This window comes from Beta vulgaris, chromosome 6, assembly GCF_026745355.1.
Source record: "Beta vulgaris subsp. vulgaris cultivar EL10 chromosome 6, EL10.2, whole genome shotgun sequence".
Classification (NCBI taxonomy): domain Eukaryota; kingdom Viridiplantae; phylum Streptophyta; class Magnoliopsida; order Caryophyllales; family Amaranthaceae; genus Beta; species Beta vulgaris.
In genome coordinates this window covers 4,291,092-4,407,614 of record NC_079207.1, presented here as the reverse complement: position 1 = coordinate 4,407,614, position 116,523 = coordinate 4,291,092, and the positions used below count along the sequence as shown (strand labels likewise).

The following is a 116,523-nucleotide window of genomic DNA, read 5'->3' as shown; positions in this document are numbered from 1 at the left end:
CGTTAGAAATTAAAGAGAATGAAAACATTTACCGCAACTATTTTGGTTTTATCGAAAAAGTAAAAGGCCGAGTAATTACCTTGCATTGGGAGTATGGCGCACCTTATATTGTGAAACACCAAAAAAACGATTTCGTGGCTTATATTGTGAAGCAAGAAAAAGACGGCTCCATGCCTTATAATATCAAGCATAGGGGGTATATTTTAAAAATAATACTAAAATAAAACTACTAGAGTATAAAGGCATATATGAGTAAATGTAATTTGGTAGTGTCAAAAATATAATCAAACATTGCATAGAATCGTTGTTTTAAATGTCATTTTGGTCTAGTTTCTTTTAATAATTTATTTATACGGAACCATCATTTTGGTTCATTTGTTTGATCCATAATTCCAAATTTCCTTTTATGACAACATTAGTAAACAATTTTGTAATTTTTAGAATTTGTTAATTAAAGCATAATACATTTATTGCAATCCCCTGCATATAGGATATGGATTATTTAACTATATATTAATTTAAAGTATATATAAATATATAATTATTTTAGCATTTTGTTTATGAGACCTTATTAAAACTAGTTCTTGTCCCGGGTGATACGTCCCGTATTATTTATCAACGTGCATTTGAAATCTTCAAAAATAGAAATAAATTTTGTCTTTAAATGACTTTTTTACCTCACAAGGACCAACATGAGTATTGTAGCGTAGTTGGTTAGGGCATTAGCATATCAAATGAGAAGTCATGTGTTTGACTTTTGAGTCTTGAAAACACATATTTTTATTGCCTAATGTCTCATTTAAAGACAAGATATTATTTCTATTTTTGAAGATTTCAAATGCACGTTGGTAAATAACACGGGGCATATCACGCACCCAAGACATCACAAAGACCAACATGATTAGTATATCAAATGAGAGGTCATGGGTTTGATGACTTTTCAGTCTTGAAAACACACATTTTTATTGTCTAATGTCTCATTTGATTGTGTGGATGAGGGAAGAATACATGTGGCATCATGGCATTTGTTTGTCTTGAATTTTAGATATATACATAAATATGACCATTTTTAAGTCAAGAGAATTTCAAATGGAAGTATAGAATTTAGTTTATAAATTAGTCAGTTTAAATAAGATGGCAAATTAGAGCTTTTTAGATGTTTTGTAAGTGATAATTTTATTCAAATGCTATGAAAGTTGGACATGTGCAACCCTTTTTAACTTATTAATTAGTTTAATCACCTTATCGATTGTTTATGAAAACTGATTTGGTTATTTAGAGGTAGCCCAATCTTGTGTCATCAAATTCATTTTTGAGCTCTTTTTATTTGAAGTCTTCTTTCCTAATCTTGCTAGGGTTTCTCTTTCCTAGCTAACCCCATTGTGAACCATCAACTATATATAAGTGATTTATTGATTAAACCTAAGATTTTCCCTTTTCGCGGCTCACACTATCAATGTTGTCGTCACCAAAACTGCTATTACGCTGATCGTTCCTGAGTTTTTTCTCTAATTTTCATTTTCGTTCTTGTTTTCTCTTTATGCTTATTTTCTTGTCAATTTTTAGTTTAGTCATGTAATTAATAATTTTGTGGGTTAATTATTATGATTTGAGGTTCATTATTATATAATAATTGACATAAATTTTCAAATTTAATTACTGTATTATGTTTTAGTGATGTATCTTCAAGATTTTCGTATTAAAGTTGAGACACAAAATGCTATAATTCGTATCAAATTTGAGATGTATTATCAATATATCTATGAATGTGAGGCAAGTCGTTAAGATTTTCATCTTATATTTGAGTCATTTTGTTTGGAAAAAAATCATCTCTAAGTTGAGTTGGATTACCTAGTCTCATCTTTGAGACGGTAAAAAATCAATCTCGAATTTGCAATTGAATATTTTTGATTTCGTCTCTAATAATTTTGAGACAAGCCGTATAGAGACAACACCTGATTCGTCTCAAATTTGTCTCTAAGCATTATTAGTGACGAATTTCGACCAAAACAGATGTGGATTTTTTTATCTCTAGAAGGTTGTTTTTTGTAAACTGATATTCTTCCTTAAGCAAAATTGATTTCATTGAAGTTGTCATTTTTCCCATATTGTGATGTGAAACATGTTAATTTAGCTATTATATTTTTCCATAAATTATTGATGCAATCAAGTTAAGTGAAGATTTATTACTTACTAATCATGTGGTTTGGATTAATTGTTGTAATTGATTAAAAGGAAGTTTTTGGAATTAATTATTTGTATATTTCATGTTAGTATCTATTCTCCTTTATGGGTGTGAGTCTTTTATGTCAATAGTTTATATGCTCGTCTATTCAACAAGAGAATAAAGAAATTAAAAGATTATCAAATTTGTGTTCTATATATGATCATTATTATCATTTAAAGATGAAAAGGGTATGATTATTATTGTCATGTAATTGCGATAACTATTGATTAAGCTACTAGTCACTTTAAGTGAGATTGAATACCTAATAAAACTCTAGCTCAATGTAAATTAGAATATTTAATAGGGGCGAACTGGTGGGGGGGATGATTTTTCCACACTCGCACCCGCCTTAGAAATACTATCCCCATATATCCCCGTTCCATGTTATAGGAAAAATTTCTAAACCCATTCCTTCCATAACGAGTACGTAAGATTCACCACCTGCACGTAATACCCGTTTTATACTCACCCAACTATCCTACCAAACATTATGCGTACAACCACACCATAATATAGTAAAAGAAAGATATGATATATGATCACAACAAAATCCTATATTAAAGGAATTAACAATTGGGTAATTAAGAAATGCAAGAATAAACAGTGCTTCAAGATGAAAATTACTTTTAATATATCAAATTTAAAATGAATATCAAAGGTGTATATTGTGAAACAATTCAACTTCTTCAACGAGTCTGTGGATAGAATAAGTGGATGGGATGGGGATAGGGCATATATAACATAAATTTTATACTCACTTCACCGTCCATTGCGGGTACGATTTTCATCCCATCCTTACCCCCACCGTACCCTTGCCAAACCTAGATACATCCCCACCCTAATTAGGTGGGGATGGGGCGGGTGATCAGTCCTACTGACATCCCCCGGTATTGAGCACAATTGGATTGAAATTGATAATGATAGCCCATAAAGCTAATACTATTATAAGGGTCCACGTGTCAATATCATCTTGTTGAGATATCACTTTGGTTTTTATGATTAGTGATGCAACCAATGCCATGTCTGTTAAACGTCAAATGATGGATCAACTCGTTCATTACTTATTTCAAACGTATTAATCACTATATACGTTTATTAATACATGTACCATTTCCACTTTGGTTTGTTTCATGATACATACACCATTTTTCTAATTAGTAAAGTTTCAATCTCTATTACATAAGGGAAGGGGGGACTTATGGTGTCCTCTTTTGAACTGACTATTTTGCCCTCCTTCCCTTATTAAATTACTAAAAGAATATCAATACCAAAATAGGGTTCAAGCAAAATCACCGGAAATTAAATTTCAACATTACTCACAAATCACTTATATCAGGAAACTTTACATATCACTCAAAGAATTGAGAAAATCACGTTGAAGAAATCACGCAAATCACTCACATAATAAAAAACTTTACAAAAAGCCTAAAATTAACTTACAAACTAAAACTAATATAGTAGAACGTCAATACGTACGAAATATTCACAAAATTCACTTACAAATCATTGTTCTCAAAAACATTTACAATTACATAATCACAAATATTACATACTCACAAAAATTACATACTCACACATTTGTCCCGCCGATTTTCGAACTTTCAAACAGGTACATAATTCTTTTAATCTTCAAAGTTATTTCACATTAGTCGACTGTTATGTAGTTGGAAAAAATGTATAATAGCAATTAGTTGATTCGTTTTCATATAAAATCAGAAAACAAGATGTGTATGAAATTTGATTCATTTTCATATAAAGTAACAATTTTAGTTTTTTTTTTTATTAAAATTCCAATATAAAATTTTTGCCCAAAACTTTTGCAAAATATCCATGTTCAGTTAAAGGGGGTTTGTACTCTTCGGACCGTAAATACTATTCTCAGTTAAGAGAGGTGAATAATAATTTGGCTCTAAAAACTGCTTCCGCTCACAAACAAGGTTTAAGAATATTTTTGCAAAATTTTCCTTTTTTTTTTAGTACTTAGTAATAATTAGGGCTAAAAATATCATCGCACGCATCGCGTGCATAAAAAACTAGTATATAATAATACTATCGTCTCTTTAACTACATACTCACATGGGCAAGGAAAACAATTATAACACTCTTTCCTCACCCTTGGTTCTTCTACCCAAAAGAAATGGTACATGTATTAAAAACAAAGCTAGTATAAATTAATCAATTATAGTGTCAAGCAGTTATTATTGTTTGCTCAATAATTGTAATGTTCTTTTTCATAATGCATGTTATTAATTTTATATAGAAGTAGTAAACATGTTACCATGCTAGGTTGTTTATAACTTTCTTAGCTTGTATGTATTCAGCGTTTGTTGTTCACGATGTGCCTTCTTTTGTGATCAATTGGTGATTTTGCTATTTTCAAGTCGAGAGATTTTTGTATATCCCCATCACACGTACCTAAATATTCACCACTCCTTCAAAGAAGTAAAATGGACTAAACTTTTGATAGCACACAAAAAAAAATGATAAGGCCAACATAAAATATTAAATCAGCTAATTACATGACTATTTAAATTAGTCTTAACCCATAGATAAGTCTTGAATTTTGATAGAATGATTAAAATACTTGATCGTTATAAAAACTCACTTTTTTGGGTGCTACAGAGCCACTAAGACAGATTATAAAAACAATTTCAAGATCATTTAGAATCGAGAGAGAAGCTCTAACCAATTGAGTTACGTCTGAGAAATCAAAACAACAAAAAGAAGGGTGAGAAGAAAGAAGACGAAAAAGGGAGTCTTTTCTAAGACGGAAAGTAAAAGAAAAGGCGAAGAGAGGAGGGTTCCTACTGCCTAAGCAATAAGCATTTAAGTTAACATCAAATTTGCACTCAGAATTTAAATTCCACGTACAACCCATTATGATGAACAAACAAGTCAGTGGTAAACGAAAATTGAAAAGCCTCCGCCCACGTGAGAGAGTGGGTTTACAAATTAGCACAACCCCAAACCTTTTTTTTACCACTCGCACACATACTGTACAATACAACAGTTGTAACCTGCAAAAAAAACTCAAAAAATATCATTGTTATTTGTAGTAGAAATGAATTAATCACATATTTTGTTTCTCTCTCTACTTTTGGTTTGAATCGAAAAATACCATTCTTTCTCTCTCTCTCTCCTGAGTCCAGAGGTGTCCCCATGTGCCGACCACCTCCCTTATTTCCATGGCGCGCCCTAATCTAGGGTTTTTCCCCTGCTAATTTCACTAACAATCGATCTCACTTCAATTTCTTCCCGATTCTTGCACAGCTTTAATGGCGGAAAGACGACTTACTAGAATTATAGTTCAAGCTTTACCTTGCGTTGACAAACCAGTAGTTCGAGCTTCTTTTAGAACTGTTGATCTTACGGAAAATGTCAGTAAAACCTCCGATTCTGAGGTAGTTCGAGCTCCTGTTGCTCCAATGGCGGAGGTTGAACTTCGGAAGAAGCGTGGTCGACCGCCGAAGAATCCTGGTGCTGCACTTACTGCTACTGTTGCTTCTTCTTCTTCTTCTTCTATTGGTTTGGCGAATAATAATAATAAGAGGAGTAAGAAGGAGGATGAGGATGTTTGTTTCATTTGTTTCGATGGCGGAAACCTCGTGCTTTGTGACCGCAGGTGAGTTTTTTTTTTTTGTCTTGTTAGTTCGTTTGTGTTAGGGCTTTTGTGTTTTATGCTTTCATTCTGCATTTTTGTTGCTTACTTGCTACGCGTTTATTCGATTGCGGTGTTGATTTATTGACAACTTATGCTTGTTAGGGACTGCCCTAAGGCCTACCATCCTGCTTGTGTTAAACGAGACGAGTCGTTCTTTCGCCGAAGCATACGATGGAATTGCGGTATGTTTCTGTGGTTGTGTTTGTTATTGAGCTCTAATTTTGCTTTGCATTTGATTGGGAGCGGGAGTTTTACTGCTTGTCTGGTAGAGTTCGTCATTTTGAGTTTTAGGACAGTTACAAGGAAGTTCTTGGGTGTAGATATTGGTTAGGGAGCTGTTTTATTAGTTAGTTACACGGTTTGTTACAATTGTGGTAGAATGCCGGCTCGTTAGCTACTTGAGGGTGGGGAGATTGGCTATGCGGATACGTGGTTTAAGAATAACCTGCTAGTTTATTGTTCATGTTTTAATGTTGAACAGAATGTGTAGTCCTGTCATTAGGGCAAGCAAGCAGTTTAACTTCGGGTTAACGTGCATGATTGTTGGGAGTTTCCTTTTTCTGGAGATTATGTTCGAGAAGTCTATTTGTCTGCTTTCGTTGGGGTGCAATTGTATTATTAGTAATTGTTACCCTTTTCTCGGGTATTAATGCCACATGGATTTCTTAGTATATATAGTGATGGTTTTTCTAATCCATGCTTCTTGGACCAAGCATTCTTGTAAGAATTGTATTCACGGAAGAGGATCATATTCTATTAAAAAATCAAAAGTTCATAGTCGTTGAAGTATTTTCTTTGCAACAACTGAGTAGGCATTGTTAAAACAGCTCTTAAGCATAAAATTGCTTATAACGTCTTTTTTTCCCCATTTTTCTTTTCTCTGTAAATTTCCCTCCCATGGTTTGTAAATCACATCACATCGTCTCCACACCACATAATTAAGGATTTTATATGATTTTACCGAAAAGCCTTCCACTATTATAGTAATATCGGGTATTTTCCGTAATTTCCAGTTTCCTCATTCCTCAATCTCAAGCACTGTCATATTAAGAAATCGAATCATCTAACTTTGCTATTATAGGAAGTTGATAGTTCTTTTAGGCAATTCCATTACAATCTTATTTTTATGATTGCGTGAGATGCCCAACGTAAGAGGCAAGTGCATCTCTATAGCAGCAATTATAATATTATGACCTCTGTGGATTTGTTAATCTTGATGTCCCCTTCTGAAGTGTTACAATGCATTGGAATTGCTGATCCCTCCCCCTTGACTAACTTGATGCGGATTCAATGTGTCTACCGAAAAGCAGTGGAGAGTATGAATAGCGACCTTTTTACAATGAGTACTGTGTTTTCACTGAAGTAATGAAAAAAATCTTTCTCTTCTCTGAGCTAGAAAATAAAGTAGTATCAAGGTGTAGATTTTGAAGGACTAATCAGTATTAAGTCTTCAGAATATATGTTTCAATTGGAGTTAATGAAGAAAATCCGCTGTCTTCATATTGGAATATCATTGTTGAGGAGTATCTTCATTTGTTTCCCACTTTTGCCAATCAAGTTATTATGCCATTGAATGGATACCAAAAAATGCCATAACAGTAAGTGCAAATGGCGTTATGCCCTTGACCTAAAAGTCATTGGTCCAAATTTGAGTTTCATGATTGTCAATCTCTAATGTACAAACCTTTTTGCCTCTTGCCTCACAGACTTTTTGCATCTCAAAGCTCTTCACACTTTGAATTGTAAGGCTAAAAACTCAAAATCCCCTAATATAAATTTCTTTTCATTGTATTCTTCAGGATGAAGTCTTTGATCCTTGCCAATTTTCATTGTTAACCTTCCTTTGCTAACCCCTTTTTCGATATAGTCTAGATTATTAAATTTGGAAACAAATAGGATCATGTTTGCTTGACTTTCTCCAATGCGATAGCTTCATGGGATTCCAAGTTGCAATATACCGTTAGGTAAGTAATGCAAGGATGCCGAACTAGATTATCTTTTCTTCATGCAAAAAGCTTATGGCTCCATATCACACGTCTCTTCCCAAGCTCTCCTAAAACTTGTGCTCACACAAACGAAGCACAATAGTGACGTAATTAGATACAGAAGAGACGTAAATCCTAAAAGATCAAATCAGAATAATTGCATAATCTGGGAGTTCTCTAATTGGAAGCAATCTTTCTACCTTTTAAATTTTGACTAATGAGGATGAAGGATTAAGTTCGGTTACAATTGGACCTTCGGTAGACCCCATCTACTGGATTTACATTGGTTTTTGTGGTTAGTTACATACGATAAACTAATATCACTTGGAAGACAATTTAATCTCTTATTTGTAATAGAAAATCAAAGAATTGGAGCCAGCATTAAATCTAGGAAATTTGAGATTTTACTGTATTAAAAAAAGTTGATGTAGTGGTGATTTTGTGAGTCTCGTGGGTGGGTGTTGGGGGTCAATTAGGTGATATAAAGTATGATTTACTAGTTTCGTAATTAAAATACTCTTCACCAATTCTCCATCAATTTGCTGAAAATCAGTGTCTTTTGCTACAAGCATGTGCGAGATCAGTAGCTCTTGAGAAGATTATTGATTTCTTGAGAGATTTCTAATTATATTAGGAAGATCAACAATTAATTTCTTAAGTCTAGTTGGATAAGGTCATTCTTAGATGCTAATTTTACTAGGGGTAGAATTTGATCCTATTTTGTATGCTCAAAAAAATATGAGGAGAGATTATAAAACTCTTAGGTTCTATTTATAGTTCTTGGAAATATTGTAATTTACTGGATTTCCTAGTTGGGGGGTTTGCTAATATTCATTGAAGGATTATTGAAACTTTTTGGTTTTTCCTCTACTTTTTAGGGAGAGGTTTTCCATGTTAAATTTGCGTTGTCATTGTTTTAATTTTTTCTCCCTAGATGTCTTCATAGTGATTCAGTCTAACGGCAAGAGCAAAAAAGAAAGAGTAATTGCTGATGAATTAATAGAATAAGTACTCTTTGGATGGAGGACAATCGTGTAGACATATGGGGAACAAAAACAAATTTGCACTCTGTAGTACCACTGGGGCTTTGCGAATCAGTAAATGGGTTGCCACCGTTTAGGATCTCTAAGAGGCTCCGAAAGAATTTGTATGTGTAAGCGAGCCGTGCAATGATAGCATATGTTTTAGATTTCATACATTGTTGGGGTTGGTAGCAAGATTGATATTGTTTTGAAACTTTCATAACATGAAATAAGGTGATTGTTACTATCTGAGGTTGCCTATTCCTTTTGTGTGAAATAATGGCCTATTCGTGAAGTACACGGTACTTTATTTAATGTTCTTCCTATTCTTTGTTTGTTTTGATGACAAGTGTTAGGTTTTATTTAAGAGCTACTTGGCAATTATCGTGGATGATGGAAGATTCCAATACTTTGACTCTGATGGGAATTCAAGGGTTTATTGGCACATAACACATTTGATGTGACAACAACTTGCATTGGTTGTGAATTGCTAATTGCAATGTAAAGCACATAGATATCCATATAAGCTAAATGTCTGAACATTTGAAGACTAACGAATTTTGATCACTTATTCGTATATTGCATATGGATACATCATTAAACCAAGCAAAGCTATTACGAGATTAGGTGATTGGGGGTAGATAATTAAGAAATGTAGAATTGTAGTAATACGAGCTTACTATTTTTGTTTGCACTTAGTAGATGTGCTATTTATTCCCATATTTAGTGGGTTGACTGTTGTGGTAGGCTTTCTTTGATGATGAAGATTTTTGAGATTTATGTGTGTGGGTTTGGGTATTGCTAGACCTCCCTAGATCCGACCAATGCCCATTACTAGCATAACTCATCAAATATGTTAGGATATGCTGACAAAACCTAAATGAATAAGTTATTTGCTTCAGTTATGGAGACGTGGCTTTGTTGGCATATTATGGTTGTCTTCAAGCGAGTTTGGCTTTTCACATTTAGACAATTCAATGTTAGTTATGGTTTAAAATAGTATGAGGATACAAAAAGCTTTGATGCACTTGGAAGTGTTAATGATAAGATTTAACATGCGCTAGAAATTTCCTTGATTGAACAGCTAAAGGGTTTTTCTTTTACCTTTTTTTTTCATACCTCTTGATTTCGTCATTTGCCAATTTGAAAACATAGATTAAATAATCATGTGTCATGGGTTAGCTGAAGAGGATGATTGCTTAGGGCTCTTTTAGAAGTTACTTGTGTACTTATTGTGATCTCCGTTTTAATGGCTCAATCTCTAAGCCATTAATTAACTATATTAATCTATAATTAGCAACAAACACCTTAATAAACATGGACTTTTCACCTTACTTTTGATATCAGAATATACTTGAGGACATAGAACTTTGATGAAGATAGAAACTTAGGTTGTCTCATAACCTTTTGAGATTGCTTACTATAAGTAGTTACTCACATTGTTTGAGACAAATTATAGTTTGCACTTTTTTGACTGATGATACATTGTTTAGGACTTATAATATGATTAGAGTAATGTAGAACACACGAAATCCTCACTTATGCACTTTAATCATCCTCACTAAAATGTGAAAGATCTCCTTTTCCATCTTAAAAGTTTTAGGTGTATTAGGGGGGCGTTTGGTTCACTAAGGGGAATGGGAAAGGGTTTCGGAAAGGGAAAGAAGGATAACGTAAAGATAAACCCTTAGATTGACTAATGTTGTTTGTTTAGAAATATCTAAGCGGAACCTATAATTTACCACCCCTCTACATCACCACAACGATTTATCTTTCAACCAAAAGACCTTGCCACCAACCCACCTTATCCCGTTTTGCCGCGGCCACCCTCTTTCGTTTTCACCGCTCCCCTTCCCATTTTTCCTACTCCGATGTTGGCCCCCTTACCCTCAAGGTAATCTTTTTTTTCTCACTCTTGTGGTCTAATGGCGTGGTGGTGTGTTGTAGGTGGTTAGGGTGACTTTTTAGTGTGGTGGGTGGATTTTTTTCTCTACCCCTAATATCTATTTGGTGGGGTGAGTTTTATGTGGGTATCTTGAGGTGGGCTGGTTTTTTGGTGGGTCATGGTAGGTTTTCGGGGGTGGTTGGATGGTTTTGTAAAGATGATGGTGGGTTTTTAAGTGTGAGGGTGGATTTTTATGGGTAGTGTAGGAATCACGATGAATGGTTGGGTGGGGCTCTATTGGTTGTGGTGCGCTTTTAGGGTTTTTAAGAGGTTGTTGGTGGTTTGGGTGGGGTCTTGTGGATGGAAGTGGTTGTTGTGGGGTGGTTGTGGGAGTTAAAATGGTTGCCAAAGGGGGTTTCTCTTACCCTCTTTAGTTGTAGACATGGGCTCGGCTAGCATGCGGGCCGGCCTAACACGTTTTGGGCCAGCTCGATCGAGTCCCGGTGCGGCCTGATGTCTACTACTTCGGTCGTGGGCCTGCCACGGTCAAGAAATTTGATTTCAGACCCGTCACGAGCCCACCTATATGGCTTGGGGGCCGAACGCTCCTCTTTGTTTTTTAGTCCAAAATTGCGAAGAATCCAAAAAATTAATTTAAAACACGCGACAGGGCCGCATGAGGCATTAGCCCGACTCGCGGGCGGGCCATGGACAAAATTTGGAAAATTTAGGCTCGGCACGACTTGCAATTGCCTGAAGCCCGTTTGGTGAGCCCTTGAATGGCCAGGACAAAGCCTACCCTGTTTCTAAGTGGAGGGAGGTGGGAAATCAAAGTAAAGGGATTTGGGATAATGGAGGGTGAAAAGGGAAAAACCCCCCCTCAACTTTTAAGGGAATGGAGCCGATTATTCTCCCTCCCTTTCTTGTAACCCCCCTCCCCCCCCCCCCCCCTCAAAATACCCCTAAGTTTTATTTATATTAGTTCATTGAAGAGATTTTTTATTTGCTTGCTTGTTTATTTATGTATGATTAGCTTAGTTGACAGCGTATAAGTTTATTTCAATGTTCTAATAAGAGTTATATTAAATCTACGAATTTATTGCAGATGAAGTTGAATAGGTGGCTCACATGAGTTCAAAGTTTATGTTTACTTCTAGGTTCTAATAAAAGAAATTATATTTACAACTTTATTTAAGATAAAATGGAATTGGTGGCTCACACGTAATTTCATAGTTTAGCTTGAGAAGTTATGATTTATCAATTGAGTGCCTACAAGAGCCCTCAACTAATCGTTTTTTTTCCTTTAAAGAATTAAATTGCAAGAAATTTTGGTTTCAAATGATTTTTGATCAAGGCTAATGAACCTTGACAAATTCGAGGACGACAATTGGAGGTTTCTTTGAGGCAAGGCTAATGAACCTTCCAAACCCCACCTGGGTTCGGTCTGCAATCTTCCCCTCCTCGGAGGATACTAGAGGCACTATGGGACCCACATTGTACCTTTATAAAGATAATCTTGATAATAGAAGTTTAGTTTTGGGCTCAAGAGTTCTTGTAAGCTTACATTTATGTAAGAAGGCGTGTGAGTTGAATTCACAATTAAAATGCATTAATTAAATTGAGTTAAGAGTATTTGATGGTAATATAGTGCACCTTTTAGCTTGGATAAATTAAGATATCTTGGGTTAGGAGCAAGTTTGTAAGTTAAATCTATGATCAGACAATTCATTGCATGCTGAAAAAGACACATCAAAGCTGATGAAATCTAGATGAGCTCAGAGATATTTAGATGAAAACAACAAGATCTTCCTAAAAAGTTTATTTAATATTGTAAAATTCATATAATTTTGTATGAATATATTTTGATTGGGATTATCCATACAACTTGTGTTTTCAGTTGTACCATACTAAGTATTCACGTTTGTCGATGCACCACTCTAACCATTAATATTTTTAACTATCAATGAGTGGAAATTTAGACATGATGATAGATATATGTTTCAATGAAGTCATGTGAAGAGGAGAGGGACAAATTAAGATAAAAAGATGGACCTATGTGATAGGAGAGAGGTAGAGTCATGGAGAAAACGTTTAACCAAATTTAGTAATGTTGTATTAATATTGAACTTCTATTAATGGGAAATGTTCCAATAAGAAAACTAAGAATGAAGTTTTCGTAAAATGACTTGGTCAAAGTGGGTTATAATAATATTGTAAAAGGTTAATATGGTACATACAACTTAAAATAATGGAAGAAATACTACTACATTTTTTAAATTGTTACGCTTTCCTTTTTTGGTCGTTTCTATTTAATTGTTACACTTCACATTTTTCCATATATGGTTAGCACTTTAACTTTTTACACTTTCTACCTCGTATACACCACCATATACACCAGTACACCACCATCCATTTTATAATCCACCCAAAAGCTTCTTACCTACCCTATTTTTCTCTCTTCTACAATATCTTAATGCTTCTTTTGCATTTTCCAAAACCAAATATTCTGGTTGTACTTCTCTTTTGCTTTTTGGAAAATCTCTTGGTTCTCCCCAAAGTGATTTATAACCATCAATAAAACAGAGAGTAGTATTGAAGTTTGTTTCGGAGTGCTACTGCCTGTTTATAGTCGCTAGTTTGAGTATGTAAAAGAATAGATTTGCCTTTCCATAATGAGTTTGAGTGTGCAATCGTCATAATGGATTGGATCTGATAGTAACAGTAAAGGGAATGTGCAGAATTCTCGCTGCAAGCCTGCAATGAATGTATTATGCTGTTATAACCCTTAGTCTATCAATGGCCTTTATTATATTTCTCATTTTATTCAATGAGATATCCATTTGAAATTACTCTATATAGTATTATTTCTATATGTTATTTCATAGGAACTCAGATGATTTCCATTAATATGGGAAAAAATGGCTTAGTATCTCCGAATAATGTGTCGATGAAGTGCTTTATTTATTAAAGCACATTTTTCTTAATATATGTCTGTCTCATTACATAAGAGCGTAGTAACACAATTACAAGGGAATGCAAGTATTTTTTGGTGATTTTCTCACTTTATTGTTGAGATTGCCTTTACTAAGCTACTTTCTTTCTTGAGGTACAAGAGTTTATCTGCCAAACCGTCCTAGTAGTCAACAATTCTATCAGGTTGGTATACTCTTTAATTAAGGGAAGAAGAATAGAAGACCCCAATGCATAATTGGTAGTTTCTAGTTTTATGGTTTTAAGATCTTAAAGGTCATGATATAGGTGGTATTAATAGTTATACTTGTAATAGTCATGCTTACATTTATATTTATGTTTGAAAACACAAAACTGGAAACTACTTAATCTGTTTTCTACATATCCATTTATAGTTTTCATGAAATTGAAAAAAAAGATAAAAAATGCTCTAAGATCTTTTAGTTGCTTTTTCATTTTAGGAAACTCACCCAAACTTGTGTCCAAATGAGAAGATAAGGTAAAGAACTTATTGTGGCTCTCAAAACTTGGTAAGGCTGGAAATGAGCACCTTGAGGTGGTGCCAACTGCCAAGGAAGGTTAGAGGTGGCAGTGTTGGGGGCACAATTTCCAGTGAGGAGAAAGTGGAGTGAGCAAGATCGCAAAAGAGGGAGGAGACAGATTCTTGTCAACGCAAGTCATAGATTTTTTTCCCAGTGTGTGGAGGTTAATAAGGTTATCGGTGGCTGTGACTTGTGAGTGGCATCTTACAACTTGTGATCATAAAAGTGGGGACAGTGACCTTTTTAATGGCCACAACATAGAAGGGAGGAAGAGAGAGGCAGAGGGAATTATTGGAGATGTTTAGATTTAGTGGCTTCGACATCACGAAGTAATATAGTTGGTAGAAAAATAGCAATCATGGTGGCATTGAAGTGATATACTCAAATCTTATGCTTGTTACATGGCAATTCATGTCATAGCGTGAATTGACGAATTGAGAATTTATTACGGTGGGTCTAACTTCTAAACACACTTGTATTGTAGTGATCATAATATGAGTTGTATAAGAGTTTAACGTTTCTTTATAAGTGAATTTTGACTTGTAAATTTGTATAACAGCTATAATAATGGTTTATGACAGCTAATGCAATAATGTGACAAGCTATACCTTTTGTCTTCATGGAACTTCAACACATATGGTACCGAAATACTTGACTTGAAATGAAAAGTTGAATCTCCTTTTATGTTAGCGGTGCTAAGGTAGTAGCAACAGGAGTGGATAACGGAGGAGGGAGGAGGTGGCAAATAGCAGATGGAAGATTCAGGGCTTTATTTTTTAATTAGGAGGGGTTTAAGGTTGTGGTTATAGCCTTTTTTGGGTGATGAGTTGCCTTTGATCGAAGTCCATGGGTGATATAATTATAATCATATGATACCTGGCAAAGCCGAGGTTGAGTAAGCAGAGAGAGCGGGAGAATAGCAGGGGGATGTAAGTTGTGGTGTTGTGTTTCAATTTCTTTCATACAGAGGTGGATAGTGGTTGGTCAATTATTGAAGATGGCATTTTTAGTGAAGCAAGAGACCGTGGGAACGTAAATGGTTCCAGGTGTCAACATTTTGGTTGTGAATCTTTAGGTTAAATTCAATTATATCTGTTAAGATTCAAGACTTGGGAATTTCGTACATTTCACTATTTCAGGTTCTTAATGTTTTTCTTGAGTATGATATAGTATCAGTATTATGATTTGGATGCATCGTCATATTAATGATATATTCATTATTATATATCTATTATTATTTTTATTATTAATCATTTTTACTTAATAATAATAATAATTATTATTATTATTATTATTATTATTATTATTGATACATGAAAAAATGGGCCTCTTAACTTTGTAAAGGATAGTGCAAGTAGTACAACGCTGGAGTTATAACCTTCCTTTAGAGGTTAGTTACTAGGAGGTGGGGGCAGTGTTACCTAATTCGCCTTTTGAATTCGCCCAAAATGAGCCAAAAATGAACCAAAATCGACCATAATTCGCTTTTCTCAATCGGCATTCGCGGGGGAATTAGGTAACACTGGGTGGGGGTATCTTGTTATATTATTTTATACTTTTTTTTTTCCCTGTATGTTAGATTTACATACTGTAAAATATTTTCTATAAGAGAATGTTCAGCATGTTTTTCCCTAGGCCACCATCCCTATTGCTTCTATTGTGCAGGTTCATCACATGGTGTCTAGAGAATTATTGCATTGCTTTAGTTTAGGTGACTGGGTATAGGTTCTAAATTGCTCCAGTTAATGTGTGAACAAATCGCTATACTTTCTGTTTCAGGTGTGACTTGTTCACAATGGCAAGGTTGTGATTTTCTCAAAATGATTCTTGTCCTTTCCTGCCTCTGCTTTCATTTACTTGCTACATTTGTTTTTGCTGAGTTGTCAAGTCCTTTTTTTTTTTATATATCATGGAATATCTCTTATTCTATTCAAGTAAAAATTATAAAAGTATTACATCATGAATCTACACATCGAGACGAATCTAACAAGATCAAACATATTTATACTTATAAAAAAATCAAAATGATCGGTCAAAGTTTATAGTTAGCTTTTCCAAAATGGAAATGTAGCAAGTAAATATAAACAGAGGGAGTATATGTGTAAAGTTGTTGCCTCCATTGTGTCATATAAGCAGCAAGGCTTCCATGTTCTGATTTATGATTGTATTTGTATATATTTTTTTCTGAGGGGTTGACCAGCTTTCACCTGCTAAGTTTTGGGCGATTTGGTTCTCATGTGTTTCAGGTTGGCATTTATGTAATTTCTGTCAGAAAAATGCTCTCTTTATGTGCTACACGTGTCCCTACTCCTTATGCAAGGGTTGCGTCAAGCAGGCAGATATTTTGTGTGTCAGAAGGAACAAAGGATTTTGTAGAACATGCATGACAACTATTATGTTAATTGAGAAGATCCCTCAGGAAACCAAGGAGCAGGTATGGCTGATATCTCTCTGGTGTGGTGTTAAATTTTGCCGCATCTTCATCCAAGCTTCTTGAGTATCTGTGCCTCTGGTATCTTTCGCTATACTATTCACTGCAATGAAAAACTCAAATTGGGCTATCATCCATTCTATTTGGCACTGTTTTGCGTTGAATAAATGATCTTATACTTGTCAGTAGAGTGATGAGCGCAAATTTTGATTCAGTAAGGATGGTAATACTGAGGGATCATAAAGTAATGAGGTGTTTTCTTTGCACATTTGTGCTAAACTGATCAACTAGTTTACTGCAAACAGGCCTTGTTAAAAGTTATTGTCTGCCTCAAGACCCTGTACTGAATGATGAAACTGCTGGAGATGCTTTGCTGAAATTTCCCTCTGAATTTGCATATTCTCTTCGTTATTTCAATAAGCTCTCTGCACTTAACTCATTTGATGCTCATGTATCTTAGGAGGTCTTTATAATAATTGTAAACCTTCCCCCCCCCCCCCCCCCCCCCCCCAAGCAGAGAGTTGGATAGTCATGTTTCACAGCTCTGTTCTGTCTTATCTGGAAGAATGACTTTTGGTATTTTTTTCGTTTGTGCTACCTTGTACTGATGAGTTATTACTTTTTGGGCAGCAGGTCCAAGTAGATTTTGATGACAGTACTAGTTGGGAGTATCTTTTTAAAGTATACTGGGTATATTTGAAAGAAAAGGAAGCTCTGACTCTAGATGAACTGACTCGGGCTAATAATCCTTGGAAAGTACATACCCTTGATAATGACAATTTGCAGCAGAAAAGAGTTGAGACATGTCTCAATAATGTTTCTGAGCCGAGCATAAGCAATGTACAACTTGAAACAAATGCTTCAAAAAGAAGGACTACCAGAAAACAGGCACAGTTGCTGAATCTGGATTCACAAAATGCTTACGACCCAGATGATAACAAAGCATCAGGTGTCCAGCCAGCAGCTGACTGGGCATCTAAAGAACTCTTGGAATTTGTCGCTCACATGAAAAATGGTGAAACATCGTTCCTATCTCAGTTTGATGTTCAGGCTCTTCTATTGGAATATATAAGAAAAAACAATCTCCGTGATCCTCGCCGTAAATGTCAAATTATTTGTGATAGAAGGTTGGAGACTTTGTTTGGTAAAGATCGTGTGGGTCATTTTGAAATGCTTAAGCTGCTTGAATATCACTTTAAAGAAGAGTCCCGTACCAATGGTGTCGTTAGGGGTGCAGCTATTGACCTTCATTTTGGGCAACTTGAGAATGAAGGGATTAATGGAGATAGTCAGACTCCAAGTAGAGAAACTAGGAGGCAAAGTCGTAAAAAGGCTGAAGAAAAAGTTCGACAAATTAAACTGGATAGCTATGCAGCTATTGACGCTCACAACATTAATTTGATATACCTTAAGCAGAATTTGTTGGAGAACCTGATGGTAGATAAAGAAAATTTTCATGATAAGGTTGTTGGTTCAGTTGTTCGAATTAGAATATCAAGCAATGATCAAAAGCAAGACATGCATCGGTTGGTTCGAATCATAGGTATGCATTTTTGCTACTAGCTTTGTTAGTTATAGCTTCTGCAGTAACCACTGTTTTTGCAGAACTAACATGCTGACAATTTTTCTGGACAGGTACAAGCAAAGCAACTGAGCCATATAGAAATAGTGATAGGACGGAGAGTTTCATGCTTAAGATATTGAACTTGAATAAGATAGAAGACATTGCTATCAATGATATTTCAGATCAAGAGTTTTCTGAGGTGATTTTTAGTCTACTTCATACCCTTTGTTTCCCGCAGCATTTCTTTGAATTTAGTTTAATACTTAGTTGTTTGAGGCTATTTCTGGTTTACTTTGTACCATTTATTCACGCAGCAATTCTTGATTTTCAGTGTTTGAATTCTTGTTTCTCGCTGCATCTTGATGTACTGTTGTTCTTTTAAGAATCCGAGGCACATATTCAGTGTTTGGTACTTAAAGTTCTCTTGTTTTCACCTAGTATATGATATTGCCATTCCTCAGCTGCTACTGGTTTGCATCAATCTAATACTCCATCCTTAATGCGCATAGCTAAAGATGCATCATGCATGTTTAATCAGTATTCTTGATTTGATCTAAGTAGTTGTTCGAATCTCTACCGCGGGTGCTTTGGGGCAAGTGCTTTCTTCTTTATGAACATACGACTCAGAAATTTTATCTAAATGGTGATTGCTGTATGGAATTTTCTTGTTTATTAACTGATTGATGTTCCATCCAAATCCTAGGATGAGTGCAGACGTTTACGCCAAAGTATAAAGTTGGGACTTGTTGAGAGAATGACAGTGGTAAGTGTCAGCACTTGTCTTTCATTTTAACTTTCGTATAGCTCTTGAATTTTTCAGATGAATTTTCTCTCCAGGGGGAAATTCAGGAAAAAGCGGTGGCGCTGCAAACAGTGAGGGTTAGTGATGTAAGTACTTTTCTGATCGAGAAGGATGAAACCTTATTTACTACTTCCTCTTTTCCGTTACAAATGCATCATTTCTCATTTTGGGAAGTTTCATATTAATTGTATCATTTTCTTTTTTGGTAATCAGTTCTCTATCTCCCTCCTCATCACATGGGCTCCTTAATTTGTGTGCCACTCCATGTGATGCAGTTACTATGGAACTTATGAAGCATATTTTTTGTAATTGTCATGAGTGCATGGTTGTGATATAGTTGAATCTTGCATTTTCAGTTGTTTGTGAGTTTGCTTTTATTGTTGCAGCGACCAAGCAATCATTATGTACTTTGGGACGTCGAGGTTATTTGCTGCTAAAAATGGTTTTACTTGTTTGTTGTAGTGGCTTGAAACAGAGTTAAGGAGGCTTAATCATCTGAGGGATCGAGCTAGTGAGATGGGGCACCGCAAGGAATATCCTTTATATCTGTTTTTTATTTATTTGTTTTATGGTTAACTCCCCTGGTTGGGGTGAAATTCATGTATGAAACAAGTGAAATGTCAGGTTATAGAGAGCCTGAACAAAATTATGAAAAGGATAAAGCTTTACAAGTTAAAAGGCTACTATGAAAAGCACAAAATGTTCCCTTGGTATTGTGATTTATTATTGCAAAAGACGATCTCTTGATTCATATGTCTTTACGTCTCCTTGGGGCGAAATTCATGTATGAAACAAGTGAAATGTCAGGTTATAGAGAGACTGAACAAAATTATGAAAAGGATAATAGCTTTACGAGTTAAAATGCTACTATGAAAAGCACAAAATGTTTCCTTGGTATTGTGATTCATTATTGCAAAGGACGATCTCTTGATTCATGTTTTTACGTCTCCTTGGGGTGATTTGTTATTAGGTTCATGACTCGGCTGCTAAGCAGTATGCACTTTTTTTTTTTATTTCGCCTCCGTTGTATTTTGTCATGTATTCAAGGTCTTATTTACAATACCATTGGACTAACAAATGGTTATTTTTGGAATGAGGTCGCTCGTTGTCTGTACTATTTCATCCATATGTTACTTAGTTTGCTACATTATGTATGCAATAATTCCAGGAGTAATTTTTTGTTGCATTTCAGCATTTGTGATTTTCTTGACCAATATAAACGCTTAGGGAATGCGTGGAGAAAATAGAGCTGCTGCAGGCACCTGAAGAACGCCTACGTAGGATTCATGAAATTCCGGATGTGCATGCTGATCCAAGAATGGATCCTAGTTATGGGTCTGATGATGATTCTGGCGAGTCAGACATCAAGAAACGAGGTATGCTTTCATGCTAATGTATGTTAAACCAAAATTAGTGTTGATATTTTTACTATTTCTGAGCTATCTCTGATGTTGAATGTGATTAGATGGGCATATGACACCAAAATACTCCAATGCAAATGCAAAAGGTGTAGAGTTGCTTTCTCCTGTAAGAGCAGGGAGTATGCCGAAAGATGCAAGGTCACTAAAAACTGCTGTTACCAATGGGGAGCGCAAGAGAAAAAACCCTGCTAAGTTTCATGTGGGGAAAGCTGAAAGTGCTACAAGGCCCCTTGAGTCCCCAAACAAAACTGGGAGAGTTGATGCTGCATCTAAGGATCTGGAAGAACTCAACAATCGATCAAATGCGGGTGTCATCTCTAGTGATCATGGTGTAACAACTGGATCGGTTTCTCAGATGGCTTCTGATACGGTAACAGCTCTTTCCTCGCGGATGCTCCTTGTTTCTGATATTACTGAACTCGAGAAGATTTGGCATTATCGGGATCCTTCAGGCAAAGTCCAAGGACCATTCTGCATGTTGCAACTGCGCAAGTGGGATTCAAATGGTTTTTTCCCTACTGATTTGCGAGTTTGGAAGCTTAAAGAAACTCCAGATCAGTCCATACTTTTGACTGATGCGTTAAAGAAGCAGCAATCTACTAAGCCTGAGATTGAGCCTCATGTCGAGCAGCATTCATCCTTGCCATCTTATCGTGGAGCTGAATCTGATGACAGAAAAGTTAATTCGGTTGAGGAATTGAGCAGTAATGCTGATGTCCCTTCTGTGGGTCACATGCCAAATGAAGAAGGCGAAAATAAAAACTTGACTGACATAACTGCTACTTCTGAGGCTTATAAACTGCCAGCGAGTGGTTGCAGTAGTTTTCTGGTGTCTGATAATCAAGGTGGCATAGTTGATTCTTCTGGGCTTGATATGAAAGCACGTCTTATTGAAAGTTTGTTTGACACTGAAGAGCCAAGTTTTGCAGCTACTCCTACCGGGTCTTCTGAAACAATGCATGTTACCCTTAATTGTGAGTCATCTCATCCATCGACTTCCACATCTAAGTCTGATAATGCAGACTTGGATATTCAGCCAATGAAAAGTCAACCAGCCAGTCCAAAGGACGATCGACAAGATTTTCAAACTGGCTGGGGCTTGACTTCTAGTGGTGCCGAAGCTTCTGATCTTCCAAATTCAACGCCAAAATCCAACTCCGTGGACTTGAAGAACCTCAATTTGGAGAATAAGCATCATGTTGTGTCAAAAGACTTTGATGCTAACTGTGGAACAGAATCTAGTGTTACCGAGTTTTCGCATCTGCCAAGTGTAAGGCCAAAGACGGAAAATAAGGACGTGAATGATCATTTTACAGTAAATAATTCAGCTGCTTCAGCTATATATGAGCAAAATCCAGGTACGTGTACAGTATCTGGGGGAATTGACGTCTCTTTTCTGCCTAGTGCTTCTCCAGAAGTGGAGAATGAGGGCTTAAAGCCTCATGCTGTAGAAAATAGGCATCGCATTTCTTCAAATGCTTCTAGACAAGATTCAGAAGGTATCTGGGGCGGTATTTCTAGTGAAGTTGATATTTCTGTTCTGCCAAGCAATAAATCAAACAAGGAGATTCCTAAAACACATGCTGTAGAAAATAAAAATTATAATAGCTCTAATGTTCCTGAGCAAGTTTCTGGTACTAGCTGGAGCACAATATCTGGTGGGATTGTGTTTTCTGATCTACGAAATGCTGCTCCAAATTTGGAGAGCAATGGTTTGGAGACTCCTGTAGAAAATAAAGATTGTGTCAGTCCAGATGTTCCTGGGCAAGATCGAGGAACTAGTTGGAGTGCCATGTCCGAAGGAATAGAATTTTCTGATCTTCCTACTACCTCACCAAAGCTGGACGCAGCTTCGAGAGGTCACGCAGTGGGAAATAAAAGTTCAGTGATTCAGGACATTCCTGGACAAGATTCATGTATTAGTTGGAGCACTGCTTCTAGCCTGGTAGGCAGGGAAGTACACCTCCCTGATGTTGCCAGTGAATGGGGTGCATATTCCACAGTGCATACGAAACCTGCTGACTTTAACTCTTGCCTTGTCTCTGGCTCATCAGTCAAGCTGGTGGAAGTTGCTGGAGAGCACGCTACCCCATCTCATAGTTGTCATATGACTAATCTACATTGTGATACTTCAAGCTGGCAGCCTATCGAGCTCAGCACTTTGGGTGATGAATCTGTTTCTGATCTTTTGTCGGAAGTGGAGGCAATGGAGTCTTTGAGAGGCATGTCATCCCCAACTTCTAGGATGAATTGTGGAGATGACTCAATTGACTCTCCAGTTAATGATTGTTTTAGTCCTCTTGGAGGGTTGAGCCCAAATATCGATCCTGGAAAACATGATGCCTTGAGTTCCACATCCGATATGCATTTTCATGTCCAGCCTAATATCACAGAACAATCACATGGGTCGTTTTCCGTTATTGGTGATCTTTCAAGAACTACCTGTATCCTCTCTACTGTCTCTGCAGGTATTGGAAGCCCTGAAGTGGAAGAAGTCAAGCCACTTATTGCTTCTATGCCGCATCAGAATTTTGTTTCTAGAGCTCTAGTGTCTGCTCTACTGCCACCCCCGCCACCACCACCACAACCATCGCCACCATCACAACCATCGCCGCCACCACCACCACCACCACCACAACCATCGCCGCCACCACAACCATCACCACCACCACCACCACAACCATCGCCACCGCCACCGCCACCATCATCATTACCGTTACCATCTCCACCACCACCACCACCACCACCACCATCACAAGAAGACAAACCATCTTCACAGCCTCGGCAACCAACACTTTCCACCTTGAGCCTCAACTGCCCATCAAGCCCTCGTGAGGAAGGAGAGGTGGACCCTGCTTCCCTTTCATTGCCCTTGCCAAAGGCAGGTCTTGATCATCGACCTTCTCCACATATTTCAAGCATGAAAGTAGTAACTTCAGAAGCTTGGAAACAAGGTTCCGCAACACCTGCGCATTCAAGTGGTAAAATACCTGGAACAAGTTCAATTTTGGGAAATCCAAACTTGCATTGGAGTAACTCTAGTCCAGGGATGGCTGCCATGAGTGTCAATGCACATTGGAACACTTCAGTGGTAAGCCCCAGCGCTAGAGGTTCAAGTCAGACATCACCAAGATATAATCATAGCACAGGAAGACATTCTAGTTCTAAGGACAGAAGTCACCATCACCATGGTGCAGATGCAAATTTTAGTAAGAGTAGGCCAACTTCATGGAGCAGACAATCTTCTTTTGGTGGAGGTGGAGGCTCTTCAAGGCCGCCTCCTAGAGGACAGCGTGTTTGTAAATTTTACGAGAGTGGGTATTGCAAGAAGGGTGCATCCTGTAAGTATTTGCACCCTTAGTTTGAAGATATCCACATCGATTTGTATCAATTAAAATCTTTGTAGATTGTAATTGTTGTATAACGATATTTGTTCCATAAATTGAAGATCTTAGAGGCGGAGGAAATCCAAAAACCTGCAGTCATAACTCATACTAACTCCCGTGCTCATCATATAATCTCGGAGACAAACTTTAGTTTATCTAGGCGGTGTGGTTAAATGCTCATGATTACAACTACAAGTAGCTCACAAATTAGGCAACTCAAGCTATGCTTAGACATTTCATCACACTACATAGAAAAATTGTTTTTTCATAAAAGATAAGATAAGCAAATGTAGACATTAATGTTTGAATTCACAACCACATCTTCGATAATCAGAACATTTTCAAGTCATTTCAATGGCACAACTATATTAACAAATCAAAAAGAAAAGAAAAGTCTGCCTCGTCAATTTTACTTATTTGCTCAAGTTAACCAATCTCTTATAACAACACACTGGACATTTTGAAGAAGATAAAGAAAATTAAGAGATATAATCAAACTTTCTTTTCTTTCATTCTTTTCATTCCCTTTTTCCACAAAACTTGAACGAAAAGAGCAATTTTTTTTATTTCATCCACAGTTTTTAAAGAAACTGTAGAAGTGAAAAAAAATAAAAAATTCAACTCTAGACTAATTCAATAAATTAATTTAATTGATTGTTAGCAAACCACCTTTTTGAGCAAAATTTTGACTTAGATATGACTTCATTAATATTGTAGTCCCAAACTCCAAGCAATTCAATTCAATCTCGTATTATATAATTTTTTGTATTTCATTTAATTAACATGAATTTATGTGCAATAACTCAAGGGTACCACTGGAGCCATGTTATTGTGATATTAAGGTATACACAACAAATAATTGTGATTGCTGACTTATAGTAAGTTGATGTTAATGCCTTGATGATTTACTAGATTGAACGGAAAAATACTATTTACCAGTGTTCGTTACAGATAATTATAAGTAAAGCGTCTTAGCTGAGATGCATCTCAATTATTTCAATGTCTGATTAGTTTTCAATATTTCTATTTCAGTTTAAGCCTTCTTTGTGTCAATATATCTGTTATGGCATATATTTATTAATTTATGCATTTTTTTTATTAGTTTTTGTTTTTTTAATATTAGGTTACATACTTTTTGTATCAGTTTATGCATCTTGTTTATCAATTTACGTGTGCAATTCATTAGTTTGTGAAACTTATACTTTCAGTGTATGAGTTTTTCGATCAGGTTATGTATCTTATATTGTCGGTTTATAGATATGTCTATCAATTATAAAAGGATCTTTTACGATTTCACTATCAATCTTTATTTTCACCAATTTTAGATTGTTTATCTATTCTATCACTTATAAGCCATAAATATCAATTTATACTTTTGATATTTCTTTTTAGTTTACTCACTCCACTTTGCATGAGAACTAAGTAGGAAGTCCAATAGTGTTAGAGAAAACTAAAAATGTAAATAGAGAAATGATAAGGTGGACTATTATATTCAAAAGTGAAGAAAGTAGATGAGATAATTATTAAAAATAGGAAAAAAAACAAGCGTATGTGAATCTAAAAGAAATAATTCATCCGTTTCTAAATAAGTGCAACATTTGCATAGTGTTTACTATTCACAGTTTAAACTTTAATTAGCTTTGGTGATTTACATTTTAGGAAAAACATAGTCATGTGGGATCCTGTTAGATTCGTCTGAATGTTTTTTTAATATCAACTTTTTATAATTTTTACTTATTGATAATTGAAGATATTAATGGTTAAAATAATGCATTGGCAAACGTGAAAACAAGAAATGTTGCACTTATTTAGAAACGGAGGAAGTATATAAAAGAGGAACATAGGTAAATTAAAAAGAAACGATGGACGAAGGGAGTACTCCCTTCAATTCTTTTTAATAGTTACACTTTACGTTTTACGTTTGCCAATGTAAATGTTTGAACATTAAAATCTCCAAAATCGCATTTTGTAAAAATTATAAAAAGTTGATATTTTAAAAGTATCAAAACGAATCAAGTAAAATTCGACATAATAAAATAATTTTTTCTCACCCATTACTGAAAAATGATATTCATACATCATAAAATAACCATAAAATAGAAACAGATGCAGTATCATTTTACATACTACTTGTATTTTGTATTGCTTCCGTGATACATAAGGATTTAGAAAATAAAACGTAATGCTTATGGTTGTATAACCATAAAAGAGAAACAGATGCAATATCATTTTACATACTACTTGTATTTTGTATTGCTTTCGTGATAGATAGGGATTTAGAAAATAAAGCATAATACTGGTGACTTGGTGTAACACCCCGATAATTCTCTCTTTCTAGAAAATACTTTTATAACAAATCTAGAGAATTACCCAGCATTATCGCCCGTGTGAAAACTTTCGGCTTACTCAGAATTTTGCAGCGGAAAACTTAAAAACAAAACCAACTTTATAAACTTATGAAATAAGAACCAAACAATGTTTGAGCTGAAACACACTAACTTAAAGCTAAAGTCTGAAAATATAAATTCCTAGAAACAACTTAAATACTCTAATGTCACAAAAGCCTCTCCATTCCAGATTCCCAATGGTATGCATCTTCGAACCTGTAATGTCAATGCTTTCTTGACTCTGCTCCCCCGAAGGATCACCACAGGATCAATAGGCAAAGCCATGATCACAAACACAGACAAGCACGTAATCAGCAAAGCTGAGTACTACATATCAGGCATAAATAATCCTATACATGATACTACAACATAAATAATAATAAGCATATAACAAACTGCAGATGACTCTTACTGAACTAGACTCTAACTTTTATTTCTTCTTTTTAATGGAATAGTTATGGGACGAGTTGTCTATACTGAAGTAGGAGATATGGGAGCTACCACATATTCCAATTGACCTGCGATATCGAGGAACCTTTGAGCAAAAAGGAAAGGTGATCAATCCAATCCTAGAAATACATATCACGGCGGACTATGTATCCCAACCCTTAGTGTCCAACTCTAGACGTGCACCAGTCTAAAGTCTATAACCTATCTCGTTTCACTTTACGTTGCATTCATTTTAATACTTGTGTTGACACCAACCAAGCACACAACATATATAACTAAAATACACATAAAATCACAAAACTCCTTTTTATCTTAGAATTAACAAGTTCACAACTTATCATTCAAGACTCTTTTAACTTCTTTTATTCTTTGCTAACTTCCTGTTGAACCTAGCCAACAGTAAACTGTACCTTTATATAGGTATAACTCAAAATTACCAAATAAGATCCACGGTTCTTATAAGATAAATAAATAATCTCAAAGAATCTATGTAACACATGATTCCAATTTACTTACATTAATTCACTCACGAATTAATACCAAACTAAACTTAGCTGCTGCATCAAACTTCCATACAAACAATCTTACTTAAACATATTCTTAGTTTACATGTAGCATACAAGCAAATAACATGAAACCATCTCAGTAAATCATATATATGAACAACAAGGTCCTATACATGATACTACAAATTAAAAACATCCCTAGAGCATGTTTCTAACCATATAGCACGTAGACTATGTACGTACCTTGTATAAACGCAACGGTAGGCCACTTTTATGTTCTAAAAGTCCCCTACTAAAATTCTCCGCCTACAACAATAAATAATCAAGTAAATACTTGAACTAAAAAAAATACAGCAACTTTAAAACGCCCAAACCTTTTAAACGTCTTTAAAAATCTTTTTATAATTTAAACTCTCGTTATTTTTAATCCCTATATACAACTATTCTAGTGATTAAAAATCATTAAAAACCTTAAAATACTAACTTTCTGAATTTCCAGCATCTATAAAATTTTCTAAACTTTCTGAAAATATTTTAAATGCATATAAAATCGTATTCCAATCAAAATTCATATTATACTTTAAATATATGATTTCTAGTGATTTAAAACCCTAAAAATCACATCTTTCATGATTAAAACTAAAAATAATAAATCTGAAATTTTTTTCTTTTATACATATGAAACCAAACAATTTCTTCATAATAAATAATAATCAAATCTAATCATGTAAATAGTAATAAAATAACAATAAAATTAGGACTTTAATGGAATCTTAAAGGAGAAGTAAAGAAAAACAACCAAAATAAGAGGAAGAAGGCAGCGCCGGCGGCTGTGACAGCAGCAAGGAGGTGGCGGCAGCAGGTTTTGGCTTCAAGAAATTATTCGTGACGTTTCTTGTTCAACAAGAAACGTTACTTAGCGAAGAAGAAACGATCTTTGAGAGGAAATATGAAACTCACGCTCAAGAGAGAGAGAGAGAAAATGTCGATGAGAGAGAGAATCAGAAATACGTGCAAGGGAGGAGAGAGAAAATAAATGTAGGGCAAAATAATTGGGTTTTTAATATTTAAATAGGCTAATCCTTTTGGGCTTAGGAAAAGAATTTCAATAATTAAAACTTTGATGACTAACAAGATGGGCTTATTAGGACTTTAGTCATCAAATTATCCTTTCCCTTTTTATTACTTTTGGGCTTTCGATTCCATTAAGTTTTCTTTTAAAATGCTTTTAATAATTAAACTTTATTTAAAACATGCTTAATTAAAATATTACAATTTTGTTAAGCATGCAAAATATTTTTAGTTGACTTTTAAAATAGTCAACCCTTTTTAAAAGTCAAACCATTTCCAAACTCATTTGGATTTAAATATAACTACATAAATAACTTAATATATTTATGAAAATCCTTTAAAAATGTGGGGGATTACACTTGGTGAGTTGTGATTGTGACTTGATAACTTTGTTATGTGATTATGTCTCATTGTCTATTTGTCTCCCGTCAAAAAGAAGAAAGGATTTTTCGCCAAATGCAGCCTTTTATAATAGCGAGTTTGTTAATTGCAGCACTTTCATTTCAAACTCTCCAATTGCAGCCTATTAAATTGAATCTACATTTAAGTTGCAGCCCAATTTGGATTTGGGGCCAATGATGACGTCATGGTTAACCATGGTTAACCCTCCAACGGGAAATTTTTCCCAGCCTCTTGAAAAACCCTCGATTTTTTTGAAAAACCCTCGATTTTTCCTTCTCTCTCCTCTGACCTTCAGTTGCTCTCTCCTCTTTCTCCTCTTTGTCTCTCCTCTCTCTCCAGGACCACCATTTTCTCTCTCTTCTCTCCTCTCTTCTCTCTCCTCTCTCCTCTCTCCTTTCATTCCCATTTCATTCTCAGACGTGTTACATTACTAATCCATGTTTCATTCCCATTTCATTCATTACATTACTGATCCACTTACTACAACCTTTGATAAAACCTTACATATTGCTAATACACTTAGATAATGAGCATTGCGGAAGCTCTTACAAATCATAACACTAACAATTCCCCCCATTACATCTCAAGTTAAGATGAAGTACCAAAACAACAATATGCCAAAGTGCACATATTACCCAAACCTCACATTTCAGTCCTGAACTGACCCTTGTCCTCTTCATCTTCAACATAATTTTTTCTATGTCCTTCTTCCTTCCAAGTACAACTGATTCCATCAGCTTCCTCTTCAGCACCTCAACTTCATTGCTTAGTTGTCTCTTGTCTTCCATTAGTCCTAATATTACATATCTCTGCCAATCTGTTGGGTCTTCCTTATCAACCCACTTAAAGTACTTGCATCCCTTGTGTGGTGTCAGCATCAAAGTTTGGGCATGCATAAAACCTTCCCCCGGATTGTCCTTAGTCCAAGCTCTCGTTTTTGAATTGTACAGCCCACAATTACACCTCTTACCCTTCTTAAACATAATTCCTGCCACATAGGTATCAAATCATGATTACAATTGCACTTATTTAGGTTTTGAAATCAAAAGCCCTAATTTTTGAGATCAACAAACCCTAATTGTTTCACCCAAAAAAAATTTTCGCCAAATGCAGCCTTTTATAATAGCGAGTTTGTTAATTGCAGCACTTTCATTTCAAACTCTCCAATTGCAACCTTTTAAATTGAATCTACATTTAAGTTGCAGCCTAAATAAACTCGCTATTATAAAAGGCTGCATTTGGCGAAAAATTCCAAAAATTTTTGAAATAAAAATTCCTAAAAATCCCCAACCCAAAAAAATTGGGGAAAAACCAAGAATTTAGTTGTACTAACCTTGTCTTATGATGCGCAACACTCCAAATCAAATGAAAATGCACTGAATTGAAGGAGAGGAGAGAGAAAAACAATCTCAGATGTCTTAATGGTTGAGAGAAAACAGAGAGAAAAAACGAGGGAAATAAACTAAAGCAACTGAAGTTCAGAGGATAGAGTGAGAAAAATCGAGGGTTTTTCAAGAGGTTGGGAAAATTTTCCCGTTGGAGGGTTAACCATGGTTAACCATAACGTCATTATTGGCCCCAAATCCAAATTGGGCTGCAACTTAGATGTAGATTCAATTTAAAAGGCTGCAATTGGAGAGTTTGAAATGAAAGTGGTGCAATTAAGAAACTCGCTATTATAAAAGGCTGCATTTGGCGAAAAATCCAAGAAGAAACCATAAAAAATCATAATATGTCACGCTTCTTCCTTAATCTGCTTTGACACAGACACAATTAACCCTGTAAAAACAAATCTGAAAATCCCCCAACTTTAATAATTTCCAATTTCCACCCAAAACTATAAAAATTGAAGCAAACTCAAACATCAACAACACCTATCATCAATTCATTCAAATTCAACAATGAAGACTAAAACCTAATTTCTCCTCTTCTCCTTCACCAATTCACCATTTTACCTGTAATTTCAAAGCTTTTTCAACAATGGCGCCTTCGTTTTTATCACCGACAGAAAGGTACGCCGCAGGAACGTTGTTCGGTTTAGCACTTCATCAGGCACATATACACCAATCTCGACCTCTCGGATTACATCATCAACATCAAAACGACGACGTCGAGTTCGATGATCATCATCGTATTAGCAATGGAAGTAGCAGTAGCAGTGATTCCGTCTCCGAAGACCCTCACCTTTGGGTTCATCCTCATTCTTCTCTCCTCCGTCCAATTCTCAAGTTAAGATTGCTTGCATTATCTATTGATATTAATATATGTTTTCGCTTTCGAGTTCGAATTCGAGTTTTTCGCTTGATTTTATTATTATAGAATGGTTAACTTTTTGTATGAAAATTATCAAGGTTTTTGCAGATAGAATCTACGGCGTGGTCTGGGATTGAAGAAACTTCTGGCGCTTCTGGAGCTACTCGTCATGTTGGAGCTGTAAACTTTCTCTCTCTCTCTCTTACTTTTTTTTCGGATTAGGCTCCATTTGGTTGGGTGTAAAACATTTTCAGTGTAAAATGTTTTTCATGGAAAACAATTTGCAATGGAGAACACAATTCCAAAATCAGTTTTCGTTGTTTGGTTCCATGTAAGAAAAATGATGAAAAGAAAGGGAAATGAAAAAGAAAGTAAGGAGATAGGGAGAGGAGTTTAAAGGAGAGATAAGAAAAAGGAAGGAAAATAGTTTTCCCTTTATTTTGAAGGGAAAATGGTTTTCCATCAAAGAGCAATTTTACTCCTAGGGAAAATGGTTTTACACTTCTTTGCAAACCAAACAATGTAAAATTGAAAATAGAGGAAAACAGTTATTCCGGAAAACGTTTTACGCCTTACCAAATGGAGCCGTAGTATTGTGTTGCTTTTTTGGATATGTTTTAGTGTATTTACTCTCTCCGTCCTTGAATAAAATTCGAATAGTGTAGTGTGGAACATTGAAGTAAAAATCTTCTGGTTGAATTGTTTAACTTGTAAGCATGAAAAAATATGTGTATTAGAACACAAAAGTGAATCGAACATGAGCATTTATGTCACTAAATGAGATTGTACATAAGAGGACAACTGAATTTAGTTCTTTATCTTAGAAAGAGAAAGAAGAATACGGAGCAATCTTTGATTTTGTGAATCGACGTTTCTGAGTGAATGTTCTACAATGACTTTTGGTTCTTATTTAAAAAGCTATTACGAGTTTACGATAGAATAGAGAAGCTGACTGATCACACAAGAAAAGCTAGAATCATGTACAAGATAATCCAATTAGAAGGTGCTAAAGAAGATTGTTATGTTGTGGAGAGGGTTAGATGTTGGTAAATACATCAGACAACTAAGATTTTGTGGGGGAAGGAAAATAGTTGAATAATAAGACCTTCCAATTTGTCCCTTGTGATTATTGTGAAGTGACAAATAATGTTCATATGCTTGTTCTCTCACGAAAAAGACGGGTTGTGGATATGTGAAGGGCTGATTGGGATTGTCAACACCTAATTCTTGCGATGATCTGACAAATCAAGTGGCCTCAAGCCACAACCCTACTTAGAGACTTTACATTTCCATTTGGATCTCCATGAACTTGGAGAACTTCCATGGAAGAACATAGCCTATTAGAGATCTTCTTGTATTCTGCTATCTCAGTTACAGATCTTCTTCTTTTGATTTATAGTGTTTTTAGTCTCTCATATTTTGCTGATTCAATAGATACACTACGTAACCAAGCATAACCACTATATAATTATGTCTTAGATCCAATTGTGGCATCAAAGTGCTAGAGGTTTATCGTTCTTCCTTGATAGCAAGGACCTTGTCATTTTTTTTTTATATTGGAAAAACCCTTATTTGGTAGCTCCGCAGTTTGCTGCAATCCACACGCTAGAGGATGTTCTTTCTCTAAATTTGCTTATGGGAGCTGTTGTTATTTTTTCTTATTGAATTTTAGACTTAGTCTTTGTTGATTATTTAAAACTTCATCATAATCATAATATAGGGCCCAATACTTATAGCTAACATAGGACCCCTGAAAATTAAAAGACGTCCCTATAAAGTCTCTAGAGACCTGTTCAATTCAATATGTGATTTGAATTTTTAACAATCACTTGTGGACGCTTTCTCATGGGTTTTTATGGTTACATTATCCTTCATTATTATGCTCTAGTTTCAAGCATTATTTTGTTTTTCCTTGTTTGTAATTTCATTTTGTTTTATTGGGGGGGGGGGGGGGGGTTGGGTTACTCTTTGACATTAACCATCTAATCTCTAGATTGATGCAAACTGTGTTTCCCCTCTGTCCATAATGACAAATATTCAAATGACATCGTTTAAGGATTAAGTATTTGAAAATATCGTATTTTTTAGGAGTGAAATTGTGTGATGGAAGTCATGGAACTATGGAAGTTGTCCTACCAATACTCAAAAAGAGATTGGTACTGATGATTTGTGATTTTTTAGGGTTGGGTTACTCTTTGACATTAACCATCTAATCTCTAGATTGATGCAAACTGTGTTTCCCCTCTGTCCATAATGACAAATATTCAAATGACATCGTTTAAGGATTAAGTATTTGAAAATTCTGTATTTTTTAGGAGTGAAATTGTGTGATGGAAGTCATGGAACTATGGAAGTTGTCCTACCAATACTCAAAAAGAGATTGGTACTGATGATTTGTGATTTTTTATGGTTATACGACCTCTATGCTGATTCATTGTATGATCTATGTGCTCTCACCAAAAAGCAATTAGTGTTAAATGGATGTTTCAGGCTTAGTTATCTGGTGCATTCTTTTCAAGATTGTATATTCATTTAATGTTCTTACTACTCGTGACTTCTGGCAGTTTCTGAGATTGCTTTCAGAAGAGAGAGAGGAAAGTTCTTCGGAAAAGAAGGATCAGGAGCTTGCTTTGGCCAAAGGTGTTGATTGTATGAAAGCTAGCATGGACTCTTCTACTGATTTTGCAACTAAAAGGGATAAGCAGCGTGAGTATGCGCAGGAACGCCGAGAAAAATGTACTGTCCCTGAGATGCCAGAGACACCATCAACTCCTGCCGAGAGAGAAGTGATTGAGTCTATCCAGGAAAGAACTGCTGCAGTTGTTCCTGACGAAAATTGCACTCACGGATCAGAATATAAATTCAATGAGGAGCCTGTCGAAGAAGAGAGAACACTTAGCTATGAGAGAAAAATTACAGTTCTCTATGAGCTTCTTTCAGCAAGCCTTGCGACTTTGTCAGAAGATGGCAAAAAATCCAATCAAAGAAAGGGCTATGATGCTCGACATCGTGTTGCGTTACATTTACTTGCAACATGGCTTGATATCGAGTGGGGGAAAGTGGTAGGTGTATTCTAGTTACATTAGATCAATTCTCTTTCAGATGTATCAAAGTGTCCAAGATCTTTCTAGTGTGATTCATGTTGATAATTCTATGAGATTTGGTTTGAATGTGACTGTAGTATGTAGGATAGAAAAATGTCCTTTTTTGCAAGAATTTTACTCCTTTAATTTTCTATTAACAAACAACTATATTCATTACCTGCACTGCAAGGGATGTACACGCTAGTGCTATGTGATTCTAGCTCCAAGTTCATAGAGTTCACTAGTTTCTTTGTTATCGTGATGATAATCTTCCTTTCTCACTGTTAAATTTACACTGCTATATTGCTACATGGATAAGCGATGAAATTATATAAGATTAGGTCTTGCTTTCTAACTCACATTTCTCTATTTTTGAATTTGCTTGGAGCTTTTTCATGGCTTACTTCTAACCAAAATGTTCATCCTTTTCTATATACAGGAGGCAATGGAGACCATGATCGCCTGCTCCGTTATGGCTTTAGCGAAGGAGTTAGAATCAAAAAGAGAAGAAACTGATTCAGAAAAAAGTTCATGGGCTAAATGGAGACGTGGGGGTATCATTGGAGCTGCTGCTGTAACTGGGGGAGCATTGATGGCCATTACAGGAGGTATGCATTCATGTTTCATGATATATGTCTGAATCAATTCGTACAAAATCTCTATAATGTGGATGTTTTTTCTGTTGAAATGAATCTGTTGAATATTCTTCAACAGGGCTAGCTGCCCCTGCAATTGCTGCGGGATTTAGTGCTTTGGTCCCTACACTGGGCACTATTATTCCTGTGATTGGAGCAGGTGGTTTTGCAGCTGCCGCTAGCGTTGCTGGTTCTGTTGCAGGCTCTGTTGCAATTGCTGCCTCATTTGGAGGTAAAGTTCTTAGTTATTTTAGATTTCTGATACATTTTCTTTCATGCCCTGTTTTCTTTCTTGACTTTGTGGAGATGATACTGTGTCTCATGCAATTTCTGATATCAAAATAGATGATTTTGAAATGGAAAGTTGATTTTCCTGATGCTACTTTCTTCATACTGCAATCTATTTAGCTGCTGGAGCTGGTCTCACTGGTACTAAGGTGGCCCGAAGGATTGGAAATATTGACGAATTTGAGTTCAAAGCTGTAGGAGAGAACCATGGACAAGGAGTGAGTATCTTGGTTTTGTTTGCTTTTTATTTTGGAATACTCCCTTTGGACTTTATTAGTTTACCCCTTTCTTTGGGGCATATTTGTCGAGACATTAATTTGAACCTTAATATCTCTAATTTTCGATTACCAAAAGTTACAAAAAGTTGATATTTGGATACTACACATTGAGACGAATCCAACAAGGTCTCACATGACTATATTTTTCTTTAAATACAAATTACAAGAGATAGTCAAAGTTATGTATGTGAATAGTGTCAAAAGTCAAAACGGGTGAACTAATAAAGACCGGAGGGAGTAATTGTCAATAATAAGTCAACTTTTGTCGCGTCCGCTAAAAAAACTCATCTTTTGATTATTTCCTGAATAAGTCGACCTTTAGTAGTTAGTACTATCATTTTTGAAGAAGTTAAATTACAAATAATCTGACTTTTTTCTTTCTTTTTTGTAATTTTTAATTTCTTTTTGTTTTCTCTCTCATCCCTTTGAAGAGTTACACATATCATAATTAAGCGGTGCAATAAGTTAACAACAGGCAAGGACTTGTTAAAAAACAGATTGGTATTAAAAGTTGACTTATTCAAGGACAATCAAAAGGTTGACTTATTTTTAATGTATGGCTTAAAGGTTGACTTATGCTTGACAATTTTTCCAAAATTTTTAATTTTCATTATGTTGGAATTTGTCTTCTTGAATCTGTGTATACTTCGATTCTGTTGCACTAAAAGGGGAAACAGATATGGAGCGGACACGGTAACGTGCATAATTGCATATATAATAATATTCTAACATGAAGAAGCTTCCTTGAGGTTTCTAAAATGCGGAAATGTTTCATTTCCGAAATGGACACTCGATTTCCATGAAGTTTGTGTGCAACATAGCTTCCAGTTCCTTTGAGTTTGTTTCTTTTTGACATGATTGTTTCTTATCCAGTAAAGTTTCTTATTTCCAGCGACTAGCAGTTGGGATCTTGGTTTCAGGATTTGTTTTCGATGAAGGAGACTATATAATGCCTTGGGAAGGACTAGCTAATAACCTGGAGAGGTATTGTGCATCAGGTGTATGTGGCCTGATCAATCCTTTGATTTCCAAATATTATTGTTATGCAAAAGTAACAATAAGACATGCTTGTTCAATTTTACGTGATGATTGTGACTGCATCCGTTATGTTCACATAACTTGATAGATCAAACTACACGACAGCTGAGTGATAATCTATAGCACAATGAAATTGATTTTTCAAAATCGAGTCTACCAATTACTTGCCTTAAGCTTGATTTAGGGAGTTGTTTTTATCTGTTCATAGCCTGTAACTATGGATATATTAAAATGTTTTCTGTTCCCCATGAGCATTTTGTGTATCGCTTGTTCATTTATGCCATCAACTACATTCTTTATTTCATCTCATTTGACTTAATCATGTGCTCAGCCTACTTTAAAATCACTCACCTCTTTAAATTGTCAATATTTGGGAATGCAATATAAGTTCCAGTCATATTTCTAGGTTTGTCTTCTTTTATTTTCTGTTTTTTTGTTATCCTTTTTACGTTTTCCTTCTTTTCTTCAGATACTTCTCTTCAATAATGAAAATTCCAGACAAATTTTCTATCACTCCTTTTCTGTCAACCTCAAAGGACTGAACTTTATTTTTCTTTCCTCAGTGCAAATGACATCTAAGGATCCACACTTTAACTGTATCTGAAAGCTTTATGTACGCTGCTACAATACCAGATTCTTTTGAGACCATTTAGACCTGAACCTAATATCACTCGACTACTCCTCTTGCCAGTGGCTGTAAATTAGGCTGTGATTCTTGCTTTCCTGTGACTTTCTTCAATGTCAGTTGATGTAGGAATTATTTTAAACGTATTTGCATTACTTCGTTCAAGTGTTCTCACTATAAGACTGACTATATAGGTATGTGCTGGTATGGGAGTCGAAGCATCTAATTGCTGTCAGTACAGCGATACAAGATTGGCTCACTTCAAGTAATTTTTCTATTGTACTTCAGAGGCGTTGCTAATGTGCTGCTAGTTTAACAAGGACATTGTTATGGATGTATAACATGCTGGTGTTAATTTTCTTAGGCATAGCTTTGGGGTTGATGAAGCAAGGGGCTATGATGACAGTACTTAGCACACTTCTTACAGCATTAGCTTGGCCAGCTACGTTGCTTGCACTTACCGATTTTATAGACAGCAAGTGGACAATCGCTGTGGACAGGTATTCTTTCGATTGTAAATTTTGAAGGTGTATTCATGTCACAACTCACAAAGAAGGATGACCTGTTTCCATGAAGTGCTACTGGCCCACTACAGATAATGTGTCTTGTATAGAAGTATATATGTTGTGGGTGTTGGGTTACCTAAATTTTCAATTTATTGTGGCAGAGCCTCTATTCTAATGACTACAGCAACTGCCTCTTGTTTCTTGTAGTTTGGTATAGAATATTCAGCTTATGGGGGGTAAAACTTATTGATGAACTAACTCTTCCTTATCTTTTGTGGGATGGGAGTTGCCAGTTGCCCTACTGGTTTGGCCATTTCTAACAGTTTTGGTTTTTTTACCTGATTGTTTTCTTTTCTTTGCATTAGACTTTATGTGTTGGATTTGAGATTATCAAAAGTGAATTAAATACTCTACTCAATGCTTTTACCCTTTTTTTCAAGCACTATGACTAACCTATATTTGGTTAAGTGATATGAATTGATTTCTTTCTAGCAATCATATTGATGAAGGATTGTCGTCACTCTCTCTATAGTTAATATTACACGATCTAATTAGCTGATTTCTTGTAGCCTTTTCTATCAGGATAAGATTGGATACTAACCTCTATCTTTTGTTTGGCATTTCAGATCTGACAAAGCTGGAAAGCTGCTTGCTGAAGTTCTGTTGAAAGGATTGCAAGGGAACAGGTATATCATATATCAAGCCTGAGGCTAGCCTTTCGGTAACAAATATATCATACCTAATGATAACCTTTTCTTTGTTGGTTGATAGTTTTCGCGCCAATTGCTCTCTGCATTATTTATTTGATTGTTAAATCTTTTTCAGGCCTGTCACTCTTGTAGGTTACTCTTTAGGAGCTAGGGTAATTTTCAGGTGCCTAGAGTTTCTGTCGAAAACTGAACAAGGTGAGTCCCCTGCTCCCCCCCCCCCCCCCCAAAAAAAAACAAAAAAAAAACCCAACCCCACCCCAGAAGTAAAAAAAAACAAAATGCAAGATCATTTTGACAAAAATCAAGTTACAAGCGGGTTTTTCTGTCTGAACATTCTGAAAATGCACTCTTTTTTTGTCAGCTAATCTTGTTGAAAGAGTTGTTCTTCTTGGGGCACCCATTTCAATCAAAGATGAGAACTGGGAAGCTGTTCGAAAGGTAATCTGGGAATTTCTTGTCACTTTGCATTGCGCATTGCTTGTGCAATGTGCACAGCTTCTGTGCACGTGTAATATGGCTTTTGAGTACCTCCATATTGGCGATTTGCCTTTTTTCCTACCATGGCAATCTCTTTGATTTTTATCACGTTGTTAAGCAGGTTGTTGCTGGGAGATTCATCAATGTTTATTCACGAAATGACTGGATACTTGGTATCGCCTTCCGTGCAAGGTATGCATGCAGTGCAATGCTTTACCTCTTCTAGCAGTAATACTAAGAAAGATGCATATCACACCTGTCAAATGATTTAATATGATGATATTCTTGACTTGAGGCATTGAATTGGTACTTTTTGGACACTCCCAAAAGTTCAATTTTTTTTGGAGGTTGCTGCTAGCCCTGCTACACAGCATATCTCTTCTACTTTGAATCTCTGCTTGCTGCAAAATTTGCTTGTGGTTATCTGCTACTTTGGTGGAGTACTTGTGAATTTTGGTCCGTCGTATTCGGCGACATTGCCCTTCGCAATTTTTGCTGGTGTGTGTTGCTTTCGTGACAGGACTTCCCAGCCTGTCTGAGAATATCGGCATGGTGCCCATTGCCATTATATGCCCGGGTGTAGCGTCTGTACTCTGTACACCCCCAAGACTAGTTTCTGTACATTTCCTCGTGTGGGACCTCCAAATGAGCAGAAAACAAGGGTGGAAGTACTCCAGTCGCATGGTACACCTGGGTATAAAATGGACATGATGGCAAACATAATGTACACGTGGAGGCTGGACTTCTGCAATTTCTGTTCAAGTATCGCTTTCATGATAAGACAACACTGTTGATGCTGGTCTTGAGTCTTTTCTCTTTTTTTTCTTCCTGTGGAACAGCCTTCTTTCGAAAGGTTTAGCTGGAATCCAGGCGGTTGAAGTTCCGGGAATCGAGAATGTAGGTTCTCTTTTCTTCTTTTTCTCCCACTCAAGGGGAGTTGATGTTGCTACCTGATATCTGACATTAAAAATCCTTATACTTCAGGTGGATGCAACTGATATAATTGAAGGCCACTCATCTTATCTCTGGGCCACCCAGGAGATTATGGATCGGCTTGAGCTGGATACGTATTTTCCAGTTTTTAGAAGCTCGCCTGCCGGAGAGTAGAGCACTTTGCTTTTCAAGCTTGATTGTCTCCTTGTTGCCTGTCAGTCAATTTTTGCATTGGAGATTTCAATGAACATCATCAAGCTGTTTTCTGCTAAAATCTGATGACAAAAGTTGGCTTCGTGTATTGCTGTATAGTCTCATAGATGTAAGTAAGAATGGCGTTGTAATAAAATATCAAACTCTTCCCCCACCCATGCACCCACCCACAAAACAAAAGAAAATAAAAGAAAGAGAAAAGATATAAAGGTTATTGAATAAGAGATATGTTTGGTCCGATTCGTTTGGCAACCAAATAGCCGCATTAATCATATATACTAGCCCCACCCAAAGGTCTACTACAAAGTCAGACTAATTTCGTTAGGTTTACATTGGTAGGAAATAGGAATGGTATTTTGTGTAATCGTTAAAAACTCAAGATATTCGGTGAATTTACAAAAAATATGAAACTATTTGGTAGATAAGCTGAAAACTCGAGATATTTCGTGAAAATTGTTTATTTTAAAAATGGTTAATAGATTCATTGTCATACGGTTTGAAACATAGAATATGAATCAAGACGATGTAGTAAAAAACAATTATTACACAAACATTTATTTGGCTACCTTTTCCTTTACAAATTTTGAACAACTCTATATGTATTGATTTGGGTTTTTCAACGTTTTATCCTTATGTTTCTTTATTTTTTATGTTACCCCCAACCTTTTTAAATTTTCTTACAATGACCTTAAACATACTTTTTTTAATGCAAAATACCTCCACCAATAACAATGTGGCATTAATTTCGTTAATATTTTGTAAGTTAATGGAACTAATTTATCTTATAGATAATCCTTGCAAGAGTTAAATTATGTACAAGTTAAATTACTTCCACTAAATTACAAAATATAAATTAAATAGGCAGGGATTGTGCATTAAAGAATGTAAATTTAAAATTACTTTGTGAACATATGAGCCACGAAGGCGGTACAAAGTACAAAGAAGGGGAAGGGGGATTCAAACCTGTGACCTATCGTTCACAGCACCTCAATCTTAACCACTAGGCCAAGACATACTTGGTTACAATAGATATTACTGTTAGTAATACTTCTAATTTAATATGTATCATTTGTCTATAAGTTTTTGATAAAATTACTAATGTATCATAGTGTCATTTATACCTATTTGACAAAGATTAGCTAACTTGACCGTTTACTGTTTATGTCTCGAAAAAAATAATTTCACTTTTTGACTTTCACACATGTTAAAGCATAATTTTGACAATAAAAATCCTAAATGAAGTATTAGTAAAAATCATAAAGTTTGAGACAAAAATATTGAAAAAGGGACCTTCACAAATTTGATTGAAGGTATAACCAATTTCCTCCAAAACCTTCACAATCTAAACAAAATTCAATTGTAATTTCTTTTAAAATACAAGTCTTAGTTGTATCATAATCAGTTTCCTTCAAAACCTTCACAGTCCGTAAGCAATTAGATTGTAATTTCCTTCAAAGTACAAGTCTTAGTTGTATCGAAGAAAATTGAAGGGAATTTAGCATGGAAATGGAGAAAGGAGATAGGAAATAAACTAGGTGATATCATTGTGAGGAAATTGAGCTCAATTTCGGATGATAGAGGAAGAGGGGAATTGATAGAGGGAGAAAGAGGTTATGAGAAATAAGGTATTTTGGAGATTTTAGAGGTTATGTTTAGTAAAGTGCATGGGGCTGCTTTTAGTAAGAATGTTCCAAAGAAAAAAGGTAAAAACTAGGAGGAAAAATATAAGATGACAAAGGAAACTCATTGGTAAGGAAGTCAGCATACTAATTAGTTAATGAAAACAAAATAAACTAATTTACAAGAAAATGAAGATAGTCGCAATTACAATAATGTTTGCACAAAAAAGAAATTATAATAATTGTGCCCTACTAACGATGGATATCATAGAACCACCTCAATTTTGGGTGGTACCATGGAGAAACCGCTCACAATTTTTTGTAGAACCATACTGTAATTCGAAATTTGCAGAGGTTTCTTCACCCCCACCAAATTTCAGACGGTTATCATCATAGACCCATATAGGCATTTTGATCATGGTTCAATCATAAATCTATTGCGATTATGTGCTATTGGTGGCGAAATTGCTTGTGGTGATGTTAAAGGTCCATATTTTACCCTTTTTATTTTCATAGCAATAGTCATTTTCGCTTAAAAACATGATATCTTAAGCTTAGGTGGCCTTAGTGATGGTTGCTCGGTTATAAGCATGTGGTGGTGGCGGGTGCTGGTGTTGGTAATGGTTGAGGATGGATAATATAAGAGGAGGCTTGAGGGAGAAACTGAGGTGAGATGCGAAACAGTACAATAAGAATAGTACAAACATTTTTGTATAGTAATGGTGGAGGGTTTTGAGTAATATATGGATGTTGCTTAACTTCAAACTAATAAAAACTAAGAAGTTATACTCCCTTTGTGCATAATTGATTCATTGTTGTGGGCACAAGTATGTAGGAAAGGAAACCAAACAAAACTTGAACTACTGGTAAATGTTTGATTTCATGACTTTAAGACATGAGATCAAACCCCAATACAATCTCTTTGTCGATGATGTTTACGTTACTATCCTCCTCACTCTGAAGGAGTATGACTTGCAAGGTTATACTTGTAACTTGTGAGAGGTGCCACTTTTGTAGAGTCATCCATCTTACCAACCAAAAGAATATAAATAAGAAAGGAGAAAAGGTGTGGCGGGTTCATACCATAACTTTAAATGAAAGCAATATATATTTGAAAGTCATGAATTAGAAGATGACAAGTAAAAAATAAATATTGGTACTTGTTGGGTTATAATTACCAAATAAAGAATGTATCAAGTAAACGAGACAATCATTTAGGGTCTGTTCGGCACAAGCTTTTGAAGTGACTTTTAATGTTTTGACTTAGTTAAAATACTAATTAAGAAAAATTGTAGTGCTTGGTTAGGTACCGATATAAGTAGCTTTTAGTGATATAAGTAGTATTTCAGTAGTGTTTGTCAAACCTAAAATTTGTAGCTTTTGTGGTAACATTTAGGGGTTGTTTGGTTCACGAAGTGGTATAGGTTAGGAATAAGGAATGAAATCGTAGTGGTATAGGGTTGGAACTTGATACTTGATTCCATGTGTTTGGATATGTCTTGAAATGAAATTTTTCCTTTTTATTTTATACTCGAAGGTTTGGTATAAGTCATACCCACCTCCCTCTTGGGTTCCTAAACCCCATACCTTATGAGTTTGAGGTATGGGTTTAGAAATTCAAAATTTTGCAAACAAACACTAGGTATGGGTTTTAGTCATTCTAAATCCATATCTCATACCTTAATTTTTGAACCAAACACCTCCTTAATGGTTTGTAAATTATATATTAAAGTTTCATTTGAATTTTTAACTAGTTATTTACAAACAATTACTTTGAGAACTTATTTTACCGAACATCAAATATTTTTTTATACTCCACTAACGCTGCACACCAAGCTAATAAATGTGGGACTAATGGAGTAATTGACAAAATTTTCTTTTTAGCTTCTTTAAAAAAAATAGCCAATTCTGGTGCAATAAAAGCCACTAACAAATAAAGAAAAAGATCAACCGTCTAACCTCGACTACAATTTACAAACACTTTCTCTGAATATTCATCATATTAGCTTTCCATCTGAAAACTCGGCGAAGAATCACACGAAATTCAGCATTTCCATCATCAAATTACCTTCCCGAACTTGAGGAACAGACAAATTGTGAGAGAAAAGGATTACGAACGAGTTAAATTTGTATCGTCGACTTCAAACTCGGATCTTCCAGAAATTTGAGGTTTGTTTTGAAGTTTTTTAATATAAGCTTTAGAATTGTATTTTTGGATCTTAAACAAGTTTGAGAGAAAATTCATGGTTTTTTTTTCAATTCAGATTTTGGGTTAAGTTTAACTCACTGACCCTAACTCCCTTGGATACGGCACTGGATATGAGTAAGTTTTTGTTTTGCTGCTTTTGGATATTTAGCTCGAAATTGTGTTAGTTTCGTGTGTGATTATGTGATATGAGCTTAGTTCATCACTTAATTATGGTAAAATGTGCGTTTGAGATTGGAAAAGTGTTGCTGTATTACACTTAAGATTACTGTGCAATTAGCGGGATTACTGGATGAATGTAATGTATTGATTTACCAGGTGGTTAGGTTTTGGAGTTTGTTCGCGTTGATGGGGAGGGAGTGGAGTGATTATAATGGAGGATTAATATAAATGTTTTGCTTTGAGCTTCAGTTTTTGCATTTCTGAATGGTCTTAGACAATATATCTTCCACCTTGAAACAGTGAGTTCTATGGAAGTTAGTTCAGTCAATTTCTCAAAAGTTTTAGTAAGTTCATTATAAGTTTGGTAACGCCATGAGGGTTACTCAAGCTATTTTCACCACTGCAATAAGTACTTGTAGGTTCAAAGTAATTCCAATAAGCTCCAGTAAGTTCGCAGAAGCTCAAGTTGATACTAGGTGACCTTTAGTTCATGCTTGTGTTTTGTTGTTGGGATTCTTAAACAACTTCGGTTCATGCTTAGGCTGAAAGTTCTGTAACTTAGGACGACATAATTCATACTTCCTTCCAAAGAATAGGTTTGATTTATTTGTCATTTGCGATTGTCAATTGTTTTTACCCCTTTGTTTTGGTTGTTTGTAGTTGTTTCTTAGAATTGCGGTGCATATTAATCTTATTTATTTATGTATCCACTTTATATATTCTTTTGATATTCTTTGTACAGGTATGATGAGTAGAGTACTTACTATTACTTGTCACATATGACAAACTAGATAAAAAAAGTGTTGCTGAATCCCCTTTTCACCTTTTACCATTACACTGGAAGCTATATAGTTCCCACCAAATATCAATGCTAGAAGCTCTTACTCTCTTAGCCAAGAATCAAACAAGACTTCATAAGGCAAGTCCTTTTTGTAGACCGGTTAGTTTTGTCTAGAATGTTAGAGATGACATCAATATAAGAAGATGCATAACACAAGATTAGTCGATTATTTTCGTCCCCCTCATCCCCAATTGCTCACAGGAAACTCAATACCAAATTTATTTAGTACTCATCTTAGGGTGACCATTACACATGATTGAAGTTATTGGATCTCGTTGAACCTAACTGAAACTTTTGGACCTGATTAAAACTTATTAGACCTTGACCTGATGGAAACGTAGGAGACCTTATTTGACCTGATTGGAACTTGTTAGATCTTATTTGTGTGAAATTTTGATGTAATAACATAATTACTACAAATTAAATATTAAAATTAGTTATGATATAATAATTATCAATCTCTTATTAACATTTTACTAATTACAATTGATAAGAACATACTACTTATAATTGAAATTATTACCTATAAATTATTATTAATATTATTAACATTTGTTTTTTGAGGGGTTTAATATTATTAACATAACAATAGCATAAAATAGTACATATATAATTATAACATTAATGTAACAATAATGGTACTAGTATTTATAAAATGCTACCTACATAAAAACTGACTTTCCGGAAGAGTCACTAACAAGATTAGGGTTTGTGGTGAGTGTATAAAGTTGGTCATAGAAAAGACTATTACGTCTTAGTTGCGATATCTTCGAGGTGTTTAAGGTGCATCATTTACTTACAATTACTATATACTACCTCCGTTTTCTTTTAATTGTTACACTTCTTTCTGGGGGAGAACCAAGGAAATACAAGGAGGGAGCTCAAAAAGAGAATGTTTAGTTTTGGAAAATGTAAAAGAAGCAATATAATTATATAGGAGAGAGAAAAGTTGTTGACTAATAAGGTGGGACTTGGGAGGTGGAGTATAGGAGGTAGAATAATAGAAAATGTTGATGTTGATGGTTACCTTATAAGAAAAGAGAAGTGTAACAATTAAAAAAAAAAACGGACTAAAGAAGAAAGTGTAACAATTAAAAGTTAACAGGGGGAGTATAATAATACCCTCCAAAGGGGAGAGTACCCTGTGGAGATATCTTATGAATCGTTGTCGAATAACAATAAAAATAAATAGATTAAACATTTAAAAACTAACTTATAAATCAATAACTTTTTGAACCTTATTGTAATTTAGATTTGACTGGACCTGATTAGGCCGTATCTAAACTTATTGGAACCTGAGTGGATTGTATTTGAAGTTATTGGACCTGAGTGGAGTGAACTTGCTGGACCTGAAACATATATTTTTAAGGTGAAGAGAACACATCCAAACAGATATTAAGCTGGCAAACAATGCACCAGTTAGTCTTTGACTAGGTTAAGGAATGAAAGAAGGAAACAGAAAGGCCGTGCAAAATATGCTATTTATCCTTAGTCTTTGTCTAATTTGTGATATAAGAAAATAGTGCATGATTATCACAATATATATCTCTGTTTCAAATCAAGTAGCTGCATGCCAAAGGTGACTCAAATTTGTTGACATGTATGCAGTTTTATCTGCCTTGGAAAGTCGCTTAGAACAACACTTGCTAAAGTCATATTATGAAGTAAAAAGAAATAGTGTATATAAAATTAAAGCATGAACAAAAGGCAGATACGTTCAAGGCCTATACTGAAATTGAAACAATCGAAATCAAGAGTCTAATATATATCATGGAAAGCATTAAGAGAACCTAGAAGAAAACCTATAAATCTAAGAGACTTAGAAAAGATAATACATAAAATCAAGAAAATACACTACAAGCGGAGACATAAATTAGATTTATGGAAATAACTAAAACTATCTAGTCAAACAACATAAGCAAATTTCCTATACTGTTTTCGCATGATCTTTCCTTTCACTATTTTACCTATTTATCTTTAGTGAGTCTGTTGGCTTTATAGGTGGTTTTTTCTTCTTTCCTGGGATGCCATGACACTGCTGATTTCATTTTAACGGTATTCCAGGCTTTTATTGTGTCCACAATACACGTTTTTGTCTCTGATACCAAATCTTTCATTTACTTTGTATTGTTATTTAGTAATTAATGTTATAAACCTCGTGTCAAAACAGGAGTTATCCATTTCCCAGAACTACTAAATTCTAGAAGAGAGACTCAGGATGTGATGAATTGATAATAATGTTGTACGTTTGTCATGTGTCATGACATGGTCCAAGACTAAGGGTGAGTACCAATTTTTGAGACCTTATTTCTTGACTCCCTGTCTATTTCTTAAATTGTATATTGCAGTTAGTTTCCATTCATTTGTATTTTTGCTCCAACTTGTGTTAAAACATGTGCTGTGATAAGTGATAATCCTTTAGTGCTTAATTAATGAATCGGTGCTGGATTTGCACTGTTGCAGTGATCTATGTATGTTGAAATTTTAAATATTTTGCTAATAATAACTTTATGCATTTTGATTGATTTGATGCAGTGTTATGATTAACATTATGATCAAGAATGGCTGATTTCTAGGTGGGAGTTGCCATTCAAAATCTTGTTTATTCGTGAGTTTTGAGAAATAATATTTGGTTGGAATTGTATGGTTTTCTTTTGTACTGATAACAGGGGAAAATGTATGTAACAACTAACAAGCAGTATCAGATTTTATAGTATCTTGCTGAACATTTTACCATGTTCTAGCAGGAGAGAGGTTCAATGTTTTTTGTATCTATAATAGTAGTCTTCGTCTTCTGAATGTTGATATTCTTCTTCTTTCTTTTAATTGAAAATATGAACTGACATGTCTTTATCCTACCTTTAAGGAGTAAACGAAGCTGCCGTGAGTGCTGTTGGTAGAGAAGAGATCTTTAATAAACATGACTTCCCTCCAACTTTTGCAATTAACAGAGCATGGCCGCAATATTCTTGTTTCGAGAAGGTATGGAGACGTATTGATATTCTTTTGTTGATGTGTGGTACTACCAGCCTGATGCTCCAGCTTAATCTAAGTAGCTTCTTTTAGCTGCCAGGTTATCAGGTAGCTCATTGTTGTGAGAGATTATGGAGGGGGACAAAGGATTTTCTTAGCTTTTTTAGGAACTCTTAAGAAGTTATGATAGGTTGAAAGGCTCATCTTGTCCAAGAGATATTTTATGAAAATGCATAAGTGCATTGAAGGCATACCATTTATATAGTTATATTTTGAGAAGCCTCACTGGTAACTAAACATCTACTGCTGCGGTTTGGATTTTTGGAGTTCAACGTGCTTCTGGAATATATTGTTTGTTGATTCTTTATATCTACATGACATCCAAGTCTCTTTAAGTTAAACATCTTGCCTGGCCAATGTAAAAATAGTTCACTTTTCAATTTTCATGTTCAACTTTATACTTCAGTACGTGACTTTAACTGTATTCTCCTGCAGGAAGTCTTTACTGCTGGCTTCTGGCATCTTGGTGGCAGGTGGCACAGCTGCGTATATGCAATCAAGATTGAGAAATAATCGGTCTGGTGCCTTTGGTCAATGCAATGGGCCCGGGGGTCTGGCAGAGGGTTCTGAAAACGACATCTCGAAGAATTCTGTATCTAAGGGAAAGAAAAAAAATAAAAATGCATTGAGATCTCTGCAGGTCTTAGCAGCTATTCTTTTGTCACAGATGGGTCGAAGGGGTGCTCGTGACCTCTTAGCATTGGTGTCTGTAGTGGTAAGCTTCTTCATTGATTGCTTAGAATCTGATATACTATTAAAGCTCATGTTTATGAACCAAGTAACCAACACAAGCACGACTATGATAAATTAAGCTCCGTTTGTGGTGGTGATACCCACTGGAAGTTGCGTATGTGGAGTGGTTATTTTGTTTGAAATCTATGGTTTTTGATGGATATTCGCTTGTGTTCACATAAATTACCTAATTTATTCTGCTGTTATCGTATTTTTCTAATCTACTTTGTTTTAATATGTTGAGGATTAATGGGGATATTCGCTTTTGTAGTAATTTCGGGGTTGTTAGAAATTAGACTATAGGCCAACAAGTAACTAGAAATCGCAAGGAGAAGATAGTATTTGTATGACTAAATTAGATCTAGATATAATTGTATCCTACCATAATTAGAAGCAACTCAAATGTTGCCTTATTATTCAGCTTATATTTTATAGGTGCATTTGGAGCATATACTACTATTATGGGCCAGGAGAGAGAGAGAAATAGGAGATAGATCCACTTTAGAACACATGACGATTTACGTGGAATATATGGAAAAGCAGAAGTACCACAACAATGCACTTGGAATTTAACCGATTTGTGTAATGGTGATTATAAGGCTTCCTATATTTTTTGATTTAATTTAATCACCAAGGCACCTAAATATCTCTTGATCATACAAAAGTCTGTGATCGGGTCCTCGTGTTTATCTGAAATACTCACATCTTGGCTCATATGAAATGTGTGTTTTTTTTTTTTTTTTTTTTTTTTCCATTTTATTAGAACTAACTTGGATTTAGTGGATTTTTTTATTCTAATGGTAACCCTCATTGGATTTTTTTTTGAATTTATTGGAACTTATTGAACTTTTGGGAACTTATTTTCCTGAGTGAATTTCTCTTTTTATTTTCCAGAGAGGTAGGTTTTGTTCTCCTGTTGCAAATAATTCTACCCTGTATATATAAGCGTAAAACCCTAGACCACAATTGGAAACTAGCTATGGTATAAGGAAATCTAGACAAAGTGAGGCTTCACCCTTCTTCTGGACATAGGGCCACATAACTCTGCATTCAACCTCCACATAGTTGTATGTAGTCAGTCTAGCCTAGGTCAGCATATGATAGTAACGACAATCCAAACCCACACATGGCTGTGTGCTAGGTGGTGATCCCATGATGCTACTTTATATACCTAACTAACCATGGTATCGAGCACAACCCTGAAATGCGTACATGCCTAACATCTTCTTGATTCAACAATATTAACTTTGAATCGTTGGATGAGTTTATGATTTGCTGTAGTCAACTCTAAGTTGTAACTGCTTTGGTCATGCAAATAGTGATTCGAAAATTATCATTCAGCAAAAGATGTATCTCACTGCATAAATAAATGGATACCCGGATTCTGTTTTTTTTTTGATGCGATCTCAGAGGTTACAGTGGAAGTATGATCAGGTTTATATAGTATTGGAATTTCATTAAAATTCTCTTTCTGGTGTTGGTACGTCATGTAAAAATTAATCTTAATCTATTCTTCTAGCCGTTGCATTATCTGTCAACTGTTTATTTTTCATTTGCAGGTGTTGCGGACTGCTGTAAGCAATAGACTGGCCAAAGTGCAAGGGTTTTTGTTTCGAGCAGCTTTTCTACGCCGTGTACCATCGTTTTTGAGATTAATAATTGAAAATGTTCTTCTCTGTTTCTTTCTATCAACATTGCATTCTACATCAAAGTACATAACAGGGACCTTAAGTTTGCGGTTCAGGAAAATACTGACAAAGCTTATCCATTCACATTATTTTGAGGTATATATCCTGCATATCCCGTTTTTAACTGCTATTTTTGTAATTTTGTATTATTTTGATGTTTTCAGTTTATTGCACATTTCATCTTTATTTCAATTTATCTGTGGTATGATGAATCTTGCTTTTGGGTTTTAGAAGCGACTACTTTTCAAGTTTAGTTAATGTTTCAAATAGTGTTCTCTATCTTGCTATCTACATAGAGAGGGATGTTTAAGCTCTACAGTCGACACGCGGTCCTGGGGATTTGCAGCTGCTTCTTGTTTTGAGAATGTTTGTTAGTCATACTATCATATTTTCTTTATTCCTGATGTGTAGCTTCATTTGACTGTGGCCCTTTAAAGAATTATAGAAGTTAAATTTTTGACATAAAGTACTAAATTCTGTGGGGCTGTTGATTCATTTAAAAGAAAAGAAAAGGAATGAAGAAAGGGAAATAGGGAAAGGAATTAAGAAGGGGAGGCTTTTAAACAATGTTTGGCTCTTGTGGGGGAAAAATGATTTCTCTCGTAGTTGTTTGGTTCTGTTTGGTTCACATAAGGGATGTTTGAGGGTAATTAAGATTGGGAATTATGGACCTTAATTACCTCTGTGAGTGTTTCGTTCCTACTTTTTTGTTCACTCCATTTCTCTAGTTCTCTGATCTCTCTAGGTTTTAGCCCAAACAATTTCTTCATGATTTCCCTCAGTTCCCTGCACTTGCACTTCCCATCTTAAGATTTTCACCTCAATCTCAAAGCAATCACCATACTTTAACCCTGCCATTAGAACCACTGTTAATTCACCCCTTGCCACAGGTGCAACCGGCCCAACACCAGCCAGACTTCATCTCACACCAGTAGAACCACTACAATTCGTCTCCCACCACCTGTGTCACCAACTCAACTCCCGTGAGACTTTATCCCCACCACTGGAACCACTTGCACACCCATCTTCTACCACCAGTGCCACCAACACAAAACCTGCCAAACTTTACTTCCCCTACCGTCACCACTCGTTAGTCGTCATAGATCTGAGGAAAAGAGATAGGAAGAGAGATATGAGAGAGGCATACTTTATGCAAGATCCGTGGCTTGTTCGAATTCAACCAAGAAAGCTCTAAGTCTAGAGCTTTCAGGGTCACTTTTGACCACTGAAGATCCTCTGTTCTTTTGGCCGTTGTAGCTATGGTGGCGGGCAAAACTTGATATCGAAGTGAAGATATGGAGGGGGTGAATCAATGCCTTTGGTGATGGACTGATGGTAGTGAAGAAATACGGCGGCCATAGTGGTGATGGCAGTGAAGATATATGGTAATGGTGATGGGAATGAAGATATGTAGTGGTGGTAATGGATATTGACAGTGGTGGTGGCAAGTGGAATGGAGAAGGATCGTGGTAGTGAGGAGTTTTTGGAGAGAGGATCAGTCTACATTGGGGGTGATTGCATTTTTTGTAAAGTGAACCAAACATTATGTAAGGTAATAATATTACATTCCTTCAACCAACAAAACAAATTAATAAAATTTCTTGCAAAATTTGTCAGAAACAACCTTTTAAATACAAGTTTTTGCGAGAAACAACCTTTTAAAAAAAATCTAGCAAAATAAGACCTTAAAAATATTTTTTTCGCGAGGAACAACTTTTACCCATTTTTTGGGCATTGACCAAATATTTTGCGGCTTCGATTCACTAAAACCAAACATGGCAAGGCACGTAATCCAAATTTCTTATGTTTCAACGCCATTACCCTTCATATACTGAATGTCGGAAAATATTTGGTCAATGTCGAAAAATGGAGAAAAACATAGTTGAATCGTAAGAGATGCAATTCACGTGCCCTCCACATTTTGGTTTTAACGAGTCAACATTGAAAAATGCTTGATCAATGCCGGAAAATGGGTCGAGGTTATTTCTCGCAAATTATTTTCTTTTTAAGGGCTTATTTTGCCAGATTTTTTCTTGCAAAAACTTGTATTTAAAAGGTTGTTTTTGACAATTTTTCCAAATTTCTTTTTAAATTTCTGTCCCCTCTTCATTTATTGATTCCTTTCTCTTTCCTTTAAATGTGGCTTCTAAGTGAAAGGGCAAGGAATAGAGAAGGGGACATAGGGGTAAAGGATTTAAGGAAGAGGATATAAAATCTTTTTTTGCACTTGACTGGGTGGATAGCTGACTGAACGAGAACTTTGATCCTCCCAGGCAGCAGGTGGCCGATGGTTACAACATTCTTATCTATTTTGCCTATATATCTATGTGGTTCGCGTGTGCGAAAAGTGATCTCCCTTTGATTGTTGTCTGGCTCTGGCTTATATAAAACGAACTCTAAATCCTCTCCCCCTAATATTCAGCAAGTTCTCTGCTCCCAAACCCTTTCCTTAAAAACAGTTCTTCCTCATCTCCTCTTTCAACATCCACCACCGTCCCCACCATAAACCAATGTTAACCATTATCGCCTACAGTAACAAACTCTACAACACTTGTTGAACATCATATTGAAAGAATGCCGCCACCGCCTCCTTTTTTTTCACAAACATTTTAGTTATTGATGGTCCTATTTGACCAACCAACCGCAAGTTCAGATTTTGGAGATTTTAGAGGTGGAATTCAATCACTCACTCCTTGAATTCGTGGGGGAAATAATTTGGTAGTTCAAAATGCACACACACTCTCTCTCTCTCTCCAACTTGGACTATGGTGATGGTGGTGGATCTTCTTGTCTACTGTGCTGGTTTCAGGGGAGGGGGTGTAGTCGGGCGAGGGTTGGGGATCGTTGATGGGTAAGGTGAGAGATTGTGGTTTGCTACCTTGAACCAATAATATTGGCTATTATTTATGTTTTTCAGACTTGTGGTTTCTTTGGTGTTTGTGACGAGTGTTTGTGTAAGCGGTGGTAATTAAGGCGTTAGTTAGGGAATCGTGGTCATTTTGGAGTTGGTTGTTTGGGAAGTATATTGGTGGTTTCAGTTATAGTGTTGACTAGTGAGATGACAGTGTCTGTGGTTATGGTGGTGTTAGGGTGCCTTTTGTGGTGGTGAAATAATGGTGGTGCAAAGTGACTTGGGTATTGGGATGATGGTGGTGACTGGTGAGAGATGTTGGTTGAATGCAATATTGATCATTGGGGAAATGATATCCCGGGGGAGAGGGGAATTGAGATTAAAAGTTTGGGTGATCTAATTCGACACAAGTGGACAAAGAGAACTAAAAGAAAGTGATTCAAATACCTAAAAAGGGAATTGAGGAACAATTCCCTTTCGTGTTCGTGATAATCCCTTATCAACTATCAGGCAGTCCTTAAATTGGACTTATGTGACCAATGTACTGGTGAAACTTGTGTCATTTTTCCTTGTTGATATTATTTGTTGATTGAGGCATTGTAAACGTTCTTCAGTTGCTTGTCTTGTGCTGATGACAAGCCAACATAACAGGAGAGCTAGAGTCAAAAGCAATGCGTAACTCAAGCAATTAGTTCATGCATTCACAAAATCGTTAGGGCAGTGATGCTCAAGTGAATTGCTTGGCTCCAACTATACAAGTTCCTCAAGAAAGAGTAGATCAAATGATTGGTATGATAAACCTCCCCGTCAAAAATCTACCAGTTCCATGCATATATATACTCTCCATAGTGGGTTATGTACAGTTCTTCATGTAATCTGTAATTATAATATTTAGATTATGATGATGAACAATAGACGAAGAACCGGTGCATGACATGGCTGTAAAACTAGCCTATATTAAGCAAAAAGTTATTTGTGGTTGGGCTTTATTGGTGAATCACGAATGAGTTCAATACATCACCTGTATCTTATTGGTACACATGTAAACCCAAGGCACCGTTAATTTTTAGAATGTTTGCTTGGCATATGAAAAAGAAGTAGTTTGCTGAAAACTGTAGCTGGCTTCTCTGTTGCTTCCTCTCATTTTCTATGTTATGCACACATATTTTGGTCTATAGGTTTCCTTATACTTTCAATGTGAAGAGCCATTGGGCTATTTTATTCATGTGCATCTAATAAGATTTAAGTTGTATTTGCAGGCTCGAGCCAGCACGCACATTTTATCGATGTGCTCTGTGTTGGACTGTTTACTTAAGGCTTATGCTACTATAAAGGGTTCACCATTGCTCTATTATTGATCTTTTATTTTTCTTCTTCAACCCTGAAAACATTCTTTATTGTAATACTTCCTCCGTTTTTTTAATTGCAACGTTTCCCTTATTTGGAAGTTCCATATTAATTGCAACATTTTCTTATGTGGTAATATCTTTTCTCTCTCTCTCTCCTATGACATGGGTTCTACTTTTTATCTATCTCTATCGCTATCTCTCTCCTCTTCACATGGGTTTCTTAACAAATGTGTCAAGTGAGTATGTTGCAATTATCATAGAATGGAGGAAGTATATAGTTGTATGGTGTTTATATTAAAGGCCAACTTTTTTTCTACAGAGTATGGCATACTACAAAATATCCCATGTTGATGGCCGGGTAACTAATCCAGAACAAAGGATCGCTAGTGATGTTCCAAAATTCTGCTCCGAATTAAGTGACCTTGTGCAAGAGGATCTTACTGCAGTAACAGATGGACTGCTTTATACATGGCGCCTTTGTTCTTATGCCAGTCCAAAATATATCTTCTGGATATTGGTATCTCAAATTTTGTCCAGTATTTATATTAGTTTGAACTTTGTGTTCTGTGTATACAGAACCCTGAAGTACTCTGGAGACACTAATGTGATGTCCATTTTTTATGTTTCAGGGCTATGTACTGGGAGCAGGGACCATGATTAGAACTTTTTCTCCTGCATTTGGAAAACTAATGTCTAAAGAACAGCAACTGGAGGGGGAATATAGACAGCTTCACTCTCGATTGAGGACCCATTCGGAAAGCATAGCATTTTATGGAGGAGAAGCTAGAGAAGAGTTTTATATTCAGCAGAAGTTCAAGACACTGGTAAAGCATCTGGGTGTCGTCCATCATGATCATTGGTGGTTTGGAATGATCCAGGACTTTTTGTTGAAGTATCTTGGAGCCACTGTAGCTGTTGTTCTCATAATAGAACCCTTTTTTTCTGGCGATTTAAGGCCCGATACTTCAACTTTAGGACGTGCTGAGATGTTAAGCAATCTTAGATATCATACCAGCGTTATTATTTCACTTTTCCAGTCTCTGGGTACATTGTCAATCAGTTCAAGACGACTCAATCGTCTCAGGTATCTGTGAACTTGATATTTCTTGAGATTTATTCTGTTCTGTGTCATTCTTGTTGACAATAGATTGTCCTGTGCTGCTTCTGTGTGTCTAGGCTATATCTGCCCAAGTCCCAACATTAAGATATAAAAGCTTCTCAAATACAAAATCTTAAAGAAGACTGTCTTAAAATAATTTTGTTGTGAGATGGGGCTAAAAATTTGTCCTAAAAGGGTCACATATATTAGTGACCCCTTTGAGGTAAAAGCGTGAAAGGTGACCTTTTTCTAGAAGTGTCCCCTTGAACTTAAAAAGCGAGCTCTTTGACTCAAGAAGTGTTCCTTTCATTGAAAAAGTAAGGCAGTCTTACAATAAAGTTATGGGAAGGCTATCTGACACAGACTTACTACTTCCTTAGACTGAACATATCTGTAAAGGACAAGGGAAACTGAGGAGAAGGTAAAGGGGGAAGAATAGAGTGCCTAGCATGTTCCTGGGTTTAATTTGTATTGGAGGTCGGAGTCAAAGGTGTGATTGAGTGAGTTCATTGATGTACTAAGAAAAATTGAAGTGAAGAAAATATCATTAAAAAATACAAATGCAAAAGCATCTCATTTAAATGAGGCTGGATCAGTGTAGATCCAATTACAATATATCTAAGAATCTCAAATTGGGAACCAAAATCAAGATATGTTTAATAGAATCCATCCACAAGATTAAGTTTCAGTCCAAATTTGTAGTAGAACATGTGTTTTGAATAATTTTATATTTTAATATACAAAAAGCTAAAATATTACTGAAAAGAAGGCAAATGGTTTTAAGCTAGCCTTTTTTTATTATTTTGTACTCTAAAATATTTATATACTCGTGTAGCCAAAAAAAAAAGATTGTAAGTTGTTCTAAATTAAAATTTGGATTTTTAGTAGAAAAGGCTAGCTAAACAAATTTTTTAAGAGCTTTCATTGGCAATCATTGTTTTGCAAACGAAAATGGTGGTTAATTTTATCTGAACTATTAACTAACAAATGATTTAACCCTATTTTTGTGTAAGCAAGTATTGCCTCTGTCCCAAAAGACCCTCTCAGTTAGTGTAGATACAAGAAGTCAAGAACTATGGAAAGAAGAGTATTGGTCGAAATTAGGGTCCTTTATTTGACTTTGAGGCTATGGAGAGAAAGTTGTTTAGAAGCATGGCATTATTTAATGCACCAAAGTGGATCCATGTGGTGGGGGAAAAAATTTGCGGCCTTGTTCGGTAATTAGCGGATAGCTATTAGCTGATTGTATGAGTGGATAGTTGTTAGTTGATTGTATTAGCGGATAGCTGTTAGCTGATAGTATTAGCTGATTTGACTAGCTGATTGTATTGGTTGTTTGGTAAGTAGCTGATAGTTGATTGCTACATTATTGTGTAAAATGACCAATAAGGACGTGCATAATCTATTGTTGTACCTTTTCTTATTTATTAATGTAACTTTTAACAATTTTAAGACATAAATGTAATTGCTCCACTAATTCCCAAGCCTCTAATGTCAAAAACCTCCTCCCACCAACTTTTTGGATTCAATACATTTATGTCTTAAAATTTTATGATTTTACCATTGATCAAGTAGGTTCACTTGTATGATTTGCATATATTCCCTCCTTTTTTGTTTTCCTTGTAACATTTCCCATCTTAGGAAGTTACATATACTTGCAACATTGACATTTTTGGCAACATATTCTCTATTTCTCTCTCGTGGCACATGGGGTGCTTTTTATCTTTCTCTGTTCTAAATTATTGTCCCATGCTTCAATGTTGCAAGTAAAAAAAGAGAGGAGGAAATATATGTCACTCCCCATGTTAGATGTAATATTTGAGGGATCTGAGAATCAGGTTGAAGAGTCTCTACTATTAGCAATTCATGATTTTTTTTGAAAGGATGTTTAAGTTTTGACACTTCCTTATACATAATTGGAGGTTTAGAAATTTGCATGTTCACCAAGGGAGCTATCTTCAAGGTTGCTCTGCTTGTTTCTCTTGCAAACTGTGCTACTTTGCAACTCGGGTATTGGTTCAACTGTCAAACACATCCACATTATGAATAATTTTGCATGATTTTGGTCCTATATCAAGTGTTCAAGTGTCATAATCATTTCTGATACTGGTACTTAGGGTGAAACCAAAAGTTGAAGTAACATAGTTTTAAACTTTTGGCAGGTTTTTATTTATTTTATCTCTTTCCCTTCATACATCATGGTTGTAAATATCATCCCATACATGATACATCGACCATCATCTATCCCTTATTTTGCTTAATGAACTAACTTATGCTTCCATGCTAAGACCATTTCCATGATCATATCTTATTCGGACTCTCCATTTAACCTTAATTATCTGTCTTGAGTCCTCGACGCTCGGGCATGGATATAGTCACTTTAAAACTACATTTTAAGCCAAACAATTTCTCTTTAAATAGTTGTGTTGGACACTTGGACATGTACCTGTGCTTGATATGAGTTCCCTAGTACAAGTAAGATAGTCTTGACTGTGACTGCAACGTTATATAGTTTATTGTGTAGTTTAGTTATGGACTTAATGCGTCTAACTGAGGGAATGCATTGTCATTGTAAGCATCCTGTATCGTGTTGCTTGGTTCAATGCAGATAGTTAGTTAGACAGATATGTTAATTCATTCATTCATTGATTTGCCGAGTTGCAGTGGTTATGCAGAGCGCATTCATGAGTTAATTGCTGTATCTCGAGAGCTTGGTTTTCGTGATAGCTCTTCTTCACAGAGAAATGGAAGTAGAAATTGCTTTACTGAAGCTAACTACATAGAATTTTCTGACGTCAAGGTGCTTGCTCTCTTGCAATTAGTCTTTATACAATTGTACTTCTATTTTCCCTTGTCATTTGGATATGAAGTCATGTTTTGTGATCCCCAGGTTGTTACCCCATCTAACAATGTGCTGGTGGAAGACCTGACACTGAAAGTTGATGCAGGATCTAACCTTTTGATTACAGGTGAGTTGGTTCTTGCCAGTAAGATGATCTTCAAGAAGTGAAATGGGATTTTTTTATGGGAGGGGTCGGGTGTTGACATGATGCTGGGGGTTTGATGAACAGGGATCATGTGGAATGGTGTACTATAGAAATTTCACTTTCATTCTTAGTAACATATTGAAATTAAAATGAGGAGGCAAATGAGTGCTAGCTGAACAAAATATCATGAAGTGAAGATTCTCCTTAACAGTTGATCATGAAGTGTGTTGCCTTTGATAGTTATAAAAGGAAAGTACATCACACCCAAGCGATAAATCTCCAAAAGATAGATTTTTTCTTTCTAGGAAAATGACCAGTTTTGCTTGCTTTCTAGCCCTTTCAATCTCTAACCCAACATGCTTTATCTTTATAGTTGTTCTTTTAATTTGTTATGCTTACTGTGATTGTCCTCTCTTAATGTTATAATGTGATCTTTTTAATGAAAATTTTCCTTTAAAAAAAGAACACATGAAATTGCCATAGAGTAACATGGGTACCGTTAATGTCTAGCATTAGCATTGAACTATTTAGCTGGTGCTCATGTAGTTACCTTAGTGGCTTAGTGTCAAATATGAATGTTTTGACTTTCGAGTTTCGACAGTTAACTTTGTGCCTCACTCTTGCCTTTTTGGCAAAAAGGGTGTAAGCCTAATGCGGGACAGGGGCTTGTACATGCATAGTGGCTGCAATTAAGACTTTTGAAATAAGAAGCAACACTCTTGCCTCTTGGCAAAAACAGCATGCACGTGTCTTGAGTGAGAAACGGGACTTGGGAGGTGGTAAAGCTGACACAAGAGGCGGCAAATTTTAGCTTGTCGAATAAAAACTCAAGCGCTAAAGCAAATACTGACACCTAGTGGGAAGTTCCGTTTCCATTTATTATCACCCCACTTAGAGGATTGGGGAAGTTAATGGAACGGGCGCGTTGTAACGGGTTTGAGAGTTGGCATTCCGAGAAAATCAATTATAGAACGGTGCATTGAAATTCGCACCAAACTAGGCCGTTCTGCCGTTATGTAACAGGTTCATGGCGTTCTAGAACCGTTACATTACTGTAACGGCCGTTACTTATCGGATGACCAGATATTTGAGTTATATGAAGAAGAAGGAGGCGACAGAAGAAAAGCCGGGCAAGATGCCGGGATCGATTGCATTCGAAATGAATATTAAAAAAATGTTTTTTATTCAAATTAAATCGACATATGTTTTAGAACTCAAATTCGAGCAAAACCTCTGTATTAATTTTACTAATAACTTTGAATTGAAGCCTAAAATGAAACCCTATTTTTGAACAAACACAAAATATGGTTGTGGGAGGTACTGATGGCCACTGCTTTGCCAGTCATGGCAGAGAATGCCATTGAGATATCTGCGGCTGGTTCTGGTGCCATAGCTGCTTGTGGAAGGCGGTAGTTGTTGTTTTCAGGTTAGTTCTCATCGTTTCTCTTTCTCTGTCATATCGATCTGATTCTGATCTTTCTCTCCCGTCTTCTTTCTTCCCTTTTTCTTTTTGTTTCGGGCCTGCCAGCAGCCTGAGTCACGTGAGATACTTTTTGTCTCTTTCTCTCTCTTCTTTTTCCTATTTCCAGACCCCCAGTCATACTCACACTCACAAAGTATGTAACAAACACACTTTTAAGGGCCGGGGAAGCAATAAAATATAAGGTTACAAAGACTATGATACACATAATTTATAGAAGATGGGGGTGGATTTTGACATTGCTGATCCCCCCCCCCCCCCCCACTTAAGTTTTTTTGACATCCTCTTCGACTTACAACCAAAAGAAAGAAAATTTAACCGACTTTCAAATCTCTCTTTGTGTCTCTGGGTGCACGTCTTGGTGTTTGAGTTGGTGTGCATGTGGTGGCTCTTGTGAGGGTAGTAGTATTAGGCATGCAATATGGGCGAGAGTGTCCAATATGACAATGTAAAATTTTGGTACAGGGGGACTGAGGTCTGGATATGAGTATGGGCCATGTGGACATGTTATCTATCATAGTATCATATATGTGCGTGTGTGTGTGTTTGCATATGTGTATGTCTGTGTTTTTATGTGGGTCTATCTACGTATCCATGTTAATATTCAAAGGTTCTTTTCCTTTTTCTTTTTGAAGACTATGAAAGTTAACTCAAGTTTGATGTACTAGGTCCAATCAGCTAGTATATTTTTAAGTCGAAACACCAATATAAAACGTAGGAGACTACAAAAGACTACAAACAAGGCTGCAATGAAAAAAAAAAGGTGCATGTTGTTGCCATGTGAAAAAGGATATTTTTTTTTTCCTTAGCAAAAAGCTCCATCAGAGTGTTATAATGAAGTTTGCATTCTATTATTAGATCTAGGATTTCTCTGAAACCTGTATATTTGAAAAGTTAAGTCGAATTTGGATAGCTTTTTTGGTCGAACCGGCTCGCAAAATCAGTCACGTTCATGCCGCGTTTTGTTGACACACGTAGATGAAGCTATTTGCTGATCGCAAGTAACATTTTGCTTGAATAATCTGATATGTGGCGCCTTTTTGAGGTTGCAGAGGCTTTAACAGAGACGATGCATGTAACATAGTGCTTCTGATGTGTCTTTAATCTTGGCAATATTGCCTCAGATGTCTCAAACTGTTGGCAATATCTGACCTAAGTGTTGAAAGTGATTACACTTGGTACTGGTTCTTGTGTGATTTTGATGTTTGGCGATTTGTTTTTCTTTGAAGGTCCTAATGGTAGTGGCAAAAGCTCACTGTTCCGCGTTCTAGGAGGACTTTGGCCTCTAGTATCCGGGCATATTGCAAAGCCTGGAGTTGGATCTAACCTTAATAAAGAGATATTTTATGTGCCACAACGACCATATACAGCTGTTGGCACTCTTGGGGATCAATTGATGTATCCTCTTTCGGCAGATCAAGACATTGAGCCGCTGACACGCGATGGAATGATAGAGCTTTTAAAAAATGTAAGATTCTTCTTATACATCATTTTTTATACTTCTATGGTGAAGCTAGGTTTACCTCTTCTTTTTAGGCTCTAGTATTGTTATCTAACTACTTTCAGAAGGTTTTTTCCCCACCTTTTTGTCTGTAAACCCACACCGACCCAGATTTTGTCTCTTTACTTCTTTTGCTCATTAACTTATGTGCTCTTCTATCTAAGGACTAAGCTTGGTTTTGGGGAGGAGAGAGTTTATTTAGAAGTTCTGATTTATCACGTTGTTTATTCGTTGAGTTTGACCCACCTGACTCTGTTTCGTTGTTTTTTTTGGTTCGTTACTCTAGGTTGACCTAGAGTATTTACTTGATCGGTATCCTCCGGACACAGAGGTCAATTGGGGTGAGGAACTTTCTTTGGGAGAGCAGCAACGACTAGGAATGGCAAGATTGTTTTATCACAAGCCGAAGTTTGCGATTCTTGATGAGTGTACCAGTGCTGTGACAACAGATATGGAAGAGCGCTTTTGTTCTAAGGTCCGGGCTATGGGAACTTCATGCATCACCATATCACATCGTCCTGCATTAGTTGCATTTCATGATGTAGTGTTGTCTTTGGATGGTGAAGGAGGATGGAGCATTCACTACAAAAGGTCATCTTGGTCGTGTTAAAATTGAAGAATACTAATAGTATATAATTCTTGATATGGATCGCAAAATTGCTTACTTGAAGGTTGTTTTTGTTAAGTTACAGGGATGATGATGAGAATGCATTGGACATGAATATGCCTTTAGGGTCTAACCGCCAAAATGATGCAATGACTGTACAACAAGCATTTGCTCCTGTTAAGAAGGTTTAAAATTTTTGAAACCCTTTCTTCTTGTTTCTTGTCTCCACCCCTCTAGATGTGCGTCTTATTTCTCCTTTTCATAAGTTATGCATGTTTTCTCTTTCAGAGCTCTACTATATCGAGATCAAACTCTGAAGCGTATATCTCAGAGATCTTGAGAGCGTCACCTACTGTAAATCGAGCTTTGAGTTTGCCTCTTGTTCCACAAGTCCAAATATCTCCAAGGATGTTGCCATTAAGAGTTGCAAATATGTTTAGGATATTGGTGAGTTTTTGGTAGCTAAAGAACCTTCTTCCTTCATCCAATGAATTCATTTTCTAAAATTGTGCCATTTAATTATTCAAAACGGAACTAAAATTGGATTGAAATGCTTTTGTGATCTGCTTTGAATTTTTTGGCTGGCAGTATATGCTCCAATGTATATGCTGTGATTATAGTAATTGATGTAGGACGGATTTTTCTGCCTGCATGAGTGAAAGGTTCCAGTAAGCCGAACTCATGATTTTGGTTTGGATGGCGGGTGGGGAAGGAGAACAGGATATTAAGATGCCTATTTGATAGGGTTATTATGATGAAGGTGCTATAACTGTAACTAAACATAGATAAGCTCATATGGTAAAGCTTTGAAGATTAATAAGCTTCATATAAGACAAAGGCTGGAATGTCGATAAGCTTGATACGTGAGAAATGAGCTTCACTGAATATTACATAGAGAGGATCGTATTTTGATGAAGATGGTTGTGAATACTGTTGCGAGGTGCATCGTTTATTTTCTATGCTGTGGTCTTCCCTGTAAACTATGTTGCTGTGCGATTAATAGATTAGCCTTTACCTTTTTTTGTGTGTGTATGCTCTAGATCTCATGATAATATTTTTGAGGGTTAAGAATGTGCAGTTTGGATAACTTATCTTTCTTTCAGTCAGGCACTTTTAAGCACCATACGAATAGATTTTCAAACTGATTTCATGCAGTATACATATCTTATTATAGTAATGGATCAAGTCATCAAGTTTTGCACTCCTGTATTGATTACTAATTTACTGCTTTTCTGCAAAATTGAAGTCTATTCAAGTTTCTTTGATTGTTGCTTTGTTTTTGAGGAGGAAGTCCTACTAAATTCTGGTGGCCGGGAAGATGTAAAATCATGGTTGATTGAACAAACACTATTTGTGTTTTCACTGTGTACTAAAAGGCCCAGCCCTTTAGCCAAAGAAATGTGATAAGGAACATAGTTGAATATCAGGCACGTGTTTTCTTTTCCAGGTACCTACTGTGTTTGATAAGCAAGGAGCACAGTTACTTGCAGTTGCATTCTTGGTTGTCTCAAGAACATGGGTTTCAGATCGTATTGCTTCTCTGAATGGTAAGTGACCTTCTTTTCAGTTCTATTGATTATACCAATATTATTACTAAATTGCAATGTTTTCCTCAGGGACAACTGTGAAATATGTTCTGGAGCAGGATAAGGCAGCCTTTATTCGTTTAATTGGGGTCAGCGTTTTACAAAGTGGTGCTTCTTCTTTCATTGCTCCTTCTATAAGGTCATATTCTTTAGTATTCCACAAACTGGTACCAACTTTATTGCATTAATGTTCCCAGTCTTTGGTGTTTGGATTTCAGAGGTTGCACTTTTAGCCTTTTCTGTTTCTTCTGAAAGTTTCATGAGAACCATTCGTGAGCTGCCGGACAAAAGTGCCTTTTTCCCTAGATAACTCGTAACTAAGGCTATGTAACTTATTTTAACTAATTTCAAAAAAGATAAGATAAGATGAGTTCAGATAAGATAAGATAAGATAATGGTTCAACTTATCTTAACTCATTTAAGATAAGATAAGATAAGATAAGATAAGTTCAAATAAGATAAGATAATGGTTCAACTTATCTTAACTCATTTAAGATAAGATAAGATAAGATAAGTTCAGATCAGATAAGACAAAATAAGTTGAATCAAACGGACCCTAAATCATATTCAATGATGGATATTCACTAGGTCTTATGTAGAATGACAAATTGTATCCGATTTGGAACAATGCCAAATATAAAAGTGTCTAAACTATAAATTATTCTGAGAAAGCTGGAATAGGAAAGTGTTCAGACTGTTTTGGTTAATGGTTAGAGTGCGTCTAATTAATTATGTAGTTTATATATAACCCACATATATTATGATAAAGACTAAAGTTGGTCTTACGTTAGAAGAAATTGTAAACTTTAAATTGTGGAATCTACCCATAGGCCCATACTATATCAAACAATCGGGGAGCTACTTTCTTATAAGGGCATTATCACAGAAGGATACATCATTACTATTTAACTCCATTTACATTCCTTATGCTATGGGAGAGTGTGTTGCAAGAAGATGTACAAATTAAGGACTTTATTTCTACATGTTTATGTCAATGTGGGGTTGTTTTGATCACATTTTTGGTTCATGTAATTACATCTTTTTACTTGTGAATTTGTGACACGTCTTGAAACCTCTGGAGGGGGGAGGTTTCCATTCGTCCTCAGACTATCAACCCAAAACGAAAAGAGATTTTCCCTCCATAACCAGTAAGATGACTGTTATCGCATGAATCATTTTCAGCACTGCCACAACCAGCAGTCCAACATAGAACAAAACCCCAGCATCACCACCACACGGAAAACACCACCATTCTGCTTGTTTGCTCCTCGTTCCTAAAATTGCTGGCCCTCCACCTTCTTGCAAGTCCCCAGCCGCTGCCAATAATCAGCGGTTTCACATTGAATATTGCTCATCAATTCACTTCGATCTATATTATGGATATTGCTCGTCAATTCACTTCGATCTATATTATGGATGGCCTTCCAGCACAATCCTAGATGTGCAAACGGAGTGAGAAAAATCAAAGGTGGTCTTTTTAGCATCCAATTTTGAAAATCAAGGAGAGGGAGGATGTGGTTAGTGGGGACCAGGGGGTGCAGGATAGCTGGATGAGGAGTTGCAGGTAGTATGGGATGGGGAACTCAAAGAGGAGAGACGATAGGGTGGCAGGGGATGGGGAGGTGAGAAAGATGATGGTAGGTGAGTAGGACTGTGGGAGAGAGACATGAAGGGAGACAGGGAGATTTAGGTGGCAGTGGAGGAGACAGGAGAGTCCCCCTGAGAGGAGGAGGAAGAGAAAAAATGGAGTTGGTATGTGGACGTGAGAAATTTGGGGTTGTTTGGTTCACAATCCGGTATGACGTTTGCGATGAGCAATATGCCTAGAAACCCATACCTCAAACCAGGTGTTTGCTTTTACAAGTGTAACCACTCATCTTGACCCCCCCAAAAAAGCACTTTTTCTCTCTCCAACCTTTCTTTTCTCCAGTTGCAAGTCCGTAACACCTGGAGTTTTCAAACAAAGCTGCTGTCTCAAACCTATTTCTTACCACCAACCTTGTTGAAACCTCTTAGAAATATCTTCAGAAGCCACGGTTAGGCTTCTTATGCAGGCGGTGTTCCCCTTGTCCCTCTTTGTTGGTAGAAGTAGGCGCTGGACACTGCTGAAAAACAGGCAACAAAGACTGCCGAGCAATTTCTATGCAGCTCCTTTTCCTCTTCGCTCTGTCTTGTGGCTACTCTCTTTTTTTCCTTCGAATGGTAGCTGAATCTCATCTCAAACCATCAATGGTAATCTTCAACACGATAGAGAAAGTGGGGGAGATTGTTGAGGAAAACAGAGAGAAGGGTGACTAGAAGTAAGCCGTTTACCAAGAAGATGGTAGGACGTAGGAGAGTTGCACTAAGCGAACATACTGGGACAGAAATTGATGGCAAGGTTCACCGGTCCAGGACCGGACCGGACCGGAACCAGCTGGACCAGAATCTGGAAATTTTTTAGACTTGGACCAGAATTCTTCCGGTCTGGTCCGGTTTTGGACCTGTTGGACCGAAATCGATATTTTTGTTTTAAAAAAACTTTTTTATTTGATTTAAACATATTTATAAATTAGATACATTAAAATTTAAATTTTTTTTAATAACAATATTCCTAAAGGTTATGAAGTAGTAGGTTTTGACTTTCTAACTTGTAAACTTTTTTAATATATTAACTTTTTTTTTTTTACTTAAAAATCAGAAATTCCAGTCCACCGGACCGGACCGGAAACCCGAAAAGCGGGATTTTCTGTGGACCGAGGAACGGAACGGAATTTTAGGTCCGGTTCGTTCCAAATTCCGGTCTGATCCGATCCAGTCCGACCCCGGTCTTTACACAGACCTAGTTGGTGGTGCTTGTTCGAGTGGTCAGGGTCAGACGTGAGTGGTTTGTGGGTGTTTTTTTTTTTGTTATCTATGATTCGGAGGTATGGGCTTGGTAGAAGCCAACCCTCCCCCCCCCCCCCCCCCCCCCCAAGGCATGAGTCTGATGATGGTGGCCCCCCGTGATGTTAAATTTTCAAAACGCTGTGAAAGAAACATCAAGCATGGGATAAGTTCATTTCAAACTCATATCTGATTCTGAATATGGTTGAGCCAAAACACCCCCTTATACATTCTAGAAACTAGCACTTGGTCTCAGGTATTGAGTTGTAGGAATTCTAATTTTGAACTTATGGGGTTGATTCTTAATCTGATACCAGAAACTAGGAAACAAACCAAATATTATGCTATGTTTTTAGCACTTTGAAATCCCTTATTCGAACTTATTTTCAACACAAAAACATGGATGCCGTGCTAGAGATGTAGCTAGCTGGGATATATTGAATTGAACAACCAAAAAAAGGCAATAGTTGCTTCTGGGATTGCTGTGCTTTGGACTATTGAGGAGATATTATTTGCTGCATTTTACATTTTCGTAATGAGATCATTACATCAACTCAGTTGTCATTGCAATTGGATGTTTCCCATTAGACATGTCTTTTCAAACCAAACAGGTTGTTAGATATCTTTCTGCTGACGTTCTATGTAGTATGTACTTTATATCTATCAAAGTATCAATAGCTGTTTCATAATATCCATTATTCATTGGCTAATTCATCATTCTATCAGTAGATTAATGTTATGAACGTGAAGACATTGTCTCGCATATCTAGTTGTAATCAGTCAGATTGTGGTACTGTTGCTTTCGTATGACTGCATGCTCTAATATGCAGATTTGCTAACCTTTGTTATCTGGTTTATTGAAGAAAATTCTAGCATAAGTGACTGATTTCCTATCTGGATATTTGTCATGTTTCAGGCACTTGACAGCAAGGTTGGCTCTTGGATGCAGGATCCGTTTGACTCAACATTTACTCAAGAATTACTTGAGAAAAAATGCGTTCTATAAGGTACCCGTGCTCCATAGCAACAATTTTGTCACTTATTCGTGTTTGTGTTGTGAGCACATTTTTAATGACATGCATAAATAATTATAATGACATTCTTTTATTGAGAAAAGATGGTAGCGGAGTTCTCTTTTCAAGATAAGTAATGCCAAACTGTTATGATGTGCTTCAGTGCAAGCATGTAATATTTCCTGAGACGTGGTGATCTTTACAAATTTTGGCACCATGAATAAGATTGATATGTTCTTCAACATAATAGATTCTGTTAGTAATTTTTTCTAAAAATGGCTACAGGTTTTTCACATGTCAAGCAAAAGCATAGATGCTGATCAGAGAATAACACATGATCTGGATAAGCTAACCACTGATTTATCAGGGCTTGTCACCGGAATGGTTAAGCCAACTGTGGACATTCTTTGGTAAGTACTCATACTTACGATTTTATTCCGAGTTCCTGTTTTCTTCTCTTTCCCTATGTGATCCTACTGGAATTCATTATTGCTTAAAGGTTCACTTGGAGAATGAAGCTGTTAACTGGTCGCAGAGGTGTTGCTATCTTATATGCATATATGTTACTTGGACTTGGATTTTTGAGGAGTGTTACTCCTGATTTTGGTGATCTTGTAAGTCAAGAACAACAGCTCGAAGGAACTTTCAGGTTGTTACATGTTATTATTCAAGACTGTTCCTTTCTCTCTGTATTGAGATTCTATCTTTTAAACTTCATGCCTTTCTTATCTTCCTCTCAAATTAGGTTTATGCATGAGAGGTTGCGCACACATGCAGAATCTGTAGCTTTCTTTGGAGGGGGTGCACGGGAAAAGATGGTGAGTAACTTCAAATTCTGTTTCCTCTTTCTTCTCATGCTAGAAAAAGGGAAGCAAGAGGTTCCCCGTTTTTGGCTGGGTAACGGGTACAGCTATGAGATTTGAGAAGACTTTATTGGCTAATAGTTTTTATTTTGAGCTGAAACCTGGTTTTCTCTTATTTTTTTTTTAGATTCGAAGCTGACAGATTGTTTTTTGCATTAGTTGTTTCATTTGTTTGTAAAAAAGTAGCACCACATGATTATTATACTCTTTTAAACAATATCCTTTCTTCAATTGTCCTAATGGGGTGTCTGGAAAAGAGCTGTACACATCCTCTTTACATTGACTTTTCCCTTTTATCTAGATTCTATCAATCTTTACCTCTCTCATTCCCAACGCTTTTCTTGCTTTTTTCTTTCTTTATACTCTTATCCACATTAAAATCTTTGTTCTAACTTCTACAATTAAGAACTATTTGAAATCTGTATGCCAATCCCATGTGTGAGGATGAAGGGATTATTCATTATATATAATGTTGAACTCTCACTAATATATGCAAGTAAACTTTCTAAGAGGAAGATCATTACTTGCATGTTCTATGTGCACATGTCTAAGCTTCTTTTGCAAGCATAGGAAGGGAAATGTAAACCAAGGAGAGAAGAAGAAAAAAAAATATTATTTACTCGAAATTTGTTGTTGCCACGTGACACGATCAGTCATCGCATTCCTCCCTTTCCACGAGTCAAGATATCAAGCATCTCAAAGTGACTTGGAAAAATTTAGTTGGATATGAGTATATGACAGTCCTATCTAAATCACCTAAACCAATTTGGACTAGTAGAAATAATGTACTCAATTTGACTTGTAGTGATCCAAATCAAATCAACTCCAATATTTAGTATTAGCGGCTTTGATAGAATCTTCTAATAGAAAAATTTAATGTCAGCAGTCTCACTATGTCTACTTATCTTTTAAAGGTCCCAACTGTCAGTTAACTTGTGTAGTCCCAACTGTAATGGTAACTTCTTTGCATGGATCAAGGTGAATTATGATCGGTTGAGTAAGTTAAAGTTCATGCCAGACCCACTCATTCTCAAAAAATTTAAGTACTCAAAAAACACTATTAGCAACAACTCTCATTTACTTACTTTTTCATCTTCCCTAAACAAAAGTTCTGTTGTTAAACTGATTGTGTAATGAACCATTTTTTGTTCTAGTGACTCATAACTATAATAACCTTTCAACTCGGGCACTTCTATAAATCTATTGCCTTTCACTTTGTCAGTTATTCTTCATTACCAATTTTTACGACGTTATCCACTTTTTGCAATAAATACTGCCCTTGCTATGAACATTTGTGTTCACACTGAAAGATGAACTAGGCATCGCTTCTCTTCTAACCTTAACCCTCCTAATACAATTTACAACTCTCTCTCTCAATTCCTATGTCGACAGATAGTATCCTTCAATCCCCCCCCCCCCCCCCCGCTCTACTGCTCATTGATCTAGGTAACATTGCTATGATATAGGTCATGTTGAAACTTGAGCTATGTATTTGTTCTGGTAAATGTACACCAGTAGTTAGGAGTTTCTGTTACTGATTTTTGATCCAACTGATGCTTGCAGATGGTGGAATCAAAATTTGAGAAACTTCTCAGTCACTCGTTACTTCTGATGAAGAAGAAATGGCTTTATGGTATACTTGATGATTTCGTCACCAAGCAGCTCCCACATAATGTCACGTGGGGATTGAGCTTATTATATGCCATGGAGCTTAAGGGAGACCGATCTTTGACTTCCACACAAGGTGATGTGGGAATTTGTATCATTTGCTAACTCTGAGGAAATATCTAATAGCATTAAATCTTATTAATGTCTATTATATGTTGTTAGGAATCATTAGCTTTGATTTTTGCACCTATAGTGGGCTTCCATTACTGCTGTAAAGGAATTGTCGTATTTGATTTCCAAGGTTTGACAACATCTAAATAAAAGAGATTATCTTGCTAACCTGATGTTTGAAAATTATCCCCTGCAGGTGATCTTGCTCATGCTTTACGCTTCTTGGCATCAGTTGTCTCTCAAAGCTTTTTAGCTTTTGGTGACATTCTTGAGCTGCATAAGAAGTTCGTTGAGCTTTCTGGTGGTATCAATCGAATTCTTGAGTTAGAGGAGTTCTTAGATGCTGCTCAATCTGGTAAGTAGATAGAAGTCGTTTTTTAACAAATTATAGCGTAGAGTTATTGATGCCTTCTCGTTAATGATCTCTGTTCAATCCTTAAATCGTACATGAAATATGCCTATATGATCCATATTTGTCACTAACAAGCTATGAGACAATGTATATAAATACAATTACAATCCTCTTTGTGACTTTATGATACTTGAATATTCCTGTCTTCTCTGCGGGAGGCACTTTAGATATAGCCAAATACATTTGCGTGTCACTAGTACCATAGAAGTGATTCGGAAGACAGATTGATGCTTGTTGTCCTAAGCTAGAGTCTTAGCATGTGGAAATTATGACTTGGTACAAGTAGAGTATGGCTAAATTGCCAACAGTTTGTTAGCAAACTAGAGAGAGGAAGTAGGGTGGGAACTGGGATCCATGCAAGTGGGAGAACTTGAATGTCGTCCCTCTCCATTGTTTGGTAGCAAACTGTTTGCCGTGTAGTCATTTTTTTAAAAGAAATGAGTGAAGAGACAAAAATGAATGTTTCGACGTAATTGCTGAGTCTTTCACGGTAGCTATTTTATGTTATGCGGACACATCAAATTAGTGTGTGGGCTTTAGGGCCACAGTAGCTTCTCTTATTGTTTGGGTCTGCCACGTTTATTTCTTTTCTATCAGTATGTGATATTAATATCGGCGACTCTGCCTCCAGGTACCGTAGTAGCTACCCTGTGTGTGTTTAGTGTCAAGGAGTTTTTTTTTGGACCGGGGGGGGGGGGTTTTAGATCTTATAGGATCATTAATCTATTGCATTAGTAAAAATAATAATTAAACACTCATCTTACATATGATGCGGTGTTGGATGTCCCTTTTTTTCTTTCTGCCCTCTGTCTTTTGACCCAAACGAATCTAGCTACATAGTTGTCATATGATGTCATTCCTGAATAAAACCTTGTTGAGGTAGTGCATTGATTGTGAAGGTACGGATCATAACTAATTAAGTGCTTCTGCAGATCATTTGACTCAAACTTCATTGGCTTCTGAGGGAAATAGTGCTTACTCTGAAGACAGCATTTCATTTTCTGATGTCGACATAATCACCCCTTCCCAGAAATTGTTGGCGAGGCGATTGACCTGTGAGATTGTACCAGGAAAAAGTGTTCTTGTTACGGGTTAGTTGATCACCCTGTACTTTCTTAGAACTTTCGAATTGTTACTCACTTGTTCGATATCTGATAACATGTCTTTTTTAGGTCCAAATGGGAGTGGCAAAAGTTCAGTATTTAGAGTCCTTCGTGGTATCTGGCCCATTGTTAGTGGAAGACTTGTCAAACCAAGCCAACTTTATGAAAAGGGAATTGAATTTGATTGTGGTATATTTGTTGTTCCACAACGACCATATACATGCTTAGGAACCCTGAGAGATCAGGTCATATATCCTCTATCACGTGAGGAAGCTGAGATAAGAGCAGTACTGAGGCATGGAGGTATGCACTTGTTTGTATACTAGTCAACTATCCGTTCCAAACCAGCCTTGTCTCTGAAAATAGCTGTTTAAAAATCCTGCTAATTTTTTTCTTTCGTATTTGCTATTCCATTATGAGACCGCACACGCTTTTAATTCTTCCGTAGGCTTGTGACATTCTGTTATTGAATGCTTGTAGTGTCTGGCTATCTCCTAATCTTTTTCCTTATTGCAAGCATGCATATTAAGAAAAGAGATCTTATATCTCCTCTAATTCGATATGTTATTATGGTAGAGAATGTTAAAATTCTCGTGGAATGAGAAGCTCACCTTTTCTTTTTTCTTCCTTTCTTTTCCTTTTGTTTGGGTTGGGGGGGGGGGTAGTGATGTTGGGGGTTGGGGTGGTGGTTTTCCCAATCCCCCCATTGAGCCTGATAAAGTCTAATCCCTCAATCATAGCATCTGGATTGAGCAATTCTGCTTCCGCACAATTTCAACCTTTGACTATGCTAATGTTTCACTTTTCAAGAGTTCAATTATCGTATAATGGGGGGAAATGAGGTGTTATTATGAATACAGATTTGCTGCAGATGACAAAATTTAGCTGCTTGTTACGAGTTGTAATAAAAATACTAGCAGTCGGTGGCTGTGATGTTTAATTGACTTGTTGCAGAATGCCTTAAAGAATCTTGTCTGTGTTGATTTCAGGTCATCATTCTTGCACTTCCTCAGAAGTATTGGATATGGAAATCAAATCCATACTAGAAAATGTTAAGCTGATTTATCTACTGGAGCGGGAAGGTGGATTGGGCACGGCTCTAAACTGGGAAGATGTCCTCTCTCTTGGAGAGCAGCAGAGATTAGGGATGGTGAGTTCTGTATCTTCATAAAAACTCAGAATAATAGTGCCTTAAGAAATACTCCCTTCGTCCCAAAATAATCGTCAGACTTTGGTTTCCCACAGAGATTCAGTGTCTTTGGAAAAGTATCCTGATTTGAAATTACTAAGTTAATAACTAAACATAAAAGTTAAAACTATCGAAATTTTTAGATAAGTAAAATCTTAGGAATCTTGGTAATCTTTAGTTTTCATTTATTTGGAAGGAGGCTACGTTGTTAGTTGTTGCCTCAGTAAGAATGATATGGTAAATAGCTTCTATAAAGTTTATGGATGACGGGGTTGGCCAAGCTCCACTTTGTCCCCTCCTCCCTTTGATGGCAAATAGGAGTATTACCTAGTTTCGGATATAATTTTTCTTTTGAATGGAAAACTATGCTCAACAAATGAGGCAAAATTTATAAAGAATGTATATGTATTTGCTGAATTTACTTTTAAGTAATTTTTACTTCCCTTTTCAATCAGTTGCAACAATTTGTTGCTAATTTATATAAAAATATTTTATCATGCAAGATCTTGTTAAAGTTCATCTCAATATGTATATTCAACATTTATACATTTCTGAACTTTTACTAATAAGTTTCAAAAAGTAAAGATATCAATGGTCAAAGTTCTGTTGGGAATTGTGAAAAAACAGATTCCAACTAATTAAAACAGAAGTACAATTTTACCCATATTTCCTCATTGCACTTGGTTTCCCAAACACACCGTCAGGTTAATAAAACAGTTCTTAAGAAAGTGCTGTGATAGAGAGATAAAAAAAGGTTAGCGCGATAAAGTAAGGAGTGAGGAGTAAGAAACAATATTCAGAATTTCAGATTGTTGCATTAAAGTCAAAGAGAAAGGATGAAGATTATTTTGGGACATGATGAACAGGAAAGTCAAAAGGGAATATTACTTTGGGACTGAATATAATTTTTTATGGAATTTGTATTCTGCTTGTCTAAATGTCTTCTTTTGTCGCTGAAGGCACGCTTATTCTTCCACAAGCCTAAATTTGCTATCCTTGATGAGTGCACCAAGTATGTAATGATGATTTCACTCCTTACATTTGCCATAATTTTTAACTCTATCCACATGAAGTTTGATTATAAATTTGTTGTGTACATATATTGTTTATGGCCTACTCACTTCCTCACTGACAGTGCCACAAGTGTTGATGTGGAGGAGCACCTCTATAAGCTCGCTTCTAATCTAGGCATTACAGTTGTTACTTCATCGCAGGTATGTGTTCTACTGAACCAGATCTACGTTTGGCTTGGTAATTATGTTCTCTTTCTAAATGACCTGGATCAGTGACATCTATACATACAGCAGTTCCTGAATATCATCAGATTTTGATATACCATCTTCTAAGGCGACAACTTTTTTTTAATACGGTTGTTAAAGCGACCTTTTTTATTTCTGGTGGAGTCAATGACTCACTTTTTTTTTTTTTTTTTAACTTTCATGGTATAGGCTAAATTAGAAAGCTCATTAAACTCTGTACACTTTGTATTGTTACAAAGTGTAATAGTGGGAGGTAGTTGTGTATTAGGTCATAGATTAATTAGAATGAGCCTTCCTATAGTGTAGGCATTGAGCAATGTTGATGTTGATGTGACTTGATATGTCCACTTCTTTTAGGTGAATTGAAGGCTCTCTGGTTGGTGTTTCAGTTATAGATATAAGCTTATACTCCTCGATCAGGAGTCAGGACATATTTTCCTTGAAATACAGATTGCTTTGGTACTGTTCATTGTGCTTTGCACATCCTAAAATAGAAAAGGAGTTTGGAGAAGGGGGGGGGGGTTGTAGAAGTTATGTTTGTGGGAAAAATGTAGGTGATGAAGGAATTAGCTACCTTAGGTGACAGGGAACTTAACCTGTTAACCATTGTCATGTAGAATCTTGGTGTTCAAGATTTGCAATAAAACCAATTCAGTTAACATCTTTTGGTCTGGAATTGTGTGCATTTCTTCGTTGGAAATATGCTGAAAAGGTCTATATGGCTGAACTTTTGCCTACTGAAAGTGAAGTATGCTTACAAAGTTGCCCTCAAGGCTCATCCATATTTCTAAAATGACATTATGTTTCAGAGTTCAGAATTCAAGCATAGTAAAAAAAACAGAAGCTATTGCCCAAGATATTGAAGAGGAAAAAAATGCTTCCCTCATTAAAAAGATCCCAGAGAAAAATTGAGGAGAGAGCTGAAATTCCAAATTTTCTGCGATTGGTGGTTGAAAATTGTTGGTAGAGTGGGTAAATTATTTCTTGAATTTTCGCAGCTGAAATGTTTGAATCTGTTCAAAGCTATAATCAATGATGAAGAAATGGTCGAGTCAAAAAAAAAAAAAATGATGAAGAAATGTTATGATTGGTAGGGATTTTCATAGAACAGTGTTGGTTTGAGATATTTTCTTCCATGAAAAGTGTAAGATGAAAGAAATTTTTGGGAGTTAGATGTTAGATCTTCAGTTTGGGAATATGATACTTTTTGACAAATTTTCATTTTTGAGTAAAGCTCAAGGAAATCGAAATTTTGTTTAAAAGGAAGATTCAATATGGAGGAATTAGTTCTTTTTTTTATTTCCGTTTCCAACTTCGAAATAGGCAATGGAAGAAAGAGATGTAGAGAGATGAAAAGGTTAATTGACAAAAAATTTAGGAAAATTTGGTAAGAATAATCCCACCTTTGCCTAGTCTTCTTAAAATAGTCCCACTTTTTTAATTAACTAAATATTATCCCAACTCTACGAGATGTTTTACCAAACCGGTCCATGGTGAGTTGGTGACCTCTGACCTGAAGAACAGGTTAATATTATTTTCCGCATTATTTTCTCTCTCCCCGTCCCTGCCACCTCTCCTTCAACACCGTAGACCACCATAACCACCAGTAATTATCCTCCTCCCCTAAGTTCCCACTAATCCAGTAGTCCCCAGTAACCCCCACATGTCCTACCCAAGTAATTCAGTATCAGCAGTCTACAATCCTCTCTGCTATGTTGAAACAACTAAGACTGCCATCATTATGATAGTGAAGTTAAAACAAACTGTAATAAATAAAGAAGGTAAGAAGAACTTAGATTATTTAGATCTTCAAACAACCAACAAATCACATGATAATTATTCAATCAACCCGTGAAACCTCCAAATCTGGCTACCGCGATTTGCAAAGAGAAATTCGAGAAACATGTCGACAACTGCTAAAGCAATTTGGAGGCAAGAAAGCGACTAAAACGAATTACGGTGTTGATTTTTAAAACTAGACTGCTCATGATCTACAAGATAATTGTGTTATATACAATAACTGCATCAAATAATTTCTTTCCTAAAATCCAACTACTTGATCTCAATTCTCTAGTATTCACTATTTAGACACAATTTTGTGAAATAATTGCAAAAAAGAAGGTTATATATACAACTAGGGAAGACAAAGCAGAGTCAAAGAGAGGGTGAAAGTTGTTTTTTATAAGGTAAAGGTGTTTTTGGTCTAGGATATCTATCACCTGCTCAGAGTTCAGGTGGTGGTGCTAAGGACAGTGGTTGCGTAGAGAGGAGAGAGAAGGGGAGTAGGGGGTGGGAGGGTTAAATTTTTTGAATGAGTGAAATTTTTTTAGAGAACCAATCAGGACGTGCCATGTGGCTCTTTGAACTTGCTTAACAAGTTAACTACGTTAAGGACCATTTGAGAAGACATATTTAGAAAATTAGAAGTTGGAATTATTACCGGTTAATTGAAAGGTGGGACTATTTCCAAAAGACCGCGTAAAGGTGATGTTATTCATATCAATTTTTCCAATAATTTGAAGTCAAAAGATAAGAGAAACCTATCATAGCTTGCAAATAAGGGTATACTAGTCATTCACATCAGCACATCTTTGCTAGTTGACTGAAGTTTAGCTAGATAGCTTAACTCATTTGTGATGGAGTCGTCAGCCAATCATCAGTTTTGCCAACGACTAAATCCTGCCCTGTATTTTCCTTACTGTTTCTCTGTATTAATTTTCTTTTTATACCCCCCACCCCCATGTAAAATTGTAGACCCCATATTGTGACAGCCATCTATTTCCTTTCCCTTTCTCATACATCCACTCTCATTCGCTCTTTTCATCCCTTTACTAGTCTGATGCTTTCCCCCATATCCTCATCTTCCCTTTATTTCTTTTTACACACCATATTTTCTTCTTCTCACCACTATTAGAGTTACCCATCATAGTTGCACCTCATTCTCTCGCCATCATAGTTCGTGGACACCGGAATCTTGAACACCGCCTAAGGATCTCACTGGAGTAGAAAATTTTTTGCTGCAAAAAGGTGAAAATATAAAATTTGGATTTTTTCCAAATCACCTCAGGTGCTTGTGATGGCCGGGCCAACCGACGGCCAAGCGGAAGTTCCAGGCGCTTGTTCCCGCCCGAGCCTATGGTCAGGTGACTAGGATTTTTGCCTGGCCATGGGTAGGACTTAGGAGTGATATTTCCAGACGTAGCGATAGATGACGACAATGAATTGTTCTTCCGGCGAGTTGTTCTCCAGCGATAATCTCCTTTTCTTCAAATTTCTCCTTTTCATCTGGTCTGCGGTTTCTGATTCTGGGTTACTTTTGAATTGGGTAAAATGAAATCAAAAAATAATGTGGTTGGTCTTCTACAAATTGGGGGAAGGTAATTTGAGGTTAAAGAGAAATTGGTTATTTTCAAGAAAAGGTTAATTTGATGATTTAGATTGTTTTCCGGCGCCGACAGCTCCTCTCTTTCTTTCTTTAGTGGTGGCCCAAGTTGGGTTGTCTCTAGCACCCATGGTTTTTTTTTATTTTTTATTTAATTGGGTAATTTGTTAGGTAATTATTGGGTAATAAATCATCCAATTCTTTTGGGTAATTTCTGATTTTGGGCTATTTTGAATTGGTTGGATTTGGGGCAAACTGCAACAATTCAACAATGGTGGGAGACTGGGAGGTCCTTTAGAGTAAGGGAAGATGAGGGTAAAGCGGGGAAAGAGAGGGTAAAAGGGAATGGAATGGATATATTTAGGGCTGTATTTTTATATGTATTTAGGGTGATAGGAAGTAAAAATAGGGCGAGAAATAACAAAGTCGGTTTTTTTTTTTTTTGCTTCTAATTATATTTTTCCTTGTCACAGCGCCCTGCTTTAATTCCTTTTCATGTGTTGGAATTGCGACTGATTGACGGAGAGGGTAGCTGGGAGCTTCGCAAAATAAAGCAAGGATACTCCAAGGATTCCTGAAGTAGATGATATGCCATGGTATGCCATACAGTTTAATAATGCGGTGAATTTAATCGTTATATTCAGATTTCAGGGTGAGTATTGATTTGGCCGCAGAAGAGATATTCACTTCCTTGCTCAAGGGAATAAGACTGCACATATAGAAATATTGAGTCATGTAATACATAGAATTAGAATAGTTCATTGTACAGGCTATATCAAGAAATCCAAGTTAACATGTCATTCTCATTGTATTACTCTGAAAACTTAATCAATTTATTCTCCTGTTCTTAATAAAGCAATTAACAAATTACTCTGATGTATTGCAACTGTTCAATAAATTTCCAGGAGTCTCCCTTGTGCTTATGTGCTTCAGTTTGCCTGTTGCCGTCCAATTCGCTGCCTTTCCATGGTTGTGCCGAGTAAAGTGATGAGAGTACTCCTGATGATAGATGAGCGCAATGCTCGGATGCAATTGCAGCATATCTGAAAGCAATGTAATAATGAATCCGGTATCACACATTAGAATTTTGTAGATCTATGAAAAGCTACGTCCGAATGGTTCAGCATCTAAGGTACATAATTCAGCAATTTATAGCATGTTTGGTTGGTGGTACTACATGGTGGTGATGCTAATGAAATCGATTGTAATATGAAGGAAAATCTCCAACGTATTACCATGGCAATGAGACTCAGCAGCAAACGTGATTTTTTTTCATTTTAAGTTCCACTCAATATCACATCTAAAGCGAATGAATAGTGATGATAAGTCATAAAATGTATAGGAATAAAGGATGAGGAGCTGGCTCATGTGGTAGAGCACTCCTCTCTGATCTCTGAGGTCAGGGGTTGATCCTTACCCCCCTAGCATTATGCTGGGGTATTATATTTCCTTAGCATGCTTTGCATGCACTACCAGCCAATGTTCTGGTAGTTCTTATTTGTAGGGGTTAGCATTTGGGCTGACTTAATTTCCCAATCAAAAAAAAAAAATGTATAGGAATGGTTCTCATTAATATGGACATCGATACGAGCTTTCTTTTAAAAATTAATTACCATGGCTATCATTTATTTCTAACTATCTTAGTAGCTAATTGATTGTCATTTATTTCTAACTATCTTACTAGCTAATTGATCGTCATTTATAACTCACTACCAAAGTAGTTTTATTAAGCGTCATTGTTACAAACATGTTTAGCATTGCTGTCATTTTTGCCACTAACTACCAATCTAGCTGTATTTTTATTCTAATTACCAAACTAATCAGATCCACATTTTTTCTTGGATGGATCTAGCAAATTCTGAAACGTAGTTGGTTGGATCTTGATCTCATTTGATCGTAAACTCAACATTTTTCTCTTTGAGCGTAAACTCAAACTTTGACAGTATGATGTATGTGGGAGGAAGGTTTCATCATCACAAAATACCATTAGGGGGGTAGGGGGAAACATATATTACAGACTTTACGTTACATTTAAGTTCATGCGTTGATTAAAATTGTGACACGCAAATGTTTAGTTCATCTTGTACAGTCATGAATTTGTCCAATGTGACGAGACATAATTTAGTAAAAAGACCTCCTTTATATCTTCAATGGATTTCCTAGGTTTATATTAGATATAAACGCTTTATAAGCTTTTTGATTAAACATTCTATAACTTCGATCGTATATGAATTTTCATTTGTTGTGTAACTGAATACCAATCATGACATTTGGTTTTGAGTGCATCTAGCTCGACTGCTCAAGGTTAATTTGTCATACGAAATTATATGTATGTTCATTGATAGGTAATTGAACTATTTAGAAAAGAAATAATGGGTAAATATATTGTAAACAGAGTCTCGAAATCGAATTTATCTTTGCAAAAATTTACTTTCCTATTTATTTTATTTCAAAACTCCTCATGGTTCACAAAATCTTAGCCGAGATATTTTTTTTTGAAATCTATACTTATGCCTAAAAGTAGAGGTGGGCATGGGCCGGACCGGCCCGGCCCGGTAGGATCCCGCTCAAGGCCCGGCCCGTTGTTCGCTACGTGGGCCACAGACCTGTCACGTTCAAAAACTTTTATTTCAGGCCCGCACCGATACGAGCCCGCGTGGGCCGGCCCACGGGCCGAACGCTCCTTTCCTTTGGTTTTTAGCCCAAAACTATCAAAAATACAAAAAAAAACACAAACATGGGCTAGGCCTGCAGGAAGCACGATCCCCATCCACGGGCCGTGGACAAATTTTGAAAAATTCAAGCCCCGCCCCGGTCACCATTTACCCAAGCCCGCGGGCCGAGCCCGTGAACAAGCCCGGCCCGACCCATGCCCACCTCTACCTAAGTCCTAAAAGTTGGACAATCATGCAAATTTGATCTTTGGCCAATAATTTTTGCAAACTCAAGATTCAACTATTTTAGTTATAGACTGTTTGACTTTGGATCTATTCAATGCCTCAATTTGAATGTATTCTTAAAATTAATTTGTTTAAAGCCACCAAACATTTCTTGGAAGAAACAAAAAATTATGCATCAAACCAGCTTTTATGTTTTCTTTTGGCAAGATGAAACACTTTGTCGGAGTTCCAACATAATTGACCTTCCATTCTCAGGCGTTCCAACTATTTTAGTCAAGGAGTCCTTTTCTTTCCTTTTCCCATCTTTACGGGTGACTAAGGAAAATAGGAGGAAAGTGATGGTGGTGTGTGGGTAAGTAAAGTAAGGAAACATAGAAAATATAATTAAGGAATAATTTATTTTAGTGATAGAATTTTTACCGATTAATTTTTGATAAGTCAACCTTTTAATTATCACATATTATTAGAGCATGCGGACAAATTTAATAGTGATTTTTTTTCTAACAAGCCCATTACATTTCACTCTAACCCAACACTATCGTAGTCATCTCTTCTCTTCTCCTTCCTTCTTTTCTTGATTATCGAACTACAACAAATAATTTAAAAAAAAAATTACTCGGTAGTTTACCGAACGGATTAAACTAGTTACTGAATGGATCAAAGAATGTCTTTATTGAATAGATTAAACTAGTCACGAAATAGATTAACATGGAATCTAAATAGATTAAACTAGTCACTGGTGGCATGTTCTCCTCTTAATATTGAGCTTGGACCGTGCCTAATTTTAAGTTAAAATTAGGCAGTCACTTACAGGACCAACTGTTTGGTAAGCCACATTTCCCCGCTCGTCCCTTTTTCCCTTTCGTTGCCTCCATGCCCCTAGTTCTAATATAAAGTGTTAATGTTTTAGATGTTTATAGGTTATTTTGACTCACTTGATATAAATAGGGTATAAGGTTGAATTATTGAGGAGTAATTGAAAGGTTGGTTTATTAAAAATTAATCGGTCAAAGATTATATTATTATAATCAATTAATCCTATAATAAACATATTTTTTGTTCGAATGGCAAGGGAACAATAACCATCTATACTAATATATAAAAAGGCGTTCCTAAACAAGGAACTATGACACATAAAGCTTTGGCCTTTGTCTTAGAATTCAGTCTCATAACTTTAAACTTATATACTAAAATCCTAACTATTAAACCAAGTAATGTTTGGTGTCATAATTTTAAAGTAAAATATTAATAATTGAAAATTATAAATTTATAACTATCTGAAATTTGAGGCACAACTCGAACATAAAAACAGTTCCCATTTTCATTTTGGGTGTCCCAAAATATAGTTTTCATTTTCATTTTGGGTGTCCCAAAATATAGTTTCCATTTCCATATTTAGTTCCACATTTTTTCATAATTTGTCTAGAAAAATTGTCTCCCATCATTTATTTGCTTCTTGAATTTTGTTGTTTCCTTTGTTTATTCAACCGAAATATTACCATTAATGTTCTTTCACCAATTATTCTCCGTTCTCTCTCCTAAAATTATCTTTTCCCATATAACATTTATTCAAATAAATAAAACTATTTTATTATCCCTCCTAGATTATACTTGCATAAATTACCGTAAAAATAGGGAAACATATACTGTATTTTGAGATCGAGGAAGTAAAATTGGAATCGATAATATAACCCGACGTATTGCTCGAGCCAAAAACTAGCGTATCGTTTAAACAAGTTGTTCAAGGCTCATTGAGCATTTCTTCCCACTTAAATCCTTGATGTTCATCAGGTGTGATCGGAATTCTCTGTCCCCAGAAAAAATTACACCACAATTCAACATATAACATGTCGAGCGAGATAGAAGAAGAGAGTAAGAGAGACATGGAAATGAAGAGAGAAAAGCAAGGAGAAGAAGAAAAGGTGAAGGAAATGGCATCAAAGAACCCAGAAATTGAACGAGGAAGAAAAGGGAAATCATGCAAAGGAACCCTTTATTTTTCATCCCACCTCAAATCCAAAGGCTATAATCCTCGTTGTGTTGGCTTCACTCGCTCTCTTCAACAAGGTTGTAACTTGTATGTCAATTGACACCTTTTTATTTTAGGGTTCTTTTCTTTCAATTTCTGGGTTTCATTGATGCTTCAATTTTGCTTCATTTTGGTTTTTTATGTTACTATTTAAGTCACTTATTATGGTGTTATTTCTTGAATATGTTGTACTTTTTGTTGGTTTGAGGTTTGATTTTAATTGGGTTCTTTGATATTTACTAGATTAGTATGATGTTTCTGCCTGTTTAATGATTGACCGTATTGGATATTGGATAGCCGCTTTATAGGGTACACTTTTAGAGCATCAAGATGATCTTGTTTCGAGTTCTCTCATTGTTAGGTTGTGTAAAACTCCGTAATCTTGGAGTGTTTCCATTGATATGATGATAAATCTATACAAAAGATATCCGATACCGATGACAAAATATTATCCTAAATATATTCTCTATGAGAAGAATTGTTTTCATGTGAAGACATTATTGCAAGTTTTGATTGTTACAAATTGTTTGTCTTATTGTTTGAATTTCTGCATAAATGTGATTTGGGGGGTCTAGCTAGGTAATGGCTTATTGATATAGTGGCATCATATTTTTGTTTGGGCTATTGTAGTTATATTTAGCACCCTTTTGAGATAGTGACTTTTGCTATTATGTGACTCTTGTTTGTTTTGATCAGTGCCTAACTATATTGTAAGTGAATCTGAAGTTGAAGCTTCTAAAGAAGGACGGAGTCTCACGGATTTCAAGTATGCTTGTGTTGGCTATTCTATATATCTGGATAAGAATAAAGATGCTACTCCAACTGGCGATCAAAAGCCACGTGCAGAGCTTCCAGTTTGTGTTGGTGTTGAGGTGGGTTTCTTACCTTTCTATTCCATATTAGTGTATGAAAGATGTGAGCTGCCTAAACTATATGCGTAGAAGATATTTAGTGGGATAGTTATAGGCATTGGTTCAGGTCGTGTTAATGTACTGACGTTTTAGATTTTAGTGCATAATGATAATCAGTTTTTGTGGATGATTAAACTCGGCATTCTTTTGAGTTTTTCGGTTTCAAATATACTAATGAGTTTTACTTTTTTTGCAGCTTTTGGTTGACAAGAGACCTGCTGATCAACACGCCCCTGCCCCTGCCCATGCTCATAACAAGGAAGGTAAGATGAGTTCTTCTCATTGCCTCATACTGTTATCAATTGAATATCCATTCGATCTGGTGAATGGGTACACATGCTGCTACTTGTCTTGTCTTGCTAGGTTTTGTGGCATGATTATTTCCATTTTTCTTTGCACGGAGATGTAATTAATTCACTCGGCATGAAGTATGGTAAATGGAAGTAAAGAAAACTCTTGTCTGATTTCCATTTCTGCTGTTTTATATCAAAGAATATTTTAGATAGTTGTAGAAAACTAGAAAGAAATAATATTGTGATAACTTACAGCCATCTCTAGTAGTAGTCTCTTTAAGGTGGGCGTGCGTTTGTGCATTTGCCGAGCAGAACCCCACAAATACGGAATGTGTTATATGCTGCATGGTGGCCTTAAATTAATGAAGGAACTCTAAATATTGGTCATTCTTCTTTGCCAAATTTAGTTGACTTGTAGCTTGAATCAATAGGCACCTGTTTATAGTGGAAGTTTCTTTTTCTATTTTCTTTATAGTTGCTTATTAGTTTGTTGTAGCTATATACTTTTGTATTGCCAGAATGTCTTGAATTTGTGCAGCATAAATGTAATATGATGATTACGTGCAATAGGGATTTGGCTTTCTGTTATAACTGTCTGTTTTTGTAGCCTTTTCGAACCAACTAAGTTAAAATATAACTCCAGAATAGTTTATTGTAGAAATAGCTTAGTGACATTAGTGCCTTTTATAGTGATAAAGTGTCAAATAGTCACGGAATCATGAAGTTCTATCTTAAAGTTGAATTTTTCAGAGCTGTAGTTGATGGGCTTGACAAAGAGCTCTTTCATAAATGCGTGAGTTAAACTTTGTGATGGACATAGCCTAACTTTCTAGGCTTCCCTCGCTAAGGACTGTAGATAGGAAATGAAGTTAAGAACCATATGGAAATAGCCGAGAGTAAGATGGGTTTCCTCAATCTATTGGAAGTCTGTCAGTAAGCAGCATCAAAAGGAGGGAGAAACCGAGAGGGTGATCCAGATGCTCCTTTGCACCTTCAAGGCTCCAACTGTCTGCCCTGTTTTAACCAATCTGGCAAAATCTCTTTGTTCACCATCTTCTGGTCCAAAAGTTTTATAGTTATCCGTTTCACTCAACTATTGATGAGAGAAAAACACAGAACTTTATATGACTCATGATTGACATTTTGATCCGTAAAATTGGCTCTCTGTGGCTATTTAAGAAACTCTTTTACTATTGCTGCTGCAGTTACCAATCCTAAGTGAACATCTTGAATATATCTAATTGGGTATGAGATATTGATGCATCTCCACTTTTTGTGTTGCCTTCGTTGGCTCCACAAGGATAGTAGGATACCCTTGAACTTCTCTTCATGCTCCTCTCAAACTATGTTCGTTCCATTAAGTTTTTGCTCCTAAACTTCTTCGTGTGTGTTGAGATGATTTTAATGATGATTATGATTAAATGTTTTCTTTGTTCTGCACACCTGCGCTGTGGACAGTATGTTTCTTTAATTCTAAGTTCTAAGGATTAGCTTTCTATGAAAAAGTGGGTAGTTAGAGTTGATCAGGATTGGCCCAGCCTGCATACCTCAGGCCGGGCCAAATGTCCCACCTTTTGGTCTGAAGCCCCGCACAAGCCTCTCTTTGAAGTTTTCTTGGAAAATGTCATCTGCAAGCCCGCAACAGGATTATAGTGGGTGGGGAGTTGGCTTTGTGGCAGCTGCCAGACTTGATATAAAGTTCTGCCAGACTCGATATAAAGTTCTATCATGCTTGTTAGAAGCTAAGCTGAAGGACTTCCCCATACCTTTCCAGGGAAAAATTAGGGAGAGGTATATGAGCTGTGAGAATATTTTAAAGGGAACAAGGGTGCTGACCCGGGGTTGGGGGGAGAGAAGCAAAAGGCTGGCAGAAAGAGGCAGGAAAGCAATTTGTTGGCGCAGCCTACCATGTATAGGTGAGTTGCTGGCTTAGATGTTCTTAATGCTGGACAGCCATTGAGTTCTGTTGATATATGATATTCACAATATAATTTTGCTTCTCTATGAACTGAGTCCTGATGGTGTGCTGTTATGTCAATTTGTTTGGCTTTCTCTTACTATTGGCCATTGGGCTCTGATACTGTAGCTACTTAACAACGTCATGCGTCAACATGAGATGAATTATTAGTTGAAGAATGACATCAAAGCTTCTTCCCTCTGAAAAAATATAATTAATGGAGAACAAAATTGGGGTAATAAGGTTTAAATGCTTGCATATATTACAAGCCTTTATGCAGGACTGGCAATTTCACTTCTTATATTAGGCTAATCTGTGATTGGCAGTTTCATACATATTTCTTGCAAATTTTTTGTAATAACTTGTCTGGTGTGTTCTTTATCCCCACAGATGATCATGTGCTTCCTCAACATCGACCACCTAAAACTACTCATCCTATAGGGGAGGAATTCCTTACTAGGCAAGCTGCAATATTCCAATTTATTACATCTGTTAGAACTATAATATGGTAGAAACACTAACGCTAGCCAATTGATTGTACGTGGCAGATTTTCAAGAAATGCAGGCCTAGTTGCATCTGGAGTAGCTAGAAACATGCGCAAAGTGGGCAATTACGTCAAAGAAAGTATTGATGATATACTTTATAGGCGTCCGAAGTGAGATGGTCTTTTTGATTGACAGGAAAGCAGATATTATTTGCATTAACAATTGCTAAATGTTTTAGATTCGTATCCTTTCCCTTCATTAATTTCATATTACGTAAATGCAAGGTTCATCTCTGCCATGTAATATAGGGGGAATGACTCAATGGTTTTGTGCTGAACTATCCGATGTATAAATTTGCAGTTCAGAATTGAAATAAGCTCCTTAAATGGAGCTTATGTCGCAAATTTTGGTCCTCCCAACTTCTGGTCCGTTGTAAATGCTCAGGCGAATTGCCAAAGTTGTCTGTTGTTTAGATATATACACATGCTTTTCTTTATATACTTCTATGATAATAATGGAGTACAGTGCATGTAGGTGAGTATTCCTCGACCTTTGGCATATTATAACCTACATGTACTGTAATCAAATCTAACTTCTTTGGCAAATCACTATAGGGAATTCGTCGACCATTTACCCGAAGTCAATCTAGAGTATAAAAGCAGGTGCAATAAAGTAGATGTAATTGGCGAAATGAACAAGGAAGACTGAGCGAGGAATGCCTTGTACAAATGTGTAGTATTTTGGAACAACCTCCTACTATTTGCAAAAAGTTTTTGGAGTTGACAAACTCAACCTTTTAACTAATATGGATGCTAGATAAAATTAGTAATGAGCATCTGGATGTAGCTGATGATTTGAACTTACGCAGTTATGAATGGGTTTGAGGGAGAACATTCATTGTTCACGTGGGTGTAGGACTGTGGAAAGACCAGGATCGATCCGGAATTTGGACCGGACATGAGATTTCGGTTCGATCCTCGGTCCCCAATCCGGACCGCATGGACCGGAATGTATATTATTTTAGCAAAAAAAAAGTATATATGTTAAAAGAAAAGTAAAAAGTTAGAAAGTTAAAAACCTACTATTTAATACTTTATGATTATTGCTATTAAAATTATTAGTTTTTAGTATATCCAATTTATAAAAAAGTTTAAATAAAATAAAAAAAGTTTTTTTCAAAAAAAATAGATTTCAGTTCAACAGGCCCAAAACCGGACCGAACCGAAAAATTCTGGTCTGATTTTTCTGGTCGCGGTCCAGAAAAGTCCTGGATTCTGATCAACAAGTCCAGCTGATTCCGATCCGATTCTGGACAAGTGCACACACCTATACGGGTGTATTATCAATCATGTACATGGTACAACTAAGATTTCTTATCTGCTCATTTGAGATTCTCCCTATTGTACGAATTTTGCTCATTTGAAAGTTACGGATAACAATAAGAAAAAAAAATTATATTAGTTGTACCATATTCATGGTACACCCGAATTTATGATAAAAGTTGTAGGGTTATGGGTACTAATCTTTGCCAAAAAAGAAATTAAAAAATTGAGACGCGTTATATTACTAAGTTGCACGTTTTTTACACGGGAGGCAAACAAATGAAATGAAACCGTTGTGAACTGTAAGCTTAGCAAACCCCCAAAAAAGGAAAAAACAAACAATTTTCATTCTAACTTCTAAGCTTTGTTAATGAAGAAAGAAGAAAAAGCCAACTCCAAAATAGTAGATGCATTATCTTCACAAATTCCAACACAAATTCGATCAACCTTCACAATCTTTTTCCTTCACCCTTTTCTCTGTCTCTTGTGTTAGAGAGAGAAATTGAAGTTTCATCTTCTAGAGAGATAAAGTAGGGTTTTTGAGTTCTTGAATCTATTGCAGAATTTCGAATTCAATTGCTTGATTGCTACATTTCAATGGCGGCTTCTACGATTTCCAGGCGATTTCATCAATTCGGTATCAATCCATTGCTCAACTCGACCAAATTCATGGAATTGTATGCTCTAAACGCTGCAATTCATGCTAATAACGCTGCTGATAACCGATTATACTCGTCGTTTTCTCCTCGTCATGGAAGTAGGTATATCGATACTAAATCTATTTCTCAGCTCGTCAGTTCTCATGGTAGACGCTTGTTTCTCGTCGATACTTTAGCACTTGTAAGTTCGATGATTTTGATACTGTGAATTTGATTGTGTTTATAAGTAGGTAAGAAAATTAGAACTGAATTTGATTATGTGTATAAGTAGGTAAGGAAATTAGAAGCTCAAGGTATACCATCGAAGCAAGCAGAAGTAATTACCGCGGCAATTACCGAGGTTTTGAATGATAGTCTGGAAAATGTGGCTCAATCTTTTATGTCAAAGGGTGAAATGCAGAGAGTATGTCTTTCTTTTTCTAATTTCTGCTGTTTAAGTTGTTAATTGCTTGATTTGACTCATAGTATATCCTTTGTCTATCTTTCTTATGGTAATTATCACCACATTTCATTTTTGTCTTAAATTTGTATTGCGCAATCTATTCTTGTTGAGTAAATATATTCATAGTAATATATGTATGTATAGAAGTATATCTGTAATGTATTTTCATATCTTTGTATATGATATGATATGATATGCCACTAGATCGTTCAAACTTCTATATATACAAGCAATATTTCTCAATCGGTGCAAATACTGAGAGAAGAGCGTAAGGGTGATAAAAGGTAGAGGAGTCGTTTGATTAAGGAGAAAGGGTTAATAGTTCGCCGAAAAATGAAATGTTAGCATTTTTTTCTAACATATAAAAATGGAAACTGTTGCTATAAATGACGGTACAAGAACAAAAAGTATGAAATTGCAAATGCTTTTTGTTACTTGCTCTAGGCAAACCTCTGCAGTTGAAGCTTTTGCTTAAAACCTTGATTATATGTGGTGTTCATCTAGAGGCCTTCCTGACTCTAGTGCTTGTGGATTTTTTGTAGTTTGAGATGATGCAGGAGGCTAACTTAGCTAAGTTCAAATCTGAAGTACAGAGCTCACAGGTACGTGGTAGAGGTATATAATTTAAGACATTAATTGATTTAATGTGTCTGAATCATTATTTCTGAAGTCGTTCTTTCATTAGACTTTGTGCTGGGAATTGACTTGTGTGTTATAAGGTGCTCACATGAGGCATTTCTGTTTGGTTATGTGGGAAGATGTTTGGATATAGATGGTTAAGGATTTGCCGTTGTTATTTGCTTTGGATGGAATGTTGTTGAAATAGACTGGAAAAACCTTTATAGGGAAGATTTGATCAGATTAAAATTAATTGGTGAAACTTGGGACAAAAAGAGCTGATTATAATCAGTGGACAATGGACATTGCTAGTTAGAATGAAAATTTCGGAAGCCTTAAAGACTATGAAGTCTTAGGTACTTCTCAGTGAAGAATTTAATTTGTTTTAACTTTTAGATCTGTTTTGTTTAGTATGCATCTGAAAATCATGTCTGATACTTCTGTATGTGGGCTTGGTGCAAGGTAGTTGTGCAAGGTAAGAATGAAGCTAGTTTTATGGTAGTAATCCGCGCTCTTCACTGTTTACTTTCTTCTGTCACATGACTGAACTTCCATGATGTACTAATCTATTCATGTTGGTAAGAGAAGCACTCACTCAGTCTGAGGATTCTTGATAAACACACCACAAACTAACAATAGTAATTGTATCGGAGTATATAAATAGTGACAGTGAGCATGACTGAACCATTGAAATGATAATTATTGGGAGAATACATGATAAGTTTAGCTATATTGCAAGTCAAAATGCACATTTTCTGGATGACTGTCATTTTGGACAGCTCCTTTGTTTCGGCCCTTGTTTATCCAGCTCTTCCTCCAGTCATTTTAGATCGTGAGGTTTTGACGGGGTGTACAAAATTCGTTTTTAGAAGTACTGTTGTTACAAGTATTTGAAAACTATGCACATTAGTAGTAATCATTGTTTTGTGAATCAAATGAATAATTCATGACTTTTGTGAAGTAAACCTTGTGATTGGGCAAAGATTTGAAGTTTGTGTTATTGGTTGAGTTGATTTTTTTGTAATCAGGGTTTATTCATGAGAGCATAAAGCTCTTCTGGTTCATCTAGCTGTGGTACCTTTTCTTCCTAATGCTATTTAGCAATGTAGAAATGTACTAGAAACTAGAAAGACATAAGGGAGTGAAAAGCACATAGATTTAGAGGGCTAAGCACAAAAAGGCTTATGCCCTCAGTTATCAGGAATTTATTTACCTCTAAAATGAAAATTTCAAGTGATGCTGATTCTCGAGTCCAGCAAATAGCAATACAAAAACCTTAATAATTAGAAATGAAACCTTTTTTTGGGGGGTGGGGGGTGGGGATATGAAGCTGTACCCTTAGAAATTCGTTGGTTTCTTTTGTTAGAAAGTGGGCCACTAGATTGTCAATGGAACCATCTTCCATACTGTACCTAGCCAACCTTTTTCATACTCCTTTTCCACACAACAAAAAGTTACTGAACAAGTTGGAACCCAACTTGTCCCAAACAAGGCTAAAGACAGCGAAAAAAAGAAAAAGATGGTTAACCAACTCTTCCTCAAGGCCTAAGCTATAGTGTCTTGCAAAGTAGACATCCTTGTTGTTAGCACTTCCTTATTTGGGTCTTTTGTTTGACCACCACTCTCGACTTCCAATTATCAAAACAGGAAAGTCCATGGAAACCTTCATTTCAAGAAGGTACATAGACTCTTAACAGAACAAGAGCCACTTTGCCATGCAACCAATTCATCTTGTCGTTCCCTTCCAAGGACCTCTTTGGCAGAAAGTTGTTTAAGAGCCTCAGGACCAAATCTTAATCATTAAGAAGTCTAGAAAAAGTAAATTCTAATGCTTTTGATTACAATTTCATGCTAACACTTTAAATTTGGTGGCCTCCTTGGACGTAGCAGATCTGAACAATTCTGGAAATTCAATTATAGGGGTTGATCCCAGCACTCAATGTCATGCCTTTGCAGAACTTTTGACCATCTCTTCATTTTGAAATTGCCCATGGACTTGAAATTATACAGACCACCAGAATTGACATTTTAAATGCCAATACTATGGGGAGAGGAGATAATGCACCACAATTCTAGGTTCTCAGCACCATATTTGATCTTGATGATATTCTTCCATAACACATCTTCCTTTGCAGACCCCCATGACTATTTTGCCATTAGAGATTTTAACATTAAGTGGAGATGTCTAATGATTTACTTTTGGAAACCATTGTTAGAGTCCTTGTTAGCTCTAAGAAATCCCATTCGGTGTTATCGAATTCACTAGATCTCCTGAAACTAACTTTCTCATTCTATATTAATTGCAACATTTTCCTTACATGGAAGTTTCACATTAATTATAACGTTACCCTATATAGTAATTTTTTCTCTTTATCTCTCTCCTATCACATGGGACCCACTTTTTGTCTATCTCTATCTATCTCCTATTCACATGGCTTTCTTTAAAAATGTTGCATTAATAGTGTGACGGAGGAAGTACTATAAAAAAGGGTATTGGTACACGTAAATGCTATACTTTTTGTCTAATTTTATAAAATAAAGCAGTGAACTGCATTTCCATACCCATTTCATTCTGTGAATTAGGTGAGACCGAGTCCGTTCAATTTTTTCTAGCTTTGAGGCAGAAACTCGGTTAAATATTCCAAATTGCGGACCTCACCAATGGGAATCAGCACACCTACTTGCAGAAGTTTCCTGATGAAATCTTCTTTTCTGCTTTTCATGAGAATGTCTGTGGGCTGATGGGAGTATCTAAAGCAAAAGAGGGATTATCTTCTTGTCATGTGCATGCTCTGATAAGTTTATCAGCTTAGTTCACGTAAGAGTGAAGATGCTCTCAGTGTTCCTGTTCTTGTGGTAAGATACATCAATTTGAGTAGTCAATTGGCCATTTCATGGAGTTGTCAAGGAATTCTCATGACTAGTTATGTTTAGCAAAGCCATATCCTCATTTTAGCTCTTGGCGGACAAGATGCATGCTATGAACTGACATAGCTAAATCAGAATTCAAAACTGAAATGATGATTAAACATTGAAGATGGATATGTACTGGATAGAAGGAAATTACAAAAAAAAATTAAAAGGATAAATCATGCTTTTAAGTGGCTTGAACACTCCCAAGAACTCATGAAAATATCTCCGATCAATTTCCAGCATATCTTTTTCTTTCTAATTACCCCTATACCTAGAGTATTTCCCTTATTAAATTACCTAGCTTATTTCCCTTAATAAACTACTTAGTTTATTTCCCAAGCTACTACTTAAGAAGCACCTAAATTATGCTCCCCCCTAAATTCCAATATCAGTTCATTACATTACTGCCTGCCCAAACTTCCACCCTCTCCTCAAGGTGGATTGTAGTCATCGTAGAGTTGTCGACCTCGTTGTCAACCTCAGCAGCAATGACCAGTTTCCCAGTTGCTCTCACACTCCAAGCAAATGCCACCTCCTACTTGTGATAAAATCCCTCATTGATGAGGCCTCTTGCGTCCTCTAGAAACGTAACTTTGGAGAAATGAGCCTCAAAGCTGTTTAGGAAATATGTGAAAGATTAGGGTGTAATTTGGTGTAGTTATTAGAGTTGGATTGATAGTAGGTTGTTTCTGGTTTTGGAACTTTGGTGGGATGTTTGGCTTTTGAGATTTGGTGCAAAGAATTGGCCTTTTAAGTGAGGTGAGGAATGAAGAGCGTAGGCATGCGGGGGGGAGTTGTTGATCTGAAAGTTGGTTTGAATGGTCGGGTTGAGAAATGAAACAAGGAGGGAAGAAAATTGGGTTTCAACAAGTGGGCTCGGTCATTAGGTGTAGCTGTGTAGTGTTGGTTTTTAGCAAACAAGCTCTTGGCCCCCTCATATGGTAAATAAGCGGGCTCCTTGTTGGTTCCAACTTGTAGGTAATTGACAGCATTACCCTAAAAAGATTTTCTGGAATATACGTGGATAAATATTCACTTTCAAGCTCATTCTATGAAGACCTGGTAAATAACATAAGAGTACACCCAGTAGAAAGATCAGGGGATGGAACATGAAGGGTTGGGACAAAACGGCTGTGTTAATCTATGAGCTTTGGAGAGAGACTTATCAGAGGAGATGTAGTAGGCTATTGCTTGTGATAATCATATACAAGCTTGTATCACAGTGTCATAAATAGGTGTGATGATCAGTGTGTTGGATTGTAGTGTAATTGTAGCTTGCTTGCTGCGTAAAGATAGGCGCTTTTTAGTTTTTATTCATTTATTTTGGTTAGTTTGAATCATGCTGTGTTTGAGGCCTGGGGTGTTAGAAAACCTTTTGGGTCTCATGCCTCCCTATTTCCCTTTATTTATATCTTTATGCTATTAGAAAAAAAGGGTCTAACCTTGCGATGCTTCACCCTCCTTGCCTACTATACGACCCGTCCTTTCTTTATATACTGGCACCCGTCAACTTTGTGTAACTATATCTGCCTTGTTTAGTTTATGCATAATGTATATCTGGTGCTTCCAGCTATGCATCTTTTGTGTACTTTTATTTCACCCGATTCATTATATACTGGCACACGTCAACTTTATTCCCAAATCTTTATTCAAATTATGAATGTGCGACTTATACTTTTAATTCATCAATGGATAATGGGTGGATCGGATTTGGGTGAAGGGTGAATCGGGTGGCGGATATTTTCGATGGTGGAAGGATTTTTCACGGATGGAGCCCCACCCGACTCACCCTCCAATCCATTGCCACCTCTACCTGAGTCCGAGCCTCGTAGGATGTGAATTTTTTGGGACTTTAGCTGAGACACCATGTGGTACAGATGATCCTTATTTGCCTAATCCCCCCACCCCCTTTCCCCAAGTTATGGTATGCCACCTTAAAGTCTCCGCATAAGCTTAGGGTTGTCTTTTGTTTTCATCATGTTATCATGCTTCTGATGCTTAAAGCTGATGAGGAAAGATTGGGTGCTCTGGTCTTTTTCCGTTTGTAGACTGCTCATTTCTTGAAGTTTTAATTTTGGACAGCATAGTAAAACCCTATAAAGAAAACGACAATGAGACTAGAAAAAATCTGGACAATCAGAGTTCTAGCAGTCGGACTGACTGCCATTATCCATTTGGAACTGGAATATCTTCATCGGATACTGTAATTAGATGCTGGAAGATTCATCTTACGTGTAGTTTATTCAAGATTCATGTTTACTGTTCTTCCTTTATGGTATGTAATTGGGAAATCAATATTAGGTTTCCTTCTTAAGCTGACTTGGTTGTTCATGGGGTAATGCAGGACCATCATTTTTCTCTGTTGCAACGGGAGGCAGAGAAACTCCAAGGTGACATAGAGAAGATGCGTAGTGAGTTAAGGTCAGCTTAATCCAGAAATGAACTAATGGTAGATCGACTTATTTGGGTTGTTTTATCCATCATATCCTTGTTGTGCTGAGAAAAGGTTATTCATAGAGTAAATGACGAGTTAGCTCCCTTATTAAGTCAGGCATTCGATCGATTTACCACCTACCAGCTTCATAGGAGATGAGTAGAATATCATGATAATCTGTCTCTAGGTTGTAAACTTGTAATACAGTTATAATGGAATTTATCTGGGGCAGGTTGTAACTGCCGACAAACATATTCTTTGCTAAAATAGATGTCTTTCATCTGATCTTCTAAATGCTCTAAAATCTAATGCAGGTATGAAATCGACAAAGTTACTGCTGGGCAGCGATTGGATTTGAATCTGGAAAAAGGGTACATAATATGGACCATGCATCTATTAGTTAAAATTTGAGTTACAAGACGCTGTAGTTTTATGATCATACTGGTTCCATAAACTGCAGGAGGATACGCGATGAGTTGGCAAATCAAACTGCAGAAACGAATAATCTCACCAACAAACTTGATAGGGTGAGTACTGCTAAGAATGTTAAGTGGTCGTTACTCGCAAGTTATTACAGAGCTTGTGGCTCAATATCATTTCATTCATCTTTCAATTCTGTAATTTGTAGGAAATTCATTCATTAAGGGCTCAAGTGGAGGCTGCAAAATATGATGTTATCAAATACTGCATAGGTACCCTTGTTTCAATCTCGGCTGTTGGCCTCGCTGTGGTGCGCATTTTATTGTGAGGACTACTGGAGTCACCCCCTTCAAGGCTTCAACAGCATAGCATCGCTTTTAACAAGGTGACTTTAACTTGGTTAATGCTGTAGTGTTGTTTCGCGCTGCTACGATCTTGAATGCATTGAAGGAAAGATTTTCGCACGAAATTTAGATAATAGATCAATAGCAACAGTTGTGGATGTTTTTTTTTTCACTCCTGTTGGGCTGATGATATGGCAGAAGAAATAAACTGAATATAGAAGTACTGTCTCGAGTCCAATCTTTTAGTTGTAACCTTTGTAACAAATTATGTATGTCAACTTGTCGATACAGTTTTTCTATCCTGTCTTATATCTGGTTAGCAAATTTATCATTTGTTAGTTAATTTTTGCGTTGAAAACTAGATATTGTGTAACTTATGGCTTTAAAACCTTTAGCTTCCCACTCTTTTTATATACTTTCTTGGTTTTTTTTTTACTTGTAATACTTTTTTTTTTTTCATCAACTTCAATGTAAAATTTGGGTAGGAGAGAGGTAGAGAGGAAAAAAAAAAGAGGGTCCCATGTGATTGGAGAGAGATAGAGAGAAAGGAAAAACAAAAATAGAAAGTGTTGTAAGTAATTAATTATTTTTCTTTTAGAAAGGCGTTGCAAGTAAAAAAAACGCATGAAATATAAAAAAGATCTAGCTAGCAGATGTTAGGAGCGCTGAATAAGAAATACACTTTGATACTTCTTTTTTACGGTTTTTTCACCAAGTACCCCGAGTTTTCGAAAAATTCACGAGGTACCCCCAACTTTTCAAAATACTTGGGGTACTCCTAAGTTTTATGTTAATACACTCATATGCTCTAAATGACTAACGACATTAACCGCTGTTAGTCATTAACTCTAATTTCCATTTTAAATCCAACCTCTAAGCCTAACTCTAATCTTTACCGTAAAATTAACCATAATCCTGAACCTAACCCTAACCATCCACCACCCATTCCCCCACCCTCCCTCGCCCCCTTTCACCACCCACCACTCTACAGATCCACCCTCTCACCAGCCCGGCCCCCTCCCCCATCCCCAACCTTGCAACCTCGTTAGCGCATCCTCCACCCATGCAGCCCAGCAATCCCCCCCCCCTTCAATTTTTGCAACTTTCACCCACTCCTGGCAGCCTTCTCCCTTGAATCGAAGAAAGAGAAATCGAAGAGGGGTGCCGCGCTGCTATGGTGGGGGGGAGGGGTCAGGCTGCTGTGGGTGGTGGGGGAGGGGTTGTTGGGGGCCGGGAAAGGGGGTTGGGTGGTGGTGGAGGAGGGGGCTGGGTGGTGGTTAGAGTTAGAGTTAGGGTTAGGGTTAGGATTAGTATTAGTTAGGAATTAGGTTTTAGAGTTTATTTAGGTTATTTAGGATTTATTTAGGTTAATTAAGGTTTAATTAGGGAAAATTAGGAGTTAGGGTTAATACTAACGGTGGTTAACGTCGCTAGACATTATGGGCATTTGAGGTTATTAACATAAAACTGAGGGGTACCTCGTATATTTTGAAAAGTTGGGGGTTACCTCGTGAATTTTTTGAAAACTCGGGAGTACCTTTTTTTTATATGCAACATTTGACTTTTGCATTAGTGAAAGTATTGGGTCAGACCGTCTGACCATAAGTTATGGTCGGACGAGCCCAACCCAATACTAAAATTTCTCGCTCCTCCTCTCTTCTTCAACTCCAATGATTCTTCTCCTTCTTCCTCTCACATCTCCCCCTTTAATGGCTGCTATTACCGTCCTCGCTGCTCCAAGCTCATAATCCGTCCAACAGATTCCGGTAATGACCCCATCAACACATTAAAACTCACATCGAACACTGTCAAATTCTTCAACAATGGCATATATTTTTTTGATAACTTGTACTTGCTTTTTGTTGAGGAAATAATCCAAATATTACAGTGGGGAAATAGAAACACAGTGACAACTGTTCAAACTTCCTCAAAAATATATAAAGCAAGCTAGCCTACAACCAAGCCACGAATTCGTCTGCCCTTGAGAGTCCTTGCTTTGCAAGAAGGTCTGCCATTACATTCGTCTCACAGCTTTAAGGATAAAAGTTTCATCAATTATCATAAACCTCACTTTGTGTTCATCCAAGAAACTAAGTTTGAGGACTTTAATCCGAGGATCATCATATTTTGTAAGTAAGCAATGATTGTTTGGTTGTTTGGTGTGTTTGGTGATAATATAAGTAACTGAAAGTTGCTTTCATTTGGAGGTAAGTTACTTTCATTTGGAGGTAACTTACTTTCATTTAGACCTAAGTTACTTTCAGTTAGACCTAATTTACTTTCAGTTAGACCTAAGTTACTTTCATTTAGACCTAACTTACTTTCATTTAGACCTAAGTTACTTTCATTTAGAAGTAACTTACTTTCATTTAGACTAACTGAAAAAAATTAAGACTAACTGAAAACAAATGAAGACTAACTGAAAAAAAATTAAGACTAACTGAATTTTTTTTGAAACCAATTGAAAAAAATTTGGAACCACCTGAAAGTCGTCCGACCAAAGATTATGGTCGGACGAGTCCGACACAGTACGTTCTCTTTGCATTATTCATATACTTGCTTTGATCGAAAATTTGTGTAATAATATACTCTACAAATTTTAGCATGTAAAGGGTTTGGATATATCTCAATATTTTTTTTGGCCCCCTTTCGGGAACATGTGGTAAGATGAATTACCTCTGAGCTACCTCGCACAGGGCCACTCACCTAGAGGCCCAACATATTCATATTTTACAAGATAAAATTAATAATAATATAAGTATATGAATAGAATTTTGATAATAAATATGCAGGGCGAGGGGAATCCACACCCGCTCCACCACCAAGTGCAGGTACGATTTTAATCTCCATCCCTGCTCAACTTGAATGGAGATGGGCGAGTCTCCTACTTGACCCCCTACTGCCATCCATACAGTTATTTGATTCAAATATGCACCCAAACTATAGATTAAGCGGGACACATAAATACCTGCAAGACCACCCAACATCGTACTTTCATCATGACCTAGAGAGAGACCTTTAGAAGGAATTAATTGATATTCTTTTGCAAGAAGAAACCCTTTGGATCACAAAAGAGCCGTATGGATAGAATTAAGGACGGGGAGAGGAACACGAGATTTTTTCATAGGAGTGTGATGATTAAGAGGAATGCAACGCGTATCATGTCTATTAGGGATGAGGTTGGAAATGACATTCAAGACCCTGAAGGTATCCAAGACCATATCACTAATTTTTTTGAGAAATTGTACACCTCTGACCATCCTTATAGTTGTAGGAGGATTAATGAGAATGATCAGGACATAGATATAGCATACCCTCCCTCAAATCATGAAATTCATGAAGCACTAAAATCAATGAAACCCTTAAAGGCGCCGGGGCCGGATGGTTTTCATGCAGTTTTCTTCCAAAAGATGTGGAATATCGTTGGTGAGGATGTATGTGATAACATTCGTGAATGGTTTGAGAATGTTAAAGTCCCTGAGGATCTTTGCCAAGCTATGATGTGTCTAATTCCCAAACAAAACCCTCCGGAAACGGTTAAACATTTAAGGCCTATAAGTTTGTGTAACACTTTGTATAAACTTCTCACGAAAATTGTGGTGAACAGACTGAAACCTCTCATCCCCCTCTGGATATCACCAAACCAAAATATTTTATAAAAGGGAGGGGTACGGAAATAAACCTTGTAGTTGCTTCAGAAATATTGCATTCTATGCACAAAAAGAAGGGAAAACTGGGGTGGTTTGCATTAAAAATTGACCTAGAGAAAGCTTATGACAGGGTAGAATGGAGTTTTGTTAGAGCTTGTCTTCAAGGGTGTAATCTGGGGGAAAGGTCTATTGCATTAATCATGAGTTGTATAACTCAATCATCCTCGACAATTCTAGTGAATGGAAGGAAAACATATGCTTTTAATCATACTAGAGGTCTTAGGCAGGGGGCCCTATGTCACCTTACCTGTTTAATATCTGCCTAGAGTCTTTAACTCATCTTATAAACCAAGCGGTGTCTGAGGGGGAATGGACACCCTTCTGGGTTGGGAAGGACAAAATCCAGGTATCTCATCTAATGTTTGCAGATGATCTCCTCTTGTTTGGTCGGGTAGATGAAAATACTGCTTTTGCGGTCAGGAAAGTGTTGAATCAGTTTGTGATATGTCAGGGCAGAAAATAAATGAACAGAAAAGTCGTCTTGTTTTTTCGCCCAACACTCAGGATGAACACAAGGAGTTGTTTCAAAGCACTTTGAACATAGAAGAAAATGAAAACCTAGGTCTGTACCTAGGAATGCCCCTTTCACATAAAAGACCATCCAGAAGTCAGGTGCAATTTGTCGTCGACAAAGTAAAACATAGACTGGCTAGATGGAAGACAACATATCTATCAAAAGTTGGTCGTCTATGTTTGATTAACTCCACCCTGTCCACCATACCTGCATACTACATGCAAGCAACTTTTTTCCCGGCTCGTACCCTTCATGAGCTGGACCAAGTGTGCAATAACTTCCTATGGGGGGATGAAGCGAACAAAAGAAAGCTTCACTTAGTGGGAAAAGAAACAACGTTTCGGCCTAAGATAGAGGGTGGCCTGGGGATCCGCAACCAAAAGCTGATGAACAGGGCATACATGGCAAAACTAGGATGGAAACTAGCTCAAGGCCCCCCCACTCTTGCTCAGAAATGTATAATGTCTAAGTATATCCATGAAAATAAGGTCACATCCTTTGCGAACGGTTCCCCAGTGTGGAGAAGTATCGGGAAAGGATGGGACATCCTTGACAAGAATGGGGAATGGATATTAGGCACGGGGGAGGATATCAGTTTTTGGCACGATGACTGGTTAAATATAGGAACCATTAGAAGTAAAGTGCAGGGGCCCCTAAATCTTGTGGAAGACCATAGAAAGGTGAGTACCTTGGTAGTAAATGGTCAATGGCACTTAGGAGATATAACTATTCATCTAAACCAGGAGGTGATTGATAAAATCAAGAGCCTTCCACCCCCAAACCCGAGTAGAGAGTGAGATATGAGAGCACCCTCTTTCCTCACACATGTCAGGTTCTCGCTTTCCCAAGCCTACCATGTTCAGTTACAGACTCTGAATGCTCAAGATTTGGGATGGATCTGGAAAACCAAAACCTCACCCAAAATTCAATTCTTCGTATGGCTCACATGCCTTGACCGCCTGCCTCATAGATCCCTCCTATTTAAAAGATTCATTTCCGAAGATTCAAATTGTCCTAGATGCTCCTCCCCAGGAGAAGATGCAAACCATATACTCCGCCTATGTCCAAAAGCTCAAGAAATTTGGGAGAGTCTAGCTCTAGGTCCCAATTTAGACATCCCATTAACAGAGTGGATTAAGGGCAACTCTGAGTGTAATGAGAAAGTTAGGGGTGTAGAATGGTCCAGTCTATTTCTGTTCACTTGTCATGAGATTTGGAAAAAGCGGAACCAAAAAGTGTTCAGCCCCAACCTCGCCACCCCTAGCCCTGCTAGTGTGCTAACAATAGCTTTAAACCTTACAAGTACTTTTCTCCAATGCTCAAAAACAATCAACACAAGTACCAATCTTGCAAATCCGGATCAGCTTAGAAACCACACACCTTCGGGGTGGGTCATGATTAATACAGATGCTTCCTTCCTTAGTGAGAGGGAAGAGAGTGGGTTAGCAGGGGTAGTTAGGGATCATAGGGGTATTTGGATAGTAGGGTTCAAGAGATACACCTTCGCGAGAGATGCCTTATTAGCGGAGTTGTTGGGAATTTGGGAAGGCCTTCAACTAGCCATTACTCATAGATTTCAAAGATTGGTCCTTTTCTCGGATTGTAAAGTGGCAGTGCACCTCGTGTCCAACGGTAGTACTCAGTCTAACCAATATTCTCATATCATTGATCTTTGCAGGGAGTTACGCCAGATGTTCCAGGATATCAAGATTATGCATTGCAGTAGGGATTTAAACAAAATAGCGGATTGTATGGCTCGTAGACGGGATGATGATCTATATGGTTGTAACAATGTAACTAGGATTTTCCCCTATCCCCCTAGTTATTGTATGGATTTATATCATGTAGAATGTAATTCAGGGCCGGCTGTGGCCAGTATGGATCAAAGTGGTATGTAACGTTTTAACTAAGTAATTTAATTCCTCTTTTTTCACCAAAAAAAAAAAACTATAGTTACATTGAAGTACATTACTAGGCTACTAGCATTACGTCGTTACGACATAGGTAAACCTCTGCCGTTGAATGAAACGATGTTGTCGAATGTAGAGCAGGCCGTATAAACATATAACCAAAGTTAATGAGAGCCGCCAATACTTAAATATTTACTTTGTGTTTTTAAAGGTTGCAACATCTTGATTTTTGTACTATTTATGTATCAACTTTGATTGGAGATATTTGTCTCACAAATACAAAAATATTAATTATGTAAAATGTTGGAATTATTAATGTATATCTATATAGATATCAACTTTATTTCTGTAATTAAAAATATATAATAATAATTAAAGTTACGTGTTAGCAACCAAAATATCACATCCTTTAAAAGATACAGAAAATATAGTATTTATAATTTATAGAAGTAATATTACATCAGGAACAGAGGGATAGATGAGGGTGTGTAAGGAGCACAACAGCACAGGTCTCCCAAAATTATAAAGGCACAAAATATATTATTTTGAAAATTTTACTTCATATTTGAAGAAATCACCCAGGTTTCCTATCCTTAATAAATTTGTCAATGGTTTATCTTTAGATTTTCAACTTTCCATTTTTAGAACTCTAACCTTCTATCATTGTTTTTTATAAATTTAGGGGCCCAATTTTCATGTTAGAACCGGGGCCCCAAAATTTTCAAGACGGTCCTGATCAGGAAGCTTTGATATTTGTGGTTGTTGAGTGATGTGATCAGCTAGGAGAAACTACCGTTGACTAGGGCAGATGAAGATTGAAGAATACATAAAATCAAAAGGTTGGCGAAGTAGGCAGCTGATATAAATTCGTTCTGTTTTTATATTGCTTTTGTTTGAAATCGCAAGCAAGTGTTATTATCGTAGGGATGAAGCATCAAAGTCCTAACTAAATTACTACTATCTAAATGGTACACAACAGCATTCAACACAATGAATAAAATAACATCGTCAAATTATTTGAACCCCATCTAATAAGTTCCTAATGATGGAGATTATATTTTTCAAATACAATTGTGAACTAAGAATGGTAATATGTCGGTGCTATTGCATAGGGTAGGGTAGGCGTGCTGCTTGCAGATCCAAAAAATATATATATAATTGGGTATCATATTAGTGTAATATTGTATGTATACTAGATAGAAATTACTACTATTAGTACTAGGTCTGTGCATATAATATTACACTAATATGGAGGTCCAAAGAATGTTACTATAGTCAAAATATCAATTTATAAAAATAATATAAAAAATCTAATATTCATAAGCAAAAATCCTAAATGTTTTAAATTCAAATGGGATTGGTTGAGCCATTTTTATCAAAGTAGGCGTTCCTCACTTAAATTCTTTCAAATCTTCGTGCTACTCATTTTGAAATAAACGAAGTCAAAACAATTACTCTCTCCGTTTCAAATTATAAGACATGTAAACTATTTTTACGCATATTAAGAATTTAGTTAGTTTTAGTTAGATTTGCATAATAGGTAATAAGAATTGACATTAAATATTGTATTGATAATAGCAAATAACCTACAATCTTATCTTGATAGTATAAAGTTGCATTTAATTTTATATTGGTAATGTATAATGCCTTATATTTTGGAACAAATTTTTTCAACTAAAATGCCTTATGATTTGAAATAGAGGGAACAAATTATATTACCGCCTTTATATATTTTTTCTAATCTTGAATACAATACAATCAACCTCTCAAAAAAAAAAAAATTACAATACAAACAAAAGAAAAGGTGTTGATCAACGTAAAAGTAAAATAAATGGAGTAGTCAAAAGCTAAAAGATTAGTACTAACAATTCGGTCTAAGGCTATGTTTAGTTCACCTGAAATTTTCTGATCTGAACTTATCTGATCTGATCTGAACTTATTTTTTCTGATCTGATCTGATCTGAACTTATTTTTTCTGAACTGATCTGATTACAAGATCTTATCTTTTAGATTTCTCTCAATATATAAGAAAAAATATAGTCATGTGGGGTCTTGTTTGATTCGTCTCAATGAATACTTTATTAATATTCAATTATTATAATTTTACTAATATGTAATGAAAGAAATTTAATAGTAAAAATGAGTTTTTAAAACTGATAGATCTGATCTGAACTTATTTTTTCTGATCTGATCTGATCTGATCTGATTAGATCTGAAATAAGCAAAAATAAGGTGAACTGAACATAGCCTAAATATGTGTCTGAACTCAAGAAAACTAGACAAATTAAAATCAGGGGACGCCGGAAAATTTGAAACACAAAAAGGTCAAGAAAGATGTAGGAAACTTCAAAATTCACTCTTAATAAGTAAATTAGGAGCTTAGTTTTCATAGAAGTAGGTTATTGGTTGGCAGAAAGTGATATTAGGCTGGTCCTACTTCCACTAACTTCTTTCAATTGATTCACCGTATTTTTTTTAGTTTGTCTTGTAAAAGACCACCTACTTTTAAATTAAAATTAGGTAATAGTAAGCACAATATTAAAATGAGAATCAGCCCAATAGTGACTAGGTTAATTTCTTTCGATGACTAGTTTAATCTATTTAGTGACTAGGTCTACTTTTATATTAAAATTAGATCACTTTTTTAATAATTTTTGTTTTTTTCGTACTAATTGTTTCACTGAATATTGAAAATAAGGGAAATAAGATATTGGTTGAATAAATGAACTTTTGAAGGCCATGATCTTTAATTTAGCAACTAGCAAATCAAATTATGATACAACTATTTATGCAATCACCCACTAATCCATTGTGCATACCATTATACACTCTATCAAGTATCAACCCACTCAACTTCCTCCATTTCTTCTAATAAATTTTATTTGTGGATAAATTTTGCCTCCCCCACTTATTTTCGAAGCAAATATATCCCTTTCTAGCTTTTCCCTTAAAAAATAAAAGTAAAGTAAACAATACAATCCCCACTTCTAGTGAAAAATACAGATTTCATCTTGTTCTTTTTTTTATAGATATGAACTTTTATGCCTTTTTTGAATGGTGTAACTGTGTAACTTGGCATAGGAGTTTGAAGAATTTCTTAGAAAAAAGGGAATGTTAAGATGTTTGCTCATTCCTTGCTCATAAATCGAACTCTTTGACTTCTTGGATCCTAAATCTTTAATCATATGTATTTACTAACATGTATAATAAAATATTATGAATAATGGACAAGCTTTTCGTAAGATTTTCGTCACCATATGCAATTTCAATGTCTGAGACATCGAATACTAAATTACTTAAATATACTAGTGATTGAACCGATATACCCGAAATTGCAAAATCAAAAAAAAAAAAAATTATTCGAAAATCGAAAAGAGTATGTTACATGATATTTTAAGAGACCGACATTACAGAGAAAAGGATAAAACTTAGAATCAATCTTCACATCACATATCACAAATTTGAGTAAATATTACAAGTTTATCAACAATTAGAATGTCTTTGTTTAAATTTTCCCTTTTCCCATGATGTGATTCATTATCCAACTCTTGCAGGCAAAAATAGCTAAATACACTATAAAAAAACAATATTCTTGAAGAGAATATTAATTATGCTTATTTGCATTACAAAAGACAAGATTTTCAAATCACCACCTTGTTTAGTGCAATCCTTAATCATCACAATGAAGCATTTTCATCAATCAGTTGAGTGGGCACAACAGACGAGGACTCGGCACTGCGACGAGTCGAGTAGCTCTAGGAGCCGTAAGTCCAAAAATATCGTCAGTACTTAATTCACTAGGCTTCATTCCATCTGGTAGTTCCCACGTAAACGAATGTAGTAAGTTTGCTACGCACATTTCAAGCGCATATAGCCCAAGTACCATACCAGGGCAAGATCTTCTACCTGACCCAAATGGTATAAACTCAAAATTGCCACCTTTAAAATCAGGCACACCCTCTTTAAGAAACCTTCCTGGCTTGAACACCTGAGCGTCATCCCATGAATTTGGATCGCGACCAATAGCCCATGCATTGATCATAATTCGAGATTGTTTTGGGATGGAATAACCTCCAATGACAGCATCTTCAGCAGTCTCGTGGAGTAAGAGAGGTATTGGTGGGTGTAGACGTAGGGTTTCTTTTATGCAACATCGGAAGAATGGTAGTTTGTCAAGATCTGATTCTTTAACTCGTTGATCCAAGCCAATAACATCAGCAAGTTCTTGTTGGACTCGTTTCATTTCCTCTGGGTTTCGCATTAACTCTGTCATTGCCCATTCTATTGCTGATGCTACTGTCTCTGTTCCACCAAACATTACATCCTGTTCATTGCAAAATTAGATTAATCAACAACCACCAAACAATGATCTGTATATATAATTTGATTATCCATTACGGCTCCATTTGGTAGGGCGTAAAATATTTTTAATTTCCTCGAAAACTGTTTTCCTCTATTTACAGTGATATTACATTGTTTGGTTTGTAAATGAGTGTAAAATCATTTTTCCTTAAAGTAAATTGTTCTCCTAATAATGGAAAACCATTTTTTCTTCCAAATGAAAGGAAAAACTATTTTCATTCCTTTTCCTTATTTCTCTTGTACGCTCTTCTCCCTACCTCCTTATTTTCACTTTCATTTCATCATTTTTCTTACATAGAACAAACAACGAAAACTAATTTTGAAATTGTGTTTTTCCATTATAAATTATTTTTCTATGGAAATTATTTTACATTGAAAATATTTTACGCCCAATCAAAGACAACCTAAATACAAAAGGATGAATTGATGAACCACACTATATAGATTGACTAAGACGCCGCTACATGTTCGGAAAAGAATAATTCAGACTCACATCCAATTCTCTAGAAGATATTCTGATATTGTTGATCGTTCACTATCTATGTGTGCATTCACACATTGGTCATTTAGTTATGCGTACAAAATTTACATTTTTTTGAAGAGGATGAATAGTTAATACTGGTAAATTTTTATTAATTGTGATTAATAGAAGGTGCATACTTTATAGATAAGAAGCTAAATTTTGATGAGAGAAATACGGTGCATCAATTTAATCTATTATCCCTCAACAAATTTGGAAACTAACATCATTAAATAAAGGCAAAATTGGCCTTAACACTCTGAAGTGTAGAGCAGGCGCACCCAACAGCACCAACTATAACTTATAGCCAAAACACCATCAAATACGAACCTGGGTACAGTCCATACGATATATGAGGCCGAATACCAAAATTTTCACCTCAATTTAAGTCATATAATAAAATAAATGAGACCGGAGACCTAAGAGAAAATGGAAAAAAAAAAAAAAATTCTTAAGATTCTCCCCTCTCAAGCAATAATTCTACTCTACGGCCTCATTTATAGTACGAACTACACCCAAGTCCATACTTGGTAGTGTTCTGGCTATAAGTCGTGGTGGTGTTGAGTGCGCTTGCACTATAGTGTTGAGGCCAATTTTGTCTTAAACAAATGAAATTGCTATTACTTTCTAGAATATATGAGTAAATTCATTGAAATGTACTCCATCCTGCCCACGTTTTCTTATCAAAGTAGCATTACTAGTTTGTGGCTATAAACATATACACACGATTACTTAGATAAGGTTGTATAAAAATGTGGTGTATTTTCCTCAAAAAATTGTGATGTATTCGTTGCCGAAGATGTTTAATGATATCGACGTGCATGACCCACAAATCTTAACGTTTCCGATGTTTTGAGCCAACAACGTGCTTCTAACACCTCTAAATTAGATTCAAGAGTTTGATGTTTCGGAGTTAGATAACCACTACCGTTGCTACGCAATTGTGTAGCATTTCTTGTTCTAGTGACCAATTACTTTTTTGATGTGACTCAACCTCCCAAGAAAAACGCAAACCAGCTTGGACTTTTTAGGTTGAAGCTACTCGCAAATCTTATTGCTAATTTTGCTTTTCAGTTATTTGATACTGATTTTGTCCTATAATTTTTCTTAGCCATCATTTGATATAACTATATATAAATGCTCAAATAATTATCCAAGTTATAATTAGTAATTAATTAATTATGTAGACATTATGAGTAGTGATTCATGTCTATTAGTAATCAGATTACATCCTTATTAGCTAATTTCATGTAGTACTCACCACCTCTAAGCGTTTGTTTTATTTATTTATTTCTAGCAAAAAGGTGGTAAATATTCAAAATTAGAAGCTTGACTATAAATTCTGACTAGTATGTCTTAAAACATTCTAATGTGTGTATAGTCCATTTAGAATATATTTAACAATTTCAACTTTTGAATTTTTTTATTAATGCATAATGAAACTTTCCGACTACGCCTCTTTTTGTTAATTAGTTTATCTCTTACTTTTTCACAGTCTCATGCATCTTGATCATTTATATATCGTCAATTGTATATTAATTAGTTGATATATTATAATATAAACAATTAAAACAAATCTAATAATTCCTAGAGTATAGGATAGTGTATTTGTGCTCCTCCTATATATACTTTCCCAGTTCCTGTTGCTAAAAAGTTACAACACTATCAGTTTTATCGTATCTATATAGTCCAAGGTTGGAGATTCAATCCCCACTAGACACACTTTAGGAAAGTGGATCCCCTTACCATTCCCGGCCCTCCTACTCTCAAAGTCTCTGCCTCTAACTCGAACTAAGTTAACCGGCAAAAGATTCCGACTTGATAGGACCCTCCATAACCATACTTTATGACTATATCATGTAAAGTTATAGCAAAATGAAAAACACGTGACTTACCATGATAATGGCTTTGATGTTATTCCTCGTAAGCTTAATCGCATTCTGCAGATCTTCTGACTCATTAACCTTAGTTTCCTCACTGTAAAAGTTCAACAAATCATCCACCATATCATTTTCAACTTTATCTTCTTGTTTCACATCATGTCCATTAACAGCCTTCCTTTTGTTTATATGATCATCTATAATCCGATCAATAAACCCATCCAATGAACTTCGGGCCTTAGCAAGGCGATTATTAAGCCCATTCGGGTCAGCCCAAGTAAGAAAAGGGATAAAATCCGCAATATTAAAAGCCCCAAATAGCTTAGAAAACTCTTGAAGTATAGCAATAAACTCATCCTGACCTTCGGATGATGATGACCCGAAAGCGGCCCGATATATGACATTCTTAGTAAGATTAAAAACATGCTCACCCACGTTAACGGGTGAGCGTGCTTTTTCGGATAGGATTCGAACTATGTAATCGACCTCGTCTCGAACAGATTGCCACGACTCGGCCCGTTTACGACTAAATAAGCGCATGACACATAGCTTGCGCATCTGACGCCAAAAAGGGCCGTAATGAGCGAAAGCCATGTCAGCACGGTCGTACGTAAGGTAGCTAATTGCCACGGTGGCAGGACGATTTGAGAAAATGTTGTCTTGAACTTGGAGTACTTGACGGGCCTCATCCGGGCTGGACACCACCATCATATGAACAAAGCCCATTTTGAGGTGGAAAAGCCCACCGTAACGTTGGGCCAACTTGGCTAAACCACGGTGGGTTAGTTGGTCCATGATCATCATGTTTCCTATAAAAGGAAGGCCTTTTGGGCCCGGTGGATAAGGTTTTCGCCTTAATGTTGAGATTATATATAGTAACAACATGGGTGCTATGAACAACAAAGTTGTCATGGCTACTTGGTTACTTTGCGCATAATTTAACAAAGATTTTACTTGATCATGCATTTTTCTTAAGGTAGCTAGTTTAGTAGTTTATGTTTTGCAACATGAAATATTTTTGTTGCTGAAGAGAATGAGAATTCTTAAAGGGGTTTATATATAGAATATGTATGTAGTAATAGTTGTTATATAGGTGGATTGTTTTATATTTTGATTTCACTTTTTGTCAAATGAGTTGGTGAGGAGGTTTTCATACAGTAATTTACTGCTGGTTATTACATTCCTACTCCTTACTTGGAATAAAGAAAGAGAAATTAAAAAAGTAATAAAGAGAAAAATAATAAGGAGAAGAATTAGGAAATAAGGATATATTATGAAGGTCGGTCTGATTCAACTTATTTATTTTAGTTTATCTTATGTTATATTGTCTTGTCTGAACGTATCTTAATTATTTTATCATATCTGATATAGATAAGTTGAATAGTTCTCTTATGTTATCTTATATGGTCTTAACTATTTTTACGTTATCTTATTTGGTCTTATCTTATCTTGCTTTTTCTGAAATAAGTCAAAATAAGTTGAACAAGTAGCCTACACAATTTGCGCAGTTGTTTATTTCGAAGTTATTACTTCAAAAAAAAAAATTATCATTCTCACTTTTTTTAAGCATCTTTCAATGAACCTCTTTGAATTTAAATATATGTTATTATATATTAGTAAAAATTATAACAATTAAATATTACTAGAGTATTAATTGAGATGAATCATATAAGACCCCACATGAGTATATTTTTACTTTTTAATTGATGAGAAAAATTGAAGATTATCATTAAGTATGAATAGTGTCAAGGTTATTGCATGTGAGAAAGATAAAAAAAAAGTGGTTATTTACCATTCATTAGTTAGTCATACATATTATATAATGTTGTAATCGATTAGAGATGATGCATTATATTTAATTTCAATTTAATTAATGCACTAAAAAATATACAAATATATATAGCCTATTTTAGTCAATGCATTATATAATGTTGTAATCAATTAAAGATTTTGATTTAATTTTGTATAATGAGTTGGTGAGGAGCTTTTTATTAGTGTGCAAAAGCTAGTGAAGACCCACACGACTCAACACTTGATGAAAAAATTGAAATTTGCAAGTACTTTGCTCCCAATTGTTCTCCCAGGTGGGAAACCTTGTTTACAGTTGCAATTACCATTTGATATAGAAGCACTCGTATTTTTTTCACGCGATGCGTGTTTGGAGTTTTTTTTTCAAGACAGAAGATCGATTTTGTTCGACATAAGTAAGAGTCAGAATTTAATCATTCGATCAACATACAAAGTATAATTATTTTTAGTTATAAAATTTAATTGGTATAGTCTCTGTCACTTAAATCTCTCACCAACCTTTTTTTTTTAACTTTTCAAAGTTAAACTTTATGAACAAAATAGAAATTTTATTGAATTTATTTATGATTTCTAATATTCTAACTTTTTAGACACTTTGATTTCAAGTCAATTTTTTGTGAATATTTTTGTGTGTATGTATTGACGTTGTAGTGTATTGGTTGTAGTTTGTAAGTGAATTTTTTGGTTTTTGTAAAGTTTTCTCATTTGAGTGATTTGTATAATGTAAATTATGCAATTCTATGATTTTAATTGACTTGTGAGTAGTTGTTATAATTTTATTTCCATTATTTTTGTTTAAAGTCCCCATTTGATTTTTAAGTGAATTTGTAATTTAAAAAGGAAAGAGGTAAGATATTATATTTATTCAAGGACACCATAACTCCTCCCTTTCCTTATATAATAGAGATAGTTCTACTCGTGATTCTTAAATAATTGTCTTCTTTCATTTGATGATCAAATTTATAAACCTATGATTAGGGTTTTTTCCTCAATAAGAATGTTAAAATTTTATGATTTAACTCCTAATGAATTTAAATTGATATATATATATATATATATATATATATATATATATATATATATATATATAATATATATATATATATATATATATATATATATATATATATAGGAATAGGATCTTGTGAAAACCACTCTTAGGCTGAAAACTGAAAACAAGTAATATTAGCCATCGGATTTAGAAGAAAAAATTAGATGGCCGTGATTTAGCCACGTCGCGTGTCCTTTTTTTTCTCCTACCTCTCCTCCTTCGTTTATTCTGAAACAGTGAAACTCAAACTTTCTCTCTCCTCTTCTGCTTCTCTCTCCTTCGTTTGCTTCTCTCTCTCCTCTCCTCACCGGCAATTTTCTCTAACCTCATCTCAACTTCCATAGCAGACCTCTCTCTCTTACTCTCGAATCCATAGCCAATTTCTGAAATCCATCAATCATATCAGCCCAATCAGACGAAAGTGCCAAGGTCTTTAATGGCGGAAGATGATGCAACGCGTCGTTCGATTTGAGTCATTTGAGCGAGTTTGAGTCATTCGAGAAAGGAGATCTTTAATTCGTTCTTCAATTGGTGCGTTAGGGTTTCTGTTAATGGCGGAAGATGATGCAACGCGTCGTTCGATTTGAATCATTTGAGCGAGTTTCTCTTGCAGAGTCATTCGAGAAAGCAGATCTTTAATTCGTTCTTCAATTGGTGCGTTAGGGTTTCTATTAATGGCGGAAGATGATGCAACGCGTCGTTCGATTTGAGTCATTTGAGCGAGTTTCTCTTGCAGAGTCATTCGAGAAAGGAGATCTTTAATTCGTTCTTCAATTGGTGCGTTAGGGTTTCTGTAAATGCAGTTTACTTCCATGGCTACGAATTCAATTCAACAATTAGGAGAGAGAAAGTTTCCAAAGTATTGTTATTAGTTGCTGTTTTAAAGCTATTTGTTACCCCCCTCTCACTAACATATATTTGGCGAAATTCATACAAAGTATTGTTATTAGTTGCCAAAGTATTGTAATTAGTTGTTGTTTTAAAGCTATTTGTTACCCCCCTCTCACTAACATATATTTCAAGGTAAAAAGTTACCTTAAAAGTGGTAATAGTTACTCTTATAATAAATAAAGTTACCGTTGAAATATATAGAACTATCCTTAATATAATAAAGTTACCCCAAAACTGACAAAAGTTACCCTAAAAGTGTTAAAAGTTATCTTAAAGGGGTTAAAAGTTACTTTGTTTTCAGTTTTCAGCCTAAGAGTGGTTTTCAGCGGATCCTTCCCCTATATATATATATATATATATATATATATATATATATATATATATATATATATATATAATTTGATCTATTAATAATTAACAAAAATTATTATAAGAGATGGTAGGTCTAATTTTAATATAAAATTAGACATAGTCACTAAATGAATTAAACTAGTCACCGAAAGAAATTAATCTAGTCATTATTGAAATAATTCTTTTTTTAATATTGAGCTTACCATTATCTAATTTTAATTTAAAAGTAAGCGATTTTACCGGACAAACTCATTAATTAAATACTATTAAAAACCAATCACAAAAATAGGAGGATAATCTATCCACCAGCTAACAATTAAAGATATGCATCAATAGCTTTCACGAACATATATTTGAAAAGTACATACAAGCAAAACTTGCATCGTGTCCTCGTATAAATATGTGATGGTTATATGTTGTGGTGTGTGGATAACTGGATATTACCTAGTTTTGTAGTTAAAGTTTGGTTAATACTTAAAATTTGAGACTGGATCTTGTGTACATGACCACATCAATATGGATATTTTTATGATAGCCTTTTTGAAAAAGGCTACCTTAGAAAATTAATATGAGTCATGAATTTGTCCATGCCAGCAAATTTTTTTTTTTTTTTATAGAGGAAAGGAAATACTAAGGTGGATCCCAAGATTTGGGCCACCCTAAAGCATCCTTACGGATGATTAAAGCAAAAGGTAAATCAGGAACATCAAACCAGTAGGTGGTGAGAGCCGTCACTTGCCCACGATGCGCCATCCAGTCAACAGCCATATTTGCTTCCCTGAAAACATGATAAATTTGAACCTCATCAAAATTAGCAAGTTCCTTTTCTGTATCTAAGATAATGGACTTGATTATCCAAGGGATTTTCCACAGTTTTCTAATTGAATTGATGACAACCAAGTTATCACCTTCAACAATAATATTTGAAATACCCAGGGACTTAGCTCCTCTAATACCTTCCTGCAACCCCTTGGCCTCTGCCAACAGAATGGAGTCTGAATTATCAAGACTCCCAGCCCCACACAGCATTTTTTCCTTCCTCATCTCTAATGACAAACCCAAAAGCCGCTTGACCATTGGGTAGTTTAGACCCATCAAAATTCATCTTACAAAACCCCCGGGGAGGGGGGGGACCAAGTAGCATTGGTTCGCATCATCGATTTCTGACGGGGCCTAGACAAAGGATTTAGCTGAGAATCAAGGTCAGAAAGCATATTACTTTCAGAACGCAGATTTGACACATAGTTTTTTATCATCATACTTGCTTTTCTAGGAGATATACTCACATACTCTATATTAATTAGTAATATGCGAATACGTATTTAAAGCAATTTTTTTTAATAACTAAATTAGAAGTCGGCCAAAACATCAATCATTTCATAATTTAATAAAATTCTTGATGCAACTCTTTGCATATATTACAAGAAATAATCACCTAATCCCATTCTAAAATCCATATAACAAATTTTGGCATTCGTATTAAACTTAAAGACTGAAATTAAATTTTATAATTTACGAAATTAGTCTATGTTATCAAATATTATTAAATTTAAATACTGAAAATAAAATTAATAATTTTCGAAATCTGTTCATAATTTAGAAATTACTAATTTGTGAAATTACTTTATTTTAACTCTTAATTATTTTCCAAATGTAGCATAGGTTGATATTAAAACCCTTTAATTAGTTTATAACTTATAATATAATAAATTGTTATTTTAACTCTTAATTATTTTCTCATAAAATATTTTTTTTGGCATGATAATATTGTAGAAGAAGATGGCCATAAAAGATCTGAAATGATTTATTTTCGTAAATGAATTTTTTTTTTTGTTGCATAGAATGATAATATTGTTGAAGTAAATTATCATATTTTTTAATCGATTATAAACTAATTTTCATATCTTATAAATTTTATTTCATAGATTATAATTGATATTTTTGTACATCATATCAAATTAATTTCAGAATTTATAGAGTATAATTTAGGAAATTATAACTATTTTTGAAAAGTCAAAACTGCTTAAATATAAGTACATAATAGGAATTAATATACCATATTTGATTTTATCTATAGTATTTAGCCATAAATAGCATACTATTGATGTGTATAAATATGTGGATCACATTAAAGTATTATGATAGCCATTTCTTAAGAATACTATTGTAAGATTCTCACATCACTATTATGTTTCTCTCTGAAAACAACAAAAAAAAAAATCTATGTTATCTAATTGTTATGTGATGTAGCTATAATAATTTGACTTTTATATTATTAATATATTTCTCTTTTCTTTGAGAGATATCAAACCAAACATTATTATGTAATTTTATGTTTGTCTCAGAATAATTTTAGGTTTTTGAATTATCATATTTTTCTACACCTTTTTTAGTATAGATAATTAAAAACGATACTACCATATTTATGCACTGAAAAATGCTCTCTTCGTTTCTATTTGTTCTTCCTGTTTAGAATCTTGCTGACACTATGCACAATTGGAAAGAATCTTCTAAATTATTGTTAACATATGATAAAAAAATTATAATTATGCGGGGTCAATGTTACTACTTTAAGATCAAAAACGTATATTGACAAACGTAAAAATCAAAATAAGAAGAATAAAAGGAAACGACAATGAGTATAAGTCAAAACTAAAACAAGTAGTAACATACCGAGCGAGAATTATTGGACACTCGCGTCAACAGGTTCGTTATCACGCCACTTCTCAGCTTGCAACTTTGCAAGTACGAGTCGCATTTGATAATAACATGGGAGATATGCAAGTAAAACACGTCTTCAAATAACATTCGGCATTATATGATCTAATTAGCGTACTACTAGGTCCTTCACCTACCCTTTTAGATAGGAGTACAAGTAGTAACGTTGAACCAAACTTAATGCATGTTAACACCAGCAAATGTAAAACTTTATATATGTAATTAATTTAGGATAATATATGTTTGACTTAAAAATAAAAAAAGGGGATAATAGAAAGCAATCAAGCATAAGTGCATTGTTATCCTAGTAAACTTACGCATTAACATGTTCATGCATTGTAAACATATGACGAATCAGCTAAAGGTGGTAGCAGGAGTTTAAGGAACTTTTGGTTTAAAGCAAGGTAATCTTAATTCTTAAGGTATCAGGAAATGGGTTAAAATTATATAAAAGTTAATTAAGCTTGAAATTTAGTAGAAACCTGAAGGGAAAATAGTGGTCGAAAAGTCTCAATAATATATCAATACATACAAAAAATGAGCATGCCAATAATATCCATATACAACACATCGCATACCAATTACTATGTCGACAGCACCACCAACTCAGATGGTTACTCCTAATTATATCATCATTTATTAAGAATAACATACAGCATAATTAATCAAGCTAGAAGCAGCCATCTCCTTTTACGATAATACCATCAATATCAAATATACTTCTATGAGCTAAACTTTGAAAACGACCCCGTTTCTTTTTTTTTCCCGCAATCTATCTATACCAATACATTAAAAAGGTGTTTTTAATCAAGGAACGATGTTACGTGGCGCTCTCTCTTATGTTGTTTTACTACACTTGATTTATATAGAACAACATAAAAAAGTAAATACATTGTATAGAAATTGACCCCATAACTTCAAGTGTATTTACTAAAAGTATTAATACCATTAACCAAACGACGTTACGATCTTCCTAGGAACATTTCGGGAGAAAATATCACCAGGCCCGGAAAAGTCCAAAAATGTCCCCAAAAACAGCCAAAATTGAAGGTTATACACACTTCGGACTTTCCCGGAGCCCGAGCTCCGAACGCCTCGGTATGCTTCCTAGGGAAATGGGAGGTTATTGGAAAGGAGTCATGTGGCTTGGAACGCACATATATATGGATGTCTTTACGTTCATTTCGAGACAATTTTAGGTTTCATGAGAAATGAAGAAATGGGGTGTTTAGATGCTTTTCTAGGCAACACAAATTGTGTCAAGCACATGCGCAACGTTACAAGTCACATAGGCCTTCCTAGGAATGTTTCGGGAGAAAATATGACTACGCCCGGAAAAGTCCAAAAATGTCCCAAAAACAACCAAAATAGAAGGTTATAATACACGCTTTCGTACTTCCCGTGATCCGAGATTCGAACACCACAGGATGCCTCCTTGTGACATGGTAGGTCATTGGAAAGGAGTCATGTGGCTTGAAACGAATATGTGGATGCCTTTACGTTTATTTTGAGGCAATTTGGGTTTCACGAGAAATGAGCAAATGGGGTGTTAGAGGCTTTTCGAGGCAATGTCAATTGTGCCAAGGACCCGCACAACGTTACAAGTCACGTCGACACTCCTAGGAATGTTTCAGGAGAAAATATGACCCGACCCAGAGAAGTAAAAAAAATGTCCCAAAAACAGCTAAAATTGAATGTTATAATACACGCTTTTGGACTTTT

The 116,523-nt window shown here is 35.8% G+C and overlaps 7 protein-coding genes across 14 annotated transcripts; 5 read left to right on the top strand and 2 right to left on the bottom strand.

Annotated features, from left to right (window-relative positions):
- Window positions 1–5,229: 5,229 nt before the first annotated feature.
- LOC104895308 (zinc finger CCCH domain-containing protein 44) lies at window positions 5,230–24,002 on the top strand. 2 transcript variants are annotated; one of them, XM_019250079.3, is made up of 10 exons: window positions 5,230–5,849; window positions 5,991–6,070; window positions 16,539–16,726; window positions 17,354–18,266; window positions 18,359–18,486; window positions 18,991–19,050; window positions 19,125–19,175; window positions 19,552–19,622; window positions 20,311–20,465; window positions 20,555–24,002. In XM_019250079.3, the coding sequence occupies exons 1-10, from the start codon at window positions 5,503–5,505 to the stop codon at window positions 23,869–23,871; spliced, it is 5,310 nt and encodes a 1,769-aa protein (XP_019105624.2). In that variant the 5' UTR covers window positions 5,230–5,502; the 3' UTR covers window positions 23,872–24,002. The 2 variants fall into 2 exon arrangements, with proteins under 2 accessions (XP_019105624.2, XP_019105625.2); XM_019250080.3 differs by having other exon boundaries at window positions 5,231–5,849; window positions 17,357–18,266.
- Window positions 24,003–30,424: 6,422 nt separating this feature from the next.
- On the top strand, window positions 30,425–39,973 carry LOC104895118 (uncharacterized). 2 transcript variants are annotated; one of them, XM_010681539.4, is made up of 15 exons: window positions 30,425–30,940; window positions 31,064–31,145; window positions 33,530–34,027; window positions 34,488–34,656; window positions 34,763–34,915; window positions 35,092–35,189; window positions 36,142–36,233; window positions 37,107–37,177; window positions 37,277–37,412; window positions 38,045–38,104; window positions 38,244–38,323; window positions 38,490–38,566; window positions 38,727–38,797; window positions 39,445–39,502; window positions 39,590–39,973. In XM_010681539.4, exons 1-15 carry the CDS (start codon window positions 30,693–30,695, stop codon window positions 39,710–39,712), a joined length of 2,016 nt encoding a protein of 671 aa, XP_010679841.1. In that variant the 5' UTR covers window positions 30,425–30,692; the 3' UTR covers window positions 39,713–39,973. The 2 variants fall into 2 exon arrangements, with proteins under 2 accessions (XP_010679841.1, XP_048493749.1); XM_048637792.2 differs by having other exon boundaries at window positions 30,801–30,940; window positions 31,074–31,145.
- Window positions 39,974–43,256: 3,283 nt separating this feature from the next.
- LOC104895117 (ABC transporter D family member 1) lies at window positions 43,257–78,632 on the top strand. 5 transcript variants are annotated; one of them, XM_010681537.3, is made up of 29 exons: window positions 43,257–43,539; window positions 43,635–43,693; window positions 46,750–46,861; window positions 47,446–47,561; window positions 48,048–48,327; window positions 49,904–50,128; window positions 54,552–54,749; window positions 54,862–55,316; window positions 57,996–58,131; window positions 58,222–58,300; window positions 61,028–61,266; window positions 61,586–61,890; window positions 61,992–62,091; window positions 62,195–62,353; window positions 63,354–63,453; window positions 63,523–63,631; window positions 67,274–67,364; window positions 67,656–67,780; window positions 67,870–68,019; window positions 68,116–68,188; window positions 69,797–69,977; window positions 70,209–70,367; window positions 71,357–71,515; window positions 71,597–71,830; window positions 72,517–72,677; window positions 73,676–73,728; window positions 73,852–73,930; window positions 77,831–77,953; window positions 78,263–78,632. In XM_010681537.3, the coding sequence occupies exons 4-28, from the start codon at window positions 47,500–47,502 to the stop codon at window positions 77,933–77,935; spliced, it is 4,017 nt and encodes a 1,338-aa protein (XP_010679839.2). In that variant the 5' UTR covers window positions 43,257–43,539; window positions 43,635–43,693; window positions 46,750–46,861; window positions 47,446–47,499; the 3' UTR covers window positions 77,936–77,953; window positions 78,263–78,632. The 5 variants fall into 5 exon arrangements, with proteins under 5 accessions (XP_010679839.2, XP_010679838.2, XP_010679836.2 ...); XM_010681536.3 differs by lacking the exon at window positions 78,263–78,632 and adding an exon at window positions 47,115–47,155 and having other exon boundaries at window positions 77,831–78,233; XM_010681534.3 differs by lacking the exon at window positions 78,263–78,632 and having other exon boundaries at window positions 77,831–78,233.
- A 3,348-nt stretch (window positions 78,633–81,980) lies between these two features.
- Window positions 81,981–86,429, top strand: LOC104895116 (uncharacterized). 2 transcript variants are annotated; one of them, XM_048637769.2, is made up of 5 exons: window positions 81,981–82,324; window positions 83,013–83,158; window positions 83,394–83,460; window positions 85,838–85,907; window positions 85,996–86,429. In XM_048637769.2, the coding sequence occupies exons 1-5, from the start codon at window positions 82,105–82,107 to the stop codon at window positions 86,105–86,107; spliced, it is 615 nt and encodes a 204-aa protein (XP_048493726.1). In that variant the 5' UTR covers window positions 81,981–82,104; the 3' UTR covers window positions 86,108–86,429. The 2 variants fall into 2 exon arrangements, with proteins under 2 accessions (XP_048493726.1, XP_010679835.2); XM_010681533.4 differs by having other exon boundaries at window positions 81,984–82,324; window positions 82,983–83,158.
- Window positions 86,430–87,492: 1,063 nt separating this feature from the next.
- On the top strand, window positions 87,493–95,520 carry LOC104895115 (protein FMP32, mitochondrial). Its single transcript, XM_010681532.4, has 7 exons — window positions 87,493–88,095; window positions 88,186–88,317; window positions 88,899–88,958; window positions 94,232–94,308; window positions 94,636–94,692; window positions 94,782–94,848; window positions 94,950–95,520. Exons 1-7 carry the CDS (start codon window positions 87,853–87,855, stop codon window positions 95,067–95,069), a joined length of 756 nt encoding a protein of 251 aa, XP_010679834.1. The 5' UTR covers window positions 87,493–87,852; the 3' UTR covers window positions 95,070–95,520.
- A 9,121-nt stretch (window positions 95,521–104,641) lies between these two features.
- On the bottom strand, window positions 104,642–109,052 carry LOC104895114 (cytochrome P450 84A1). The gene is made up of 2 exons (XM_010681530.4): window positions 107,997–109,052; window positions 104,642–105,543 (listed from the first exon to the last, which is right to left on the bottom strand). Exons 1-2 carry the CDS (start codon window positions 108,945–108,947, stop codon window positions 104,920–104,922), a joined length of 1,575 nt encoding a protein of 524 aa, XP_010679832.1. The 5' UTR covers window positions 108,948–109,052; the 3' UTR covers window positions 104,642–104,919.
- Window positions 109,053–112,713: 3,661 nt separating this feature from the next.
- On the bottom strand, window positions 112,714–113,160 carry LOC104895307 (uncharacterized). The gene has a single exon (XM_010681773.1). The coding sequence runs from the start codon at window positions 113,158–113,160 to the stop codon at window positions 112,714–112,716; it is 447 nt and encodes a 148-aa protein (XP_010680075.1).
- Between the last annotated feature and the right edge of the window lie 3,363 nt (window positions 113,161–116,523).

Coding starts and splice junctions, on each gene's coding strand:
- LOC104895307 (XM_010681773.1), bottom strand. CDS start 113,160: ATGGTCAAGCGGCTTTTGGGTTTGTCATTAGAGATGAGGAAGGAAAAA.
- LOC104895115 (XM_010681532.4), top strand. CDS start 87,853: ATGGCGGCTTCTACGATTTCCAGGCGATTTCATCAATTCGGTATCAAT. Junction 88,096..88,185: donor TCGTCGATACTTTAGCACTT/GTAAGTTCGATG, acceptor GTGTATAAGTAG/GTAAGGAAATTAGAAGCTCA. Junction 94,693..94,781: donor GATTTGAATCTGGAAAAAGG/GTACATAATATG, acceptor CATAAACTGCAG/GAGGATACGCGATGAGTTGG.
- LOC104895117 (XM_010681537.3), top strand. CDS start 47,500: ATGACTTCCCTCCAACTTTTGCAATTAACAGAGCATGGCCGCAATATT. Junction 48,328..49,903: donor TAGCATTGGTGTCTGTAGTG/GTAAGCTTCTTC, acceptor TTTCATTTGCAG/GTGTTGCGGACTGCTGTAAG. Junction 63,454..63,522: donor TCGTATTGCTTCTCTGAATG/GTAAGTGACCTT, acceptor TGTTTTCCTCAG/GGACAACTGTGAAATATGTT.
- LOC104895114 (XM_010681530.4), bottom strand. CDS start 108,947: ATGCATGATCAAGTAAAATCTTTGTTAAATTATGCGCAAAGTAACCAA. Junction 105,544..107,996: donor ACATCAAAGCCATTATCATG/GTAAGTCACGTG, acceptor TGCAATGAACAG/GATGTAATGTTTGGTGGAAC.
- LOC104895308 (XM_019250079.3), top strand. CDS start 5,503: ATGGCGGAAAGACGACTTACTAGAATTATAGTTCAAGCTTTACCTTGC. Junction 16,727..17,353: donor CTCAGGAAACCAAGGAGCAG/GTATGGCTGATA, acceptor CTTTTTGGGCAG/CAGGTCCAAGTAGATTTTGA. Junction 19,623..20,310: donor GAGATGGGGCACCGCAAGGA/ATATCCTTTATA, acceptor ACCAATATAAAC/GCTTAGGGAATGCGTGGAGA.
- LOC104895116 (XM_010681533.4), top strand. CDS start 82,105: ATGTCGAGCGAGATAGAAGAAGAGAGTAAGAGAGACATGGAAATGAAG. Junction 83,159..83,393: donor CAGTTTGTGTTGGTGTTGAG/GTGGGTTTCTTA, acceptor CTTTTTTTGCAG/CTTTTGGTTGACAAGAGACC. Junction 85,908..85,995: donor GGGGAGGAATTCCTTACTAG/GCAAGCTGCAAT, acceptor TGTACGTGGCAG/ATTTTCAAGAAATGCAGGCC.
- LOC104895118 (XM_010681539.4), top strand. CDS start 30,693: ATGGCGCCTTCGTTTTTATCACCGACAGAAAGGTACGCCGCAGGAACG. Junction 35,190..36,141: donor GAGAGAACCATGGACAAGGA/GTGAGTATCTTG, acceptor TCTTATTTCCAG/CGACTAGCAGTTGGGATCTT. Junction 38,567..38,726: donor ACTGGGAAGCTGTTCGAAAG/GTAATCTGGGAA, acceptor GTTGTTAAGCAG/GTTGTTGCTGGGAGATTCAT.